Here is a 142,800-nt window from a genome sequence, read left to right on the forward strand (position 1 = left end):
ATTGAGACAACACTGCTGCAAATGAAACTCTAAAATTTAAACAATATTTCTGACAGTTCTAATTTTTAAGACATAATAAATACAATATAATATGCAATACAATATAATCGGTTGAGCTCTGGTGTAAACGGATTGAAACAGCGGTTTTAAAGTTATAATCATTCTGGTCTGGACATTATAAAATCCACAGGGAGTGAAGCGTTTTTACGTATGAAATAACAGTAACAACGGGAGTTAATTTAAATGTTCATAGATGAAAGAGGAAGAGAGAAATAGGCAGGACCTTTGGATCCCGGATATGAACTGCTGATCCACGGATCAAACATTTGGCGGCTGGATTCCAAAACCCTCAAGGCCACATGTTAAAATGAGCAAGACATTTAAACTCAGGCGATAATTTTAAAAGTAAGTAATGCTGCTGGGTGTCAAACCTAAAATCTCTTAAGACTGAGAAGAGACAACGCTTTTCTGGACAAATTCATTTCTCTAAGGATGGAGACAACGCTTCTCAAGTAGTGAGAAATTTAAATCTTTTAGGACTAATATGATGTCACGGTGGACAAATTAAAATGTAGAGGAATTAAAACAACCCCGCGGAGTACAAATTAAAATCTTTAAGGATAAAAGAAAAAGACAGAAATAAATGCCAAGTTTCAGGGTGTAATAGCGGTGCTTCCCCACACGGTGCGCTCTAATATAGTAAATTGTTCTCACGTGTACCTTCATTAATCCAGTCTCCCAGTTTTAATCTTCCAGGTTTTAGCTGCTCATCGCTGGATTCTTTCGTGGTTGTCCATGTGGTTCCTGTCCTCCTGGTTCCTGTTTGTAAGTTTTTGCATTCCACAACACGTAACACTGCTGGCCTCCTGCTGGCACTGGGGACCATCAGCTTTACTAAATAAACATAGAAAGAAATTCACTATTAGTAGAAAGTATTCCATATAGAGTTCAAATTTACATTAAGTAAGGAAAGTTTTCCTGATAATATTTTGTATTAGAGACTTAATTAAAGCATCAAGCCAATAAGAAATTAGAAGACAGAGGAGAAGATAGACAGAATTTGTGATTGAGGGATTTAATTAAGAGCTTTTACCCAGAGGGAAACTAGAGAACAGGGTCAGAGGGAAGGAAAATAAACTATTAATCTCATAAAACAAATAGTTTCTATGGCCATATTCATGTGTTGCAACACAGAAAGATCAAAAAAGAGAATAAACTTTAAAAACTACAGACACTAGTCTCTGATCCAAGATCCAAACTTCTCAAATCTATGATGTTCTGATCATCCCAGGTTGGATCTCCTGAGCCTGGAATCCTCCACCTTCAACACCGTCAGGCAGGTGGAGGAAGATAAGAGAACCCAGTTGACGAAAAAAGTAAGAACATTTCTATCTACAAAACATAACTAAACATTTCAGATGGAGCTGCATAGAGTTGAGCTGAAAGTTACAAACTGGTTCTGTCTGCTGTCCATGATTATTTTCCTCTTTAACTCTGTTGTCTTTTCTCTTTATTTCATTTCTATGTCAACTCATGTCACATGACTTGAGTTGACCAACAAATAAAGCAGAAGACCTGCTCCACCTGCTGTTCTACTGGTTGGAAGAGATTGTGGAAAAGGTGAGAACATGATGGTGACTTGATCAGAAAGTCTCCTTCAATCATCTGTTATTTAGACTGAATGTGTGTCTGATTATGTGTTGATTCTCCAACATCAGCGAAACAAGACAACAACTCTTGACCAATGAGGAGAGAGAAGACACAGAGGACTGAGGAGACGCAGAAAATCCTGCTGGAAATCAATAAAAATGTTTCCTGATGGAACAGGGGGACGGCTGAGGACGGGACACAACATAAAGAGACAGAGATCATGTGAAGTAGGTCCTTCAATTACAAACCAAGCATTGCCACTGAATCTTATGTTGAAAATTCACCTGTTTATGAGTCAGACACTGAATATTAAAGAATTTTAGAAACATTATAGAAAACCCAGATTCAGATTCTGCAGATCAATAATGTCTCTGATCATCCCAGGTTGGATCTCCTGAACCTGGAATCCTCCACCTTCAACACCGTCAGGCAGGTGGAGGAAGATAAGAGAACCCAGTTGACGAAAAAAGTAAGAACATTTCTATCTACAAAACATAACGAAACATTTCAGATGGAGCTGCATAGAGTTGAGCTGAAAGTTACAAACTGGTTCTGTCTGCTGTCCATGATTATTTTCCTCTTTAACTCTGTTGTCTTTTCTCTTTATTTCATTTCTATGTCAACTCATGTCACATGACTTGAGTTGACCAACAAATAAAGCAGAAGACCTGCTCCACCTGCTGATCTACTGGTTGGAAGAGATTGTGGAAAAGGTGAGGACAAGATGATGACTTGATCAGAAAGTCTCCTTCAATCATCTGTTATTTAGACTGAATGTGTGTCTGATTATGTGTTGATTCTCCAGCATCACTATAGGACAACAACTCTTGACCAATGAGGAGAGAGAAGACACAGAGGACTGAGGAGATGCAGAAAATCCTGCTGGAAATCAATAAAAATGTTTCCTGATGAAACAGGGGGACGGCTGAGGACGGGACACAACATAAAGAGACAGAGATCATGTGAAGTAGGTCCTTCAATTACAAACCAAGATTTTTTCAACTATGTTAATTTAGTTACAATTTTGTTGCAGTTAAAACAAGTGAATGTAGGGTAAGAATCGGCAGTAGCCAGCAGACAAATAAGTAAGACCCTGATTCAGGTGCTTTGCAATATTTGCTGCGCTAAACAAAAAACAAGATTAGAGATATTAATGTTTATGTATGACTGTAAAACACATCCATTTGGTAACATGCTCTTTTTAGCATCAGTAAGTGATGTTTGTACTAAATGTCTTCTAGATTCAAGGATGGCCTTTCAACCCTGGATTTCATTTATGCTTTGGAGCTTCATGCTTCTGTGTTCAGGCCCTTTGTGTGCTGAAAAGCTGACATCAGAAATGTGAGAGGAAATCTTTGAAGTTCAGCTCAGCGAAAAGGGCAGCACCAGACGACAAGAAGAAACCAGACTGCTAGGATTCTCCTTGAGACAGACCAAACCTCGCTTTCCTGTTCAAACTCTGACAAGATACCAAAGCCCAAGACATACGATCAGTTTCAAAGAAGACATGAACTTTGAATTACAAAACTTTTTGGACTTTATTAAGTTCAAATACAGAATCACAAAACATAAATGTGGATGTTGGCCTGTGAAGGCAGATGTTAACTTGTGAAACCTGCTCTGTCAAAGTTCTGACTCTGTTGGGTTGTGGTTGCTTGACAACCTTTAAATTTTAGACTCATTTATTTCCAAGTCCACCATGTTTTCTAGTCTTGTGTAGTTTTCCACATAGGATTCCCAAGTTAGTGGATGCACTAGGCCACTGTCTCTGGAGGTCCTCAAACTGTCCCTAAAGACGGTCATGGCCACATTGACTGCTGATTGACTCGGTCATAAACTGTCCCAATTCCTCCTGGGAGTCTGGGAACCTACAGTCTGTTCTGCCAAACCCAGGAGTAAAATATGCATCAAAACAGGACACATAGTTTAGTTATATATTTATATTTCTTCATTCAACTGTCACTACCAACTGCTATGACTATTGTTGAAAACTGTTGTAATGTTTAATTGTATTTACATATAAATATTAGAAATGAAAATGTTTATGTCATCAGAAACTGTTCCAATAAAAAGTGACATATTATTAACACATGGCTGATTTTTGTTTTATTTTTAATTTTTTTTTATGACATATTATTTTTGAAAGCTGCCAAACAGGCAACAAATTAACCAGATATTAATTAAATAAATGAGAAAAACAACAACAAAAATCTTGTTAGGTAGGTGGTACATGACATCCGGTTTACCAGATGAACAGTGAGACTGTTTAGCAGGACTGATGGTATTTGTAGTCCATCTTTTCTTGCTTTCATCAGTGTCACATTGCAGCAAACCCATGAACACAAACCGCACTAGACGTGTCTGTTCATGACTGCCACTAAAGACGTGTCTCTGCTTCAGATCATCCAGAACTGGGACTAACAACAAACCAAAGTTATAATAAATGAAGAAAATTTTCAGCAGAAAAGACACAAACTCTAGAATGACATCATTGGTTTCCATAAAATTGATAACTTTTAAAATTTGCTCTTTAAAGAGCAAAGTCTCATTTGAACATTGTGAACTGTTGATAAGAAATCCAAAACTTCTGCATGACTGTAGCCGTCATGAAAGTACATCTTAATCAGATCCTCTTCTGAGAGCGAGTCCAGCACCGACCCTGTAAAACAAAATAGAGCAGAATAGAAATTCTTTTACTGTCCAACAATGGAGAAATTCAGGAGCTAAACTAACAATTAAAGCAGTTCGGTTCACATGAAGATAGAAGATAAAATATGTAAAAACAGAGTAAAATGCTGTAAAGGCAAAAATTCAACGCAGGTACTGTGGAGTTATTAAAAGTAGAATATAAATAGTGTACTCAAAAGTAATGTACAGTAAAGTATGTTAATTTTAAAATATTCAAAAATCAGAATCAGAATATATTTACTGATAACTAGCTGGTATTTCCATCTATGGCTGGTTGAACCAAGAGAACTTCAAGACTATTTACTGATGTCTTCACCTTGTGCCAAGAACTGAACATTTTTCCCACATGAAAAGCAGAACATTTGAACTGTCCCCAGATTTTGACCACAGAAGACAAAAAACTTAAAACATGGCCACCTAAAAAAAAAAAAAAAAAAAAGAGGGACAGTTGAAACCAGATATTTATACACCAAGAAAAAGATACAAACATCTCTCTCTGTCTGTATAGATAGATTGATATCTATCTATGGAGCAGGGCGCCGCCACAAAACTTGGGCCCCATGACAAAAAATTAAATTTGGCCCCCCTGCTGTTACAATTTGTTGAGTCTATTTGACCCATAAAAAGAGGCACAATTTTAAAGGCATGTAACTGCCTTGCTTTCTTGTCATGACAGTTTGTTATGAGACAGATAATCTGTGAAAAAATGAATCTCCTCCTCCTCCCTGACCGACTACTGACGGCTAAAGATTGTGATTGACAGCGCTAAAACCCTCCTCATGCGTCTGATTGGTTGTTTGTAGAGAGAACTGGGAGAACTTGCATCCACACACACACCCACACACACACACTAACTTGAGTGACCTTCCATGCTTAGTTTACATAGTGCAGCATATTACTGTAAAAATCGTTCAAATATGAATAAACATAACAGTTTGTATCTTTCCCTTTCAGGTCGTAAGTTTTTCATATTTCCCAAAAACCACTTGAATTTCAGGATGACGGACATTTTTCAGCGTGATCCTTTTAAACCAATTAGTGCCACAAAATGTTACCCAGTTTCATGATTTGGATTAACTATATATGTTATGTCATCTGCTTTTGACTATGGTGACTGTATTTCTACAGTTTTGGCAACCTCAAGTTCAGTTTCCAAAATTGAGTTTGAGGACTTTGCAGACTGCGAGACACAGACTGGAGAGACGGTTGTCTTTAGCGATTAGCATTAGCTTTTTGTGTTTATGTAAGGCACATAAAATGGGGATGCCTCTTTAAGAAACAGAGGTTAGGGAAGCTAGGTGATCTACCTAGCCAAAAGGAAGTTTAGTTTCCAATGTGTATCAACTAATCAGAATGCAGACTGCCGCTGTAGGTCCCGCCCTTCTCCCCGTGTCTGCAGCAATGTTTGTGTGTGCGACAGAGATCCGACATGAAGAGGAGACCGCTGACTGCGGTAAAGCTCGCCGGCTCTTCGAAAATCCGGCCCGCACACGACATTCACGTGCGCGACAGCTCAAGACATTACGGTACCCCCATTTACGTGCTGTTTTCACAATAAAAAGGCACATCCGGTTCATGCTTGATCTACTGTAAGTAGATTCCCAGCGGCTTCATGTTTCATTTAATTTCATCGTATATTATATATTGTATAATGTCATATCTTCAGTTAAAATCAAAATATATTTGATATTCTTCGATACAGTCAATAAGTAATGTGAACATGAACCAAGTGATGAAAATGAAATCGATCGTGTTTGGAATGAGGATGCTTGTGGACTGGGGGTTTTTTGTTGGTGTTTTTTCCCACAAATTTTCATTTAAAAAAAAAAAAGATTTTTCTAAAATTTTGAAATTTAATCTCTTCCGTTTTTTTGACACAACTTCTCCTGCTGTAGAAAAAATGAAGTAAACAATACATTTATATGAAATAATTGATAAAAAGCAGCTGAGTAATTTGTAGACTGGCTGTATACCTGAGTTTATCCAGGTGTATCTGTGACTTCATTCTGATGCCCTATGCCTCAGCATTGAGGAGGTGAATTTATTTAAATAAAACAGATTTTAGTGACACTGTATATTGTTCACATAACTTACATTTTGTCTTTTATATTTTGTACGCAGATCTTTATGGATGTGTTTTGCTGGAAATGTCTTTTTTGTATTTATTTATAGCGGGATTGTCTTTATTTCCCTTTTTTCTGCCTAAAGATTTTTATTTATGGAGGGTAATTTAAGAATAAAATTATGAAATGTATAATTTCAAAGGAGAAACATGCAAAACTTAACCTGCAGAACATAATATGAAAGTAAACTAAGAGTCGGTTTCAGCTGAATTTGGATTCAGATAGATGGAGTAGAAACTGAAAAGAACCGGATGAAACAACTACGAAGTGAGAACCAATACCTTATTTTCTGACGTAAGATTAAAATGGCCCCATACTACCAAACCTTTCGTTTGCCTTGAGGCTCCATAGTTGACGCTGTACCGTAAAAGGTCAAGAATTATTTTGGCAAATGCATCCCGTTGACAGATTGGCTTCCATATATAAACAGTTTGGCGCACCAGTGTCATTTGGAAACAGTTCCTGTATCGGTCACGTGACTTGCTGAAAACGATACGCGCACCGACGCTGATTTTGGTCTATGAGCTTGACACATGCGCCGACGCATCGGTGTTACGGGACCCATCACTAGTTTATGTTTCAAACATCTTATCGACAGTTAAAGAACTTTTTAAAAATGTATTTATGTACAGTGAATCAAATCTTAATGTTGCAGTGATATTCTGGGTTTTTCAGAGATGGCTTCAGTCTGTTTTTACTTTCTTTTACTTCCCCTTTCTCAGTTTGGAAGTCACAGACAAAATGTAGTAAAAGTAACGAGAGAGTAAATATGCTAATAGATTATTTACAACTGTTTTTTATTATTATTAAAACAAGATTTAACTTTACCGTTAAACTGGAATAAAATAAAAGTTGGTTTCACAAGCAAAAAATAAAAAAAAGCTGTAATGACTGTTGACTACATTTTGTCTAGTTAAAGGCTCCACAGCTTTGTGCTGCCACCTAAATGTGACATAAAGATAAACTGAGCTCAGAGCGGCTCAGGTCACAGTAAGAAAAACTTCAGCTTTATTAGACTTTATAGTTTCATTCACTGCCGCCCCTAAAAGAAACAAAAAGTCACTTCTGTGAAAGATTTGTTGCAAACAATCCCAGCAGGATTTTAATTTATTCTAAGCCAAGCTCTCCTCCGTGTCTTTCTCCCCACAGTCGCCATGTACCTGGGGATCAGAAAGGGGAAATTAAAGACGGTAAGCCCCGCTCCCTCAGATTCACTTGGAATATGAGAACCACCAGCTCCATGGAGCCCTGCGACATCATGAGGGAGATCCGCAAGGTGCTCGACGCCAACAACTGCGACTACGAACAGCAAGAGAGTTTCCTGCTCCTCTGCGTCCATGGCGACGGGCGGGCCGAGAACCTGGTCCAGTGGGAGATGGAGGTCTGCAGGCTCCCCCGTCTCTCCCTGAACGGCGTCCGCTTCAAAAGGATATCCGGGTCGTCCATCGCTTTCAAGAACATTGCTTCCAAAATAGCCAACGACTTAAATCTATGAACAAAAGGACTTAAAAGATAAGTAAAAAAAAAAATCTAAATCAAATCTATATTCAGAGGTATTGAAGCTGTACAATCATCCAAGTAGCAGTTTCCAAATGTCTCCTTTTTGTCCCCTGGGGCAACCGGGTTCCCGCGGGCACCGTGTTGGTGACCCCTGTTTTGGATCAATAAAGTATTTTTGAATTGAATTTTGAATCTTTCTTCCAAACCATGCTTTACGACAGAGAGAAGTTTTCCCCATTTGAAGGTCCGAAACTGAAAGCAGAAATATAATGTCACACCAGCAGTGAAAGTTTCAAAAATGTCATTGTGAACTTAGACTGGTTGGCCAGTAGGTGGCAGCATAAGGAGTGATAAACATGACAACGTGATACTTGTGTGGCAGTATGCCCTGTGGGCTCTGAACGCGTCACACAAGTGCCTGAATTTAATTGGTTGTGGCGCTGTCTGTATATAAAGGGCCCTCCCTCACCTGGTAGACATCATGTTTTCCTTCCGGTTCACACCTCGCTGTTTGCTGGCGCTGCACGCCCGCCGCGTACTAATGCGCTCTTGAATGATGCGCTTAACGACGCACTAATCGCTGATCGATCCTTCTTGTGGTAAGAAGCTTCTCACACCCTTAATGTCTGTTAGCCTAGACTTAGCTAAAAAAAAGTTGGTTTCACAATGGGGAAAAAAACGATTCATCAAATTGTGCATATTTTTCAAATCAAGCAAAAAGAACTGAATAATTTCTGATTCGTTATTAATTTTGCCGTAGAAAACCCCCCAACAAAGCTCCTGTTTGCTGTTTGTCCATGGACAAACTCCTCAACAGTCACCTGGCAAAAAACTGGGAAGGAGGCTCTGTGGGAGGAGAGCAAAGCGCTTACTGGCGAGTCAAAGCATCTGAATTTATTAGGTCTCTATATGGCGATTAACATAAATCATTAAAAAAAATTTTATTTTCCATTCATCCATTTCTATCTAAGGGGAACACACTCACACCTAGGGAGAATTTGGAGTGACCAATGAACTCTTACCTTGTTGTCATGTTTTTGGAATGTGGGAGGAAACCGGAGTACCCGGAGGAAACCCACGCATGCACAGGGAGAACATGCAAACTCCTACAGTAGTTATGGGAAGCGAACCCACAACCTTTCGACTGTAAGGCAACAACCTTACGGACTGAGCCACTGTGCAGCCCGCTATAGAATGGCGCTACTATTAATATATCTCTTAGCATTTTGACGTCACCGGATGATCATCATCCGGGCCTTTTTACGTCACTTCCGTTGAAAACAACACCACGTGCGTTGCCCATGAACGCCGTAGCTGTCACTTCCAGCGGGATTAAAAGCAGCATTTATTTGACGTATAAATGCAGACTGGTTGAAGCTAGTTTGAACCAAAAAAGTCAAGCTTCGGAGAAGGTAGGGGTTGAGTTTGTAGCGGCTATTTTGCTTGCCAAACGGAACCACCGGTCAAGGAAACCGGTGTCGCTTGAATTAGCTCATGTCCTCAAATCTCCAAACACGTTCAACGTTCACCTTTGAAGGGTTTTGTGAAAATAGCTCATGCTAACAAACGCTTTGCACCTCGTTATGCTCCTGAAGTAATTTGTGAAATGCAATGAAATAACATTACATTGTAAGAAACTGAGACTTGGAAGCTAACGTTAACTTGAGGCAGCAAACGCTGACTGCTCACGTCACTGAGCTCACTGCTCAGTGACGTGTTGGTGGTGGCTCACACCGTCGCTAACGTATTCCGTCACACACTTGATTTCTCTTTTCTTTTCTCTTCCATTCACTGAAATTGATGAGAAATGATTTGTGTTGTGCACAATCCACAATCTGTTTTGTTGTTTTCTTCTCCTCTGACTCCCCGTGTGAATTTTCTCACGGCGCCTCAGAGTCTCAACCGAGTTTGAGAGAAACGGGAGACTTGAGGGCTCAAGGTGAGCTTATACCTGCTGCCCCCCAACACACACACACACACACACACACACACCGCTTCCCATGTAGCGTCAGGCCCGCGCTGCTTTGCCCTGAGTGTGTAGGAGTTGCAGCAGTGTGTTGTTGCAGCTTTGTTGCTGCGGTTGCATGGCTGTGTGACGTGCCGCTCTGCTAACGCTGCATGCTAACTAAACGACTATAAAGGACTTAAAAGATAAGTTAAAAAAATAAAATAAAATCTATATTCAGAGATATTTAAGCTGTGCAATCATCCAAGTAGCAGTTTCCAAATGTCTCCTTTTTTAAAACAAAACACAGTATGTATTGAACATTATAATGTATAGATACAGGCTTTTGGTAATAATTACCGAATTATCTAATGTCTGTTTTGACCACCAGGGGTCGCCATTAACAAGTTGACAGTGATTTGTCATGCTGTGAATGTGGTGAAAAAAAGAAGATAAAAAGCATTTCTGGTCTTATTTATTTCACCTTTTTTTTCTCTCTGTAAAAAATAAAGATGTAGCTTTTTGTTTTTTCTTGTGTAAATAATGTATCTTGCTTTCAAGATGGCTTCATTGCTACACTTTAAAAAAAAAAGTCTTTTGTATTTTGTTAAAAGTTAGAGATAATGGGAAGTCCATGTTAACGTCCACATGGTTAAGGTTCACTCATGTCTCCATCTGTCAACCTGAACATCCCTTCTCGTCACTGGACCAGAACCAGCAGGACTAGTTACTTTTAAAGTTCAGACATTTTGGAATTAAAAAATGTCTGATTAAAATGGGATTAAATGCTCACATTCATATGAATAAGTTTCCTCCTCTTTTAAACCAAACTTGAAATCAGTTTATGTATCTATTGTACAATGCTGTGGAGAAAAGAATATGTCAATTCTTGACTGTGAAGCCCAAAATTATTTATACACCTTACTTGGGTTTAGATATGACTCTTGGTAGATGACCAAGGAGTCCTAACTTGGAAACTAAAGATTAGAGTTGTGTTAAGGAGACCCTCCGACCTCAAAGAAATCAAATAATCAGTGAAAACCTGCAGAAATCTGGTCAATCACAAGAAGGGTTTTTTTTTTTCTGATTTTTTTCTGTTTATTCATGAGGAGTCAAATGTTGGCATGATTTTTTTACATATAAAATGTATGCCTTTTATTTTTTCAAAAACCATGTCAAGAAAAAGGCTTGAATAATTTTAAACCTGAATTTGCCAGTGGTATAGATTTTGACCTAAAATGGGCACTATTGTGTATTTTCCAGGCACATAGTACAATTTTAAAGCACAATCAAGTAACTTCCTTCAGATAAAAAAAATTATCTATATTGAATGACTTAAGAAATTCGACTCATTTAACGCCTTGAAATTGGGCCTGTGTCTTTCTCAACATGGCTTCTTTAACGTTTCTGCCAGCGTTGAACAGAGAAGTAGCTCATGAGCTCAGCAGATGTGCCGCTTCACCAGGTGTTTGCTAATTGCTGCTGCTAGTCTGAAGGTGACAGAGGGAGGTGCTGCTCTGAGGTGGAAGAACAGCTGGAGAACGTAGCGCGAAGGAGGAGCATCTCAATGGTGAATGGTTGCCGCGGGAGATTAAAGGATTTTTTTTTTTTTTCCAAAAATGCAGAAAAAAAAATCAAGCCAACACTCCAGGTATGTTTCTGACAGAATAATGATGTAAAGCTAAAAAAAAAAAAAAAACATTTTTCCATAATACTGCATTTTTTTGTACATGTTTCAGATCAAACATATCAATGATAATGTGATGGTTTTAAAAATAGGATTTTGTATTTACCCCTACAAGAGAAAACAGGCGTTCTAACAGACAACCATATGTGAAAATAAAGAGTTGAGTTTTAGCCAAAGCTGTAGAATCAAGAACTCAGCAGGAAGTGGGCTAAAAGATTGCAGAAACATATCATGCTCTATATTAAAATAATTCAGATAGAGAGAGCTACAAATGGGGAATTGCTTTTTTCACATAGGGTCAGGTATGAATGTTGGCTTTTATTTCCCTCAGTGGAATCATTAGAAAACTCATCTTTCATATTAAAACACTTTGTTTGGGTTAAGGAACATTACAAATCTCAACTTGAACCAAACCATTTTTATTGCATTTCAGATATTAAATACACAAGTCAACAAGTGAAACTGGGAGTGCAGCCAATCAGAGTGTAGGGCTTTGAGGGAAGATAGTGGTGGTTAGAAAGGGACAGAAAGGGAGAAACAGGAGTATTCTTTGTTTTTTTTTTGTTTTTTTTCTCTTTAGGAGGACTTTACTTCTGGGCAGGCATCAGGTTGTCAATGGACTGGCCTTTCTCCAGCCTCTTCTCCATCTCCACCAACAGCTTGACCCCGTCAACCACCATCTGGACCAGCTCCACCTCGGAGAAGCCCAGTCGGTCAGCGTTGGAGATGTCAAACACTCCGCCGACGGCAGCGGTGTCCACGCCGCCTGAGAGAGGACAAGAGTAAGTCTAACACAAACCTGCACAGGATGAGAAGAACCGGCGCCGGGGCGACCGTCCTTACCAGTGCCCCGTTTCTGGAGCCTCAGTTTGGAGAGAATCTCGTCAAACTTGGCTTGCTTGCTCATGTTTGGCAGCTTCACATGCACTCCTGCACGCAGGCCGGTGCCCAGGTTGGAGGGGCAGGTCAGAACGTAACCCAGGTGTTCGTTCCACATGAAGGCGTGGCCCCTGTCCCTGAACAGGGTCTCGATCTACCGACACGATGCAGGTCAAACGTTAGGTTCAGCGGACAGCTTTTGACGAGACAAAGGTTCTGGAATGGAAACATCCCGACTGACCTTGGTGAGACCGGTGCAGAAGCGAGTGAACACTTCCTTCATCTTTCCTCCCTTCTGCATGGAAATAACACGCAGGTGGTCTTCCTCGTTCACCCACACCAGGAAGGTCTTGTTGTCGTTGTGCCTGTTGAAGGTGAGACAGACTGTCAAAAGAAAACTTTAAAAAGGGGGGGGGGAACTCTGGAGGATATTTGGCAACTGGAATAAATAGAAACGCTAATAATGTTGCTAAAATAATGACCCAAGTCTTTCTGGCAAAAATCATCTTTTGGAATAAAAAATGATTCAGATCAATGTTTTAGCTAGGTGACGATATGCAACACATTTGAAACATTGAATAATAATAAAAAAAATGTAAATTGAATTCAATAATACTTTGATACCCAAAAGGAAATGAAATGTCCCAACTCATTTAATTCAGTTTTTGTGGATGATGATGGATGTGGGCAGAAAGGGGAAAAGGCTACTAGTAGACTAGTAGAGTATATTGCTTGTAGGTCTGAACAATCGGTCAGAATTCAGTCAGGAAAAGTCACATTTGTCACAGGAGATGGTGTTAGACAATTAAATTTCATGCAGACATGAACTTTGACCAATAATTGTATAGAATACCTTCGTCCCAACATTACATTGAGCTGCAAATTGTACATGAATAAAAAAAAACAAGCTGGTTCCACTGGTTTTAGAATTTGGTTTGTTTTTTTTAAAGAGTGAGCTTTGTTTGGTTTTGCCTCTGTGCCGTTAAACAAACGTAGAAGATTAACTATCAAGCCAAAAACATCCAGGTGGTCTGGTCTTGACCTGCCCTTTAGTTAGTTTCACTAAAGCAGTTGGTTACCATAGTGACCTTTGGAGAGTCAGACAGACTTTGTTAGTACTGGAGTGTGTTTACATTCCCAGTCACTTTAAACAGAGGTTTTCCATTCATTGAGCCTGATGAATCATTGCATGTGTTCATCAATCTGTTTAAGTTACTAAACATCATCTGGTGAGTTTACTGTGATCACTGTTTCCATTAGAATAAGTGAATTAGTACTTTTACACTGAACACAGTTAATGCAGTTAAATTATTTTCAACAGTTTTTGTTAAATAGCTGCTGTTTTTTTGTTAAACTTTTTGCCGTGACGGTCAAAATGGTCAAGTTGAAAGCGCTTGGATGGGGTACATGAAAATATATTTTTGTTAAATAATAATGGAAAAATAAATATGTTGCACCTTACTGAATTGAACAGAATAAACAGATTTTTATTGAAAATGGATCAAAGAGATCCAAAAATGCATTATTATAACACAGGTTTACATTTTCTAAAAAATTGTTTTGCTTTTTGCTGGATGTTTTTGGTGCTAATTGATGAATGAAGAAACCTGAATTGTTTGTTTTTTTTAAGTTTTGTGCCTAATTTTAGGATGACTTCATATGTGAAAAGTTGCCTTGGATGTAAGTTGAATGTCCATCATCTGCATCAACCTGCATTCAGTCGATGCAGAAGCTACATGCTGGTGGAGCTTGATACAGTATGGAACTAGAGATGCACCGATTGCAGTTTTCTGTCCGATCACCAATCTTTAAAAAGCTTGTTCTAAACCTTATTGAACGGTTTAAAATAAATGTTCCATTGTCTTTAACTGTCTTTTCCTCTCGGTCACATCATTTAAACAGAATCTCTAGACGGTTTGAGTAGAAAAATTGGGTTTCTGAATCGAACCGGCAGATTCGCATCTTTGCCTGGAACGTCGGCCGATTCTGATATCAGGAATAACAGGAATCCTCACCAGATTCCTCTGGCGTCCGGCCAATCACGGGCCATTCCTGAGGCCAGCAGTAGAGGAGACACGGGCTTATCAAAGAGGAAGTGGTCGTCAATGAGCTGCTGCTGCTCTGCCTCGGTCATGTTCTTCAGAGCGTAGTATTTCCCCTTCAGGTCTCCACTGAGAGCGGCCAGAGCTGCAGGTACAGAGGGACACACGTCAGACAGCAGCTGAAACACAGGGCTGGGTTTATTCAAGCCCGCTTGTATGCAAATAATGGATCAATCAGTCAACGTGGCGCACTAGAAGAAAACCGGTTATGAATTCATAAAAAATGTATTAAATGTGAAGACAGGACTAGCAGAAATACTAAGTTTAGCTCAGAACTATAAGGTCATGTAAAGTTAATTAGAATATCGTCATCTTCCTGAAATAATGGTTTGCGCCATTTATTTGCCAAAAGTGATTTTATTTATTTATTTATTTATTTTGCAAAAATCATTTTGCCTTTATTTTAGGAAGGTGACAATATGTGTTCTGATGAGACTCGTTTTTCAAATTAAGAGTACATTTGAAAAAAAAGCATCTTAAATCAGGCATTAAAATAATATCACATTTCTATATAAAAAGGTTTGTTTTTGTCTGATGTAATATTTTTATTTTAAGCCAAATTTTTGTATTAACCGTTGACAAACAAATAAAGGCTTTCAAATAGTCGTTTGTATGTTACCAACCTATATAATAAGTTTCACTCGGAGATAAAGTACCTGAAATAAATGGCCTTTTCAATAATATTCTCATTTATTGAACGGGTCTGAATTTTTCAGACTGCTACCACTAGAGGGCATCCTCCCTTTAACAATAAGTTCCAGTCAGGTTTACTGTCAGAAAACAGATCCATTGTTTTGTTTTTTGTTTGTTTGTTTTGCATAATAATCACACATAAATAATACGAGTCCCAGCAGTAGCCATGTTCCCTGCAGCTCCAGGCTGAGGACTCTCTACCTTCAACAGAGAGCTTCTCCACGGCCCGCCGCTCTCCACGGCTGCAGTGCGGCGGCAGACAGAAGCCACGTATGCTGCGTCCTGTTCTGACCCGGGAGCTCAGGACATACTTGGGGTCAAGGTCGTCGCCGCCCTGAGAGGATGCACAAACTGTTTAGAAATGGTTCCCATCCCCCGAGTCCCCTTGGTGAAGTACCAGTACCTTCAGGTTGTCCGGGTTCAGGTCAGTCTTGTGCTTGTCTGTGGGTTTGTAACCTCCGTGTCTGTCCTCAATCACAGGATCCAGCAGCTCTTTGAAAACTTCATACGTCTCCTCATCCCCAGCCACACAGCCCACGGTCATAATAAACGGGTGGCCTGCAGGGAAACGTCACGTCGCAAGACAAAAAAAAAAAAAAAAATTATTACACTACATGTAATTCTTCATTCTCGTCAACTCAACATGTCAACTTTGATCAGGTTCAAAGGTGGAACCGTTACTGTACCCGGATTATCAACCCCTGTCTGAATGACACCCTCTATGGTGAAGCCGTTGGGTGTCACCCGCTCTCTCAACTTCTTGTAGATGGGCAGAGTTAAGACTTTAGCCATGTGGTTGTTGTGCTTAGAGAGATCTGGAAACTCATCCTCAGCTGAGAGCCACTTCATTGACAGCTTGGCCATGCTCTCAGAGCTAAACAGAAACACGGTCTACAGGGTGAGGCTACACTTCACTTAGCACATTATGGACAAAACGCTACACTGATAAGAGAATGGAGCGCCAACTTAATTCAATTTAGCTAACGCTGGAGTTTGTAACTTTTATGAAAATATGATTTTTACATTTAATAAAACCGTCACCATGTCATGACAGTGTGAGAGAGAATCTTCTCTTTTGAATATAGCAGTGGGCGACACTGAAAAGATCAATCTCGCCACTTCCTCCCGTTGCCACTATGCACCGCTCCTGGTCTAAACCAACCAATCAGAGCCAGGAGGAGGGTTTTAGCGCTATCAATTAATCTCCTGTACATTAGCTACATGTGCTAATGGTGGAAAAACAACTTATAGTTGCACAAAAACTGTTTATCTGCCATCATCGGTGGCTATGCTAACTAGCCTTAGTGGCAGGCTATGTTGTGGTAAGCCAGGTGTAGCTTAGCAAAGACCAAACAGGAAGGGGTGAGCACCAGAGTAATTGTAGTGTACCGTAGAGGCAGAGGAGCTTAACTTTTTTCAGAGATACCAGCACAAGATCATTTTAACAGATATGTAACAAGCTTTTATTCATAACAAGTCACACACTGCAGCTTTAATTTGTTACATGTAATCAAATGAAGTTCGTCAAAATTACTATAGTTTGTTTAAAATGACAATTTAATTGAAATTCAAAAACATTAAACTTAGAGGAACTTCATTTAATTACAAATCAACTACTTTTTTTGGATCACCCGTTTTCTTTTTTCAGTGTAGGAATATGATTCGCTTTTCTCACGCTGTAGGTTATTACACAAGAAATGGATGACATCACAAACCTTAGAGCAGCTGGGGATTATCAGCGGCAGTTATTCATAAACTATGTAATCTGCTTGGCATTTGCTGTAAAAAAAATTTGCACATTTTCTGAGATAAGTACATTTAAGGCAAGATGGCAGTTTGTGACACATAAAACTTTTATGTGAAAATGTTGGCCCTAGTTTATCTCATTGAGGTCGAAGTCCTAAAAGCTGATGTCTTTCTTTTTAGCCATTCAGGCTTGATTGTCAAGCAACAATTTCTTTTGTTTGTTTGTTTTAGTTTTGTTTGCTTTTTAATTCGTTTACCTGGGTTATCAACCCCAGTCTGAATAACATCATCCAGAGTAAATCCACTGGGTGTCTCTTTGGTCCGCAGCCGCTCGTACATGGCCGCAGTCAGGATCTTGGCCATGTAATTGTTGTGTTTGCTGAGGTCCGGGTACTCCTGCTCAGACGAGTATTTCAGCTTCGCCTGGTTGTGCGTGTTTCCGAAAGGCATGGCTGTTCCCTGGGCGGGTGACGGAGGGGAGAGGCGGTGAAAAGCAGCGACACAAACCCCCACCTCAACGGTAGATTTTAAATCATCTAAAACATTTATTACTATTATTATTATTATTAGAACTATTAAAAAATCTTCATATTAGCAGTGTGAAAAACGCATAAATGTCAAAAAAGAAGCCTCCGCCGAATAAACATCCAAACAGTTAATAAGACAAGCTGCCCAAATAAAACGGACTGGAATTAAAAGAATCCCCTACCTGTTGTGTTCGGGCTTGGAGGGAACTACTACTACTATTACTAGTTGATACAAAGATCCCTATGTTTCCGACCGAAGAGCACGCACACACACACACACACACACACCACCGGCGGCGTCCTAACTGCTCTCAGACCAGCCTTCACTTGGGATGGGATTTATAGATGACCGTCTCTGCTCCCATTGGCCACTATTTGTAGTCCATTCAGTCAATTGGAGGCGTGAATGCGGCTGCAGCGATAACTTCCGCTCTTCTCGAATCACGTTCTTCTCCAGTAATTTGCAGCAGCAGAACTACAACTAGCAGTCGAATATCACCAGCACTTCCATAATAACAGGAGCAAATCTTCCTGCAACTAATTCTACATTTTTTTAAAAATTAAACTTACTTTAAAAATTGTTTACACCTATTGACCCATTTATATGCTGTCATGAGACGTTATGTATTCAAAATCAAGACACATAATGAACCACATTTTACCAGCTAGCTCCACCTGCAGTGCAGCCGACACCTTCAGCAACAACTACATCATTACCACAGGCAACAAAAACTAGATTGAAATCTTTGTTTCCGAATCCCAGCTGACCAGATCAGTTCTTGTGCCTCCTATGATGTCATTCAGTGCGAAGCAGAACGAGCTGATTTTTAAAAGTTATTAATAAAAAAATTATATTGTCAGGTTACTATTGTAAATAAATACACACAAATATACAAATAGTTTATTGACTGAGAAACAGAAACTAGAAAAAGCCTGTAAACTTCCCAAAACAATTATTCACCACTATTAAGGTAAGAACACTTTCTACCTTAAAGGGGCAGTATGGCGTATTTGCCAGGCACATAATGTCATTTTACAGCACAATTAAGTAACTATTTTACCTTCAATTGTTATAAAACTGCTCCATATATCAAATATGACTTAAAAGAAATTTGACTTGACGCCTTGAAATCGGGCCTTTGCCTCTTTAGCACCGTCTCTTCCTCACACTCCACCTTCATCATGTCATCACAACAACATTAATTAAGCCTTTAATGTTCTTACCAGTGTTGCACTGAGAAGTTGTTCCTATGGTAACCTCAACAGACGAACAGCTCCACCAGGTGTTTGCTAATTGCTGCTGCCACTAGTCTGGAGGAGCTGAGTGGGTCAGTCTTGGGAGAAAGGCTGCTAAATGAGGCAGAAGCTCAGCTTGGAGACCATAGCTCCCAGGAGGAGCTCTGTGGAAAAGGCGGTGCTTGGCAAGAGTAAGCGCTTTGCCTTTGTAGGCGGAGCTAGGTCCTTCCAGCTTAATGGTTGCCACAGGAGATCAAAGAATTTCTGCAAGGTGTGCTGTGGTGGCACAGGGGAAAAGCACAACCCATGTAAGGAGGTCTCATTCCTCGCAGGCTTGAATCCTGGTCTGGTGACATTTGCCGTATGTCTTTCCACTTTCCTGTCTGACCCCTTTCAAATAAAGGCCACTAGAGTCATTAAAACAAAAAAAAGGGATTTATCAAATTGTGCATATTTTTCAAATCAAGCAAAAAGAACTGAATAACTTTTGCTTCTTTGTTTGTTTATTAAATTTCCCGTAGAAAAAAACAGCAAAGCTCCTATTTGCTGTTTGTCCATGGACAAACTCCTTAACAGTCACCCGGCAAAAAACTGAGAAGGAGGCTCTGTGGGAGGAGAGCAAAGCGCTTACTGGCGAGTCAAAGCAGCTGAATTTTATTATGTCTCTATATGGCGATTAACATAAATATATAATCATAAAAAAATATCCATCCATCCCTCCCTCCCAGGGCAACACACTCACACCTAGGGAGAATTTAGAGCAGGGGTCTCAAACTCCAGTCCTTGAGGGCCGCAGACCTACAGTTTTTAGATGTGCCACAGGTACAAACCACTGGAATGAAATGGCTTAATTACCTCCTCCTTGTGTAGATCAGTTCTCCAGAGCCTTACTAATGACCTAATTATTCTATTCAGGTGTGGTGCAGCAGAGGCACATCTAAACGTTTCAGGACTGTGGCCCTCGAGGACTGGAGTTTGAGACCCCTGAATGTTACTTTTACCTGACTGTCATGTTTTTGGACTGTGGGAGGAAGCCGGAGCACCCGGAGAGAACCCACGCATGCACTGGGAGTACATGCAAACTCCGTGCAGAAAGGCACGACCTTCTTACTGCAAGGCAACAACGTTACGAACTGCGCCACTGTATTATTATGTATTATTATGATCATATTAATATATCATTGAACAGTGTGACGTCACCGCCGTCCTCGACTGACGACTTTAGAGAAGCATCCGGGGTCTTTCGTCGCCGGGTGATCATCATCCGGGTCTTTTCACATCACTTCCGTTGAAAACAACACCACGTGTGTTGCCCATGAACGCAGTAGCTGTTACTTACAGCGGGATTAAAAGCAGCATTTATTTATTTAACGTATAAATGCAGACTGGTTGAAGCTAGTTTGAACCAAAAAGTCAAGCTTCGGAGAAGGTAGGGGTTGAGTTTGTAACGGCTATTTTGCTTGCCAAACGGAACCACCGGTCAAGGAAACCGGTGTCGTTTGAATTAGCTCATGTTCTAAAATCTCCAAACACGTTCAACGTTCACCTTTGAAGAGTTTTGTGAAAATAGCTCATGCTAGCAAACGCTTTGCACCTCGTTATGCTCCTGAAGTAATTTGTGAAATTCAATTAAATAACATTACATTGTAAGAAACTGAGACTTAGAAGCTAACGTTAATTTCAGGTAGCAAACGGCTATCAGACGCTTACTTTTTCTGCTTAGCTAGCGGCTAACCGACAACTTTATGTGTCTTTTACAAACTGCCATCTTTCACTGCTCAACTGTATCCCCAGATATTTTAAGGTTTCCAATAATTTAACTTTAGTTACTAATTTGCTGTAGCTAGTGGCTCAACTATTACGAAGCTAAAACATTGAATAAACCGTTAGATTTAATTTTAACTGGCAGTAACAATATCTGAAATACTACAAGTTGACTAGATTTTGACATTTAAATGGCAATTTTAACTTGACACTCTGTAGCGAATTGTTAGAAAACCTTACTCACATTCTCTCTATGTTGTCTGACATCTTGACGTCTTTCTTTTTTGCTTTCAGACAGAAAAAAAAGTTTTTCTTTTCTCTCTTTCGAGAACTGCCTCGAGTAGTATCCTAACCGTCAGAGCGCGTGGTATAAAAAGAATGGTTACCATGGCAACTGTGGGAATTTGAAGTAATATTTTTGTTTGAAAATGTGCACAGTTAATCGAACGTCCGCAGCATGCTGTGAAAAATAAGTTAACAAAGTCATATTAGTGCAATTACGTGGAAGCACCAACATATCACCGAATGTGTCAATATGACATAATGATGCTAAAAGTTTTTAGTATTCACCAGAACAACTTTAAAGGTCATTTATTCACTGTAAAATGCATTTAATTAACTTTTAATCAAAGTATCACTAAACTGGGACGAAAAATATTCATAGCTTAGTACAGGGGCGCTGCCAGGAATCTTGGGCCCCATGACAGAAAATTAAATTAAGTGTAACAGGACAGCTGCTGTTACAATTTTACAATTTTTTCTATTTAGCCCATAAAACACATCACAATTTTAAATGCCTGCAACTTCCTTGCTTTCTTTGGTCCAATACTGATACTCGCACAGTATTTACTGCTTGTAAATTTTACATGCAACAGTCCGCATACTTTATGCAAATAGGTTGCTTACATGTTTTAAAATTAGTTTTAGATTGCTAAAATGTCTCTCCCCACCAGCAACAGTCATAGGCAACATGTAAAATATACATGAAGCAAACCAGACTTCTCAAAAACTGCTATGTTGTTGCGTTTTATTAAAAATGCAAGATATAACTGTAGTTTTCTCCATATTTGTTAAAGTTGTTACCATATCGTGACAGTTTATTAGACAGATAATCTGTGAAAAGAGATCAATGTTCTCCACCTCGTCTCTGAACTACTATTGCTGGCTGAAGTAATTCACCGTTCTGACCAAAAACACCAATCACAACCAGTAGGACGCTCTAAGTGCTGTCAGTCGACCTCATTCACTCACTGCTAAATGTGCTAATGACGGAGAAACAAGTCATCATAACAAGAAAACTGTTTATTTGCTGTCATTGGTAGCTATGCTAACTAAACTGAGCATTTTCAGCAGGCTATGCTAGTTGCACCATAGCACAGAGCCAGGGGGAGAGAGGACGAGCAGTCACATGAGATTGTGACTGACAGCGCTAAAACCCGCCTCCTGCCTCTGATTGATTGTTTCTAGATAGCATTGGAGAAGGCAGAGGAATAAAATTTTTCACAGATTATCTCTATACCACACTGTCACAACATAATGTCAGTTTTCACAAATATGTAAAAAAAAATTTTTTTATAAAAGTTACATACTGCAGCTTTAATTTCACTTAGGAGAGGGCAGGTCAGGAGGGACGTGGCAACAGATATCTGTAATTTATTTACAAGCTACGGTAGGACTGTTTGGACTGGCTCCAGTCCAGACAGGAGGATGATTTTTATTATCATTTCATAAAGATCTTTTGAATTTCTCTCAGTAATAAATGTATTGTTTTTGTTGTGTAATTGTAAAAGGAGCAGCCAAGGTGTTGAGGGGATCCGTTTTGGTGGCCTTAGGATCGCATCTCTGCTTTTTGTGGATGATGTGGTCCTATTGGCTTCATCAGGTCATGATCTGCAGCTCTCGCTGGAGCGGTTTGCAGCCGAGTGTGAAGCGGCCAGGATGAGGATCAGTGCCTCCAAATCCGAGGCCATGGTCTTGAGCCGGAAAAGGGTAGAGTGCCTTCTCCAGGCCGGGGGGAGTGTCCTGCCATGAGTAGAGGAGTTCAAGTATCTCGGGATCTTGTTCACGAATGAGGGAAGAAAGGAGCGGGAGATCGACAGGCGGATTGGTGCAGCGTCTGCCGTCAAGCGGGTGCTGTACTGGTCCGTCGTGGTGAAGAGAGAGCTGAGCCAAAAAGCGAAGCTCTCAATTTACCGGTCGATCTACGCTCCCACCCTCATCTATGGTCATGAGCTTTGGGTCATAACCGAAAGAACGAGATCACAGGTACAAGCCGAAATGGGTTTTCTCTCCGTAGGGTGTCTGGGCTCTCCTTTAGAGATGGGGTGAGAAGCTCAGTCATCCGGGAGGGACTCAGAGTAGAGTCGCTGCTCCTTCACATCGAGAGGAGCCAGTTGAGGTGGCTCGGGACTCCTCCCTGGTGAGGTGTTCTGGGCATGTCCCACCGGGAGGAGGCCCCGGGAAAGATCCAGGACACGCTGGAGGGACTATGTTTCTCGGCTGGCCTGGGAACGCCTTGGGATTCCCCCGGAGGAGCTGGAACAAGTGGCTGGGGAGAGGGAAGTTTGGGCCTCCCTTCTGAAGCTGCTACCCCCGCGCCCCGACCCCGGATAAGTGGAAGAAAATGGATGGATGGATGGATGGATGGATGGATGGATGGTGACTACGTAGTCGAACTCAGATGCGGACTAAAAAAAGCAAACTCTGGTCCGTCCACAAATCTCGGTCTCAGTTTGGTTGAAGCGAGTTCTGGTGTGTTTTGAATGTGTATGAGAATGTCAAGCGGACTGGAGACTGCTCAAAAAGCAGGCCGTGGACTGCAACGCAGGGCATTCTGGGTAAATGCAACCAATACAAACTCAAGAGTCTAGTGCTATGGGAGAAATGACCTGTGGTCGTTTAGTAAAGACAAGAGAAATTCTACAACCTCTCCTCCATTTTTGTTTCCATTTAGTGAAGAAGGAAACAAAAATGGTCCTCGTCTTCTTCAGAGGCTTTTGTGTCATTTCCTTTGGTAGATTTTGGTGCAGCACCACCACAGATGATGGGGGTGGAGGGAGGTGGGGACATCTTTTGTCCAAAGGTTTTAGTTAGTTTGACTCAGCTGAAAATGTAACAAATGTTGCAATTTTGGTCCCCAGTCAAGACCTTAAAAGCTTTAGTTGAAGGTTTGTTTATATTTTAGACCTTTTTAAAGTTTTATATTGTACCCAATTTGCTTTAATTTAGGCTATATGTTAAGTTTCCTCCTCCATGACCATCTCCTCGTTAGTACAGTGGTGAGTATCCCCGCCTGTCACGCGGGAGACCGGGGTTCGATTCCCCGACGGGGAGTGAAGTTTGTTTCAGGTCCCTCTTGAAAATGAGATCTAGATCTCAACGGGGTTTACCTGATTAAGTAAAGGAATAATAAAAAAAAAAGTTTCATCCCCAGCCTACACAGCCATATTGATTTTTCTGTTTTTAATATAACATACTTCACCTCTGTTTTCCAGACTGACTGCCGACCATGAGTTTCATTGAATATTCCGATTTAATCCAAGATGGGGATGTTGCCATTGTTCACCTGGGCCACAACTCAGTGACAGCCGTCAAAGTGCAGCACGGTGCTCAGACACAGACTCGCTTCGGAGTCATTCGCCATTCCACAGACCTTATCAGTCAGCGTTACGGCTCTAAAGTAACCTGTAGTAAAGGCGGGTGGGTACATGTGCTCCACCCCACACCCGAGCTGTGGACCGTCGCGCTGCCTCACCGCACCCAGATTCTCTACACCACAGACATCGCCATGGTGACAATGATGCTGGAGCTGAAGCCAGGATCGGTGGTCTGCGAGTCAGGTGGGAACTGTCTCTTTGTCACATGTGTTTGATGAACTGTTGTTATATGTGGTTGAAGTTACAAGCATGTTGGGTTGTGTTAGTAGATTTTGATAGTTCTCATGATTTGTAGCTGTATCTGGTTACTGTCTTTTACACTCAGCTGCCCTCAGGAAAGGCTGTGGGCATATGTGGCTGTTTGTCCAGTGTATTTCTGTTTTGGACTGGCGACCCACTCAGCTTGTACCCCTTCTCTCACTCAGTTTTAGTCAAATTGTTGACAATCCCACTCATCCGTTTGGGATTTGGACAAGACTTTGGGAATGTGTGAAGTGATTGTGTGTGGTTGGTGCTGTGGAGTACTAAGAATCCAGATTCAAGCCACAAAAGGAGATCTTAGACATTTTGCTAAAGATGTTTTTTTTTATAGGATTTTCATCATTTTAACTGTGACAGCATTCTTTTTTTTATAAACTATAACTTAAACTGGAAGTATTTTTTATTATCATTATATTGTATTTATGTTTATAATAATCCTGCTTTTTGCCATAGCTCCTGGTTATGGTTGTCACCATACTAAAATTTAAAACTCATTACTAACACGAAGAGCTGAAGTTGGCTTCAAATTGAAACTTTTGATTCAAGAAATGGCTAAAGGGAACTTATTTTCTGTCTGCTACCTTGAGTACCTTTCTCTGCTACTGTAATCTCATGTTTTTTTTTATATGTCAATACTTTGTGTTCAAACTGGGACAAGATTATTCAACATTAAAATCAGAATATTTGAAATCCAGTTTGTAGTTTCGAAAACCTTTATTTAACATTAAATACAATTCCCACAAAAATCTTCCTCAGAATCAGAAGCTTCAATGGGAAGCCAACTTCAGCTCCGTATTAGTATCAGTATTGTGTACGGATGCTTATGTTTGATGTCACGTTTAATTACAGTAAATACTACAAGACAACACGTCAATGAATCAAATACATGCCGCTTACAGATATGTTGCCAGACATTTTCTTTAAACTGTTTTCTTTAAAGTAAAAAGTATTTATCTAATAAAGTGGCTGACCAGCCTAGTCTGCTAGTTGTTAGCTTCTCCAAAGCAAACGCTAGTGAGCAGCCTCCGTCTCATTTGCCAGCAGCTGCTCAGTTAGCTGTGCTGGGCTAACATAAATCAGATCAGTAGCTGGTTTTGGAAATACATACATCCTGTGACAAGGAATTAGCCACCGCTATTAGGTGTCCAATAGTCTTAATTTTGGCTCCAATACTGCGCCGTACTCCTAATCCCTTACAGAGGAAGAATTGGCTATTAGCAGCTGCAAGAAAGTCTGGTTTTAGAGGCTGACTGGCTACAATTTCCACCTCTGCAGGTATCATTGTACTGCTTCTTTCAAAGCTGTAAAACAGTATTATTTGTCTCATACAGCGAAACATTTAAATGACCCTTAAATTTACTGCAACCACCTTGTTTCTCCTTCTTCTATTCATGACTTAATCACACTTTCTGTTTCCCAGCTTCCCATCCATGACTATCCCAAAGCTTTGAAAGGTTTAAATTGTTACGAATCAGTAGATGCCAACAACCCATTACTACTGGCAGTTTGTTTCTGAACCCCCCCCCCCCCCCCCCCCCCCCCCCCAAAAAAAAAAACCCATCAAGAACTGCATTAGTTTTTATATTGATATTTAAAAACAATATTATTTTTAGCCAAAGTTGTTAAGAGACTCCAAAGAGCTACTATCAGCTCCGGAGCTGCAGGTTGCATATTCCCTAGGCTAGACTGTTTTCAAGTACCGTATATTCCCAGCAACAACTGTATTTACCTAGGTTTAATTATTGGGTGTGCCCTAGTGGTGTGATGGTACACAACAAAAGTGATGGTTTGATGCAATTTCGTCACACTTCAATCAAGAAGATAAATAGCAATGTAGGATTTTGGTCTTTTTACTTTAGTCAGCAATAAACAAAGAATCCTTTTCAGTTTCTAAAATGATTTTTGATTTGATGTTCTAAAGCTTTAAATGGGCAGTGTAGAAAAAAGACTGGAAATTTTGTTTCTTGATTTATTTTTTTTCAGTGAATAAAGTAGTATAAGCAGAGATACATCAGTAGATTGTTGTAACTCATATTCAATTTTCTTCAGAGTTGTTGTAGCTGCTGCTTAGTGCTGTGTTATGAGTGTTTTATTTACTTGGCGGCCAGTGGCTAATTTTGACGTTCACACATTTGAATCTGCGCCAGATGTTTTCACCCAGAGAAGCTCAGGTGTTTTCAGTAACACATACACACACCCACACATGCACGCACACACACACACACATTCTGGGAAGTGTTTTGTTTGTACTCTTGTTTTTTCCCCAGAGTGGCTGCAGCGCATGTTGTTGTCCAGTTTGCAGACTGTTTCTACATTCGGTTTTCTGCTCTAGTTCCATCACTAAGATTGAATGACCCAAATGTTTTTGAGTGTTGGACTTTCTTTCAGCCAGTGGGAAGTGAAAGATGGGTGTGTGTGTGTGTGTGTGTGCTGACGGTGCACAATGCCATGTCATTGATTGTGTTTGGGTAATAAATGGTGTGTACGTGAGCTGAGATGGGAAGTTTCTCAATAATATAAATGACTCCCACATACATTCTGTTTATTCAGCACTTAGTGCAACTGCTGTAGCTGGAATGGGATTACCTCACTCTTTTATTCAGCAAACATGAGTTCAAATCAATGGGAGTAAATGGAAGTTATTAAAGCATTTTATGATTGCATAAGTGACACACATTACTGAGGAGGTTACTAACCAGTGTGAGCTTGTGTTCTGTATAAACAAGGTGAGATTAGAGGTGTTTGTGCTGTTTAACGTTCTCATACTCCGGTGCCCACCACAGTGGCTCAGTCTCTTATCAGCTGTTGCTATTAGAGAAGGGTCTAATACACTGAATCATTTACTACCACTTTGCATTTAGTCATGCCTGCATTAGCTTGGCTAATGTTCATTTAAGCATTCATGTCCAATGATTAACTTGACAACAGGCGAGTTTTCACTACTGGAAGTATTTCCAAACAGCTGAATTTACCCTTTTATATAAGCGAGAGGGGAAAAAAAACAGTAGGGCTTTTTTATCGGAAAATATCAGTTTTCTATAAAAAAAAAAGTCTTAAAAATGATGATTTGGTTTTATCATTGAATCAAATTTTTGGATTTTGAACATTTCGTTTTGAAAAATTGAAATATCTCCCCCATCAATGCAGTCCTTTTGTTTCCATAGTTCAGATGGAGGTCAGCACACTCACAACTGCAATCCTGTTTGACAAGCATGCTTTACACAATATTTTATTTGGACTTTGAGGTCTATGATATAATATTAGTCAGGTGAATATTTTTGTTTATTTATTCAATTACGAGAATTAGTCATATTAAAAGAATGAGGTTGGATTTTATGAGAAAAGAAAACTAACAAGATATTAAAATGAGGAATGTTGAGCATCTTGTGAAGTTTCACTTTGATTTTACAGATAAGTATTAATAGAAATACTTCATCTTTTGTCACCTCAGCAATAAATGATCAGTTTCAGGACTTTGAGAAAACTTTGTAAGCAACTGTCTATTTTTAAAAATCATCCATTAAATTTTTTTTATTAAAACAACTTTTTTCTCATAATTTTAAGACATGATTTTCTGGTAAAGGGGTGTTTATTCTGCTATTATTATAACTACATTTTCATAATCAGTCTGGTGTAAATACGCTTGCGTACAAATCACAGAATGAATGATTGAAAGAAGACATTATTGTGTTGCTTTTGTTTTCCAAATCGACGGCTGGGAAGTTCAGTCAATTGACCTCTTTCTTGGTTTTCTGTCATGGTCTACTCTGCAAAGCAGTGAAATGTGTAGATCTCTGAGTTGCTCCTCAGAATTTGCTGCTTTGGTGGTTTTGGAGCAGTGTGGCAGGACGTTCACTGCTCTAAATGTTTGCACATAGCAGATAAAATGTCTCGTATTTTCTACGTCTCAGCAGAAAATATCTCCTATAGGTGAAGCCTGGCAGCAGAGCTCTTGGTCTGCAGCCAGTAGATGGTCATATCACTAAAGGTGCTGGGCTGGTGTATCAGTGTATCAGATGTACGTATCAGTATGTAGTGTGGCTGCAACAAATTCTATGTCTTCTTTAAGTTTTCTTAATTATGGTGTACCTCACGGTTCTGTTTTGGGGCTTTTGTTATTTCTGGTGTAGATGCACCCTCTTCAGCACATAAAATTACATGTTTTTATTTATTAGTCATTATTTTATTAAATATATTTTTACATGCAAGAAAAAAGTCAAAAAGCCATATTTTGTTGATCATAATTGATTTGTAAAAGCAATAACCAGGTAAAACCTCCAAGGAAGTGAATACCTTTTCTAGGCGCTGTATGTTCTGTGTTGTCTGGTCTTTATCCTATTACTTAGTCAATAAAGTTATCAAAAACACCTGAGATTTTCACCGAACCTGCTGTATTGATATTTCAGATTCATATAGAACCAGTTGCAAACCATGTATCATTTTTTATGCGCTACCTTGTCTTGATTTGTCCAAACAAAACCTGTGGAAGTTTCTGTCTGTGCAGGATCCACCAACTGGCTCGATGACGGCCATTCAGTCTGAGCCTCGACTGCTTGAATCAGTCCTTTTTTTTAAACTACATCCTCTGTTTAGCTCTGTCACACTGGAACTTTTAGTCACTGTTTCCAGTGGATTTTTTTCTGCCTGTAAAATCTTTCCAGTCAGCTGATGATTTCCATCCGGCTGCATCTGCTGCTCACATGTTCCTCCTCCTGAAAGTTGGAACTTATGTTTCAGACTCATCCGGATTATGGGTGCAATTGGTCGCTTTGTGCCGATATTCTCATGTCTCGTTGAAGGAAATACTTTCTAATAGCAACCTTGTTTTACTCCATTTAATATTTTTTTGTTTTTATTTAAGAAAAATGTTGTAACATTGTGGTAGAATTTGATAGAAAATGGCTCTCTAATGCAGTTTTCTCATCTCTCTCTGTCTTTCTTCCTGCCCATCTACTATTGAATAAAGACTACTAGTCATAGAAAAAGCTTTTAGGGAAGAAAAAAGAAAATCCCTATTTAATTTCAAAGCAAAGCTGCTAATGTTTTATGTTTCTCTGAGGTCTGGCTGTTCTACATCCTTTCTATTTCCGGAACTTTTCATAAAACAGGAAACCATCAGCATCCTGACTTTGCTGATTTATTGAGCTGATTGGACCCAGACACTCTTTGATGACAAAAGTGTGCTGCAGCCACTAAGCTATTTCCTATTAACAGTAAACTTTTCATTTATGAGCAATGTCTCAGTACATCTCTGCTTATATAACTGCACAAGTCTAAGTTTGCAGAATGATTGTTGTTGGATCCTACAGGACCCAAGTAACCATGCCGCTGTAACACAGTACATGGCTGAAATCCCTAAGCTTCATTTGTTACTTGTTGTAAAATTAGCTTAGAAACAATGTATTAATTAGGCATGGTGAATGGCACCAATTTGTACGTGGGAAAAAGTTGGTGAATAAACGATAATAGGGGCAAAATGACTTGTCATAAGTGACATTGTAAAACTAATGTTTTAACTAAGTTAGCTCCCGTTTATTTTTCAATTAAATATATTGAATTATATTTAATTCAAGTTCACCAATTGTGAAACAATAAACATTACATTTTGTCATGTGCAACAAAATCATCAATGCACATCAAATATGTTGATTATTGTTCCTTTTATTATGGTTCAAAAGCAATTTTAAACAGGTGGGTATTTAGCCTTGATTTAAAGGAACTCAATGTTTCAGCAGTTTTGCAGTTTTCTGGATGTTTGTTCCAGATTTACGTACAAGTTGAATATTTTGACCAAAATTTCAAGAATATATATATATATATATATATATATATATATATATATATATATATATATATATATACAGTACAGACCAAAGGTTTGGACACACCTTTTAATTCAATGAATTTCCTTTATTTTCATGACTATTGACATTGTAGATTCACACTGAAGGCATCAAAACTATGAATAACATGTGGAAATATGCACTAAACAAAAAAGTGTAAAACAACTGAAAATAGCCCTTATATTCTAGTTTCTTCAAAGTAGCAACCTTTTGCTGTGATTACTGCTTTGCACACACTCTGCATTTTCTTGATGAGCTTCAAGAGGTCGTCACCTGAAATGGTTTTCACTTCATAGGTCAACCTGTCCTGTCAGGTTAATAAGTGTGATTTATTGCCTTATAAATAGTCATGAAAATAAAGAAAACCCATTGAATTAGAAGGTGTGTCCAAACTTTTGGTCTGTACTGTGTATATATACCAAGCAGACAAAGAGATCAGAGTGACTGTAGATCCTTTATTGTGCAAAGTCTAAGGCCTGGAAACTAACATCCCTTTATTGAGAAGTTAGTTGCTATGGGGGAAAAAAAATCTCTCAAATTGTCCCAGGAGAGTAATTGTTGTGTTTACCAGCCTTTAGTTTTCACCACATTCATATGGAACTTAAAGCAAACGGCTAATAAACTTTGAAGGAAATCCACTTGAATGTTAGTTTCCATCCAGTGTGGGCTGTAGGCTGATGGGAGTGCTGATGTAATCAGATGTGGTTTCAATGCGTTACTGACTAAATGTCTGAACAGGGAGTTCATCATGTAAAGACACTCGTTTTATGCAGTAATGAACAGGATTATAGAACAGAACTGTCTCTTTTTCTGTTCACCATTTATCCAACAATCTTCCAAGTTTTTATCTCCTTTTTCAAGTGCCACCATGAACCTTAGTTGTTGTTTGTTAGCGGCGACTCTCCATCCGGTCCAGCAGTGTGGAGGTTCTAGTCGTGTTTCAGAACACTGCCTTCTTTGTGGCCTCCGCAACAAAGGCGGCGGTGACATCACTTCATGGGTTAAAGTGAAAAGTCTGGGAGGATGGGATCTGCTGGCCTCTCCTTCTGGTTCGGACTCTTGCTTGCCCTCCCCTTACTGTAAGTCATTCTGAACAGGGCTGCTCTCCCATCACGTACATTAGCAATCATTGTTTCTGGCACCCAAAGCACTGCGACATGAAAATGAATGGCTCTTTGGAAGTCGAGCATCCTCTTATTGGTAAAGCGCTCTGGAAGTATGCAGAGTGAACAGCTATAAGCTGCTTGGAGCCACCTGGGACAGGCCTACAGCTCTTTGTGAGAAATGACAACATCTCAGTCTGGGTCTTGCATAAAGATTTGATCTGAACATTTGGGCAAAGTATTTTATCTTCAGATAAAATAAGCTGATAATGTTTTGTTTATACAGAGATAAAAACACTTCACTAAAAAATTTTTTTGTGGAACCTTATTCCAGAAAAGCTGACCTCAGATCCAGAACCACACAGCATTCTGGGGGATGTAGGCAGAGACAGCTTTGAAATCTTCTGTATACCTTTAGACTCATAAACATCTCGCTATCCCCTTTATGGTTCTATAGGTACCGGTAGTGGATCCCTCTCCCACGCCATCCTGCGCACCATCGCCCCCACTGGCCACTTGCACACAGTGGAGTTCCACCAGCAGCGGGCAGAAAAGGTGGTGGAGGAGTTCAAGGAGCACCGTGTGGATCACTTGGTGACCGTCAGGAACCAGGACGTGTGCAAGGATGGGTTTGGAGTGACGGGGGTCGCAGACGCAATCTTCCTGGACATCCCCAGTCCCTGGGAGGCAGTGGGACATGCCAAGGCTGCTATGAAGAAGCACGGTAAGATGGACTCCATGAGGGAATTATAACTTCAAGTTGTTTGTTGAGCAGCAACAAAATAATTTAATCACTTAAAGGGGCAGTGTTCTGTGTTTTCCAGCCACATTGTTCCATTTTATAGCACAATGAAATGACTGTTACCTTCAATTGTTATAAATATGACTTTACTTTTTTTTTACTTTGTTAATTTAACTTCTTGAAATTGGGCCTCTGTCTCCTTAAAAACTCCTGCTTTTTCTGAAGCTCTGCCTTCCGTATGTCATCACAGCATGGCTCCTCTATTAACCCTTTAAAAACGTTTTTACCTGTTCTGCTCTGAGAAGTGGCTCCTATAGCGAGCTCAATAGATTCGCAGTTTGCTAATTGCTGCGAATTAGCAAATTTGCAGAAAGTCTGCAGAAAAGGCGGAAACTTAGAAACCACAGCTTAGAGGAGGAGTTTCACCTCAAAGGCGGAGCTAGGTCCACCTTTGAGGCGGACCTAGCTCAGCCTAGGCATTTTGCACAGCTGAGTAGTTGCCATGGGGATTAAAGGATTTCTCAACATGCATGAAAGAATCAAGGCAACACTCCAGGTATGTTTTTGATGAGGGAATAGCATGACATGGTGTAAAGCTCAAAAAGTCCATTTAAATAATACTAACCCTTTAATGTAGCAGAATGGTGAACAAATGATGTTGGATTATTGAACTAACTACTATTGATATGAAGTACAGAACTCTGCTCTTTGGTCCAGAGCTCACCCAGGCTTTAGCTCCACCTGCGACTCTCAGCAGCACATGATGCACCACAGCTGTTATATAAACAATGTATCTGCTCACTCACCATGCACTTTGCCTCTCTGTAATATAATAATTTATCATTTCCACTCACTCTCCCAATCAATCCTTCTCCACTACATTACCGCAAACACGGAAAGGTTTCCAGTGAGTGCTAAAGCTGCAGAATGAACATTGTATTATCTGAGGCAGACATGTTGTTTGGCCATGGTTCCACCAGGAACCACTTCACAATAAACAACATTTAGAGTAGCACATTTCTGTCAAGATGTTTAGTTTTTAGTGCTAACCCAATACCAGTTTTTTTTCCAGTCATATACAAGTTCTTAAGTTGAAGTACTTGTCAGGTCCAAGTACTGACACAGTGTAGCTTCTAACTTTTTTTACGTCTACATCACACAATAACTTTTGAAAACACATTTCATTTATTCAGAACATGGTGGCTCTTCTTTATGGGCCTGCAGTCCCTCTGACTGCATTAACAAATCAAAGCTACAGCATGACATACGTTGTTGCATACTTTTGAAATAAAAATAATAAATATGATCAAATAAACAATAAAGTTAATACTTTTTAATACCCTCCACATTTATCCTTCAAATAACTCCAAACCTGCAGATTTCCACCCTCTCCCATGTCGAACTTCTCTTCTCTTCTTCTGTTTTTTCTTTCTCCTGTAACGTCCCTGTAACTTATTAGCACCACCACCTGGTAAGGAGTGCAGTCTAGAATTTAAGTTGCAGTGCAGCTCACGAGGAAAATTAAGCAACAGCTGACATTTATCAGGTTGCTTTTACCGCAAAAGCTAACATCCTTGTTATCTCTGTCCAATCAGTGCCAACGAAAATGAATTGATTAGCTGCTTTGAAAGGACCAGTCAACAACAAGTCAAGTAGCAGGGAGGATATGTATTTATTTCATCTTCCCAAGCTGTGCTTTTTTTTTTGGAATTCTTTAGTTATGATTGGAGAAAAGAAATCAGTGGATAGGTGGATTTCCAATGAATTATTAGAGATAATTTCTTTTATTTGGGTTATTTGCCTCTTTGCTAAATCATATACACATTTCATAGATAGTTACTATTTCACCCCTCCTTTTTTCTAATTTTTACCAGTTAACACACCGTTCTGTCCAAGCACTTAAAACCACCGCACATTAGTTTTGTTGTTGTTTATCTGTTTGCAGTCGATCCCTTTTTAGATCATAGTTCCACACTAAACACACAACCACAAACTTCCCGTCTCACATCACTTTGTCTTTCTCATTATATGAGTAGATCAGTTCAGATCCCTGGCCCTGTGAGCTCACATGGGATGTTCTGAAGTTTCAGAACCAAAGGAGCATGGCTTACACTTCCCCACATTCACCTGAACACTGCAAGCCAGGTCTGGGGAAATTCCACAAGTTAAGTGCTGACTTTCTTTCAATCCTCAGCAAGGTTTTTCAAATCCATTCATTAAAAGAAAAATAGTTGTGGACTATCCTCAAGTTGTTTTTTGTTCATCTGTATCCCATTCTGCTGAAGCACATATTTCTCATGATTTGATGGAGTCTGGAAGGTAATTCTGTTAGTCTTCTCCCACTGCGCACCATGGACTTCTTCTGCTGCTTGGTACTATATCACCAAGTCACTCATTCTGCCTTCCTGTTTTACCCTGACATTTTATAGTAGAAACAACCACCTGAAGTGGACCAGGGGATGTAATATTGGTGGGATGACTTCAGTTCCTGATTCCATGGAGCAACGTTTCCAATCACGAGACCTAAAGAATACATGTAGATCACACAATGATAGTTTGTCCTGAAGGGGATCTAGTACTTTTATAAAATAAATGGCCATAAAAATTATGAATTACCAGAGATGATCATTTCTATCTTATTTTTTGGTAAACTTTAGATGACCCCATACTGTCATTAATTTTGACCAAGTAACTTTAATTAATTTCGACCAAGTAACTATGACGAAGTAAACGGATTGGATCAAACCAAATGAATAATATTGTACTGTGGGGACATTGTTTCCAGGAATAAAATCTAAACACTGCCTTACATGGAACTAAGTAGACTATAAAAAATCATATCAATTATTATTTGTCATAGCAGTCCAAGAAAATGTATTACTGTTACAAAGCAAATGGCTCCTTTTGTTCTCAAAAAAGTTAGGATACTAGACAACTAAACATTTAAAGGTATGAAATGGTAAAGGTTGTCTCAGTTATGCCTGTAATTAAAATGTATTCAAGCTGAATCATTTGGAAGCTCAATGGCAATAGGGTGACTGGCTATTGAGACTAAAAGTTAGCCGCCCATAAGGCTGAAGTTAACATCCGATTCAGAGCCTCTTTCAGCGTGATGAACTATTTAAATTTAATAACCCAAAAAGGAGCATAATTTTCAATGCTTTTTTTGCTTATTGGTCACCTTTAAAATTAGTTAAACAACAATATAGTGAACCTCCACCTACATTCCTGTTCAGTATTTGCACTTTTTTGCGAATTGTTCTCTTGAACATAACTCTATCATGGAAAATTTGCCTATTTGCACATTTGTCTGTAGAGCACACATAAATAATAGACACAATGTGATTTGGCATAAGGCGACTAGACACGCTATTGACTGGCATTTGCAAAGCAGCTAAATCAGGTGTGCTGTTTATTTTCCTTTTCACTGATCAACTGGCTGATTTAAGGGAAGACTGTGAATATTAGCTTCCTTGATTGTGTCAGAATGGTTGCTACTGTGCGTACTAATGCATATTAAAGTGTATTTAGTATTTGAAGCATTAAATTAGACTATTGCAAGCATCAGAGGAGTCCTAAAGTATTTGCAGATTTCAGCTATTCACAAGAGAACTAGTTATGGTCTCTAACCCCCACGAATCCTGGGGGTCCTCTATATTTTGTCAAGTTAAACCTCCATTGGGATATTCTACATTGATTACACATTCTTTAGAACACATGTTGTATTTAGGGAAGAAAAATAGATTCTTATGGTGGTTTTAATGTGTAAGCCACCTCAACAATTAAACACAATTACAAATTAAAAAATCCAACAACATATTCAAAAATATAACGACATCAACAAAGCACAATTACAATTTAAGAAAACAAAACATTAACAAAGTGGAAGAGGCGGGTCTCAGAGGGAAACCTGAGACATCACTGATTGGAAGATTCCATTTTTGGCTTTAGAACCAGAAATGATTCTTGCATTCACTCTCTTTGTTTTAGATAAGCGAGAAGACAGTCACAAAGCTATGTGTTGCTAACAAGCTTCAAGTCTTGACTCAAAATATTCCTGCGTAGCTATAGCCACGTTTGCATCCCCGGTAATGTTCATTCATATTTTTAACAAATACACTAAAGCCAGAATAATTTCCAGTTCACAAGCTGTGTCAACCAATCAGTGGTGTCTCAGGTTTCCCGCTGGGACCCGTCTCTTTCGGTTTGCTAATGTTGTTGTGTTTTTGATTTTGTAATTGTGCTAAGTTAATTTCACTGTTTTTAAATTTGTAGTTGTGTTTAGAGAATTATTGAAGTTCTTCAACCCTCCCAACAATATTTCTTGGTTTTTCCTAAACATATTGTAAGAGTTGTCATGTTGTGAGCCCAGTATTACATTTCCTTACGTCATAATGCTAAATTTAACATCTATTAAAAACAGTTTAGTGGAGGGTCAAAATGAGGTATTACATTGTTTTTAGATTTTTTAATTTTATTTTGTATTTTTACGTTTTTCACTACCGTGAATCCTGTTTGCAGTCACACTGAGGTCAACATACCCAGTGGTATACCTTGTCAGGATAGTTTTGTATTCTTGTGTTTTTTGATGTTTTTCCCAAACCCTCATTCTTGTTGCTCAGTGTTAAAGGGAGATTCCCTGCATCACAAGGGAGATCAATAGCATCATTACAAGCATTAAGCCTCAATATGAAGATAAATCTGAAGGAGGAGCCAGTATGCTGCAGAGCAACTCTCCTGCCTCCTCTCCCTTTTATGGTGCCACTGCTGCATATTCCTTTCATAGACTAGCCTCCCTCATGCACACACACACACACACACACACACACACACACACACACACACACACACACACACACACACACACACACACACACACACACACACACACACACACACACACACACACACACAGATCCAGATAAATAACATGCTGCCACATCACTGTTAGAGCGATCTCATGACCATACTGGGTATTGCTATGAGCAGAGGGCTGCTGAATGCAACTCCATATGGAAATGCTCTGTTTTCTTCCCACTGCAGAACAAGTTGGGTTTTTTTTTCCTGTCTGTTGCTGACCTGAAATGATCTAGCCAAAGTCTGACATGTTTATGCCTGGGTTAAATATAAAGCTAAGGAAATCTGTAGAAAAAGTGTCCCTCTTTTTACTGAGCCACGTAGGTGAAACAAAAAAAAGACTCTTGACTTCCTTTATTGTTGTATTTTGTGGTTTCTGTGAGTTGAAGCTGAAAAGCTGCAGGAAGTTCTTCTCCTCCAGTGGATCTCGTAGGAAAGCATACTTTTTTTTCCCCCTACTGCGAGTTGTAATTTTCCTGATGTTCTGGCCTGCAGCCCAGACCTCTGAGACGGACTGTAAATCCTAACAAGCATCTCCAGCCTCCCTCTTTCTCTCACTCACTGCCTCACTTTCTCTCTCTCTCGGTGTTTCTCGTGAAGATAAACACTTGTAAACCGTGAACTTCACCAGGAGGAATCACAGGATTATGTCAAAATTGCTTTCCGTTTTAGACTTTTAGTAAAAAACTTGACAGCATTAACAGCCGCTTGGAGACGCCCTTGTTGAATGATCAACCCAACCCCTCCCAGTGTGTTCGTCTTGTTGCCAGGAGACACTAAACTGTGTGACCGTTTCGAGGGGAACACTGGTCCTGTTTGCCAAAGGAACGACTGCTATCTGAAGTATGCTGCGGTCTAATTTAATGGTTACCAGATACAATACACTCCTCCTGTAGAGGATTAAGTCTGTAGACTTAATCTTTTTTTTTTTTTTTTGCGTTTTATTGGGACTTCATACAGTATGCACCTTATCCTCACATGCCTCATAAAAGCTAAACTGCATTAAAACCTTCGGATGTACAGTGAATCACCAAAAGGATCACGTGCCAGGCAGAAGTTATTAAAAGGCCTGAAAGGGAACATGAAAACTGTTAAAGCAAAGAATGTTTGGTCTGGTGAACGTTGCTCTGAATAAGACAGAATAAGTAAGACTCTGTGTGATGTAGCCGAGTTAGAAAACCTGAAAATACACAGGTAAATATAGATCAAATAACACATTTAAAGGTAAGTGTTGAGCTCCTGTGGTCATAATGCAGAAGCACGACGTGACTATCTGCACAGCTACAACCCAGGAGGAAGTAATGCATCAGATGCTTATGAAATATATTTTCCTTGTGTTGGTGAAGTCACTTTAGAAATCCATGTGTTTGATTTAAAAGCCAAGCACAACCATGCTCTCTTAAAATAATTTGGATGTTTATTGGTTAAAACCAAAGGTGTCACAAAATATTGACTCTAAAATTCTGATATATTTGCTGTGGGATTTTTTTTTTTGTAGTAAAATCTTTGTTTTCTTAAGTTTTCAAGATTTTTGTGTGGCAAAAAAGTAGTGGTTCTTGTTTTATACTTAGTTTGATTGTTGTGAATCACCATTCCAGTAAAGTGAAATGGTGATTTAATTTTAACAATAATATATGTTAATAAGTGAATAGTTATTATGTGCACTTTGTCCTAACTTCTACCTATAACCTTCAAGCACAAGAACAGGAAATGATAAATATCAAATAAAACATGAACTTTGCACTTTAGCCGTGGTCAGGATTTCCATATTGCCACCTACTGGTACAGCAGTGCAATTACATTTGTTGGAATGTTTTTGTCAACATAAATGTTTTTTATGAATGGATGGTAAAAACCTAAGTATTTAAATATACCCTCATTCTGCAGCAGGCTTCTTCTCGACACTAAGGTTCTCTGATGAACTCTGCTTAAATGTAGAAACTCTAAGCCAAACCAACAATGAGGTTCCTGCAGGCCAGGTTGACAAATTGGTACTTTGTATTCAGACTTCTGGTGTGATTTGGAACTTTTGGAGTGAAAGCCCATAATTTTGTTCATTTAACAAACAGCAGGTTCTCCCATGAGTCACTCCCCCATCCTAAAACACGTACAGACAGTTGAGTCCTTAAGTCTCAGTCACAGACTGCACATGAATTGTAGATCCTCAAAGCCAATGATAGAGCAGAACTTAACTGGACTGACACTTAAAAGTTTGCATAGAGAGCAAGCATGAGTTGAGCAAGCGGTGTGACTTTCATGCTTGATGCGTAGGTTGGTACCATTTTCCCCCAAAATGTATCCTCATACAGGGATCATATAAATATTGGTACAGTTGAACCTGCTGTGGAAGAGCACCTTCCAAGTTGTCCAGTTTGAGCGATCCACACTAAGATACAAAAATTCAGAGGTACATGACCAGGAACTAGGGCAGAGCACAAGACGTGTTGAGTGATTGACATGGAGATCCTGCAGCCCAGGTCAATGCTTGAACTGTAAACCTAGTTTGAGAAAGGGCTGATGGTAGATGAGCAATCACTAAGGGACAGAAATAACTGACAATATGATCTGGCATTATTTAGATCACAGGTGTCAAACTCCAGTCCTCGAGGGCCGCAGTCCTGCAGTTTTTAGATGTGCCACAGCTACAAAACACTGGAATGAAATGGCTTAATGACCTCCTCCTTGTGTAGATCAGTTCTCCAGAGCCTTAATGACCTAATTATTCTATTCAGGTGTGGTGCAGCAGAGGCACATCTAAAAGTTGCAGGACAGTGGCCCTCGAGGACTGGAGTTTGACACCCCTGATTTAGATAGTCTGATAAACTGTGAACACATACAATTACTACGCGCCACGATCAGCCTCATGTGCATGGCGGGGTGCCCCTCTTGGATAATGGTAGAAGAAACACTGAGCTTGTCTTGATTGGGTCACTTTTGCCTCTCCTGAGGCAACATTGACTTTTTTTATTTTACCAAAAATGAATTTTCTTTCCAATAGTGTATATTAGAATAGTTAAACAAATTATGCAATGTCATTTAGCAACTTGCAGTGACTTTTAGGATAGCTAGTTTCCTTCTTGAGTAGTCGGCAACATTGCCAAGATCACCGTCGGAAACGATATCAGTTGCCTGCAGAACACATTCTATAAACAACACTGGGCTTCATGAGATTATTGGTGGGATTATTGGTCAAACTCGCCAGTCTGAATTGGTTAGGAATCCTGGGAGTCCTGTCAGTTGGCCTCTTCCTGAGGATTCCTTCTGGCCAAGTTTACACACATTTTTCTAAAGGTTCCAATTAACCAGCTGTCTTGGGACTACAGCATACGTCTGTCTAGTATTTTGTTGGGAAAGTTCAAGTTAAGGTCAATGTTGGCCATGCACTCTTTATCACTATTTTTTTTTTTTCTTTACCTAATCGTTGGTTGAGGGGAAGCTGTTGAAACTCCCACCACCTCGTCTTATTTTTTAAGGTGAGCTAAAGAGCTAGCAATAGCCTCAGACATGGACGTCACTGTTTGTTTCCTTTGGCAGACTTCTTCTTAAGTCATTTTTGCCATTCGACTTGGTTAATAACAGTTGAGCAGTACAACACCACTTCTCAATACCATGGCCTGTTAAAGTCCTGCTATAAATATTCTACTATCTATACATGTGAGTCTTTTTAGTGCTAAGCTGAAGCTTTCACAGTAAAACTATCAAAAACACCGATGGCTTTAGCCCAGTTTTCAGTCATAAACATTTCTTGTAGTTGGTTGGTGGTTGCTGTTGAGAGAACCAGGGTTTACAGATGAACTTGCCAGCTGACTCGACAGGTCTCCTTGTCTTTACAAACTGTTTTATTGAGTCTTAACTCATTTTATAGTCTCCATTGTGAATTATTACGTCTTCTTTTTTTTTTAAGGTCTTCAGTCGTTCCTAGAGACGAGGCACTTAGAACCTTGTGTTCACAACCTGTTCAACACCAGCCGACCTGTTTGTTTTTAGAACCTTGGAAACACTAGTTGAGTTAATAATTAGGGTTTCCATTAAAAATCATTGGAGTTGGGAAAGAGTGTAAAACTGTTCATCTGGTAAATAAACCTCATCAAAGACCTATAATTAGATCACACCTCCATATGACTGTCATGAATTATTCTTCAGCCTTTATTGCAGGGCTAAAGTTTGCATGTTTCTTGCCACGTTTCACTTTTTAAAACTCCTCCCTAGTTCAGGTTTGAACTCAAAAACTCAGCTTATTTTACTAACCCAAGAGCTGGTCTCTGCAGCTGCACCGCTCCGTGTCAGTGTGTGTCCTTTAGGTCAGCCATGAATGGCTTGTTGGCGTGTTTCTCCGGCCTCCCGCCGAGACGACCTCGGGGCTCAGCGTGGAGACGAGAGGCTGCGGCCAGCAGGTGATCCTCTGATGATCCGCACGCTGCAGCCGGGAGCCAACAATCTGCATGGATGTTTTTCTTTTTTAATATCCCTGTTTGTGGGAAACGAATGCATGTGTAGAAGTTGTATTAAAGGAGGGAATGTTTTCTCAGAGTAAACTGGCCCAGGAATCCTGTCCAAAACATTTACCTGAGGGATGTTTAGTTCTTTCAAAGAAAACATCTAATTTTACACAAACTGATTTGTATAAACATGGAGTCAAGTGTGTCTCAGCCACAAGAACTAACCAGTGAAGAATCTTTCTTTTTTTGTGTTCTTTCTTCATATGTCCTCTCTTTGGCAAAATCCACTGCCTTTAAATGTTTTATGTTATATCTACATGTCACATTGTTCAGTGAAAGGATTTTTTTAATGTTTTTTGCAAAAGAAATCAGTTTTTTTTGTTTTGTTTTTTACAAAGAATCCTGTTCAACCAGTTAGATCATCGAAGTTTTACTGATTTTATCTCAGTAAAACTTCAGTTGTTTTTTTGTTTGGGTTTTTTGTGTGTGTATTATAAGATTATCTATAGATATAACAACATTCATAAACGGGTTAATTCCAGGTGTTTTACAAGAAAACAAAGGATCAGACCTACGACAGCTTTAAAAACACCAAACGTCCAATAAAAACGCAAGGCCTCACACAAGAAGAGGTTAGTTACACGTTTAGGGCGAATGGAAAACCAGAGCTCCAGTGGAATGGTGTAGATTAAAAAATATTTGTGTGTTGGTCCAGTTAAAGGAGCAGTACTATGAAAACTTGACTTTTTGAGCCTTACATCATGTTATCATTTTATTCTGTCATCAAAAACATACCTGGAGTGCTGCTTTGATTCTTTCTTGCATATTTGAGAAATAGTTTCATCTCCATGGCAACTGTTCAGTTGTGTAAAGTGCCTGAGTGGACTTAGCCCCGCCTTCGAGGCAAAGCTCCTCCTCTGAGCTGCAGCTTCCAAGCTTCTGACCCTTCGCCCTGCGACTTCCCTACTGGTCATTAGTAAACACCTGGAGGATCTGCGCCTCATAGGAGCTGCTTCTCAGAGCAACACTGGTAAAAATGTTGTTAAAGTTTAATAGAGGAGCCATGTTGTGCGGAGAGCAGGAGCTTTTAAAGAAACAGAGGCCCCATTTCAAGGCGTTAAATTACAAAATCAAATTTCTTGTAAGTCATATTAGATATGTTGCATTTTTATAACAACTGAAGGTAACAATTATTTGATTGTGCTATAAAATTGCACTCTCTGCCTGGAAAATCTATAATACTTTAGCTTTATATTGAGAATTGGTGTCTTGGTTTAGAATTGTAACGCTCATAAAGACTTGCCTGAAAACACCTGCATGTGTTACATGGAAATCTGCAAAGTATTGACTCATATGCATGCCTCACTACCTGGACTGCTATTTTAAAAAAAATTCTTATACATAAAGTCAAAGCAATAAATTTGACATTATTAAAAATTTAAAAAATCAAAATGTATGAAAAACGTGTGCATATTATGAAAGTGCTGACTTGATGGTAGCATTAACCAGTTTCTTATCTGGGTGTGGTTACCCGTGTCGTCCTGCAGGGGGCCGGCTGTGCTCCTTCTCTCCGTGCATAGAGCAGGTTCAGAGGACGTGCCAGGCGCTGACGGAGCGGGGCTTTGAGGAGGTCAGGACCTTGGAGGTTCTGCTCAGAGTCCATAACGTCCGACCCGTCACCCTGCAGCTGCCCGACTTCGGCCCCGACCCCGGCTGTCCCTCGTCCTCCTCTCAGGCCGTGGAGGAGGCTCCTCCCGCTGCCGCTGCAAACCCCGCCTCCCTAAAAATCAAGACCACCACTCCGCCCAGAGAAATGCCGGGCCACACGGGGTACCTCACCTTCGCCACCAAACCCAGAACCTGAAGGCTGGAAGCCGCCGGTCACTGCTTGCATCAAGCAGAAATTTGGACCACGAGCTTCTTCTGGAATATTCAGGATGTTTATCTTTATGAGTTGTGATATTATAAGGTTAACCTTTTATACCTACTTTTAGGTTTGCTGAGCATTTTGGTTTTTTTGTGTGTTTGTTTATACAGGCAATAAATGAGTGAAATTTATTGTTTTTCATTCTACAGCCTGTTGAACTGAACCCTGTAAGGAAGAATACATGAAAAATAATAAATTAGCTGAAAGGATTTTGTGTCTGCTACACGGTGCTTTACCAACTATTTCACATTTTTTCCTCATCTCAACAATTTCATTGGGATTTCACATCATAAACTAATGCAGAGTGTAATTGGGAAAAGGACCAAGAGATGCATGCTTTTTAAATTTATTTTACTATTAAATATCTAAAACATCTGTCGTGCATTTGTGTTCCAGAACTTTGGAATTTTTCATTCTTCATAATCTCTGTTCTCAGGAAGAACATTGGTACCACACTGTCTCCTCCCTCTAGTTCTCCATATACGTAACTGATTTCGGTGTAAACCGCCACACGATGTGAATGTGCCGCCGCTGTAAAGCCTCATAACGGCCGTTTGCAGTGTTTTAAAGATTTGAGCTGTTTTAGTCTCTGCCTGTATCCAACCAGCCATCAGTCTCCCTCTGAAAGCAGCTAACTGGATTTGTTTTCTTTCTCCTGTCAACCAGAACTCTTCCCCAGTGCATGAATTAGCATGCTAACCGTATTTGAAAAGTAAATAGGAGCACTTGCCAAAAATAAAGTTCCTGCCTACTGTAAGACAAACATTGAGCTGAATTTATAGAGTTTTTCAGCTCAAAACAAACTGAAATCTGCTCAGCTAACGGCTAGCTAGTGAAGGGAGCGACTTGTTTAGCTGCTGAAAAGCTTATTTATATCAGGAGTTGCAGATAGAGCCATGAAGAAGTATTAAAACCAAACAAACGTCTAATTACATTAGATTTTAAGTGATGAACACTAAGTAATGCATAATTAAGTAGAAAGAAAAAGATGAAATATAGTTTTTATAAAACTAACAAAAACATAAATATGAAAAGTGTGGAATGTGTTTGTATCTAGCTCGTCAGTTAGCCTGTTTAAAAGCCGCCCATCGTTCTACACTTTGCTTCATACAGAAGGTCTGTTAGGTAATTACTGTGAGGCGTGGCCTCTGTTGAAGTTTGTCTTAAATCTTCCTCTTGCTGCGACTTTAACATCTCTGTATTTGGAAGCTGTACCAACACAGACTGTTCACTTCCTCTGCTGCCACTGCTAAAACTACAGGAGGGGCAGACTACAATTCTAAAACAGAAAATGGACATTATGTTTCTCTACTTCTGCTTCTGCTTGCTGATTGGCCAAGATGAAGTTCAGCCAGAGAAATCCAGCTGAACGGAAGAAATCCCAGATGGGGCAGTGAAGGGAGATGAGAACTGAGCGGAATTGCAACAATCAGTCTAGTTGTTATTGTATTGTTTATCATTTATTGTGATAAATTTGTTATCAGAAGATTTTGACTTATTGTCATAAGTTAATTAATAACGTATATACCTCCCCAACTCCCTGAAACTGTCCTTATTGTCAGGATTGATAGTTTTACTATTTTTTCAACTGTTTGTTGAATAAAAGCGTCAATAAATACCAATAAATTTTAAAATTAAGTTACCATGAGCAGCTCAGTGTTAATAATAGTGTTAATAATCACACTTCTATATGTGACTGGTGTCCTAAAGAAGCTTTATTACAAATGGGAATATTTTGTAAGAGCAATATTTGTATTTGTGGGGCTATTATTTACTGTGACACCATCAGTCACACTGATGGTGTCACAGCACCATCACATTATCACGACCGTTATCACAACGTTACTGCAAAATATGGTAAAGTTTTCCCATATCGCTCACTCCTAATGTAAGTTTTTGCTATTTTTGTGTTTCCTCAAATGCTAAATTTGTGGAACGCATGACTAACAGTTGTGTTGATAAATTATTCAACTGGAGTTGTTGCTCTTTACAGCTCCTCCAGAGTTAACATTCATTTAGCTTCAATGTCAGAATATTGTTTTAGAACTCAACCCTGCTACTTCTCTACAGCTTGTCTGCCAAACTGTCTGCTGTATTAATTGAGTTTCATATCCTGTATATTAATGCTGCTAAGTTAAATAAACTTACCTGAGGCCTTCATAAAACATCTGGATTTAATATGGGGATGGGGATGCAATATGGAAAAGGCAGAGGGGTGTAAATACTTTTGTATGTCGCAGTAATGGTTTGGTGGACGACGACATGAAGCTAAATTGCTCCCTGAACGGAGGAGGAGGTAATCCTGGTGGACCGGGCTGGGAATAGCAGCTCTGATCTGCTGGAAATCCAGCCACTTAATCAGCTTGTCCTCCGAACAGCTGAGCCGCGGCGCGCTGAGACCTCACTGGGACCTCACTGGGACCTCACTGGGACCTCACTGAGACCTCACTGGGACCTCACTGGGACCTCACTGGGACCAGTCTGGACCTCCGGGACCTGGCCGACGAGCATGAAGCTGAATTAGGGCCAAATGTTATATTAATATGAAACACAAAACTCTAATAGAAAAACTAAAAGTCAAATTTAGATGCTAATTTTTTGTTGTGTTGAAAACTTGAAAAATACAATCATGTATTAAAAATAAAAAATATGTATGCTGTTTTTTTTCCCCCTCTCAGTTCAAATAAAATATTGATTTAATTCTGGAAGGTTTTTGAAGAAATTATTCATTTAAATTGTTCACTTCGCCTAAGATAATGGCCTAAGTCTTTTGCCAAAATCACTCTTGGCAAAAATTGAAATAGGCCATTATTCAAGGAAGGTGACAATATATGAAGATTTTTTTTTTCAACTCCACGTTTTATGTTTTCAGAAACGTTCGTTTCTTTTACAACTACAATTTATTTATCTTTTCACTTTCAGATCAGTTTTTTTTTGTTTGTTTCTAACTTTTGGCCCAGATTTTTTGTAGGGGGCAACCTTAAGTTTTCAATTTCAAGTTTTAGTTTTTCTATTACATCTTTGGTTTTTATAAAAAATTATCAAAACATTTGGCCTTAATTTAGCTCCATAAAGGAAGATCTGTTCAAGACACCCCAGCATGCAGTTGGGCCATATGAGGAAGAGGAGGAACGCCAGCCCTCTGCAGGTCCACCCGACGATGAAGGAAGATCTTATGGATAAAGAGACGATTTAGTTTTTACCATTTAGTATTTTTTCATACCCTTTTTGACATTTAAAGCTGTTTGAGCTGAAATAGATGAAAGAGTGTTTGAATGAGATTTAACAAAGACATTCATTGTATTCATATTGATACAAGCTTTTAGTTGCTGTTTCTCTCCACCCATCACAATTATTCCACCCTTACCAAATTACCACTGCTCCATATTAGACCTCAGTAAACCGTGTGTGTGTGTGTAGAGTGTGTGGCACTCTGCTTTCCTTTGACCCCACGCGCTCCACACAGGAACCACAGGAACCTGCATGAACCTCTTTAGGTTCATGCAGCTGTGAATATCTGTAATCCCAGGGAGGAGAGAAAGGAAAATTAGCCGTGATCAGATTAGAGGCTGAGAGCGCTAAAGCTGTGAGCATGTTAAGGTGTTTGTGTAAAGCTCTTACGGAAGCATCACATTCTGCCGCAGCACACAAACACATCAGACCTGAAGTTGTTTCCGAGTGAAACTGAGAGGTTTTTGCTTCACCGAATGCTGCGGGGGCTGAACAGCTGCTTCTCTGCTGCAGCTGTGTGGCAGCATCAACACTCACATGACACAATTCAACAGACATATATGTTGGATTTCATATTTCATACAGATTGCATGTGTATGCTCTAAGAGACAACATAATGTTTGAAACTCCTGCAGCTCCTCCAGTGTTACTCCTGGTCTCCTCTTTGATACTTTCTTTAAAAAAATCTTGGGAAAATGGCAATTCTTTTAAATAAAAAAAAAGTATCATAGCATTTAACATCTATTTGGAAACCTTGCAAGGTGACAGTGTACAGGTGATGGATTGCCATCATCCTCATGTCATGATGTCAAAGTGTGAATGACATGAGGAAAATAACACTTATTATAATTTTTTATTAAAAAAGCAACTATCAGTGGTTGATCCAGAGAAAAAAAATGATTGTCATTCAGCTGACTGGCACAAAAAGTCTCCTATAACTGCAGCTCTGACACTTTGGGTATCAATTAGATGTACCTGTTCATTTTAAATTAAAAAAAAAGTTAGACATTGGAAACAGTTTGATGAATAGTTGTGTGGTTTTCTGTTAAAATTTTAAAACGTCAGAAACTAAAAAGTGCGATGTACAATACTTGGTTTTAATCAGGGATGCATCGATATGATGATTTGGGCCGATAGTCATATTGATAATCCAGAATACAGCAGCAGATGCGTCTAAAATGAAAAACAGGTTCTACTAAAAACAAATCCTGGAATGGTATTTTCAAAGTTCTACCAGTAAGGATGATTAAAAATATCCATTAATCTATGCATTATTGATTATTGAAAACCCTGTAAATTGCGCTATCTCAGCTCCATGTCACATATTAAACACCTGGATGTGAAATCTTCTGTGGAGAACTTGACGACATGCTGGTCATTCAGGCCGTCTGGCTGGAATCAATCTGGCCGATCTCTGCAGGAAGTGGGAGTAATAAATGGGAAAGCATCATTTCTGGACTGGGAACGCCTATAACAGTATTAAAATCAATGTTTCTAACTGAACTAGCTGTCAGAAACAGCAGTTAGATTTGCTCAGTTTTAACAAAGATTTTATGGAAATTACAAGCTGCCTCTTCACCTGACTTGAGTCTGTTTAATGGCTAACACTCAATTAAACTAGAATTAAATTATACAGTGAATTAAAATGTTGACTTTAATTAAATAAATTCAGTTCATTTAACTTTTTTTTTTTTTTTTACAGTTATTTTTAACGTAAATATGCCGAAGGCCTATTGAGGTCAAAACGTTTTCAAATGAACTTGGTTCATTTTAAGTAATCTGGAAGAGTTACCAGCAAGGTATCCCACAATGCATTGGATACATACAACTGCACCATGGGTGAGGTGTATGTATGGTCATTTTCATGAGCAGTCTTATGATCGTGTATGTTTTGCTGAAAATAAGTGGTTAAACTGATTAGTATGAATTCTATATTCATTGAGTTCCACTTTTCTGGTTGCTCCATAAATTTCGCTGCGCTTCTTCTCCTGCTATTTTCACCATTCAACTTTTATATTATTCAGCTTGGTCTCCTAATGACCAATATACCTCTTGGTATTCATAACCTTCATTTTTTTTAATGAATTTTTCACCCCATGGGGGAAGCCGCTCCATCCTGTAGCAGAATTGAGAATTACAATATAAAATGTCTGTTGTGTTTCACAGTGGATGTTTCAGGTCCTGCCTGTTAATGGCGACCAATCATCCACTTTCAGAGGCAGCGGCCATTTTGAAGTTGGGCAGTTTAACAGCTTTGATGCTGTTTAAAACCTGGGAATAATTTGACATTTTGATATTGTTTTTGTTTTATACTGCATGTGGCATGTTTTTTTTGTAGTCGCCGTGCTAAACGATGCCTCCAAACCAATGTTGATATCTCAGGAACCATAAAAGATATGGATTTTATTCACCCACCGTTTTTACCAGAAGGAACAGGGGAACGTTTCTGTACTTTTCAAATGTTAAGTTTTACATGAGTTTTTTCAAATTTATTTTATTTTTGTTTTTGGGGGTTTTTTTTACATTGCATGGAATATATATTACATGCAATGTAATATTGCATGTAATATGCAATATTACATATGTATTTTGCATATGTAAAATACATATAATGCTAGATAATGCTGGGTGGTAACCCAGCATTATCTAGAGGTAATGCTGGGTTTCCACTAGAACCCAGCATGCTAGTGGTATCCTAGATGATATCATTAGTATTTTAGCTTGTTTTAACTTTTTAGCTAAGTTTGGCTTTTACCTGGGTTTTTCACACTGCATGGACTATTTCTTACCTTTCTGCAAGTCTTCAGCAGTTTTCTTCAAACGCTTTTGCCATTTTCACCAAAAGCATTCAGCATTGAGCATTCAGCATTCACACTTGCATTTTCATAGGAAATACATTTTCATAGGAAATGAACACTTTCTAGTTATTTCATAAGTTCTGGTAAAGGTTGAGTAGAGAAACAATAAAAAGCAGGAGCCAGTCATTTTTATGTAAGTACGTTTAAGTAAAATAAAATAAAAAAGCCTTCAGAAAAAAAAAGTTTCAGGTGTTGTTTAAGTAATTACAGCATACTCAGATTTATTAAGTTAACATAAGTTATGCTCACAAAAACTGCACAAGTTAATGTTACTCAGCTTAACTTAATGTGGACAAAAAACTTTGAGGCAACAATTTTGCATCTATTTTTGAAGTAAGGAGAACTAATTAAGTTTTACAGTGAATAGGATCAAATATTTGAGGTGTGGAAGGAGAGCTGCTGGTCAAAGGAGGATGTGACATCAGCTTGGCTGAAGCCATGAGTGTAAGATGTTTGTTTCTGAAATCTTTCTATTGATTCATTTGTTCAGTTCATTGGAAACTTCAAACTACCTCAAACTCAGAACCAGATATACGAAACAGATCTTCAATTTGAAAAAAAAAGAAAAGAAAAACAGCTTCAGGGTTTCTCCACCTGTCTGCTGAACTTGATGGGACAGTTGTTGTTGTTTTCCTGGGAACTAAGCTCATTAACACCCGGCTCCCCTCGTCTTGCTGTGGAACTTCACTGGCATTCCTGCGGCTCGTTCTGGATCCCTGCCAGGCCTTTAAATGTGTGCGGTCAGGAGGGAACGACAGAGGAGGCTTAATCAGAAGTTCGGGTCAGCTGATGAGAGCGCCGCTGCTCAGATCGCCTGCATCCGACGGCAGATCTAGCTGGACGTGTTCCATCAGTGGAAATGGGAACACAGCAGGGGCCATTAAGGGCCTGGAAAGCCCAACGTTTGCATAATTAGGGCCTCGTTTTGGTAGAGCTGGATTATGTATTTGTGTAAATTCCTTGTCCTTCGTGTCGTCTGCGAACTCACACGGATGGAGGCATTGTCTGGTTGCAGGGTGTGTGTTGTACTGTGATTCTTTGTATCAGGCAGGCCAGAGCTGAGTGTGTGTGTTATCAGTGGTGAACTCTCAGAGGTCGGAGGCTTTGTGCTGCTTCGCTCTGACGTCACGGAGCTGTCAGCTGAGTCTTTGTCACATTCTGCGGCCCTGAAAACTCCTGTGTCCTGCAGACACTCTGCACAACTCAGAGGGGGAAATATCATTTTAGCAACAGTTTACATTAACAGTCATGAAATCGACTGTTTTGACATTACCTCTCAGTAATCAGCACCCCAACTTAATACTGTGTTACATAAGATTAAAATTGTTACAGTGCTTCAGTGTTGGCATGAATTGATCACTCAAAATATTCAGTTAAGTTTGATTTTAGTTAAATATCTGCCATTTAGCCATCCTGTCTATTTACTATTGATCTGAGTTAGCTTACATGACAGACTTGTTAGAGGTTTTCATATCAGCTGGTGATGATAACATGTCTAAATGAGGAAATGCATTCTATATGAGACGCTGGCTTGGTGACCTTCCTGTTGACTTGGAGTCGGTCCAATCTCCGTTGGACCTCAAACACACCGAGACCAGTTAGCCTGCCAGCGTTTAACCTTGTGATAACTGCAAGATAACAGCAGCCTGGACTAGTGATCAGAATGACTGAACTTCAGAGGGAAAACACAAGGGATCGAAGCCGACTGAAGAAAACAGATTCAATCCTTGTAGATTACATTGATCAACATCCGAAGTGACTCAGAGTGACGTTTTCAGACTTTTGTTTGGTTTGCTCATCCTCTTTAACGAGGTTCATTTGAACTCTGGTTTCTGGTCGTGTCAAGTTCATTTCCTTTTCCTTGGTTTTGGTCTTCATTATGGTTGCTAATTTCAACAGGCAGAAAGCTTTTTAAGAAGATGTTTTTCTGAGAGCAGCTGTAGGCCGACAGCATCAGGGAAACACAACATGGTCTGATTTATACAGCTTTCTTTGAATGTCTCACACTGCCTGGTCAAAAAAGAAAGCTGGTGCCGAAAAAACCAAAAAGGTCCCGTTAATATTTTGTTGAACCGCCTTTAACTTTGTTTTGATGAGTTTCTGAAATGTCAGAAGATTTATTTCTATCCAGTGTGGCATTAATCTCTCGCCAAGATGATGGAAGAGTCCTTCTCCAGAACATCCCAGAGACTCTCAGCGAGGTTCAGGTCCGAACTCTTTGTTGGCCAATCTAAAGTAATGTTGCTGAACTTTGACCTGACCACCCGGAGCAACCCCGGATCACAGCACTGACCCAACAAGATGCCATGATGGATCATCACTTCGTCTGCCTCTCTAATGGCTGCTTACCCTGAAGCGCCCATCACTCTGGAAGAGAGTAAATCTGGACCCATCAGATGACATGATCTTCTTCCATCACTCTACAGTTCATTCTTTTGTAGGTTGCAGTGTCATTGATTGGAGTATTTCTCCTGGCTACTCAACTGTTTGGTCCCAGTCCCTTTGAGTTCCCATCACATTGTGATGTGGAAATGTTCTTGGAAATGTTAAGCTCTTAAGCACATCCCAGAGATGTTGACTCAAATATGATGTCACCAAACATTTAACAGATCACAGGTCTAGATTATTCAGGGTTTTTCCAACAACATTTCTTCTTCAAAGATGATGGTCCCCCACTGTCCCTCCAGTTTGTAATTACACTGGGTTAAAAAAAAAGAGCATCTTTGGGAAGTTGTCTATGTTTTTTCAACTGAATTAGGACTATTTTGCACTGCTGGATCCAAAAATGACATCAATTTTTCTCAGTCAGGTCAGGTTTTTGTTCTAATTTGATTTAGAGAAATTTGATCTTCTGACTAAATTGATAACATTTCTGTGACATTATCAGTTCATTTCTGTTCATATTTCTCATCTGGGGAAATAAATTGTTTTCTAACAGAGTGCATTAATTAAATGCTACAAACTTGGATTTCTATAAATTGAATAATAAACACTAAGGGTGTTTATTAACACATGTAAATTGAACATTATGTCTTCGTTGTGTAAAATTCTCCGTCTCTTTTCCGTCCTGATGGAATCTCTCCTGCTCATCACTCAGTGATCCAGATGTCAGAACAAGTCCTGCATTTTGATGCTCATGTTGCTCCATATTCAGAAAGTTGACCTGATTGAGCAAAACCAATGAGATTTTTGGCTTCAGCTCATCAACATGACCCTAAAACTGTTGAAAAAACCCCAGGCAGTTTTTTGGCTGTTGACCAGAGTTATGCATTAAACAGTTCTCAACCCCATTTTAGTCATTTCTGAATCTCCTGAGATGTTCTCTCTGCTTGACGCTAACGATCTGACCCTTGTTAAACAGGCTCACATGTTCTATGACCACAGGATGCATCCTCCCACATGGTTGTTTAAGAAACGAGAAGCCACTGGGGTTAAATAACGTGAGACAGTTGTCCATGCAGTAGCTGTCCAATAGGAAGCCTGTACCTGTTTGTTCAGTTAAATTCAGGTGGTGACTGTTTATTTGGCCAGGCAGTGTACAACATGAACCAACTGCAGATGGGATGTTTACTGTTCATGTCTGAGTCATGTCCCAGTGTCTGGGTCGTTCACCACCTCTTTGACTGCAGCAGGTCACTGTGACTCTGAACAGGATCAAGCAGGTATGGAAAACTCAGAAATATTTCAGTCATGCTTCATTTGACTCTCGCAGTGACATTTTATTGGCTGCTGCCAGCACAGGAGTGTGTTGTTTTCCTGACCAGAGAACAGGACAAAACACTTCTTTGTCACCTTGTCTGGACTGAAACTCCACACTCCACGTTTCTAAGTGCCTTGTAGCAACGTCATTGTCTTCCTTGCTCCTTTTGCTTACTTTAAAAACTCCTGCTTTTTCTGAAAGGTTCAGGAAGTCAACAATACATGGCTTCTCTATTAACCCTTAAAAAAACGTTTTTATCAGCGTTACACTGAGGTAGCTCCAACAATGAGCTCAGCAGATGTGCAGTTTGCTAATTGCTGCTAGCTAGTCTGAAGGAGGTGAGTGGGGGAGCCATTGTTCTGTGAGGCAGAAGCCTAGAAGCTTGGAAACTGCAGCTCAGAGGAGGAGCTGTGCTTTGTAGGCGGGGCTTGGTCCACTCAGACATTTTGCACAGCTGAATGGTTGCCATGGAAGATTTCTCAAACATGCAAGAAAGAATCAAGATAACATTCCAGGTATGATTTTAAGGGAACAACATTATAACATGATGGAAAGCTAAAAAAGTTGATTTTACATGATATTGCCCCTTTAAGTTGTTTTCTTATAGTGTCACACAAGGAAGCAAATTGTTTAGTGTGTACCTGCATCAAAACCCAACAGTGTTCCTCAAATACCGGGGGTCGGGGGAAGAGTTCACTTTTAATACCAGAGTAGAATATTCAGCTTTAACGTTGCCTCCAAACCGTTTGGGCTCTGGAACAACTCCTGGTGAATGATGTTACAATAAACTAGTGGAAAGAGATTCACATTCAAGTTAGTCACTGGAGATCTGCTTCCACCCTATGACTTCACAGTCTTCAGGTCAAACATTCAGACAGGACCTTAACAAGGTCGGTAAGAAGTCCTGCAGTTTTTCAAAGAACATAGCTCCCAACAACTCAGGCCTAAATGTGGGATTCCGCAGGTCTTCTACTCAGTGGTTTAGTTTATTTAAATTGGCTGTAAACAGAGCTGGTGGAGGAGCTTTGGCCCAGAGATCATGGTTTGTTTCATGTTTTCCATGTGTCTGAGTCCAGGCAGCGTTCCTGTGAGTCACTGTGTCATGGGACTTCTCAGAGAAAATAGAAAACAGAGCATAGAAACACAGAGAAACACACAGCTCTGACTGAGGAACCTCAAGAAGAGACAGACTGAAGCAGCCAACAATAGAAACTTCTGTTTTTACCTCTGCACAGGGGAGCCTGTGTCTCCCCCTTGTGGCAGAGATTTGATCTACAGCAACATGTTTGGTGCCATTTTTTTTATTAGTTGTCCTCATGTGAGGAGGGCTTGAACTAAAAAAAAAGTAGGAATTTGTTTTTTTGTGTAAAATGTATATATATAAAAAATATTCAGCATGTCCTCTAATAGGAAATGCTGAAAAATGAATAGCTGTCATTGTTTGCGAGTTTAAGTTGCACAAATGCATGTTTACAGTCACTGAAAAATCAGAATTCCTGATGGGAGGACTCGGGTTCATTCTGTAGGTATTCTCATTTGAAACATAAAGAAAACCATCTGCACTCTTACACGGATTAAATGATACATTTTGTAGAGGTTGTTTTTTTTCTTTAATTAACCAACTCAGATGCATATTCCTTTGGATTAGACTGCATTGTGTTTATAACTACACTGTATTCATGTTGATATGTTGACCTTACAGTACAGTATTTTTAATCTGTTTATGTATTTTATATTCTATATTTGAGTCTATTGGAAAAGCTTGTGAGTTTAACAACTCTTCTGCTGAGAGAATGCTGCCCTCTGGTGGCAACGTACAATTTGTTTTCTTCCAGTTTTGGTAGTTGATCAATTTTTATTGAACAAAACCCCCTCTTTATGTCCTGGTGAAAAACAAAAAGTTTAATGCGAGTTCACTGTGATACATCGCTCTGACCGCGGTGTGCAGAAGGAATCTTAAACAGTCTGACGTTTTCTGAGGTTCTTGCAGCATGATAAAAACAGCAGGTTTGGGGAAAAGAGAGACGAAGCATGCAGAATAAGACCATCTTTATTTTGGAATTTGGGAATACAAATCTGAAACACAGCCATCCATGGAGCATTCACACGACACGGTCAGTCCGGTAGTGGTGTGCTTTTTGTACAAGCGCAGCTTTTGGAAACAAAACGAAACAAACAAACAAACAAAAAAAATCATAAAACACCTGTGACAGTCAGTGCAGTTAAAGGCAACTTAACATCGGGTATTTGGAGGAATAAACTACACGCAGGACTCCAGCCACCTCTTAAGGGAGTAATGGTGTTTGCAGACACAAACGCAAGGCTAGTTTCTAGGTTAGAGACTGGCTTCAATAGGAAAATAGATTCCTGTTTTTTTTTTTACTTCATTTTATTTTTACTGTTCCCCACCCAGAAAGAAATAGACTATAAAATCATCAGACTGAAACAATAAGCAACGGTGATGCACCAAAGTCCCATTTAAATTTGACCTCACCATAAAAATACAAATGTTTCCTCCTTCAGATGAAATATTTAGCTTGGAGGCCGACTTTAAACCGTGTTTGACATTTAAAATGCTCTTTTCAAACATTGTTCTTCTAAGGCTCATAAAAGAGAAAATAATGAATGTTGGATGCCCTGCGACAGACCGGCGACCTGTCCAGGGTGACCCCTGCCTCTCGCTCGGAACGTTAGCTGGAGATGGACACCAGCACCTCCTGACCCCACTGGGGACAAGGATGTTAGACAATGGATGGATGGATAATGATTCAACTTTTACAGTCAGATAAAACCAGCCTTTTTGTAGCTTCACAATCATTCAATCTTGAGCCATTTCCTGTCATTCTTTAGTAACACATGCTGCTACTGCAATGCCTTGTTAAAGTATTCACGCCCCTCCACAGTTCGTGACATTACACCCAGACTTTGTCGTATTTGATGAGATAAACCACCAAAAGTAATTGTAAAGTGGAGAGAAAATTCAGACAATTTTCCACCTGTTTTTTTTTAATTATTATTAATCTGTAAAACATGGCATGCTTTAGGACGCAACCCCCTTTAGTCAGAACCTTGTAGAACAATACACACAGATGGACTCTGTTAAGTACTTATTAGTCTTCTTAGGGAAATCACTTGTACTGGAATTCACTTATGAATATCAGAATACAACTGCATTGAACACTTCTCAGTTTTGTATTTATTAGGATGTAAAAACGTATCTGTCTATTTTTACTCATGATTGCGTGCTACCTTGTGTTGCCCTATTTAATGAAATACTAAAACACTGACATTTGCGGTTGCAATGTGACAAAATACAAAAGTCCATAAGACATGAATACTTTTTGCAAGGCGGTGAGTGTGAGAAAAATGTTTAAAAAAAAAACAAGAACCGACATAAAAGACTACAGTGAGCCGAGTGGAGACAAATCTGACCTGTAAACTGTTTGCTCCGTGTAAATAACTGAACTGAAGGCCTGGCTTTGAATCCCATCTGGATCGGAGTTTTTAAATACACTTTAATGGACTCCCCCAGCCAAGTTCAGACTCTTAACAAGCAGGAAGCTGTTAGAGGTTGGAAAAAAAAACAAAAAAAAACTCCCCAAATAAATAACACACCCGTGTTCTGATGTGGTAAAACACTGGGCTTTTATATTCATATAAAATCTTTGGGATAAATGTTTGAATACTGGCTCAGATTGATTCGGTTTGCAGGTACGTCTCAGTAAATCAGTATCTGTGTTCTGATGAGACCCGTTACAAAACGCACTCATTAAGCCCACATTTCTGTATTAGAAATGTATTTTTTTAATGAGTCTTACATAATATTTTAATATTCGAAGCAGATAAATGCCATGCTTTTATTAGCAGTAAGCAGAAAATTATAAGATTTCACATGAAAATATAAAAACAAAATGTGTGGAATTAATCTAAATGATGGGTTTCACTTTGTAAATGGACTTTTTAATAACATTCAAAATTATTGAGATAAACCTGTTTGTCTAATCCACACCTTAAAATCTCTGTTATTGATAATGATCAACATTCTGACAGGTAGGTCATCCTGACAGTAAATAAAAGACTGTAAACATGGCTTCCGGTGGGAAAAACGATCCCAACTAAATCCTTCACTTTGTGTTGATTGTTTCTTCTTCTGCACCTTCCATCCTGTCCTTTCAACTCTTCCGGAAGCACAAGGTATGAATCTGTGTTGCTGCATCGTTTGAAAGTGCTACATTATAAAATAAGTAATGGACACAAGCAGGAAGTAGTAGTAGAAGAAGAAAGCAGAACGTTTTTGTGAGTCAAAGGAAAGCACACCCTCTTTTTCCTTTGAAGCCTCTCCGCCTCCGGAGGATTTAACGCTCAGATGTTGTTTCCTGTTTGTTGTAGAGGAAGAATTTTGTCTCATTCTTTGTCGAGGTTTTAAGATGTCGGAATTTTGAGAATAACTGTCAGAACGCCCGAATCCCGAAAAGAAAGAGTCCGAATTCTGAGTGAAAAAAAAACTGGATTCTTTTTTTTAGTGGCACTAATCCTCTTCCCTAACCTGTTACTACATTTCTATGAAATTTGTGAAGCTGTTGATTTTTTATTTTATTTCTCTGAGCACAGTAGCAATTTTGACAGACATTAAGTGTAAATAATATTTCTCACTTCTAAATGCTAGACATTTTGGAAATGACCTCATGAACTCTTTCAGGTGACAGTAGTTGCTTCTTTACAGTTGTTGCTGTTCCCCCCAATACACACCAGTATTTCCCAGACCAACAACTGCATTCAGTGTTGTTGGTCACTGAATACTGTGACCAACAACACTGGACAGCCGAGACATAAACTCCTATTTTCTAAGAGTCGGTTATAGTTCTGAGAAAAAGGACAGAATTCTGATCATCCAATCAAGTTCTTTGATCAGTAGTAGCTACTTCCCCTCTAAAATCTCGTTCAATCAAAGCAGGAACTTCGATTTGCCTTCATAATGTTGACAGCATTTGCTAAATCAGGGTGAGAATACAGTTCAACCTGAGGCTAGCCTGAACTCATTGTACAGCCAGAGTACCCTCAAAGGTAAAAACTTTGAATAAAAGAGGGTGTACTTTCTTTTCCCCGTGACTGTTTTGTGAATTAGGTAGAAAAAAAGTGAGTGTAGGCTGTGTGTGAGTTTGTCTTTGTACGACTAGCAAAAATCACGGCTTGCAAACGACGCAACGTTCGTCTGGACACGCAGGAGAAGCTGGAGGCTTTGTGCCAAAAAGTGGCTGCAGCAGATATAAGATGATCTCATCAGATATGATTTTGCTGTGTATTAAGACGCAGTCAGTTCTCAGCGGTTTTGGGAAAGCCATCAGGAGATGTGACCCTTTAATGTACATTCGCCATCTCAGCAACCACACCAAGGAAAACAACAACTACCAGTTTGTGAAGTCGGCTCACCCAAAGCACTGTGGGACAATCTGACAGCTTGAACTTCTTTCACTTGTTGAAATCTTTTAAACTTGCTTTGAACCAATCTGCCGTACTTCAGTTTTTGGTATTTGTCTTGTAAATATTTCTTAAAAAAGACGATTTAGTCAAGATTAGAGTAGAAATAAATGAAACTGAAGAACAAGGAGGGCTGCACATGTTGACGCTGCGCATATTGATGGAGTTACACGAGTGCTGCAATGAAAAACCCAGGAACTGGAGGCAGAAAAAAAAAAGTAAATTAATGTGAAGATGCTTAAATAAATATGACTTTAGAGAATAATCAATGCCAGAATGTAACAAACAGTTGCATTAATTACATGAAAAAAATGTATCTACAAAAATGGCTGGTTTTTGTAACAAAACAAACAAAAAAAAGACCATGATGAATTATGTCAATACTCTCAAATTCATTTTAAAAGTCAAAAATATTCAGAGCTAGCCACATTCTGGTTACATATATCTGTGCACAGTATTACACTAATTTCAGAATATCGTTCTCTTTGGTGACACATTTAAATTCAGTTCACCTGCCGGACTGTGACGGTATCTTTTCTCCGAAGTTCTCTTCAGGTGACAACCACAGATTTTTTTCAGGTGGAGACATTATTTAATTTATTTTAATATGTTTGGACTCACAGTGATACTAAGATACTTCAGGTTAATCTGTTAGTGTGACTAACAGTAGAGAACTCAAGAAGACTTGAATTCTTCAATTGCATCTGAAGTATTAGTGGAGGGGTGTGCACACTTCCGGAACCAGAGTACGACTCTTTCTTTTTATTAAATGCTTTTCTCTTGACCAAATTTGTTTTTCAGTGCAATAACGAAACATTTGGGGGGGGAGTGATAACTCAAAACATTTATTCTTAAGAGGAGACTAGATGTCTTTAAAAGCATTTTGATGCTGCACTTTTGTCCCGTTTTATCAAACGCTGTTGTGACGAATTCTGAACTCCACGTCATTTCAAGCAGAAACGCCAACGCCGCATCGGCTCAATGGCCTGTTGTAAATTTCAAAGCCCCGGCTGGAGTTTAGTTTAGTTTAGTTTCTGAAGCTACAGCCCGTCACATGCTGTGCCTCATGTATACAATTGTGGTTTTTCTGCATATCGGCACAAACCTCTAATTTACATTTCGCATAAATAAACTGAAGCTGCACTGGATGTTAGCTTGGTGAATAAACAGCAGACTCCACTGCGTTTCCGGACAGTTCAGTGACCTAAATACGAAACTCAGCTGTAAACAGTCCTGGCAAAAAAAAAAAAAACCCAAAAAAACAGTTCAATGTAGGCAGTGCAGAATTCAGTTTTATATAAAGAGGCTGGATTTAGGTTTGGGAAGGTATTCAAACCACTGGAGCTTTTTCACATTCCTTGAAAGTGAAGCAAACTGCTATTTTTAAGTTTATTAATATTGGAGGGAGAACAGTTTCAAGTGCTGCCACAAACTCATCTAACGAATAATTAAATATATTAATAAGAAATGTGATTAATAATCCAAATCAACGTCTTTATTTCTGAATTTAAATTCAATTTATATCTCTGAGCAGACCCTAAATGCCTGCTGAAGAGCATCCCCACAGAATGATGCAGCCACTGACATGCTTCAATATAGGGATGGTGTTTCCATGGTAACGAGCAGTGCCGTTCTGTCAGATTTGACAAGTGCATTGCGTTTGTAAATTATAAATAAATAATAACCTTGCAGTGCACAGGTTTTAATTTAAGGGTATCAGAGTAAATACAAAATGTATTAAAATGCTTTTGTTAGGGAAAAAAATGTAATTACTTAACTACCAAATGACCAAACCCATCCTCTCCCACTTCTGAAACACATAAACAAACGGCAACAAAATGGAACTTAACATCAGTCTGTATATATAGTCTGTATATACTGTATGTATATATATATTTATATATATATATATTAGGGATATATTATCCCTAAATAAATCTAAATATTGTGTCGTTCTCCATCTTAAAATCCCAATAAAATACATTGACGTTTGTGGCTGTTTGTGAAAAAGGTCCAGGCCTATGAATATATTTACAGAACACTGTATCTTTTTTGCGTCTCTCCAACTAATGATAAATTGGTTCTGTCAGTAGATTATTGGGCTACAGTTGACGCCGTAGGAGAAAGCAACTCGTATAGTTGCCCGATTAAGATGTCAGTCTAATTAGAACTTTGTTGGGAAATAAATACGCATTTATAAAAAAAACTGAAAAGAAAAGAAGATACAACAAACATAAAACACAGACTCCCAGTGAACATGTTGTGATACTGGCCAAGGTGCTCTCTCAATAAAACACATTCAGTACTTGGTGTCCTATTCTAGTGCATTGATGCATACCATAAACGACGCGTTCTATTTTTGCTACACTGAAACACCGTCTTACACAAACTGATGGGTAAAAAAAGGCTGAAAAGTAAAAAGGCACAGAGCTCCAGACTTCTCTACACGTCCCTTCTCTCTCTCCCTCCTTCTCCAGCAGCTCGGAGAAGTTTCTAGAAGGTTCTGTCGACTGTGATCTCCGTCAGCGCCTCCCTGCCGAGGGGCCCTCCAGAGGGGGCCCCTCCCGAGCTTCAGCCTCGGCACGCCAGTCCTGCGGAGATCGTCGCCTCGGCCTCTTTCTGTCCAATTTCCTCAAAAGGCTTCAGTCGCACTCCTCCGTCAACAGAAAGCAGCGGGTGGAAACAAGTAGACAGACGAGAAGCCACAGAAGCAGCGACGGCGAAATATCGCCACGCTTCTCCTGGAATAATTCATATCTGATCTATTTCCAGCCTGGTGTGATCACAACACGGTCAGGACAAACATCTGAGAACAGACGACAAGAGATGCAGCTAAAAGTGAAGTCTTCCATCTCTGTAACATCCTGCTTTCTGCTAAAAACAAACAAAAAAAAACATTCATCCATGACTTCCAAGTAATCTTAAAATAGATTTTTAGTGCTTCTTTGTCAACTGTTAAGATGTTTTTTTCGGGTGGCGCTTCGGCGCTTTGGGCCCCGACTCTCGAGACTCGGGGACAGGTCGGTGACTTGAAACAGACCATTTCTTTTAGCTCACTTAGAAAATAAAATCTGTGAGAGAGCGAGACTTGGGCTGATAACATGAAGGCTTAGCAGCAAAGTCACTCTGTTTTCTCCTTTTGAGCTGGTTGCAACCTCCCTCTGCCTGTCATAGAACATTGGAATCTATTTGATGCTACTGGTTTGGTAGCTTGTCATGCTAATTGCTAACATGAGATGCTAAAGGTGGTTTTCAATGAGTGTCTTTGCTTTAAATGCTCTCATAGGGCCAGTTGTCCAGAATATATTGATAAAACACATAAACAGCTGTTAAAATAATAAGAACTAGCCGTACTACTTAAACTTTACTTCTTGAGCTCTTGACACATTGAGCGGTCCTTCCAAGTTATGATGATTGATTTTGTGACTTTTTTTTGCTATCAGAATCACAGACTTTTGGGGCTAATTTAGAAATATTTACAAAGAATTTTGAGGTATTTGCACTAATATATGGCGGTCAATGTGACTTTGTTAATGGTGGATTATAACCTGATGAAATCTGAGCCAGTGTTGTATTAAAAGTAAGAAATACTGCCACCCATAGGTGGAAATTAGCATAACTTGAATTAAACGATTTCGACAATTTGCAGTAAACTCAAAATTCTGCAAATGGATTTTGGAGAAAAAAGCTCTGCTGCAGTGGTATCCAAAAAATGTGGATACCTGCTGATTTTGTGTGAATTTCCGCAATCGATAAATCTAAAACAAAACTGATGTTTTATTTGGCTGTTTACTGATTAAAAACTGCTTAAATTTGATCGAATGATGTTCAAGCACAAAGCTGCTCTCTTGTGCTCCTCTGGAGCAGAGCTATCCAAATATTTTGTCTCAAGGGGAAAAACGTCAAGTCTGCTGAATGGATGGATTCTCACAAGAGAATACAAAAAGCTCGGTCATTGAATACTTTGTACCATAGCCAACATTTTTAAGATTTCTACTTGTCTGTAATAGTTTTTTCCTGGTTACAAATAAAAGTCTCCATTTGTGTCAACCACCTGATCAAACGGCCCTCTGGAGTCTAGAGGGCCACATAAAAACTATGGGAGCTACATTTGGCCCCCGCGCCTTAAGTTGGACTCATGCTTAAATGATCAAAACTGTATTTGACAGCAACTGATGTGGTGTGATGTCACTTCTCCTCCTGATAACCTAATTTTTCTGGCCTTCTTCCTGTGGAGGAGAAATTATTCTGAATGCTGTAATTAGACGTGGCTATATTAAAACTCAAGGGGAGAAATCAGATCGGATCTAAATCTACATCGGCAGGTCGAAGCTTTACAAAAACCATAGATCAGAAATTGGCCTCAAAATTCAGATTCTTGCTTCTTTCTTGCTTCTTCAGTGGAGAATGATCGTAGATTAGCAATCTAACCTCCTACTGTCTAATTCCATCTGGTAGATCACAGTTATTAGATCCATGTGCATTTCTGCAATCTGACCCTCGAAGATGTAATAAAGTAGAAAATGCAGCAACATCAGCCTGAAGTAGCTGTGTTTTCATTATAAATGTGCGCAAAACGTTGTCAATAATCTGTTAATGTAAAAAAAAAAAAAACACAATTTTTGCAATTGCTGTGTTTCCACTAAATAAGAAATAAGTTAAAATCACACATGAATAAGTTTGTTCACGAAATATTAAAATTATGCAGCACCATGATCTTTCTGTTTCCTCCCGTTTTCTTCTTCGTGGTTTTCGCCAGTGGCAACATCTGGTCGCTGTTGATCATGCGAGTCGTGTGACGCAAAGATGAGAATTTTTGAAAAATCGGTTTATTTCGCAAAGTTGCAGTGGAAACATTTTCTTTGATTCAGATGATCAACAACTGGACATTGTCGAACCACGTCTTTGTGGTTTTTGCCACTGGCGAAAACCACAAAGGCAACGACAACCGGAAAAAGTTGGAAGCGCGGCACGGACCTTAATGACTTACCGCGTGAACAAACTTATTCACGTGTGATTTAAATTCCGTCTCAATTAATAGGAACACCGCAACTTGTGTTTTTTTTTTTTTGACACTAGCACAATAGACAAAGTTTTGCACATATTTGGAGCGGAAACACAGCTACTGCCTGGTTTTTCTAATTATACAGAATGAGCCACCCCTGCCTCTGGTAGCGTATCACCAGCTGTCGCCATTAGCAACTGACAGTCAAGATAATAAAAGAGGCTACTGATTTACAATCACTCTAACTGAACGTTTTATCAATATGAAGTGCAGTCTGGAGGAGAAGACAACGAGCGTTACTCAGTGCTTTGGCTGCAGGCTCCTACTACCATACACCAAAACACAATGACACCAACAAGCAAATCACACACACACACACACACACACACACACACACGCACACACACACACACACACACACACGTACACCCGTGCGCACACACAAAATTGTCGAAGAGCACACAGAAAAATACGTGTCAAAATGTGTTTCACAAAAGGAGTTTCATATGGGTTGGCCTTGACTACCACAAAGAAAGGAAAAAAAAAGAAGCTCTGCTGCAGTGGATTCTGGGTATTTCAGGCAATATTTACAGCTGACGGAATGATGACGCTCCATTTTCAAGCTCCTTTAATTCCTGCAGCCGTGTCCGACCCGACGTGGTCCTGGATTAATCAATACTCCCACTCGTCCGTCTTCATGTCTAGGTAGTTGAGAATGTTCTGGGCGAACTTCACCGCTTGCTTCCGTGCCATCTTGGTGGACGCGTCGCCCTGTGGATCCACAGCGTCCAGCGCCAGCAGCTGTTTGGTCAGCAGTTCCTCCAGCATCATGTAGCTCTTGTCGGCCCGCTTGCCGTCAAAGCCCAGGACTTGGGCCTGCAGGTCGGAGAGGCTGCCCAGGACCAGCCAGACGGCCCGGTGCGACGGGTGCTCCCCGGGGCCCGGCTGGCGGCACACCAGCGCCTCGCGGAGGTCCAGGAAGGTGACGACGGCCTGGACCTCGACCACAGCGCGACGGCGGGCCTCTCTGATGCACGGGTTTTTGGCCGTGTCCACCTGGTCCAGGTGGGTGAGAAGACTCTGGAGTTCGGCTTTGGGCCGGAAGCTGAGGTCACCCGTCACGCAGTGTCGCAGGACGCCCTCTCGTAAGTGGGAGACGTGGGCTCGCACGGCCTCGATCTCACGGATGGAGTTGTTCTGCGCCAAATCGTACCTACAGAGACGGACACAGGTTCACCATACTGAGCGCTCCCTCCCATCATCGCTGGATAATGGAAACCAGAAGGAAAACAGAACAGGGTTCCAAACTTTCTTATTTTATGTGTTCAGCTCCCCTAAGACAGGACTATGTGGAACAATCTTTTGCTGCTATGTCCAGGTACAAGTGTTTTGGAACATGTGTCTACCAGCTTTGAACTTCTGGAGAATAACATTTTCGTCCATTCTGTGTTACAGTCTGCGACGCTCAACATTTAGGTTTTGCCACAAATCTACCTGGAACAAGTTCCACAGGTAAACCGCTTGTGGTGAAGGTAAAACAGGAACTCGTATTGATTTCTTCTCGCCACTCTTCCATCATCCTGAGCTGTGGATTTACTTTTGCTATTAGAGGCGCATCAATAAATCTGCCCCAGTTTCGTTAATTTCGACAATGGACCAATACTCATCCCCATGTCCAATCCCAATGTTTCCTTTAGAATTTTGTGGAAATGGGGCCAGAATTTATTTGGACATGATTTTTAGAGGCCTGTTATATTTTTCCCTTAATGCTATTATGCTAGTCTTGCTGACTTTTTTTTCCGGTACGACTTAAAAATGTGAAATTTTGTCTCTGTGACAATAGCAACGATGAGGACGGTCCTGACAAGCAACATACATGGGCGGCTTCAGATGTTAGAACAGGACCTTAAAGACAAACTGACATATTTATTTTACGTCTTCTATTTTTTTTATTATTATTATTTTATTTGCATGGGACAGTTGCTGCTCTCTACAGACTTTGGACTTGTGGACCTTTGCCACAAATTTTGCTCCAACCACAACACAAAGTGGTGTGTGTGTGTGTGTAGCAGCAATGCCTGTTGATGCACATTTTATGCCGATTCAAGCAAATTTACATTTTAAATACCAAAACATTAATTTATGATCTGATGGGCATCAAAAACAGAAATCTTTTGTTATAAATTCAGGCAGTTAAAGGTTAATATTACTATTATTATGTCATTATAATTAGGCCTGTAACGTAACAAACGCAAATAATTGTTGCAATAAATGATAATATTGCTGTGAAGACCATTTTCAAGTAATTTATTGATAATGGCCTATTAATGCAGAGTCGCCCTCTCAAACTGTAATCTTCTAGAAATCACACTAGAACTGGAAGATATTTGAAATATCCTAAATAAAATACGACAACCAAAAACGGGAATAAAACTAAAAGACAACCAAAACTCTAAAGACAATGTATGATGAGGTCTCTGTAAACATAATTGCCCTTCAATCATCAGAATGAAAATTATTGAGCTCATTTATGGTGCGATTAATTAATTGCTTATAGCGACAGTCCTGGTTGTAGTAAACTGAGATGTACCTGCGAGTGTCGTCCCCCTCTCCCTCTAGGTCCAGGTGTTTTAGCAGGCCGTTTATTTCCTCCACCACCTGCTTCCTGTAATTCCGGATCGCCGCGTTACCGGAGACGTCCAGGGCGTCCAGCTCCACCTGCAGCTCCGTCAGGATGCGGGACAGGTGCGCGCAGCTGTCCCTCCCGCTCAGCCCCATCAGCAGAGCCAGCAGCTGGCTGCGAGCCATGCTCACCTTCACCATGACCTGGTTGATGCGGTTCACGGCCTCGTGGGTGTCCCCCGACAGGGGCAGAGAGAGGGTCTGCTGCGGCGTGCGGCTCTCCAGCACGTCCTGCACGGCGCAGAGCCGCGTGAGCGCTCGGTAGCGCGCCTTGCGGAGCGGCACTCGGCCTTCAGTCTTGATCTGGGTGAGCCTGAGGATGAGCTCCTGAAGGGCGTCCACCAGCTCGTCGTTTATCTCCGCCACCCCGCCGGCCCGCTGCGGTGCCACCACCCGCTCGTCCACCAGCTCCCGCGCCGCGTTGCTCAGCTCGTCGATGGCCAGGCGGGACGGGTGGGAGGCGTTCTCCTCCAGGTACCGCAGGAGGCCCTCCACCTCTTGCGCAGCCCTCTTGCGCGCTCCTTGCAGCTCCAGCTTGCCCTCCGTGTCCACCTGGTCCACCTGCAGCAGCAGCTGGGTCAGCTCGCGCTCCATGCGCTTGTACTCTCGGTCGTTCTGCAGGCCGCTGAAGGTGCAGACCTGCGGCCCCAGAGTCGAGACCTCTTTCTGGACCTCGTAGAGTCTCATCATCGCAGGAGGCTGCGGATGGTAAGGCTGCTGCTGCTCCGCCGGATGCTGCTGCTGGTCCTGTGGAGCGCCATGGTCCATCCTTTTTCCACCATCAAAAGGCTTCCCAAAGAGACTGGAAAAGGGGCACAAGGACAGCAGATCAATTAGCAGCCAGCTCTGAGGCCTGGTGCGCACGTAGCTGGACGTCTGGGAAAGCAAATGCATTTTTATGGGTTTTGGCCTTTCTTAGAACTCTATCACTACAAATGATTATTTAGGAAAAGTCAGACTAAAGCAAGGAATTTGAGAAAATTGTATATTTGTGTTTGCGTGTGTACATGGGAAAAATTAGGTTCTGCGACAAATAAAATGGCAATAAATCCGCATACCTGACATGAGTACATTCCCAGTCGGCATCACCTTGTGTTTTAATAACTTTATTTTCTAATACGCTACTTAAAAGTATTTCAACCTATATTTCTGTCCACACAAAGGCACCTCCAGTCTGATGGATGGTTTAGCTGCGCCTCACTGTCCCCTATGTGTTTGGCAGGCTTAAAACAACACAGTGGTAAATCTGTGTGGGTTCGTATGGATGAAAACTTTTCTGAAAGCAATCCCATGTGGACAATATTCTTTTAAAACAATGTGGGAGATATATTCATTCTGATAAATTCCGGGCTAAGTGTGGATACGTCTCAAGTCTGAGTGGAGACAAGACGGTGTTGAAGGTTACCGTTGATATTGTTACTGGACTTACCTGCTGAATTAGACCACCGACTAATAAAAGAACTAAATATCCTCAACTAAGCATTGAAATTAGAGTGGCAACCTTAATTGGACAGTTTTATTTTTTTCAGATCAGTGAAAGCACTATCAATAGGTGTTAACAGCAAGAGGAGGTTCAAAATGTGTAAGAAGCTTCTAGATAGGCTGCAACTTTTAAACAGGACATGGGAATTTGCCAAAAAAAAACAGGAAGTGAAACATGTCACAAGAACACTTCTCTGTCTTAGTCCAGTTCTATTTCTTTAATACTTAGCTGGCAGAGAGGTTTACAGTTAATGTTTACTGTCTAAGTGGGGCTTAGCTAGCTAATTAGATAGCTAGCTAGGTAGGTAGCTCGCTAGCTGGACGCTAGTTAGATATCCCTAATATTTAGTACCATTCTGGCAAATCAGATTTCATACAAATAATCATAAGTTCTGAATTTACTAAAGCAACCATTGTCTATCACAATGACAAGGGTCCACAGTACCATGTTCTAAAACCGAGCAGGAAATAATCACAGAAAATAGAGACGAAAAAACCCTTAGTGTAATATATTCTGTCCTCCAAGACAGTAAATGAGATACGCTGCGATACCTTTCGGTTGGGTTTAGCTCTAGAAACGCCTCTGTGCCATAACCCTAAAGGATTTGAATCTATCTGAACACTTCAAGTAAGGCAGAGCGGCAGCTGTTTAACTTTGAGTTGTTTTGAGAAAATAGTTTTCTTTTAAAATTTTATTACTAAGATGGTTACATTTTCAGCTTAGAAAAAGTATTTTGTCTTTATTTCTAATTCTTAGAGAGAAATTTGGAATCAGCAGGTCAGAGTTTTACAAATTTTGACCGGATGCATTTACAGACTCCTGATTAAACGTTAAATTACCCCTGGGCTCCTCGGATCCAGCTAAATAAAATAGCATTGCACAAATCACCATAAACTGACTCTTGCTGACTACAACCTTTGTAGTTCTGTGTGTCTGAGCTCTGTTGTGATTGGTTGTGGATGCTCTCTGTGCCTTTTAGTTTCATTGTTGTAGTTCTGTCTTTAGCTTGATTTCTTTGAAGCTCTTATAGTTTTGTGCATGATTCTCCAAGCTACATATATAATCGGCTAGCTAAGCATTTATTTTGTAAACTAAATATTGTTGCAAGTTCAGAGCTAAATATTTAGTTGTTCAATTAAGTATTTCATTTGCTAACTAAATATCTAGCTTCAAACTAACCAGTTAGCTTGCTAACTAAATATTTGGTTTGAAGGTATGACATTTATAAATGAAGGACTAAAATGGTGAAAACATGACTTTGAAAAATTAACCCTCATTTTTCTTTTTGCCTACAGGCTAAATAACCCAATTTATTGCTGTTATTTGTTTATTTTATTTTTTACTGTAATTTTACAAACGACAGCACTTACTAGTGTACTCCGTAAACCCGGTCTCTATGTTAGGGTTGCCAAAGTGAAGATTTTTGATAAAAGAAAGTAATTAGAAATTCTGTTTTAAATCCCTCAAGTCTTGAAGGACAGAGGTCTCCAACCCTGGTCCTCCGGGCCCTCTGTCCTGCACGGTAAAGAGCACAGTTTCATGGTTCTAGAAAACAGGTGCGGTTCCACAATATACCGGTAATGTTTGTTTTTTTGTAATCCAAAGCATGATTGGAATAAATGTTGTTTGGAGTCAACATTCCATTATGTAAGGGGATGTGCATTTCCAGAATAGTGGATGATCACATGCCAGGCGAAAGCTTCCAAATCCGAATATTCAGTAGGATAAGCTCAGGAAAAACAAATCCAGCATGGAAAGCCACTCCTCTCCTGCTTCCCTCACGGCATTCAAGATTAGGAAAAATAACTAATGGGAAGATGCGAACGATAACGTCCGCAGCTAGTAGCAAGCGGTCACCCAGCATGAAGGCTTACAGGGCTACAGGTAGCATGCGACCCACCACCAAGCGCCATCCCCAGCTCCAGGCTGCCTGCACCGGCATTGCGCATTATGTCACCACGGAATACCCCCGATCGGCCGGCTGGTTGCTAAGGGATCAGGAACCAGCGCGCACACACCCCGAAGCATCTCCGGATGCTGTCAGCTGCATCCCCGCTCACACACACCGACACATCATCGTTAGGTCTCACCTTTTCAAAACGCCGAACACATTCGCGCACATTTTGGCCGAGCTCTGTTTCCATCAGCCAGATCGGCCTGTGAAAGAAAAAGGCTTCCGAGCGTGGTGAGGCGAAGGCAGGAATTTCGGTTATGCTCCCGGGTCAGCTTCACTACCTCACCACCGAATCTTCTTCTGTCACAGACTGAATGACTGCGGTCGGAATGGTGTCGCCCCTCCCACGATAGAAACCACGGTCTTCATTCACTACCATTCAAAGCTACTTAGTTTAGAAATAAATGCGTAACTAAAGCATACACACAGATTAGACGAATGATTTCAAACCTAAAAGCACCGAGAAAAAAAAACAAACAGCTTCCATACACTGTTAAAACCATTGTGTTTCAGTGCCGATGATCACCTGACTCTGCCCCACCTGCTGAAACAAAAACGGGGTTTTAGATCTAAAATAACCCTTCAATTTAAAAATATACCAGCTCCCCCCCTTACCTGCATAACCAGCGTACAGCCATCTGAACTGCTGTGGGATAGAACGCTCCTTCGCTGATTAAAGCTTAACATTAGCCTACCTAGCTACCTTCTAGCAGTTACTTTCCTGCTCAACTGTGTACACTTACACGGAGTTGAATTTTTCCCAATTAGTATACGGTAATTTACTTACGCTGTCTATGTAATTAAAAAGCACACTATTTGTATATGTTTGCATAACGCATGCAAATTAGTTTTACATAGTGAGAAAAATATAATGAAGTGCCGACTTTCTGATAAAAGACTTTACAATTTTCTAACTCGGTGTAAGTTTTTGTTGTCCAACATTTGGTGCGCTCCTTTTACTATAGCAGTCTCAAGTGGTCAGAGGAGAGGCAAGTACGCCCGAAAGCACCTGGAATACAGGCGGGGTTTCTAAGAACTGGGTGCGCGCTGGTGAAGTTTTCGAGCGCACCTACACACCCCTTTGCATCAACTTGCTTAAAAGTAAGAAGGAACCGAGGTATCCAACGAAAATGCAACGAAATACTCTCCCTTTGTCTATGCGCTCTGACTTTAATACACTCTATTTGTTTTGACTTGGGCGACTATTATAATCGATCTGCACCCTTTAACGGTGAAAATGATTACATTTGGAGCTTTTATTTAAAAAAATAGAAGATTTTCTGATGAATTACATTTCATTGTTTTTTTATTCACAGGTACATATTTTAACAAATAAACTCACATATAGAAAGAATAATTTATTTGGGAATTACCTGAAGTTGGTGAAGAATCAAAAAAAAGTTTTATTAATCATGATACAAAATTATATTTGTTAAATTTCTGTGTCGAATTTTATTTGATTTTATTTGTTCAGATATAATGGTAAAGACTAAGCCTGTTTGTATACATATTTAATAACTTAAGTTTTCACGCCCTTGTGGCAAGTCGTTTTCATTAGGATGACACCGACCGGCAGGTGGCGCTGTTGGCAGAAACATTTGTCGAAGTAGTAGAGTTTGTCTGAACAGAGTAGAAACAGGAGGGCGCTAGCACATTGTGTTAGCAAAGGACACAACGTTTTTCTGCTTTAGCACCATCACAAATACGGATTAATGTCGAGGTATTTAAAATGGCAAACAAAGCAGCGGCGACATGGAGGAGCGTCGGTGGCTTCTTGCGGCTGCACCGGATGTCAGGAGCCAGCAGTCGGCTCTGTAGTTCCGAGAAGCAAAAAACTATAAAGGTCCGTATCAGAGCTTTTATTTTATGTGTAGACTGCTCATTTAAAGCGTTTACTGTCCACTGTTACTGCCTAGTTTATTTTAAAAGCATGGGTTGACTCAATGTCAAAGAGAGCGGGTACATTTTCAAGATTACTCAAGCTTGTGCGTGTCGTTTTCTCCTTAAAACCATTCCCATATTTGTAAGCAGTCGCCTCTAACCGTCATAATCTGAATTTTAGTAACCAACTTTAATGGCCCTCCGTCCCCCCTTTCATCGGAACAAACCAGACTCGTACATTAACAGTCTGTGTGTATTTGGAGGAAACCAAACAGCATCTCAACACAAACCAACTATGTGTGTATAAAACACGGTGGCGGGGTGGTGATGATTTAGGCTTGTGTCAGAAATTTGACACCGAACTTCTCCGTTTACTAAAAGATTCTGGAGTAATATGTGAGGCTATCTGCATATATGCAACAGAACATTCAATCTAAATAAACGACTGAAGGATGAGGAAAGAAAATAATCTTGGTATAAGTCATTTGGTTGCTGAGAACCTGTGTGTTTCAGGTGTGTGTACCTTTTTCTTGGTCCCTGACTCCTGGATCGTGTTTTTCTTCTCGCTTTTTCCATGACGACGGCTGCTCAGAGATGATAAGCACAGCGTTTTATCATCTCAGTTAAAGACTTGTGACGTCCATCTGTGCACAGGACAACTGCAGTGCCTTGCAAAAAGTATTCACTCCCTCTTTTTAGCACTCAGTAAAGTGACGACCATAAAGAAAGAATAAATAAAAAAATCCTTTTTGAATCATTTTATCTAGTTGCACTTTAGGCTCAGTGCGTTATTTGCTCAAATTGTGGTCATAATTGAAGGAGAGAGGATCAAAAGCGGTGTTTTCACCCTCACTGGTGGAGAACACAGATGTTTTAATTCAAGGCAAATTATTTCCAGAATCTTTGTTCAAACTAAAGGAGTGGTTGTAAACAACTAGCATCATATATATATATATATATATATATATATATATATATATATATATATATATATATATATATTTTTTTTTTTTTTTTTTTTTTTAATTCAGTGCTTCTTGGTCTTATAACCACTTTTTGATATACATAGATGTCTGCATCAAGGCCAGAGCCCAGCTCCACACACGACTGGATCGGTCCCCCAAATCCTCTGTCAAACCTGCGACCCATTGTCTACCGTGTCAGTGAGAACGAGTCTGATCTGGAAAAGCAGCTGAGAAAACTGAGGCAGGAAACTGAGGACTGGAATCACGTATTCTGGACCAGGCAGAACGTCAGCTTCAGCAAGGTTTGAATTCACGTTTCCCAACTCCTTTTGTTTGATTCATTTATTGGGTTACGTAAGCATATATATTGTTCACAAGTAAAATTCCCAGAATATTTCAATTTCTTTAATTCATAGCTCATAGAGTCTTATTTCTACCAGCAGAGGGCAGCAATCTACAACAGTCTGTAGAAAATATACTAAAATAATTATGCTTTCAGTGTTCGTACAGGTACATCTAAAAATAATGATAATAATAACAATAATAATTTTCTGTAAAAGTTGTACATATTATTTTCACTCATTTCAGAAAGTGAAATTCATATTTAGTTTCATGCCTTGAAGCCAGATGGTCATAGGTTTGAATCCCAGACTGGGGTCTTTTCTGCATGGAGTTTGAAAGTTCTCTCTGTGCGTGCGTTGTTTCTCTGCAGGTACTTCCACTTCACTGTTGGGTTAACTGCTGTGTGTGTGTGTGTGGGGTGGGGGGGCTGTACATGGTTGTTGATCCCCAGAAAGGATAATGGATGGATATAGATTTATTACACATATATTTCATACCTTGTTTTTTTGTCATTTTGATGATTTTGGCTTAAAGATGATGACGACCCTAAATTCTGAGTCTCAGAAAATTGTAGAACTGGGAAAAAGTTCAATACTGGAAACTCGCATTAATCAGTTTATTAACTCAAACCACCAAGCCACAAAAGGTCATTGCTGAAGAAGCTGGTTGTTTACAGAGTTCCACTGTTGAAGAATAGTGAAAGAAAGTCGAGTGGAAGGAAGGGACAGCTGCAGACGTAAGTAGATTTTCAAACAAAATTTGTCAAAAAATTTGGAGAAGCTTCACAAAGGATTGGCTTGAGTTCTGGATACAGATGAATCCTACACACCAAGAACATGACTATGCCTCAGTGGTCCAAGATTTTCTTTTCAGATGAAAGTTTAGTTTCAATTTCATCTAGAAATCAAAACCACTTCCTGGTCACCTGCTGCTGTTGGTCCACTGAGTTTTCTTTTGTCCGTCTACCAGGACATTCTAGAGCATCATGCTCCTTCCTGCTGACATCCTGTATGGAGATGCTTTCATTTTCCAGCAAAACTTTTTACCGGCCCACTCTGCCAAAAATACCAAAGAAATACCAAAAGCTGCTTCAGTGACCGTGGTGGTACTGTGCTTGATTGCCCAGCAAACTGACCTTTGCTGGCCAATCCCTCTATAGAAAGTCAATAGAGGGTTTTCAAGAGGAAGATGAGAAACACCAGGACCAACAAGGTAGACGACCTAAAGGCAGCTATCAAAGCAACCTGGGCTTCTATTGCACCTCAGCTGAACCAATGGCTGATCTCCATGTCATTAGTGATGCAGTAATTCATTAAACAGGAACCACAACAAGAACTCAGAGAATAGAAGTGAACATATATTTCAGAAGCCTGTCAAAACAAACTCAAGGTCTTATCTTAAAAGAATTACTTAATTCAACAGCTGACAACTGTTGGTTGGTGTATGGTTTTATTGTTTCAATAAAAGCTTTTTTCAAAGTCCTGTTTTGTTGGGTTTTTTTTTTTTACCACTTTTAATAACATTTTTCAAGGGAAAAGTTTAAAAGCAGAAAACAATAACTTTATTTTCCTCTTCTCTACAGGAAAAAGAAGCTTTCATCATCTCACAGCTGAACGCAAAAGGCTTGACTTTGTGTGGAGAAGATGGTGAGTATGTATATATATATATATATATAAACTCTCTCACACTTAACAGGATTCAAGCGGTGCAATAGACTAGAGGAATTGTTGATGAGAATAAAAATTCCTTTAAAAGTTTCTCTAGGTACACTCTGATGTTTTAAGATGACATTGTAGTAAATTAACGTGAAGCATTTTGGTCTCTCCCTCAGGAAGGCGCCGTTCCCTAAGCAGTGAAGAGATGGCTGTGTTTTACAAAAGCTTCTTGGACAAAAACAGAATGCGGCATGCGGATTACAACAGGTGAGTTGTTTTTGTACGCTTGATGTTTCCCATGATGCTGCTGGTGCATGTCCCAGTGCTCCAGCAGCGCTGGACCGCCCTGTGTGCAGAGAACAATCATGACAAGCTCTAGAGAGAGTTTTGTGAATAAACATGCTAAAGTAGCGGATTTGTTTACTACCTAAATGCATCAACTCTTCAGGTGATTTTGTTGTTGTTTTCCTTTCTGCTTGTTTTTAATTATTCTCATTATTTTTACAAGCTGTAATCAACCAGCTAGTAGCTTTTTTTAATGCAAATGTGTATCAAAAGCAGCAATTCAGTATTTTAACAGCACACTGCAAACTAAATATTTTTGCATGACTGAATTTTTTGCCTTTCCTCCCATACACCCAGAGAGTGGTACAGACGTAACTTCACCATCACTTTACTCATGGCTCGAATTGCCCTCAACGACTTTTGGAGGACTGTAACCGAAAGACATCGCAAGAAGAAAAACAGCACTCCAACAATTTAATAAATAAATATTTACATACTATCTATATGTCTGACTGTGTTTTGATTTCATTAGCATTATGTATTCAGAATGTTTGTAAAATTCTGATAGAAAGTAAGGATATGTCTTTCTAAAATCAATTAAAAAGATAAAATCAATCTGCAGCTAGAAGAGTAATCACCAATCAAGTGACTGGAGCATACATGGCAGCTGCTGGCTCACTGACAGTAACATAACACACCCGGTGACACTCAGAAACTAATAGCCAGATCCTGATTTAAATAGTTTTATTATTCTCCCATCATTTGGGAGTGAGAATGAGTAACGATCACTCAAAATTGGCAGGCTGTAGAAGAATAAATGTACAAGCATACATAAATTTATATCTTAAATTTATTCAAACTTCCCTCATGAATTAAATTTGCGAGAAATATTATGCGTTTAAGACTATCTGGCAAAGATGTGCACCAAATTTGTAGGGGTGACCATTGCCTCCCATGCTCCCCCCCTTGATGGCGCCACAGTCTTCGTCAACTGAACTGTTTTGTTTGTTTTGTTTTTTTTAACATAACTTGGGTCGATCACTGTAAGATATTTTTCATTCCCATAAGATAATATACTCTGAAGCACACATTGAGAGCCCCCAGGTTTTTTTTTTTCAACGCTCAAGATTGTATCACAAATCTGGCTCATTACTGTCACCGCAACTTCCTCTTTAATCCTGTCGAGATGACATCAGTGTTACAGAGGGAGGACTGAGGGGGAGCCGGCTAACGCCATTTTCACGCTCCGAGCACTCACTCACCGTCTCGCGGAGCTGTCATCTGCAGCACCGCTTCATTTGTTCAGTCCGTCACGTGACGCCTCGGTCTGGGCAGTGACGCGGAGCTGCTGTTGGTATGGAGCAGGACAGGATATTCACCTGAGCGGCTGGACTCAATGTTTTGACGTAAGGCTGCTAGGTGCTAGCATGTAGCTAACCGGACTGTAGCATTTGATGCAGTGAGGTCCAGCTAACCAAAAGACACCCAACCACTGGACGAGCCACTAGTTGGAATTTCTGTTTCTTCCTTCTTCATATTCTTCACGACCATAAGCTGTTGGTGACGGATAAAGGGGACATTGGAACGACTCAGTGGAACTCCACTGGCAACGAATGTCCCACAGAACGGTAAGAATGGCTCCGAGTATTTATTGGGCGGCACTCATCGGCTAATTAACACATCTCCCTTACATACAACGTTCAGAATGTGATTTTAAACCATTTTCTCAGCGAACACATATTTGAAATCAAAGCGTGTAAATAAATTGAACAGCGGCGTTTCAGGGAATATGCTGGCTGTAATGTGTTCAGTGTTTACGTTCATGCCAGGAATTAGACGCCACAAGCAATTATCAATGAACGCTAGCTCGGGAGTTTGCTCTGTGGTTCGACAGGAAAGTACTGGCTTACTAGTTCTTCTGGTTAATCCACTTGGAAGTGAACAAATAAGAGCACGGGCCGGAGAGACGTTTGCCTGTCAGCTTCTGAAAACGCCTGGAAAAAAAAGTCTCTATGTCTTTTGCATCTCATTGATATTCAGAAGAGATTGAGAAGTGTCGGGCAAGAGACAGTGGATCTCAGTGTGTAGCTCACAGCTGGGAGAGCAGGAAGACCTGAAGGTGTCTGCTGTGGATGTTTCACATTTCAGGGCTCGTGCTGATCCACAGCGAAGTTTCATTGTTTCCACAGTGATACTCCCACTCCCACAGGTCCACTGCCACACCTGGACAATTATACCGTCTGAGTCAACGTCTTCTGATGAACAGAGTCATGGTGACGCTCAGGATGTACTGCAAGATTTTCAATGCACTGCTTAAGTGTCATTTTGTTAGCGGAGTGGCATAATTTGCCAAAATCATATTTTTTTTCAAATTAGGGAATTATGATACTAGGCTAACGATTTGATGACTTGGCACATGTGCTCTTGTAAATAGTTTATTTTTAATGCAAATGTACAGAGAACCTCTGAGACACGGGCTGGTCTAAGATTCTCGCATTGACCAAAAAGTTAAATGTATAACATGGCTTAAGTGTAAATATTTTAATCAGTAAAGAGTTGTTCAAATTTGACGCTGAAATAACGTTACTGGACTGGACTTGTCATTGAAAACACTTTCACACTAGAGCCACAGTTACCCACAAGCAGCGACATGTCCATACACCCAACACATTGGCAGGCAACTTGAGGGTAGGAATTGAACCCACAACTTTTCCGATTGCAAGATATGATGCCTATTTACTAGTTAAAGATGTTTTTTAAAAAATGATGATTTTAGGAGGTTAATTAGATTGGCCTGGAGTTAGACACTTTATAGACATAAACCAGGATTTAAAATTGCCTTAATAAGAGAGATGACACTACTTTAGTTGCCAAACTCTGAATGTTTTTCATGACCAGAGATATTTTTTAAACTGCAGAATCTTTCTTTCTTGTAGAAATAAAAAAAAAAGTAGATTATAAAAATCTTCTTTCTGGCTTCTGACCAGCAGTGCACAGCAACAGATGTGGTAGGGGCACTGCTTGTCCTCCTCCAAGCCCCAGGCAGCCAGAGAACACTCTGATCATGGTGGTGTTTCCCCGTAGTTGTTGTTTTTTCGGAAACACAACCTTTATGTACCTCGACACAGGTCAACAGTTCATGTCTGTTGTGGATCAAAGTCTAACTTTCCATCAACTCTCGCCAGCTGGAAAGAAAAACCAGGATCACACAAAACAGCAAAAACACTGAAGACCAGTTTGGACTGATTTACAGTTTCAGATTTCTTAAACAACTCTGATCGATGAGTTTTAGAGACATTATTTTCCATGATAATAGTTAAGTGTTGGTGGAGGGATGAGTTTGATCACCAAGTGGATTTCTTCCAGAGTCGATGAGCTGGAGCTCCAGCTGATGTGTAAACGATTTGATGTAAGAACAGACATCATCTTCATATAACTGCTGTGCAAAGATGGTGTCTTCAGTCAGAGGCTTTTTCAGAACCACTGCAACACAGACCACTTCAGGAGATCTTTCCTGCCCTCAGCCATCAGCATCGACAACAACTCTGATTAAAATGAGGTGTTACTTCATTAATGCTAGAGGGGAAATAAGTGTATTTTTGAATTGCAAATGATTTGCAAATATTTCTGAACAATAAATTGACCCAGAAATTATTATGCTAAACTATAATATCATTGTTCTGAGACCATTTTCAAATGATATATTGGCAATCACATAATAATGCAAGTTTGCCTTCTTAAGGACCAATAAACTTACATTTTTGTTAAGAACCAGAACAGATTTTAAATATCCAAAAACAAAACACAACCAAAATCAATAAATTAAAACAAAATTAAGAACCACACACAACCAAAACCATTAAGAAACTAGATTATGAAGTCTCTGTAAACATAATTTCCCTTCAAAAGATATTAATCACCTGAATGGAGATTATTTATCTCATTTTTAGTTATTTTAAATTATCATGCAAATTGACTAATCACCTATCATTGGCTTAGTGGTTGTAGGCGTGACTAGGACATTGCAGAAAACCTTCAAACTTGAACTTCATCATATTTAAACACCGGTGTTTAATTTGTGCTGTGAGCAGTTCTATAGTGCTATACGGGACAACAGCAAGTACAGAGTATAAAAACTATTTAAGGTTCAGTTTTTATTGCCATGGACTCATACTGTCAGTCAGACCTGAACTTCTGTTGCCTCTATTTGCAAAGTTTTGTTTTTAAACAGTTTAAAACGTCATTTAAAAAGATGGTCATCGCTGCATGTTCATATGAGAAATAGTTACTGTTATTACTTCTATCATCAATGCTGTTACTGTTTAATTAAGTTATCAATTATTACTGGTAAATTGGTTTAGAAAGAATTTTAACATGTTAAAAATGATTGATGCTTGCTCAAAATGACATGAAAATATGAATGAATGTGTTGCATCAGTTATAGATATGGATATAGAAAATCCTGAGTAAGAGACTGTTAACACAGTTAACATGAATAGTAATTTATTGGTTGATGCTGTAGATGTGAGGGGTGGGTGAAATAAGTTTATAGTTCTACCAACTCCTTTGAATGTGTAAACATAATTTACTACTGTTTCTAAATTTATTTTGCTTTTTATTCGTTTATTATACTCATTCAATAAAATCAAACTTAGTGTTTACATCAGATAATAGTCCTGCTGTGATTTGTAATATGCAAAAGCCCATCTTCTGACCTGATGAACAACTTTCTAATTAAGTAGAAGATTTAAAACAAACTTCTAAGTTGCATTTTCTCATTTAGCTGCACAAACATTTCTGAAACCCTTTCAGTTCCAAAAAATAAAAAATAAATCAGCTTGATCTTAATGTAAATATTTTGGGGGCTCTAGTTGGTTTCTCCTCGCTTCACAAACCCCGTTTGCCACCGGCTGCTTCTGCGCCCGTCCATCCCCCTAACAACAATACGCATGCAGTGTCAGCTTCCAACTTCCTGTGGATCTGATAGGCTGCGGGCCGGTTGCCGTGTCACATGGAGCGATCGGAGCTGCAGGCTTTCCTCGCTGGGTCCGCCTGGTTTGGTTTGCAGCTCGCCTCTTCTCTCTTGTGCGTTAGCTGACATCCGAAATGTGTGTGGCGCCTCAGGAAGAACTCGACGTCTCCACCTGGACCTGCAGAAGCGTTTACACAAAGGTGGGCCGGCTGCTTCGTAACGCTATCGGGGAAACGAACAACGATACACACACAGGAGTTTCATTTGTGTATTTAACCACATGGTGCTTTTTCTAGTCATTCAGCTGAAATCAGTGGAGTTTGTCTGCTGTGCTTAAAGAGGTTTATTTAGTAGCTCGCTATAAGTTCTACAAAGCACTCCACTATAATCCTCTTACGCGTGGTGTGTGTGTGTGTGCATAAAGAATAGAAAGCAAAGAAGCAGCATTGTGGAGAAGTCTAAAGTATGTGAGCAGAGGTTATTGAAAGCTGTCACTAATTAAATCTGCATGCTAAGAGCATATACCAACTGATTGCTGTAGAACTTTGTTAATCAATCAAATGTTATTTGTATAGCACATTTCAGCAGCAAGGCATTTCAAAGTGCTTTACATCATATCAAACACAGAAACACAAAGTCATCAAGTGGGGGGTTCTTGCTTTTGCATCCATAAAAGTTACACTCCTACTGTGTTATATGGAACAAAATACCCGTTGGTATTTTTATTCCCCCTCACGCTCACAATCACGCAGTTTAAAACAATGTAAACAGCCTTTCAATGGGCTTCCTGTGTCTCCGTACACCTCTTTCACGGAATTTCGAGCTGGGACTCCGTCGTCCCTCACGGATTATTGTGCAATTTTATGGTACTTTATTATATCATTATGAGGCGTTGTTTATTCCAGGAAATGTTTAAGCAGGCAGCACATTTGCCTCATTATTTGTGTCAGATGTTTGGAGGTTTTTATGTGCAACAGTCCATCCTTTGTATCACTTATCTGTAAATCAAACCCAGATCACGGCCCTCAGAACCATCAGCAGACAGCCGTCTGGTTTGAACCGGGTCCTCCAACAGCACCAGAGACACCAGGATGCTGCTGCTCTCAAACGGAGCGCTGTCCAACGCGTTCTGTTGGATAATGTTTCACAGGCCGGGACTGTGTGAAGCGTACGGAGAAGGATTCATGACGTTTAAATTACCGTATAAATCAAATCTGAAAATTGTGCGATTCTCATCAACAGTGAGTCGTACCTCGAAGAGAAACTGTCTGTTGAAATTACAGCTGCAATAACTCTACTGGTAGAGACTGAATGGTTGCCCATTCCTTGCAACATTGCTCAGGGTTAGAGTGTCCATGAACTATTTTCAAAGTTTTCGCTCACTTTTTCTCCTTTTTCTTTTTTTTTTTTTGTAAAGTCTGGCTGACTTCTGTCTGTTGGACAGATGGAAGTAAATATTGATTATTGAATATCGGTCCAGTATTACTTGTAGGACAGATCCTGAAATACCAAAAATACCAATGTGTAACATTGGACGATTCTAGGGCTGGAAGATGTATGTTTTTATGAATGTTTCATATCGGCTAATATCAATGATTATTGATTAGTTTTTTATTGTAAATATCTGAAACACTGCCAAACTGGTGGTGTGACGTTTCCTGTTTTATCCAGAGTTTTCATTCCAGATTGTTTTTTTAATTTTTATTTTTAAGCAGTTATCAGTTGGTGAAAACTGAACCCGCTGCTGCACAGGTTACTCAACAGGTCGCTGCTAGGCAACCAAGTACTGATGGAGTTGATGCCATCCACTTTTCTTATCCAGCCTTGAGAGGTTGAGCGGATAAACTCTTTCCTCTGCCTACATCTCCCAGAAAGGAGTGCGGTTCTGGATTGGAGTGCAGTGACTATTCTATCATATGTTTTATCTATTAATATCGATCATGTGTCTACCACCACATATATCGTTATTGATTTATTGTCCAGCTCCAGCTGATACTGATATAATGCTGTTATATTGTGCATCGCTACAGAAAAGTTACTTTTCTCTTTAACAACTTCCCCACTGAAGACTGTAGTGTAACTTGTATGCGCTCACACAAATTTTCAGTGGATCTCTGTTAATCTCGACCACATCTGGTCCTTTAGTAAGGGATGTATTACACACTATTATTATTATAATACAATGTTTTTGCGCTAATTTGCTGTTTTTCTGTTGGAATGATGCGGTTTTGCAAGTCAGTAACCACATCTTTTGTCTTTTCTTTTTGTTGTCACTGAAATGTGCAGGATGCGTGAGGACATGTCCACCATGGTGTGCGTGAAAGAGGAGGAGGACCCGGGGGAGAAACTGTCTCAGGATGAGATCATCTCCCGGACCAAGCAGGTGATGCAGGGCCTGGAAGCCCTGAAGCAGGAGCACCATTCCATCCTGGAGGGCCTGCTGGGCACGCTGCGCTGCCTGAAGCAGGACGAAGAGGGAGTCCTGGTGGAGGAGAAGTCACACATGATCCGGAAGTCCCTGGAAATGCTGGAGCTCGGTCTGAGCGAAGCTCAGGTAGGCAGAGTCGGCGCCTTGGCCACTGATGAATGAGGAACCTTTAGAGATCCGAAGGATTTGATTGTTTTCAGGACTGGTGGAAATATTTCAGCTTGGGTGGGTAAAATTGCCAACATATATTATATACTGTTGTTCTCATGGAACCAGCACTGGAATAAATGACACAAGTAAATCCCTACTCACTGACTTATTTTGGGAGTTTATCATATTGTTTATCATTATTTAGATAATAATTAGTTTAGATCAGAGGTGTCCAAACTTTTTGCAACATTGAGAAGAAACTCGGCGTTGAAAACATTGAGGGGCTTTTCCAACTTAAAGCATAAAAACATTGTGTTGTGGTTTTTATAAAGTTTTTTGTCTGCTCTCCAATAAATTAAACAATACAATTTCAAACAACAAAAAAGAGAACTTTTTTTAAAGGCATTTTTTTATTCTAGTAAAATGTCGCTGGATGTTTATAGTCCTACTTACTATGTAATTATAATGGGAAAAAAAACAACAACCCACTACTATTAAAAAAAACTTCTTTAACACTTTCCGACAAAGAAGAGTTTAACTTTTCAGTTGGCGGCCACATAAAATTGTTTCAAGGGCCACAAATGACTCCGGGCCGCACTTTGGACACCTCAGCCCCTCCATGATATATGGCAGTGGCAGCATCATGCTGTGATAATGCTATTCTTCCGCACAGACTGGTGTAAACATGTCTAAATTTCAAGATGTTTATAGGTATGAATATTAGACACTGAACATGTGGCAATGATACGGGAATTTTTTGTGTTTGGACCTGGCAGACTGCAGCAAACTGTTCATGTGTCGCAGGTTAAACGGAGACAGTTTTAGACCAAACTGAATGAAAATGAGAAGTGAAGAACAAAAGCAGAAGTGCTCTTGATTTTCTTTTAAATCGCAACTTTCCTGTGCCAATGTGAGTCATAAATGATTTGTTATTCATGTTGCTGCCTCTCTTTAAGTCATCAGATAAAACTGCACAGCAGGAACACTCTGCAGACTCTAGTTTACACCGTGTAGGTTTTCTTTAGTTTTGCGACTTGGTATCACTAATGTCTCTGTGCAGCAAACTCATCATCTGCACACAAAAAAACCTCATTAAATTTGTACTTTAACTACAACATGAGAGTAAAGTTCTGAAAGCCAGCCACTGTCCCCCTTGGAAGAGGGCGAGTTTTCAGGCAAAAATAAAAATGGTTTTAGCTTTTTATAATAGATCAGTGATTGGTCCAAAAAACTGCAATGGTTGCAAACCTAGAGAGTATACATGTTCAGTTTCTACTCAAAGTTCAAAATCCATTACTTTAGCTCCCTTTCTTACAGACCGTGCAAAACATAATGAGATTCTTCAGATATTCCTGATTATTGGAGGATCTGAAAAGATGATGCCAAGGCTGGACTGAAAACTAGTGCAGATAAGACGAGGAAATTCCAAGCATTATTATCGTTTATCACTCATCATGAAATTTCTTCTTTAATTTATTGTTGTCACGTTAAGCTCCATATAGTGATGTTTGAGATGCTCCAAAACTGTCTGTGTTACCAGGATTGTTAGATTTAATATTTCCTTAATCAACCAATCAAGTTTATTTGTATTACACATTTCAGCAACAAGGCAGCTCAAAGTGCTTTACATCATAAAAACACAATTTTTGATCAATGATGACATCAGTTAATGTGAACATTTGATTAAATGCAATTATAATTTGGAGTTTGATGTAGATCACACTTCTTTATATGACTGGTGTCCCAAAGAAGTGAATTAAAAATGGGAATGATTTTCCAAGAACAGTTTCCTAAAAAAGAACTAATAAATCCTTCGTATCATCACTTCTATCTTTATCACAGTGGCACCACAAAATATCTTGGTAAAACTTTTAAGTCCAGTTCCCCGACACGGAATATGCTGCTTCTTCCACACATCATGCACCGCGTTGAGTCGTGTTACCTGACCTGTGCTGGAACGTGTCTCTGCTCAGGTGATGATGGCGCTGTCCAGCCACTTGAGCTCCGTTGAGTCAGAGAAGCAAAAGCTGCGGGCGCAGGTACGCAGGCTGTGCCAGGAGAACCAGTGGCTGAGGGACGAGCTGGCGGGAACGCAGCAGAAACTGCAGAAGAGCGAGCAGAGCGTAGCGCAGCTGGAGGAGGAGAAGAAGCACTTGGAGTTCATGAACCAGCTGAAAAAGTATGACGAGGACCTGTCCCCCTCGGTGAGTCCTCAGCTCCTGCTGTACGAGAGTTCAGAGCGTCATCTGCAAAGAAATGGATCCATTTTTTGAGTTAGAAAGCTTCAATCAAGCCACATTTAATGGATCAGTGTTCGGCTAGTCATATTGAGTCTGACTGTATGAAAACCCTAATAGAAAATAATTTCACCTAAAATGTAAAACATGTTAAGTTGGTTTTGTTTAAAGGGGCATTATTATGTAAAATGGACTTTTTGAGCTTTACATCATGTTATAATGTGATTCCCTCATCAAAAGCAAACCTGGAGTGTTGCTTTGATTCTTTCATGCATATTTGAGAAATCCTTTAGTCACCATGGCAACAATTCAACTCTCCAAAACACCTGGGTGGCTAGAGAGCCTAGCTCCACCTTTGAGGTGAAGCTCGTCCTCAGAGCTGCAGTTTCTAGATTTCAGAGCTTCTTCCTCAGAGCAGCCAGCAGCAATTCTCAAACACCTGGTGGAACTTCAAATTCAAGCCATTCAATTACAAAATACAAATTGTTTTAAGTTATATTTGATATATATGGCATTTTTTTAACAACTGAAGGTAACATATTTAGTTGATTGTACTATAAAATGGTGATATGTGGGAAATACGTAAAACTATGTAAATCCTCTCTTCTTGAATAAGACAGGATTTCCAAATGTCGGTGCTCCAATTATCAGTTTGATATGAAAATCGTTTAAGAATGTTTTGCTTTCCTAATGAATTGTTTTGTGTGTAGAAATCCAGAGTTCAGAATGGCTGCTTTGAAACTTAACTTGTTCCTGTTTTTAGACAAAGACTTGACATTCTCTTCTCCTTTTTAAAAAAATCTGTCCATTTTTATCCTTCTTTTAACAATCAGGAAGAGAAGGAGTGTGACTCCAGTAAAGAGACCTTGGATGACCTCTTCCCAGATGACCAGGATGACCAAGCTCCAGGCAGTAAGTGCTTTCATCTGCTCTCTATATAGAAACATAATACTGTGCAAAAGTATAGTATGGTACATGTTTTTTTTTTTTTACAAGTTAAAATCTGAAAATCTTTGATAACCTTTAATGACACCCAGAGCAATTTTTGAATAAATATACACATATATACATAAAATGATTGAATAAATATACACATATATACATAAAATGATTGAATAAATATACACATGAGCTCAACAACAAAGATGTTTAGTTTTTAATGTCTTATTAACGTTTTATGCAAAAAAAGGGATTTTTTTCTCTTGTTTTTAAAGCTTCAATATCTAATGTGTTAATTTTGATTCATTAATTACATAAAGCCCTAGCCCTATTTTATGCATATCAAATGTATTTATTTCACTGAAAGTGGTGGTAGGTGGTTTAAACACGTTAATTGAGGACGGAAACCTAGAAATGTGAAGAAGGTGGGGAGAATCACACAGTTAAAGGAAAATAAATCAAGATAAATAAAATGGAGTTGAGTGTGGAGCCATTACATAAGCTTGCTTATGCAAAAACATGCAACACTTGCTTCTTTCAACATCCACTGATTCCATAATATCAGTTGAAATGCTACTGTTTGTGTCTGGTATAAACAGACTTTGGATTCAAACACCACCTGCAGAGGGACCTGGTTATTTATATTGCATCTATGAACATTAAGTCGACAAGCACCGTGTCTGTTCACTTCACTGCGTTCCAAAAGTAGAGGAAAAAACGACAAAAAATAAATTGGTATTATGAATTTGAAATAAAATATGTAAAATGTATGAAGAGACAGAATGTCTGTGTTGTGGTGAAGAAAATGGGCCTCATTATTCTTCTTCTTTCAGTGACTGAGGCGCCTGAGGCTCTCAGTGTCGGTACGCGGTGGATCTGGGGCGAGTTGTGGAGAAGATTCGATTTAGCTGAGCTCTGAGCTTGTTCAGACAGTTTTTATTAAACTGCAGTCAACAAGACAGGAACAATGGGGATGACAGCCCTGCATTCGCTGAAATCAGCTCACAGCTTAAAGACCCATTTTTGCCCGTAATTACTATAAAATACACCACAGTTTTCCGTAACTTGAATAAAACAATGGAGAGGTATTTAAAGCGGTGCAATGCAACTGCAAATGGTGTAACTGATGATTCTCTTGTTCGCCTTTAAAAGTGACGTTTCAAGTTCCAGCTTTGATTTTATTAAATGATGCAAGAGTAACAATAACAATATACTGACACATTTTACTGCGAGAGCTTGGGAATAAACCGAAGAGCAGTTTCTGATTTAATTGAACCTGACACAATCATGCGCGCGCACGCACACACACACACACACACACACACACACACACACACACACACACACACACACACACACACACACACACACCTACCTACCTATGACAACGCTCTTGTTTTTGAACTATGGGAGGAAGCCAGAGTACCCAGAGAAAACCCACCATTCCACAGGGAGAACATGCAGAAAGACCCCTGAACCAGTTCCTGAAGATGAATTTTATATTTCGTTTTAGAGAGATGAGTTTTATGTCTCGTTTTAATGAGAAACGTTTTTGTTTTAACAAGAAACTAACCTTAGTGAGGCGAGTTATATCTTCTTTTAACAAAAAAACTAGTTAGTTTTTTTTTTTTTTATTGTCCCACAAGGGGTCTTTTTGTGGGCTCTATTGTCCCTTTTTTCAAAGTAGGCTGACAGGAAAGGGGGAAGGAGCGGGGGGAAGACATGCGGTAAACGTCGTCGGGTCCGGGAGTCGAACCCGCGACAGCCGCGCCGAAGCCACGTTGCCTCTGAATGTGGGTCGCTCTGACCCCTCCGCCACGACGGCACGCCCCCACAAAAACTAGTTTTAACAAGATGAGTTTTATATTTTATTTTAATGAGATGAGTTTTATACCTCACTAAAACTGGACTTTTTGATTAAATCTGAAAAGTTTCTTGTCTTAATGTGTTTTGCATCTTGTTATAACAAGAAAGTTTCCTCATTAAACTCATCCGTAATGATACCAGTGAAAAAAATCTAGAGATTTTTGGTTGTCATCTTGTATTTCAGTGATGTGTTTGTGTTTGTGCGTGCAGTGCAGCCAGCTCACGGTAGCGCAGCGGCTGCAGCTGCCCAGCAGGGCGGCTATGAGATCCCAGCCCGCCTCAGGACCCTCCACAACCTGGTGATCCAGTACGCGTCCCAGGGGAGGTACGAGGTGGCCGTGCCGCTCTGCAAGCAGGCGCTGGAAGACCTTGAGAAGACCTCTGGACACGACCACCCAGACGTAGCCACCATGCTCAACATCCTGGCGCTTGTTTATAGGTAAGGGAGTTCAGCTTTCACTACATGACGGTAGTGTTTGGAGTTCTCATTCATTTTCTCTTGTCTTAACATGTTTTCGATAAGTAGCAGAGTTGGACATTTTATCTTAAAATATGTTTAAAAACGTTTTGTGCGAAGGCTGCAGAGGTTCACAGACCACAAGTCATTGAAAAAGACCTACCTAACAAATCCTTTTCTCCTTTTATGAGAGAGAAAATGACCACACACATATATCAATAAGCATTTAATTAAAACAGGCTCAATCATTTCTATTTGCATGATTCATTGTTTTCGCTTTTCTCTCTTTCTGCCATAAACCAGATGATAAAAGTCTTCAGTTTGGTGCTTTGGTCTCAGCTAGCCCTTTGTTTGAAGGACAGTTTTGTTACAGAGATTTCATAATTCATTTTTATTTGTTGTTTCTGTTTTGCTTATTTATTTTGGATATTTAAAATGTCTTTCAGTTCCAGTGTTAAATGTTCATTAGAACTAATGTGTTTTGGCATTAGCATTATATTGCTTAAAAATGGTCTCAGAACCACAATAACATCGTTTATCGCAACAACTTCTGGGACAATTTTTCGTCTAGAAAAGTTTGTTATTGTGACAGGCTGACACAATAACAAATGTATTTTGTTATTGTGTATGAGCTGCAAGCGCTGCTGGATAGAAATTCTGGGGCGGACTAAATGCTGGAGCGGAGTGCTTCTGTTCTTATATCAGATTTTAGATGATGTCCAATATTATCTGTTTTTTTCCCTGATATTGGACTGATTTCCGATATTGATATCGGACTGGGACACAATCACTTGTAACATAACTATTCTTTGAAATGTTTAGCTTGGATTGTCATTGCCTCGCGTTCAGATGCGAGGCAACGAGAATCTGAAAGACAGCTTTACACTAGCAAAAATGGAAGTGTCTAGCTCTTCCACCAGATGGGTGGAAATTAATACTAATAATACATTTTATTTTTCACACTACTCTAAGTACTTGAGTACCTCTCTAAGTACTCAAATACAAACTACATTCCTAAGATACCAGGAACAAGAAGAATTGCACAACCATTTTTCCTGGATTGTTGTTGGATGTTTTCTTGCTTGAAGCCCAACTTGTCAGCTCACTTATACATCACTGCAGAAAACAAAGTATTACCTTGCTTTGTGTATTTATGCCCCACTCTTTATTCCTGTCTCTAAGGGATCAGAACAAATACAAGGAAGCAGCCAACCTGCTAAACGATGCTCTGGCCATCAGAGAGAAGACTCTTGGCAGAGACCATCCAGCTGTAAGTACATCTGTCTGCATAGAGTACTAGGGAATACTCATACTGTCATTTGGTTTGTAAAAATATTTGTGAACAGAGCTGACGGCCTAGAAAAACTTTTTGGAAGTAAAATGACTGATGGCAGATGAAACAGATACCTGATTCATGTTGTGGCAAACAGTTGCTCAATTGAGCGTAAAGACCGAGGATGTAGAAATAAAGCTATCCTGCGTTTAGAGAGCTCATGACTTTGTTTTTTGGCTTGTTATAGTCCGGTTGACGACAGTGAAATATATTTGTAATGAAATGTTGCATTTATAAACAAATATTACAAAAGAAAAAACAAAAACAAAAAAACCTGCTCCATAGAGTCAGTGACTGTCGATGGTTGAAATTAATTTGAAGTAAAAGTTGCCTTGAATTGTTAATATGCCGCAATATCGAATTTTGTGTACCTCTAGCATTAGGTTAACTTTGGGATAATCAAAGTTAACCTAATGCAAATGACATTACTTTTTGTGTTCCTATATTGATTTCATCTTCTTATTATATAAAAGACCCAAAGATTTGAGTGTCTGTTTTTGCTGAATACATAAATGTAAAAGTTAGAAATTTACTTCGTCAGACACATAGATGCATTTTATGTTGTCACACAAAACACATTACACAGTATGACTGCACTATGGCTTGACCTGCTCCCAATGGAAAACCACAAAGAACCACCAACAGATAAACAATGCTGCCATTACCCTCACTTTTCACACTAGATGTAATTGGATGGCATTAAAACGCCTTAACCCATATAAAATGCATTTCTTTCTTGTTATAACTCAATAAGTTGGTAGTTCAAACAAGTGATTTACGCATCGATTTCCTTCTGTTTGTACATTTCAAAGTGAGCATTAGCAGGTGGACTAACTATGTTAACCCCAGCAGGACAGTGTATTTCCTGTTTGGAGCCTCATCACTCTTCAGTTTATCAAACTGAGTAAGCCCTCCTCTCCTCTCCTCCAATCTGCCTTAGGCCCAGATTGTGTTTTTCTATAATTGATAGTTTTGCTTTTACATCTTGAACAAGCTAAATGTGACTCATCTGTGATATCATTTATTGTTTTTTAGAAATCTGCCTTTCTGTTTGCTAAGATTTTAACGCTTATACGTTTAGACTTAATTAGATGGCCTCACATTAAACCAGTCAAGCTAATTATCCAGCTCACCAAAATTAAAAGCTGAGAAAAACAACTTAGTTCTTAGAAGAGATGTAAAATCAACCAAGCTCCTGGCAAATCGTTGGTAATGGGAGATTGTTCTACAGTTTAATACCTTTAGCTGAAAGAACTAAGTCTAATAATAATAATAATAATACATTTTATTTGTAGGTGCCTTTCTTGACACTCAAGGTCACCTTACATAATTTATATTAAGTTATAGAGATCTTTAACGTATCGGATCTTTCTATGATCAATCCACCATTGCATTTGTATCTTTTCCTATCAGCTCCTACAGCCACATCACACCTTTTCTTCTCCTCACGTCTTTCCTCTTTTTGTCTAATGGTCCTCACAACATAGTCTAAATTAAGTTGCAACAATACACCTCCAGCGGCCTCCCTTTTTCTGAGCGAATACAGGTTCAATCAACTTGATTTGGATCATAATACTGGTCACCACAATCACTTCCTGATTGTATGATGTCATTTATGAGGCACCTCACTTTCCCCCTTATCAATTACTCATGTCGAATCGGTTGCACTGCACTGGTGTGGTGGTGATTGAGTTGTTTGTGGAGAAATTTGATCAAACATTTAAAAACATTGTAAGATAATGAATGCTTTGTGTCCTTGGTAGGTGGCGGCTACCCTCAATAACCTGGCTGTCTTGTATGGGAAGAGAGGGAAGTACAAGGAGGCAGAACCTCTCTGCAAGAGGGCGCTGGAGATCAGAGAAAAGGTACGTCCGCCATCAGTGGGGTTAGAGTCCAGGTCAGACATGATACTCTAATAGAGATAGTTTTATCAATCTATATAGTTACCTCAGCAATGTACTCAATGTAAAGTTCAAAATGTCTGTCCCTGTGCACCAAGTGGTTAGTGGGGTGAACTGTAACCTGCAAAAATGATGGATGGTCTTCAGATTTTTCCTTCACTGTTTAAAACAACCCCGTCAAAGACGGAAAATATTCTGTGAATGTGTTCCCTTGTCCAAGGACAAGTCCTTCTTTTCAAGGACTTGTGGTTTGTTAGCACATGATCTTAAACTAACCCCACTTCATCTCGCTTTCTGGGAGCTGACAGCGTGTTGAAGAGTTATAGACAGGACGCTTTGGAGCGCATCCTGCAGGATTTTGTACCGTCGCCTCTCGTTCAGAGGGTTATGTTGACTTTTGATCTCTTCAACTGGAGAAATGTTCCCCGATTTCAAAACTTTGGCTGAGACGACACTTGTAATTTCAGTCTCTCTAGACAGTTGAATGCTACTAGGTGCAGCAAGTTTTATATGTTCTTATATTTTCAGTCTGATTAGTAATCTGTTCACTCAGAATATATAAGATTAGTAAACTTGTTAAAATTTGAGAGGAAGTATCGATATATTAAGTAGTGTTTTCTTTTAGCATACTGGCAAAAAAATCAACCAGATTTATATTGACTCAATGTATTGGAGTTGAGTACATTATCTTTATAGTTTTGTTTTATAAGTATATCAATAATGTGAGCTGTAAGTGGATAACTGTATCTATGACGCCTACAGGCATATTAAGTCACATCTATAAATGGAAGTGAGAACTGATCTTGCCTCTTGAAAGCATTTCCCATTTTTCATTGGAACATTTGAGCCTCTTCCTGAATAAACTGCCAAGGGATGTGGTGAAAGGAGAGTGCTAGAGGTTGGGATAAATGACGTGAGGATATGGGATCCAGCACCTCTGTATCACAGGAGGAAGTGTTAGCGGTCAGGACTAAGTTAATAGTGCTAATAAATTTTCTACATCTGAACCACCATGTGGGTTACAGACACTGAAGTGTGTCCACAGTGGGTTGCAAAGCAATCCAGCAGGGTTGAGGCTTTTCACAGACTGGCTTGGTAAACTAACAGCAAACACCAAAGTGGAAAAATAACTTGCTAGCGTGAGGGTTTATTGCCTATCTTGTCTCTGTTTCTATGAGCAGCACAACGCTGAGGGTTGCTGTTTCCTTTTACAAACAGCCGTGTGACACATCCTTCCTTTTTCCTTTATAATTTCTCTGCTTGGTGACCCTGTTGACCCTGCCAGCTATGCTGCTCAGCCAGACTCAGAACACACCTTCTGCGATGATGTCAAACTGCCTCGGATGATCCTCACAGAGATTCTCTGATCAGAATCTTGTAGCCAGTTTCAAATTACAGCAAGGGTCTCAAACTCCAGTCCTGAAGTGTCGCTGTCCTGCAGTTTTTAGATGTGCCACAGGTACAAAACACTGGAATGAAATTGCTTAATTACCTCCTCCTTGTGTAGATCAGTTCTCCAGAGCCTTAATGACCTAATTATTCTATTCAGGTGTGGTGCAGCAGAGGCACATCTAAAAGTTGCAGAACAGCAGCGCTTGAGGACTGGAGTTTGACCCCTGTGGGCTACACACAGTGGCCTGTAAGCATTGAGATCATTAACAAGATCCATCCATCCATCCATCCATCCATCCATCCATCCATCTTCTTCCGTTTATCCGAGGTTGGGTCGCGGGGGTAGCAGCTTCAGAAGGGAGGCCCAGACTTCCCTCTCCCCGGCCACTTCTTCCAGCTCTTCCGGGGGAATCCCGAGGTGTTCCCAGGCCAGCCGAGAGACATAGTCCCTCCAGTGTGTAACAAGATCATCCTGTGTAATTGTTTGCTGATCCCTCACCTTTCTCAAGATCTTCCTCACTGTTTGAGGAAAGATCTTGTATGAAGCCAGGAGTTTCATTTCCCAATAATTGTATGAACAGTTGTTACCAAGGTTCTTGTTGATGGTCTTGGAGCCTTTTGTAATTTTTCTTTTTTTTCTCCTTCAACAACTCTTTGAAGATGTAGATGGCTCAAGATTTTTGGTGGTTGTTCTCTCTTTTTAAAGAAAGAAAACCCTTGATGCTTTTTTTCCCCTCAGGTGTTGGGCAAGGACCACCCAGACGTGGCCAAGCAGCTGAACAACCTCGCCCTGCTGTGCCAGAACCAGGGCAAGTATGAGGAGGTGGAGTATTACTACATGAGAGCTCTGGAGATCTACCAGACCAAACTGGGACCAGATGACCCCAACGTGGCCAAAACCAAGAACAACCTGGTGAGGAAGGTTGAAGCTTTTAGGAGGGAAACATTCCAGAGCATAAAATACTCCCGTCTCGAGGCTGAGACTTTGGCCTCGTTGGATCTCTTTTCACTGTAATTCTGATCACAATAACTGGTTCTGTGTTCTTTAGGCTTCCTGTTACCTAAAGCAGGGCAAATTCAAGCAGGCTGAGACTCTGTATAAAGAAATCCTCACCCGCGCGCATGAGAGGGAGTTTGGCTCTGTTGATGGTAAGATTATATAGGATTATCAACTAGATAATAACATATATAGTTATCACAAACAAGTTAAAAGTATTCAACAATCCTTGATCTACCTAAAGAAAATAATTTTCTTTGTTCAGACTTCTATTGCAGTGATTGGGGGGGAAGAAAACAAAGCATTTTTTGTTTCGTGGGTATCAACTGGTCAGAGCTGGTCAAGTGTAGAGATGCACCGATTGGATATTATCCATATCGTCCCAATATTGAAGGAAAGAAAAATGATAGATCAGATATTCTATGCTTTGTTCTGTGAGTGGCATCATGTTTTATTATTTATTTTACATTATATTTTGAATTCCTAATTGCTCTTTCTGAACCATTTGAAAGAAGGTTTGTTTCAGTTTATTTTTACATCTTTTACCAAAATAGCCAACCTATTGTTTTAGTCAGTTTCAGTTTCTTTATTACTTATTTTACATTGGCTGTTCTACTCCTAATTACACTGACTGAACAAATGAAAGTTGTTTTTAAATGTTTTTATATGTATTTCAGGGTTCTGTACTGGTGCAGAGTTAGCAAATACATTTATAATTCAGTACTCTCTGTTTTAAAAAAGAAACATTTTAAGTAAATTCAGCCATGTTTTTCTACATCGACCGACACTAAACCTCAGATATATCGGAAGTAAGAAAAAAAAAAGTGGCCGCTGTATCCCTTGTCATGTGTAAAATAAACCAGTTGTGGTGGCCAATCAGAGGTCATCTGTAGTTGTGACTGAATTACAGCTGACATAGAGACAAAAATAATTAAAAACTTTTTTTAAAGCAACCCCCAACTTCTGCTGTCAAAAGGAAGACGGCTGTAAACAAAAACAACCTTTTACTTTACATGCTCTAGTTGCCACAGCTGATTTTTTTTTCTCTTTCAGATGAGAACAAACCAATCTGGATGCATGCTGAAGAGAGAGAGGAGCAAAGCAAGGCAAGTTTGCAACACACTGATTCTTAAACGTCTGTTTAAAATCATTTTATTGTTAACTCTTGACGTATTGGGATGTCCCTTAATAGCAGTGGTGCACAAGTTGACAATTTCAGGTTCAGTCTTGCAAGTCAAAGGCTTTAACCTGTCTGTGTTATTGGAATACAACACAGAATAAATGCTGTATGTTCAGGCTACTCTTTCTAAAGAATAGTTTTGTATGTTATTTCACAGGGGAAACTGAAGGACAGTTCACAATTTGGAGAATATGGAGGCTGGTACAAAGCATGTAAAGTTGACAGGTCAGTCTTTCCTCCTACATATGACATCGTCAGCCTGAAATATTGTTTATTATCAAGCTTGTCTTTGATATTCCAGGTTCATCCAAGTTGTTCCCACTTCCAAATTACCACAGAACACACCTGAACCGATTTACACATTTTCTTTGAAAGATTTGTAATTTGTGTTGTGGAGATAGCTAAAATGAACATGCAGTAAATCAGTAAACAATCACAGTTCTTACTTTATTGATCAACAAAGTGACTTACAAACATTATAATCCTCTCACCGCTTTCCAGCCCCACGGTGACCACAACCCTGAAGAACCTGGGGGCTCTTTACAGGCGGCAGGGCAAGTTTGAGGCAGCCGAGACTCTGGAGGAGGCAGCCATGCGCTCCAGAAAGCAGGTGGGCGGTTTCACTTCTGCTGGTTGATATATATATATCTATCTATATATATATAGATAGATATATATATAATATTGAAAATGGGTTAAAATTTAACTTGATGAAAATGCTCATTTTGAGAAGACTTAAATAGAATCTGGACCAGAAATGGTCAGAGAACAGAGCAGGATAGCTCATACTGCAGAACTTTTTCTGAAGAACTATGTGTAAGAATATCCAAGTGAAACTGTAAGAGTCACATGGCAAAAACCCTTGGTTAGAATATATCAAAACAATATGAGATAAAAACATTCTGAAGTTGTTGCACCTAATATCTTATTCAAGTCTAGATCAGCAAATGGCATGACACTTTACTGTCTAGATATTAAAAAGTAATTAATTGAATTACTTTGTTGTAGTTTATAAAATAGTTGCAGTGAAATTACATTGACCTGTTGTTGCAACCCGTTCCATTTTTAAAGTAACCTACCGAGCTCTGTTGTGTTTCAGGGTCTGGACAACGTGCACAAGCAACGCGTTGCCGAGGTTCTCAGTGAACCAGAGGCCGGCGACAAGCAACGCAGCCGAGAGAGTCTGACTTCAGACACGGTGAAGTACGAGAGTGGGCCGGACGGTGGCGAGGAAGTGAGTATGAGCGTGGAGTGGAACGGGGTAAGTACAGTACACAGCCCTCAGCACTTTATACCAGCAGCCTGTCAGCTGAAACAACAGCTACTGTGATACTCAGCCTCCATCTTTATGGACCAAAGCCACAGTTGCAAATGAGTGAAGGGAGTGAGGATAAAAGCAAAGTACTACAACCATCTGAAAGTTTCGTTCAATCAGCGTTGTAAACTTAACAACTGTTTCTTTTATTAGATTACAATTAATGTCTGTTTGGATGTTTGGGGGGGAAAACATTGTTCAGTGGCTTCTCTCAGTAAAGATGCATACAAAGTGTTTTTTCTAAAACAGAATAGCATTATCTAAAATGGAAACAATTTTACTGTTTGATCAGCTACTTGTGGATGATTTCAATAGTATCTTACCAATGATGCTGATTGACTGTCGCTGCTGTTTCCATGCTGCTGTTGCAGTTGGGGATTGCTTATTGTAAGGTTTATCTCTTACAGAAACTTAGACTTTTTTGGACAAAACAGGCACACAAACATATATTTTAAAAAGATGAAAAACATATCGCTATATAGGTCTGAAGTTGTTGAAAAGATTTAATGCAGTGAAAGCGGGAAAAAAAATGAATATTGAATTTTTATTTAAGTGTTATATGTTGTACCAAGTGGGGTTGAAAAGTGAGTAGACAATTTAAAGGTGCCTCAAGGGTTAAAACTCAAGTAACACAAGTTGAATTGTAGTCCTTTAATGAGCCATCAGGAAATCTAAGATTTTTTAATTTTTTGTATGATTTCTGATCTATAATTTAGTAAATTTCAAATGTTGCTCTTTTAATGTTACAGTAACATCCAAAGGTTATAGGACATGGATTTTAATTATAAAACCTTTTAAAAAGAATTATAGTATATCTTCTATGAAACAGATTGAAGTTTCATCATTTGAGGGGAAAAGCTACTGAACTATTGTAACCACACAAAGCATTTTTCTTATGATGCATTAACTAGTTATATTTGTGTATATTTATGACAAAGACACAATAACAACAAACATTTAGCATCTTATATTAGCAGTTACTAGCATTAGCCTGGCTAGCTACCTGAATGGACAGCTTACATACAGCTTCCTGTATCTCTGTGCTTCTTCTGACTTCATTCTTCAACATTTCACTAATACTGAAATTGTGGAACTTTCAGTCATCTTTCTGAAATAACTTCCATACTGAAGTGTTGTTGGCTCGATCTGGTAGCATTCAATGGTTTTCTTTATGGACATCGAGACTTTGGCCTTATCCACATGTAGCAAGGTTCTTATAAAAATGATTAACTCCACCACATTGTTTAAAAAGAAAAAAAAAAATCATACACTTCGGATCGGTTTAAGAAAAGTTTTCATCCACATGAACTTCCACAAATCCCTGTCTGAGCTTTGTTTTAAACACGCCAACCCAGTAGGGGCAGTGTAACAGAGCTGAAGGATTCAGCCAATCAGAATCCTTCAAAACAACCTCGACTTCCTGTTAGGAATTAAACATGACTTCATTTGTGTGGACAGGCGTATAGGTTGAACTGCTTTTAAATAACGTATTAGAAAACATACTTATTAAAACATAAGACAATGTTGATTGGGAATCTTGTCACAGTATGTTGATATATTGGTGCATTGTTTGTCGCAGACCTTAAAACTCTGTTTTTCCATGTACAGTCAACCTTCGTTTTTCGCGCGGGTTGCGTTCCGAAAATAGGCGAAATCTGTGAAGTAGTTGCCTTTATGTTTTTTACAATTATTATACAGCATAATTAAATATTCTACATTGAAATCAAAGAACAAAACCTGTTTTCAGGCCCAAGCATTTTTTAAACAAATAGAACACTTTCTTACAAATAACTACAGTAAAATAATAATTGTAATCATCAATACGAAGTACAGTGGGACAAATTGTGACTCGATTATTTCACTGTTCTTCTGACTGTGATGCTGCGGCCTGACTCCGCTCTCTAGTGTCTTTTTCTTCTGAAGCCTGCGGTGCAGGTGTGTGTTTTCAAGAGAAGAACATAGTTGTCGGTAGTTGTTGTTGTTGTTCTTTTTTCTTCTGGGCAAAAATATTTGCCAAAATTTGCCAAGCTGTATATTTAAATACCGTAACGTTATTGGCACACAGATAGAGAAGAAGCGCGGAGACTGTTTAGCCAATCAGGACGCAGAACACAATGCACTGTGAAGAAAAACTGCACAAAAAACTCTACAAAGCAGCGAGGCCGTGAAAGGAGAACCATGTTATAGCGAGGGTTCACTGTACACACGCAAACAGAAATGCTGTTTTCTCAAATCTCCACTTCTGTTGGAGTTTTCATAAATAATTGTTTTTAGTGATTTTAAACTGAGCTTTTTGGATGAAAGGCCAACATGCATTAAAATATATTAGTTTCCCCAGAAATCCGGCTATGTGTGGACCAGGCCCAAGAGTATGTTTAGTTTAAAGCAGGCCAATCAGTGATCTGGTCCAGTCAAGGATAAAATCATTAGATCCCAGATCTCTGCTAGCTTAAAATGTTCTCTGTTCCACTTTCTAACCCACTAAAACATTTTTCTACAGTAAATCTACCACATATAAACCCATCCAGCCTGACTCTCTGCAGCACAGTCACGTTTCTAACCTTCTGGAGAGACGCAGTGTTCTGCTTCCAGTCGCTGCAGTGACGCTTACATGTGGATGTAGACTTGGCTATAAATTGCTGCTGCTTCTGCTGAACTAGTCCTCTTGCATAGCAACGGTTGCCATAGCACCCTGAACAATCAATGAGCATCAGAGCCACCCCTGGTCATGACTGTGGGAGTGTTTCTAGAGAGGCTGCAGCCGAACGATACACCTGAACCCAACTGAGCTTCAGAAGGGATTGGTTTTGTCTTCATTTATACTTAACAGAAAAAAATATTCAACTGAATTTATATTATTAATAGATGATGAACTGTTGATTTACAATACATTATTGTCAAACTTGTTACATTTTTATGCCTGTACTTCACCATCTATCTGCAATTTCACAACCATATTTTGGTTTTCAACTTGTCAAACAAATCGTTTCCTCTTCAGTGCCTCTACAGGCAACTGTGAAACCACTTCTAACCTCTAATTAATAAATCAAACTGAAAAATCTTTTCTGACTTAACCAGGGCTCTGTACTGTACTCCTGCTTCATGTTCTCTATCTGTGTGCATTGTGCTGCATGAGTCCATGCATTTGTTTGATGTGCTGCTTTCTGAAAACAAAAACAGACTTTTCTCCTCATTTTTCTCATTGGCTTTGTTTTTGTTTTTGTTTTTTCTACTTTGTCCCTAAACATATTTGCAGCCAGAGAGAGGAAAAAAAGTAATGGCAGTACATAGTTTATCTCTTTTTAGCTCTACTTTAAATACAAGAAAAAAATCAGAATTGGAAAAAAGGTCTAAGTTAATAGCTTAATGAGGGGGGTGACATTTTTTAATAGGTTGGTTGTGCAAAAAAACAAAACAAACTCTTATATCTGTTGGCAAAATAATTCAACCCCCCGATTCAGCAGAGCTCTGGCTGCTCTCGTGTGTTTTCTTTATTCCTCTCTTGTTTTTTTTTTTTGTTTTTTTTTTTGCTGTGCTTTAACGAAGTTCCACCGCCTTAATAAAAGTCTCTCAGCTGTTTTCCAAATTCAGGCACAGGATTAAACCAGCACAGTTGAACTGTTAAACAGCTCCACCTAGTGGCCAAACCTAAAAAAATGCAGTATTTCGTGATAAAGTAATAGTGGAAAATGGAAGTCAGACCTCGAGAAAAGGTTTTCTAGACAATTGAGGAACCTTAGACCCATTTGTGGAAATCAGACCTGCTGTACTTGCACAAATTGGGAAAATATCACATTGTTTACCATATTGAATGACATAAGTATATATTTCGATTTGTGCCTTTTGTTTTACTATTTTTTTTTGTTTGTGTGTACAGATCTAGTGCTTCCTTCCACTGTTTGGTGAACAGAGCTTGTGTCTGATTAGTGTCTACTGCTGTTTTTGTTTCCCTCCATCTGCCTGCTTAGCTTTGCTTTTGCAACTTTTGCTCCATGTCTCATGTGCCTTTGTTCCTCTACTGTCACTGTTTATATTTCTTTCTCTCTCTTGTCTTTCTGCTCTGTCTGGATGGCAGGCTTAACTCCAGATGCCTTGTAATGGTTCTAAAAACTTGTCTTCTGCATGATGGATGCCTGGCCTCACCTCGCCTCCGCCCCTCCAGCTTTGCGGTTTTCTTCAATTTCCGGCTCCAACCCCCTCCAACCTCTCTCTCTCTTTTTTTTTCTTTTTTTTTTTTCCTGGAGGGATTCTTCACACCACACTGATACCACTCTGACGCCCCTCTAACCCCACTGAACCGTTCATCTGCTATGGGGCGACCGCTGTGACAGTATGTCCATAAACATAGCTGTTCTGCCCAGGAATTCTCTTCATTTTGGCCTGAACTCCAAAACAATGAGCTTATTGTTCAGTTACTGTTCCTCGCAAAAGTTTTCACATTTCTGCAACTTTTTCTCCTTTTGTCAGGATACAATCATAAAATTCAGTGTTGTGATCTTTGGAGGATTGCAGGAGAGAGACTAACACAAAGTAGTGCATAATTGTGAAATAGAATGAAAAGATACAGTTTTCAAAACCTTTTACAAATTAAAATCTGAAAACGGCAGCAATTTTTGATTCAGCACCCTTTACTTTGATATACACTAAAAAAATATGTATCATAGCAACCAGCTGCCTTCAGAAGTCACCTGATTAGTTGGTATATCTGCTGCACAACATCCACAGTGAATCATGGTGGTGGCAGCATTATTCTGGGTAGACGGGAAAGAAATGGCTGGTCAAAGTAAATGGACAATGACTTGTAAACATGTGACCAAAGATCTACATTCAGATGTAGGACTGCAGCTAACAATTATTTTAGTAATTGAGTATTTTATCAGGTATTCGGATAAAGAAATTGACACATTATTCAGATTTTTCATTTAAGACCTTTTAGGCCTATTTTATACTAGGAATATGTTTAAAAAAAAAGGCAAAGAAACAATTCAATTCTCTTCTCAAAATAAGAAAATAAAAATTTTATTGCCTAAAATTTAATAACACCATTCCTTTAGTGAACACTTGATCATATGTAGCAAATTTACTATTTATTTGACTTATTTTACTAATTGACTATTTATTTTGCGGAGTTGGTAAGAAAAGCTGTTCTGATAATGACTGAAGAGAGCGGGATACAAAAAATACATGGAAGCTACTTTGTGTTGGTTTATTGCTTTAAAACTCTAAAAATAAGAAAAAGGTTTGTGATTGTAACTTGAACAAGTTATAAGGGGGAATGAATTCTTTTGCATCACATTTAAATACGAATTGCTAACGTTGTTAGCTGTTTAGAGCTCCACAGAGCTGTCAGATGGTTGTTCTAATTCTTACAGGTTGTTTCTTACGACACCTGTGTAAGTATATGCAGTTTTATGGAAACATGGATCTCATTTATCAGAAATTAGTTTGGACAAAAACCTTAAAAGAAATGCTGGTTTTTGTTCAAAAAGCAGGTTTTCGACTATATTAAAAATAATCAGGATCAAGCATTGGATCTGCTCCTCTGTCATTAGTTGTGTTTGTAAAAACGGAGCCGACCTGAAGGCTTCACGTCCTAATGAAACAAAACTGTACCAAAGTGGCAAGGACAAAGAGAAATAACACAGATGAGAAAAGAGACATTATGGCTGATGTTGATTTTCCTTTGGGTCAGAATGAAAAGGAAACATTTGGATGTTCAAAGATATCAGCTCCTATTAAAATCCACTACAATAATCTTAATGTCTTATAAAAACACAGCCTGTAGATGGCATTATGATATGACCAGATATCCCAGTCAGAGAACACACAGTAGATGTTATTCAAACTTTGTCAAATCCATTTAAAGCATGTCACCGGGTTATGATATCCTGCGGTTCTAATGAACTGTATTATCCATTTTCTGTTGACAGAAATAACCCAAGTAGTGACTAAACACATTGTAAATAACAGCATCAGCATGATCAGGAGCAGCGTAGCTTGTAGTTCTGCACATCTAGGTCTCACTTCCTGCCACAGTAGCCAATAGTTTGTCACTTTGTGCTCGTCTGTTTACTGGGAGGTCAGGGGTCAATAGAGCATCTGAATGGCAGCTGGTTTTCATGCAGGAGGAATTAAAATGTGGATTTAAGAAAAGCTGCAAGTTTTTTATTATCATTATTTATTTAACTTAAAACTGTATTCAGATAAATTCAACTGAACAAAAGAGTTTCATCTTTACCGTCTGTGTATCCATCTTAGGGTTGGTAGTGAAAAAGTGATGGCATTTGGTGTAAACAAGCATTTATTGTTGCATTTCCTGAAACTTTGGGGTTTAACTAGCTTTTTCTTCAGCCTGTCCTCGACTTCTGCTACTAATATTCTGTGTCCTGTGTCTCGTTTGTGCATCTCCCAGTTTCTTTAACTGCTAATAAAACTTAATCTCTCTGCTTTACCTGAACCTGTGCCTCTTGCCTCTTTGTGCGTTCCTTCTCTGCTTCTGTGTGCCTTCGTGACCGAATGAGTTTCTTGCACCACACAGCAGCAAAACACTTTCATATCTCACTTTCCCGTGTCCTTTTTCATTCCACATTTTTGTAAATTATCTTTGAAATTGTCAATCTTCATGTTCCAGAGGTTTACTGGGTAGCTTGGTGTCCAGGAGTTCACTAACCTCAGTTGACTTCTTGGAGACGTTGGGTTTGTCAAAGCTATAGTCTAGATAGCCTGAGATCAAAGTTAGCTGTACTTTACAACATGATCAAACTGTTTTAGGTTAAAGCAGAAAAGCCTTTATGCTTCAGAAATAATGTAGCATAATTATCACAATTTAACTAGTCATTCTTCTCCAATATTGACAGATAGACTCCAGGAGTTACCAGGGTAACCACTAAATTTAGTGCTAGATTTCAACTCCTTGGAGCAAAGAATAATATGCAGTCCAGAGAAAAAAATGTAACACCGTACAATCACATATGTGTATTACAATAACACAGAACCTAGAAACTGATCACCCAACAATGGTTTATTGGTAAGGGTGCACCCATAAATTGACCCATTGAAAAATTGGCCCCGATTTTCTTAACTTTGGGTGACCGACTATCGGCCGATCTTAAACCCAGGACAGTAACCTCCACACGTGGTGCGTCTGCTCCACCAACTGCGCCACCCAGACCTCTACTCCTGTAAAAGTGGCTATAGCAGATTTTCAGAGTCAAAATTAAACCCACACATTAAAGTTCCAGCTCTGCCTTGTCAATGAGTGTGCAGATACATCAATCAACATCAGTTTGTGCTTGTTTTGATGTTGTTTTTTGATCTCACTGCAACACTTGTTTGTCTGGTATGAAATATTGTAAAACTGTTTTGCATAAAGTTGTAAATATGTAATTAATTATACTGGTGTTTTACCAGTTCATCATATTAGTGCACCAAGCTTTGATCGTTCTTTTCTTGGACACGAGAGATGCACAAAGCAGAAATTTGTGACCCATGTAAGATCACCAAGTTTGGCCTATCAATATCAGACGATTTCACTTTAGTACATACAAATGCAAATAATAGAATTTAAAGTACATTTGCTAGCCTATGGTTATTCATGTTGGGATTTGTGGTGATGTCAGTAATTGTATGTGAGGAAAGAGTGTTGCTGCCAATAGCTGTGTTTCCATTACAAATGTGTGCAAATCTTTGTCGATATTCTGCTAATGTTGAAAAAACACAATTTCGTAATTGTGTTTTTGAAGAGACGTGGCTTTCCATTAAATAAGAAATTAAATTAAAACCACACATGAATAAGCTTATTCACATAAGTCATTAAAAATCATGGCAGCAATAGATGTAAAGAGTTTTTCATAATTCAGCCTTGGTGCTAGCATTCATCATCTATCAGCCAATCAGAGGCAACGTCGGCATCTCATTCAGGCGTTGGAGCAACTTGGGGGCGGCTATGTGGCGCTTTGTGGAGATTATAGTTGTGATTTTACAGAAGATCTATGAATTCAACACGTTGGAATGACGCACAACTTTTTATGACCCGTGTGATGCTGTGAGAGCTCTGATGGAGGCAGCTGTACATTGTCCAAAAAACACAAAAACATCATTCTGCTACTTCCTGTAATAGGAAGTATTACAGTTTTACTTCCTATTACTACATCCTGTTGTAGGAAGTAGTATTTTTCTCCATTAGTAACATCCAGCTGTTGATCACATCACTAGTGGTATGTGAAAAAAGTGTTTCCACTGCAGAAACATACATTTCAGTACAGCTGAAAAACCACCTGATCCTAATGCAAAAAACATTTTATTCATAAACGTGAGTTTTTCAAAATTGGCCTGTTTCCATAGAGTGGATTTATTTTCATAGTTTCAATTTGCATCATTTTATGGTCAATGGAAACACAACCAGAGCGACCTGGTAGGCCTTAGTCACTGAACATCATCCGATTCCAGTCACAAGCCAGTTTTTCTTGGTGCATCTCAATTGCAAACTAAATGCTGGTCAAATATGAACGTCCTTAACATCTGTGCATATCTTAGAAAGTGGCGTGAGTCAGGGTAAGCCTGTGATGTGTCCCACCAGGACGGATCGGGGTCCCTGAAGAGAAGCGGCTCCTTCAGTAAACTACGGGCGTCGCTCCGTCGAAGCAGCGAGAAACTGGTCCGCAAGCTAAAAGGCGGCAGTTCGTCACGAGACGGCGAGCACAAAACCCCCGGGTAACTATCAGCAGCTCTAGAGTCCTGCATTAACTGCTACAGGTGGCTCCTGTCACACACTGGAGCCTGGAGGAGCAGGCTGGCTGGTGTGCTAACCAGAACCAAAACAAGCGAACTCTTCTACTTCGCCGGTGGTGAAGTGGTGTAACTCTGAAGCTGTGTTTGCACACAAGTGTTTTTAGGGACTCTTGTCCCATATGCAATTATTACTTTTCCCCCTACATTTCTTTATAGGTGTCTTATCTACATGAAATAGAAACAAATTCTGACTTCTGCAAAGTGCCTTTGTTTTTGGTAAAAACAGTTATTTCTTTAGGTGAAAGTGGGGTGAACAAAGTACTTTTAGAAGTATTGTAAACTAGTATATAATATCTTTTATAGAAACGTGCAGTATTGTAAAAAGAACAAATTTAAAGTGGTATTTACATCTGGGGTCATTTTGTAACATTAAAGAAACAGTTAATTCTCCAGATAGAAAATATGATTTTAGAGAAAAGCATAATTTAAAAAGGGTGCTGCCCTAATGGAAAAACACATCTCGAGGAATTTAACACATTTCCAAAAGATTATGTTTTTTTTTAAAATCCACTAAATCCTTATATTTTATTTAAGGAACATTTGCTAGTCTCTTTTTTTATGTATGAGTTTCTGCATTTTCTTAGCACTTGCACTGACTGATACACAGCCCTTAAAGTGCCGATGGTAAGAAATCTTTATCCTCCGTGTGTAAGATCATTTTTTTTGATTGACTTGAATGACGGAGATTTGAAACCTGCAAGTCGGACTTTAATGGCTCCGTAAACCAAACCTGAACATCTTCACAGTGAAAAACCAAAGACTAACAGATAAATGGAGGGAAGGTTTTTCTACTGGAGGCGTAGCGGGCCGTGTCTAACTACTAATGTCTCCCAGTGATTTTTCCATCGCACTTGTTGTGCCCATGGAAATAATTTCCAACTAATCGTTCCATCTATTCACTGCATTTTGTGGCTGAACTGTAACTTGTTCTGGACTTTTATAAGTCTATCTTTTTGTTATTAAATGTCTGCATGGCTGTCCTGTGTAGAATAAAAATGTATTTTTTTTTCATTGTTCTGTTTTTCTTTTTTTTTATTATTATTTATGAATAAATTTTTATTTCTTCTGAATGTCGACTTGCATGCCTCATCTTTGTTCTTGCTGGTCTCTTGTGTTCCTTGGTGCTGCTCTTCACTGGGCCTCATGATGGTGACGGACAGGATGTTGGTGTTCCTCATCACCATCATGACCGACTCACTGATGTGTAACGTCACTGCAGAAACATCTTTAACTAAATAACTCCCCTTTTATTTGTTCTGAACAGATATCACGATTGTATCAGTTTTTGACTTGTATTTAAACCAAAATAATTACAGACTTTCCATTTTTTAACCGTGTTTAGCATCTCTACATTAGCGATTAGCCCACTTAGCACAGCTAGCTAGCTTGGCTAAGTTTCCTTATGTATTCCCCAGGGACTGTGCATAATTCCGTCGGCTTTAATCTTTTCAAAACACTTCCAATATTCAGAACTCCATGTTGTTCAACGACAAAGACTGCATGTCACAAGAATAAAAACAGAGCAGCTTTGCTTCGCTCCGGTTAGCCTGCCTGTTACCTGCTGATGCGTTTTCCCCGTTGGAAAATATCAGCGCCACGTGGCAGCATTTATTCATGGTGTGTTGCCACTGGTCAGGGTTGCTCATTAAAATTCAAAAGATTCTGGTCACCTGACAATTTGTCTGTTTATCTGTATTTGAGTCTAATGTTTAAAAGTGGAGTAGTTAGATTTCTGAAAGAGAAATTGAACTACGGTTATTACAGTGAAGCTGCTAATGTCGACATTGGAAAACCTGTTTGACTTTTTCTACTGGCAGTGAAAGTTGAGCCTCGTTCAGACATAACATTATGTGTTTCAGGCTATTTAAGAAGGAATGTGCATCGTAAGGTATTTAAAAAAAAATACTAAACCTTTAGAGTATTAAATGCACTTTCAGATGGACGTTTGCTGCAGTGACATTCACATAAAACTAAGTTTTATGCTTTATGTTTTGAGTGTGTGTTGAACTTGCAGTGTGAATGTCTTGGTGCACAACATAGTAAAACTGTTTCTTAAATCTTTTTATTCACTGCAAAAACATAAAATCTTACCAAGTATGTTGGTCTGTTTTGTAGAGCAAATATTATAATTCACTTGAAATAAGACAAAATTAATGTAAAAGTAACTTTTCAACAAAATACAGGAAATTGTTTTAAGTCAATATTCCTTAATATTGATGACAAGTACTTATTGAATTGGCAGATTATTTCACTTATCAGAGAAAGATTTTCCCATGTTATAAGTGAAATAATGTGCCAATGAAACTAGTACTTTTTAAAATCAATATTAAGGAATTATATATATTTTTAAAAAATCTTAGTTTTGTCTTATTTCAAGTGTACTCGGCCAAAAATACTTGGTAAGATTTTGTGTTTTTCAGTGTTGGTAACTAAGCACAGATCAGTAGCTGGTTTCACAGTTTGGTCTGTCAGACCAAACTCAATCTGAATGGTCAGTCACAACTGCTGTCCCATCAGTAAAAGGCAGAATAATCTGACTTTTTTTTCTTTCTTTTTTTCCCCCCCAATTTTACACAAACATGCAGCCCAAAATGTCATAACTGATGACTAACACACACACATTGCTGAATTTTCCATCAAATTAACAAACTAAATGTGTAAAAAAAAATAAAAAAATTTGCAGATTTGCGTCAAGTGGTGCTAACATTGTACATGTTTAAACTGAATACAGAAGATCCGATACATTATTGTGGAACTAACCTTTTTGTGACATTATCATTAACCCTCATGTAACTCCACTGAGTTTAAAAGGTCATGGCTGACTTTCCACCCCTCACCTCTAACCCCTGACCCCTCACCCTGCCTCTCTGCATGTGGGAGCAGCATGAAGCGGGCCAGCTCTCTGGGGGTTCTTAACTTGCCGGACAAGCCTGCCAGAGACCACTACCAAGTAAGGAAGCCCGACTGTCAAAACATTGGTGTTTGCAGTGAGTTCTCCGGTTTGTTTTTCTAACTGTTGTTTTGCCAAAAGCTTTCATAACCGTAAAGGTTTATCACAATTATTCATGTTCCATTTGTGTTACTATATGTGCTGTTAAGCACAAAGTTGTGCATAAGTTAAGTGGGAGAAAGATGATGCGTGGGTTTTTGCCTTTTTGAAAAAAAACCCCCACCAAATATCAGAGAAGTGTGGAATGCATTTGTATTCGCCTCCCCTTTTAATAAGATACCCCCAAATAAAATCCAGTGTGACCAGTCTTTAAGGTAGTAAACAATGTTTAATTTAATGTTAATGTTATGTGTGAAGCAGGGTTGTAATAGTTTTGTTTTTTTCATTGTAGTTTAGTTTTATTTGTTGTGATTTTTCTTTTGTCTAATTCAGTTAGTTTAAATTAGTTTTTTGAGTATTTTTGCTAGTTTTTATTCATTATTGTTAGCTAAATATTACTTAAAGTTTTTACTAGTTAATTACATTTTTTATTTTATTCAAGTTAACAAAAATGTTTTCTCATTTTTAGAAGTCATTAATTGTAGTTAACGATAAAGGCCTTGGTGGGAAAGCATCAGAGGACATTAGGGAACAAACAGCAGACGGGTGGGAAATTTTGAAGCGTGATTAAGTTCTATATTAACAGCCTGTATTAACTTTGAACATCTCACTAATCACTGTTCAGCCCATCATCTGAAAATGGGAAGAGTATGTAAGACTACCCAAACATGGCTATCCACCAAAACAGGCAGGTTACCTTTGCCCCTGATTTGGGATATTTCTCTTATTGTGTACTAACAAGTTGGGTGTTTATGGGGAAATGGCAAGGAGACGACTATTGCTTATATAAAGCTAAAAGGTTTTGCTTTAAATTTGCCACAAACCATGCAGTGTACATGGCAAACATGGAATTCAAATTAACTAATACTTGGATGCCAAAGGGAAATTAACACACCAAACCAAGTGAGAAACCAACCAAAGTACACGGTTTCAGTTTAAGTCTCAGCAAAGTTTAGCAAACTCTGTGTAAAAAAGAAAAAAAAACTGAAAAAAAAAAGTCATTTTGTAAACTATATAATTCAAATACCTAAATTTAAGACATCTGTGCATCAGTCTCCTTGATGGACAAACGAGTTTTGAATCTTAACAGCATATGGAATTGTTTAAATCATTATTCTCATTTTTGCATCAAAGCAAAAGTCACTGAACTCTTCTGATATTAGGGAACAAGAAGCTTGAAAGAAACACAACGATAACGCTGTTTAATTGTTAATCAGATATGCGAAAGTTAGTTGTTGTTTTTTTCTTGTGGTCCATTTAAAGAACTAAGGGGGAAAAAGGAATTTGAAGAATCTGATTCCTTTTCTTCCTCCACACAGATGTGATCAAGGTTAAACTGTAGAGTTAGACTGGAGCTTCTGTTCCTCTTTACCTGTGGAGCCATTTGAATAAACTTGAGCCAAATATGAAAAAATTTTCCTCCATTGTGATGACAGTGAATAAAGCTATTGATCCAACCCATAAAATTAAGATCAAAGCTAATTTGAAGGGTTTTATTGTTTGTTTTTTTTAGCTTCGGCTGACATAGAACTTTATGCATGTATTTATGCATTTGCTCGGGCAATAAAATATCATTTATCAAACAGTTGGTCCAAATTTCTGGTAATTCTGTGAATTACACTTTGATGGTAGAACAATTTTTTTTTCATGACAAAACAACCCAATTCTGATTTTACACTTTGGTGCAAGTTGTAGATTACTGTCTGTGATTGGAGCAACTTGATCCTGGATGCTGCAAGAAAAGGGAAGACAGAAAATTAAGATTTGAAGAAAACTATTATGAGGTGATCAGTTGTTTAAAGTGGTGGGAAAAAAACCCACACCTTGTTTTCAATTCTTAAAAAGTGGAAAAGAACTGAACCCCCTTTTTCTCCTGTATGTCTCTCTCTGTTGGTGTATATATATACTGCTCAAAAAAATAAAGGGAACACTCAAATAACACATCCTAGATCTGAATGAAAGAAATATTCTCATTGAATACTTTGTTCTGTACAAAGTTCCATTTGCACAACAGCAGGTGAAATTGATTGTCAATCAGTGTTGTTTCCTAAGTGGACAGTTTGATTTCACAGAAGTTTGATTTACTTGGAGTTATATTGTGTTGTTTAAGTGTTCCCTTTATTTTTTTTGAGCAGTATATATATATGTAATATATGTTGTTGTTATTTCACTAATATCACTGATCTGGCACTGAGCTCTGACCCGTCTCTGTTTCCGTCAGGAACGAAATCATCGTTTAAGAAAACATCACGACCTGAGTGCCAGCCAAACCGATCTGGCGCATTGAAGGAAGTGAACTACCACCTCTGACCACCGGACTGCCTTCGCTGTAAATTTCTGTTTGTAGGAAAGCTTCGCGCGTTCGTCGCTCTTCAGCATCGCAACGCAAAGTGCTCACTGGACGGCCTCTGAACTCTGACCCCACTGCTGCAGGTTTGAGCTCCCAGCAGGAAGCCTGTGCTGCTGTCACTGCGCATCAGGGGTGTGAATGTACAGCGCTCTGCTGCATGTGTGTGTCTTGTGAGAAAGCTCGTGCTACGTCAAACTGTTTCCTGGTTTTAGTGATATAAAAAATATGAATTATGCTGGAGTTGGTCTGAAGGCGGACACAGGCGCAGATTTTACTTCACCAAGCCGCGGCTCAAAATGAACTCCCCCGTTTCACCGAGAGAAACTGAATGTCTAGTTACCGCCTGGCTGAAAGCTCCGTTTTATAAAATGATGACGTTGGTAATGAAACAGCAAAGCAACTCTGTGGTTAGCAGCCATTTTCTACAAAATACTGTCTGAAATGAGTCACCTGCCATCAAAACGAACAACGTTTCTCTTGGAAATGCTATGTTCAGATTATGATGATTATTATTATGCACTGTTCCCTTTCTAAAAATATCCCTAAATTAAATAATTAATTAACCTTACAGGGGCAGTATTATATATTTTCTGGGCACATAGCGCTATGCATATATTAAATATGACTAAAGAAATTTGACTTTGTATTTAACGTCTTGAAATTGGGCCTCTGTCTCTTTAAATACTCTTGCTTTTTCTGAAACTTTGCCTTCAGGACAGCATCACAACATTGCTCCTTTAGCAACATTTTAACCAGTGTTGCACTGAGAGGTAACTCCTAGAACAAGCTCAGCAGATGCTCAGTTCCACCAGGTGTTTGCTAATTAAATCTGGCTAGTCTGAAGGAGCTGAGTGGGGGGCTGGAAGCTTGAAACTTTTACAACTGCAGCTCTGAGGAGGAGCTCTGTCGTCGAAGGCGGAGCTAGGTCCACCAAGTTGTTTTTGCACAGCTGCATGGTTGCCATGGAGATTAAAGCGTTTCTTAAGCATGCATAAAAGTATCAAAGCAACACTCCAGATATGTTATTGATGAGGGAATAACATTATATCATAATATAAAGCATAGAAAAGTCTATTTTACATAATACTGCCCCTTTAAAGGAATATATTCAGGATTTTTTTAAAGTAAGGTTTTGTTGAAATGTTATAAGCAATTAGCATTTGTTTTCTTTTATGCCAGTCTTGCCATTGCTGGCATACCATATAGAGAAGCTGGTTGCCTGCATGTTTCCAGGACATATTTGCTCTACAAAAATGAGATGTGAAGAGCGAATCCTAATGGCGTTTATTAAATCAAGACTCCATCTTGTAACAAAGCAGGCAGAGCACACTGAGGTGATAGCAGCCTGGTTGTTTGACCTGAAAGCGTTTCATTTGTGTCGGTGTGTGGATGTTTGACGTGGGTGGTGTTCAGAGCTGCGTGGTTTGTGTTGGAGTGGGTTTGACCCCTGGAGGTGCACAGATGTTAGTTAGACCCCAAGTCATCCCCACACCTCCATTCCCCCAAAATAACAGTCTTAATATTATATCAGCTTTGGTGTTTGGTGTAGCTGTTAACTTCAGTCTGTGGGATCTACTCTGGGTTTATGCTAAGACAAAACAGCAACAGAGTTATGCTTAAGCCCGAAATTATTCTCACTCCCTTCCGATTTAGTTTTGAAGCAGTCTTTAAATTTTCCCACCACGTTTCTTCTGACTGGAATAAATATTGACGTTTTGGAGTCCCAGTTGGAATGTGCAGGGACCTTCAGGTTGGGGTGAGCCATCAGTCTCAAACACCTGGAGCTCATTAAAACATTAAAATTGCAGTGTAAACACACATAAAGCCAGTTAGCATCTCTAACAGTTGCTAACCTTTACAGATTGCTGCACCATCAATCAAGGTTTTTCCATTCAGTGTTGAAATGAGTTACATATTTTTTTACCAACACAATGTGTAAAATATGTGGTGATATAAAATATGTGAAAATATTTGTTCTTTTCAGAATCAATACCCATTTTAAGTAGTTTTACCTACTGGGAGATTCTGATCCCATTTCACATCAGAAAAAAAACCTTTTTGCTAAATAAAAACAGTTTTAACTCGGACTCTGCCAGGGGTATTGATGAGTTTGGGCTCAATCATATCTACCGCAGGTAAGATATTAACTACTTACAAGCTTTTAGTAGGAACCTGTTTAAAAAAAAAAAAAAAGCAGATATTTGTTCAGTTAGGTTTTAATGTTACTCCGGTGTCCATAGAAACACGATTGCTCCAGAATAGCTGAAGATTTTTATGACTGACTGGAGAACTTACAACTTTAAAATCTCAACAAACCAGTTAAGTGACCCAAAACCTGTACATGAAACCTAACAAATGTCCAAAGTTTGTCTGATAAAATATCTGCATTAGAACATGTCTGCCTTCCCTGTGCAAAAAGGAGAAAAGCGACAAAGAAGAGCGTGATCTAATTGTTTCGAGTGTCTAAGTTTAACCCTAGCTCCTCAGCTAGCTCTTCAACTAGCTCCTCAGCTAGCTCTTCAACTAGCTCCACAACTAGCTCCTCAGCTAGCTCTTCAACTAGCTCTCAGGTCAGATTTGAGTTTATGAAGGGACAGAAAATCCACTTGTATTTGAAGGACAGAAGTTGAAACTTGACTGGCCTCATCTCAGCTGCTTCCTCTTTAAAACGTTCTGTTCTGTGTTGATTAAAGTTTTAGCTTCTGATATATGAAGTCCTGTGTTTACATTTTTGTCAATGCTGTTTTATGTGTATTTATCCATGCTGTGTTCTGGAAAATCCTTATGTTAATGCAAAAAACAACAACAAAAAAAACACTTCATATTTATTCACGCTATCACCTGGAACTGGATCAACTGGAACGTGACAGTTGAGGCTAATTTTACACAATTTGAAATTATTTATCAGTTTTTCCAACAGTACCAGTAGAAAGATCTCCAGTTGTTCTCAATGTCTGATCCGGACAAGTCTTTACTTGAGTGAAGTGCAATTTATGAAAAAGATTTAAAGATGATTTAAATTGTAAACGCAAGATTGCAGTGTGTATTCTGATGCTTTCATTCCAAGAGGTTTATAGGAAGAAAAGGTTCCAGTGATGTGTGTTATGCTAGTCTGCTCTGCTTTAATCAATTCAAGCTACCTATACCATTCTAATTTAATGTGTAAAGATCATTTTGAACCAAAGCTGTAAGACTTAACCTTTGATTAAACGTTCCAGCCTTCCTGAGCTTTTCTCTCTGCTTTTGTTTTCCATGAATAAACTTGTGTAGTGTACACCGGGTCGATAAACGCACTGTTCCTTTAAACAACATCCAGCAATTAAAAACCTTGCTGCGTAGCCCTGCTAGATGCTTTGAATTAAATTCATAGTCAAAAAACTTGTATTAAATTGAGTTGTAACCGTAGGAAAGTGACATGACTGAAATATCAAAAATGACGGAAATCATCGGCTGTCAAAGTGAAAAGCAAATATGTTGCTCGCAGCTAAGAGCTGGTCCAGATTTTTGAGGGAAAATATGAAGTTTTCAGCAACAAAGATAGATGTAAAAAAAAATAACTTGAATTACTCTGGTTTCAGCTTTTGCAACTAAAGATGCTTATCAAGAAAACTGAATTTCATTAAAAAAATGATCTTGACTCCTTTGCATAGAACACTTTAGAGTTTACATGAGCCACAGACCTGGACTGCAGGTAGGTTAGTCAAGCAAACACTTTGTAAAGTTAAACTAATTCTTGTCATGCATGGTGTAGTTTCTCATTTAAGGTTTTAAACATATTTTTTAAAACTAGTATAAAGCTAATCTGGGAAAACAGGTTAGCTTGATGCTAGCACACATCGCTGCAAACTGAGAACTACACGTCTACGTAATGTACATATCGTAATATAAGAGAAGCTCTGCTATGGAGGAATATTGCTCCTCAGTGGGAATAGCAGTAAATTGGCTCATCTGCAAACACAACCATTGATTGAATGGATCAGATTTCATCGCTGATGAAACAATTTCCTTTAAAATCTGGCCTCAAGTCTTAAGATGCTGTCCTGTATTTAGCGCCAACATCTTCCCACAGCATGATGCTGTCACCACTATGTTGGGGTGGTTTGTTTTAAATAAAAGGTTTATGAGTGACTTGTAGATAAATGAATTTTATATACATGTATATATATATATATATATATATATATATATATATATATATATATATATATATATATATATATATATAAACATTTGTGTAAAGGACTTTTATGAAGAAAATGAAGTGCTAGAGATAAAATTGGTTTAAAATGTACTATAAAAACAAAACCATAAATTGAAGAAAATCACACAACTTTAAGTAAACTCTACCAATCAAAGCTTTAGACATGTATCTGAATGAAGCTAATTCATTTTGGTTTCATTACTTTGTTCCTTGAAGTGCCAGATTGGGAGGAACGTACAATAAACAGCAGGATCATCGTGTTTGAATTTATTGCTGATATTCTCTAAACCACACAGGATCAACTTTGTACGAACAGATTCAAACAAACAAGTAGCAATTAAAGCTTACATTACTTTTAATAATAAAACATGTGACATGAAATTCTGACTTGATGTAGTTCACATTTCTTCTTAGAATAGACTGAGCCTTAAGACATACTCCACACATTTTCATCATGGTTTTAGATGAGTATTCCAAAATAAATGTTGAAGTCTGTTTGAGATTGTCTCTGTTGGAGGAACACCCAGCCATGTTCACATGTCAGTCTACCTGCTGAGTCAAGCAGAAGATGGGGAACTTAAACCAGTCAGACAGTGCTAATTATTAACAAGTATTAACAAACTGAAAATCAAAGCCAATGTGACTTTTGACTGTCATTAATATAACTTTATTTGCAAAATAAATGTTTATTAATTGCTTTGTAATTTATCTTCATTTACATTTTGAATAAACTAAATTGTTCACTTAACTAACACTCCGAAACAAATGCTTTTTGTCGTTTCTCTCGAGTAGATTGTAGTATGTTTTGACTTCTAGTGGACACAAACAGCCCACTCGTTCACACTTGTCACGTGACTTGAGATATGTGCTCTGATTGGTTGAATGCTCCTGGAGGGTGTGGCTTGATTGGAGTTTGTGATAGAAGAAGACGACTCGACAGAAGAGAGGAGAAACGCTTTAAAGAAAATGTCCTCGGTACCAGACGGGAAGAAGCTGGTCCGCAGCCCCAGCGGCCTCCGAATGGTCCCGGAGAACGGCGCCTTCAACAGCCCGTTCTCCCTGGACGAGCCGCAGTGGGTCCCGGATAAAGAGGTGAGACGTTTGACGGCCAAATGCTATCTGAAGTGGTTACACACCAGCGCGAAGCTATCGAGTACAGTAAACATTTCGCTTCCGGTTAGTATTTTCAGACTAAATGTAAAAAAAATGTGAAGCTTGTCAAAACAAAATAAATTGTGACATCTGACGCTTTAGAGTTGAAAATATATATACTTTATTGTACTTTAGAGGGGAAATTCAAATGTACCAGCAAAGTGTTAAGCTTAATGGAAACATACAGATTCACTACAAAGTAAACATATTGAAAAAACGGATAAAAAAACTACAATAAGGGGAAATTTCTTAAATGCAATATAAATATTTAATGGCAGAACGTTTTACAAGAAGAAGTTTTAAAAAACAAACATTGCAGCCCACAACACGAAAGTACTAAAAAAAATTAATTGGTGAAAGTTGACGGTGCCCTATGGAGCAGCCAGTGCTACTCCTCCCCTAGCATGGTGCTAATGGGGTTTAGCACACCACTAGCATAAGAAGACTTATGCGTTGTCCTTTGCTTACAGGAAAAACAAATTTAGCAGCTGGAACTATTTCTAATTTGTGAAAATGCAGATTGTTGTCTCTATCTCTGTTTATGTATATTAAGGTGCACCCGGGAAAAGTTACCTTCCCATTTCAGGGGCAACACAGAGATGCATAACACAACCACACAGTCACACCTAAGAGACCAATGAACCTTAACAGGAAACTTGAGTACCCCGAAAGAACTCAGAGAAAACTTCATGCAGGAGGAAAACCTGGGACCTTCTTGTTAGTTACTGCTGTGTCACCACTATAATATGTGATGAGAAGGCTTTTTTTTTTAATTGTGGCACTTTTGATCAATGATTGATTAAAAATAGTGACGTGTTTTGTAGTGTAGCAATGCTACAAAAAAAACATCAGTATATTTTTAGGTGTTAAATTGACACATTTTTTGCACTTAATTTTTCTTATGACTCATGACACCTTTTGATCTCCATAACTGTTAAGCGCAAGGTTAGCTTTTCATAATTAGGTAAGCTCTAAAATGCCGTGTTTTTTATTTTTAATTTTTGTTCCTGAAGTACTTTTTTATTAGAAAGTAAGCAGACAGGAAGTGGTCACGGAGAGGTGGGGAAAGACGGGCGGCCAAGGAATCGAGGACGGGACTCGAACTCGGGACGCCCGACGCCTGGAAGCTAGCTTTTATTTATTTACTTTTTAATTTTTTTCCCCTCCAGGGGGTCTTTTGTGGGCTCTAGTGTCCCTTATATGAAGGTAGGTTAACATCAGAGGAGGGAAGACATGCGGCAAATATCGCCGGGTCCGGGAATCGAACCCGCGACGGCCGCGTCGAGGACTCAAGGCCTCCAAATGTGGGTCGCGCTATCCCCCACGCCCAAAGCTAGCTTTTATTTTTGTGGGGACACGTTGCCGTATCCGGTTTTCTGCTCCGAGCTGTCGCGAGCTTGACGTGTTTGTGGACATCGCAGTTGGCTCCTGGACTGGGCGTTGCAGGCTGCCATGGCCAGTCTGGTAACAGAAGAAGTTTGCGAGCCAAGCCTCTCCCGTCCAACTAAAGCCAGAGCAGAGCTGGTTAGCATCAGTGTAGCAGCCGGTTACAGTGACATCGTGCCTATGTGTGTGTTAGCCAACTGTCACGCCCGCACATAGATGATAGTATTTAGCTAAATTGTTGCGAAAGGAACACTGCTAAAAAGAAAAAAGTCTGTATCCTTTTAGTGAGCGTCAGAATCACAGACAGAGCCCAACACTGTCTGTTGAAGAGCAGATTGCACACAAATAAAGTTAATCCTTTATTCTTGACTTTAGTCTCTGTTTGTTTTTCTCTGAACTTTTAATTCCTAAAACTTTTGGGCTGCAATGCCTCAAGAGTGAGACGGAAAGAAAACAATGTAGGAATTTTGAGTGGGAAAAGTGACCGTCCAGCAGAGAGAGTAGTGTTGTGTGGCTGAAGCAGAGCAGGAGCCAGGCTGCTGTTTAACTGGAATCTGCTCAGCTCAGCATGTTGTGTAACATCCTGTTTTTCTTCTCTTTCCCTGTCACCCAGTGTCCGAGATGCATGCAATGTGACACCAAGTTTGACTTCATCAGACGAAAGGTTTGTTTGGTCTTTGTTTCTGCACTACCATGGTGCTAAATCACAGCTGTATCTGACTGAAAACAGGAAACCAGACTCTGTCTGATCAGGCCGCTTACACCAGTGGTGTCCAGACCCTTAGTCACGTGGGCCGAAATGGTCAGGTCAAAAAAGAAACTAAAACTACAAAAGAATTAATGTTTTCTTTTTCACTGATCAACAATTAACTAAGCGCACAATAATTCTAATTATAAAATGTATTTTTTTGTTTTTATTTTTGTGGGAAAGGAGAGTTTAAATCCTTGTAGATCCAATACAGAGTTTTTCCCGTTGTTAAAAGAAACATATCCAGTTTGCACGTTCTACTGGACTCGGATGAAACAAGTTAAATGAGACATTCTACTTCTTCTCAGCAATAAGAACAGGATTTGAGTCTCTGTCTCTTTAGAAACGGTGACTCAAGCAAGGTTTAACAAATTAAAATAAAGCAGATTGTCTGAAGTCCGTTTCCCACTGAGATCACATTTATCAACTGAATTCTCTGAGGAGTTTCTCAACAGAAGTCAGATGATAAATGTGATCCTATTTATGAAATTACAGAGGAAGCAAAAAGCATGGCTAAGACAAAAGCTTGGTGGTTTAAATTTTTTCTTTTTTTTAACTTTTCTTTGGAAATGTTAAAAATAACCAGAATAAATAAATACAATCATCAATATTTAACATTGTATACATTTTAATTTGTCATTAATAATTTTGCTCTAATTTAAGAATAAAATTCTCAATCTGCATAAACCACCTGTTGTGGTGGGCCATGCAGAATCGTGGGGCCATAAGTGGCCCTTGAGCCACACTTTGGACACCCCTGGCTTAGACTTTTATCTTTTTTGTTATTTTTTTTTATCATTTGCATTATCCTCTTCTTTTCATTGGTAATTTTTTTTTAAGAAGACTTCTTAAAATAGGAACCTGTTTCCAAGGAAGCAACGAAAACGTTGCTAGTAATGATTTCCATTCACTACCAAAACTCTGGCTTGAAGTGTTTCCCAGTTTATCATCTTCTAAACTCAAACTGTATTAGCTTTCAACCCTGCTGAGCTAACACTTTACAACAAGCTGAGCATTTCTAGTTGAAAACAGCCCAGGCTCTTTCAGAATGCGTGGAGAAAGCTGGTCTGTTTACAACGATGTGCTGTGTTCCTGTCCCTCTCACAGCGCTTCACATTTCAATCTTCTGCCCTTTAGACCCACTAAACATCAGCCTCACTAGTTTAACGTCTGTGTCCTGCAGCACCATTGTCGGCGCTGCGGCCGCTGTTTCTGCGATAAATGCTGCAGCAAGAAGGTGGCGCTGCCCCGGATGTGCTTCGTTGACCCGGTGAGGCAGTGTGCAGAGTGCAGCCTGGTCTCACAGAAGGAGCTGGAGTTCTACGACAAGCAGCTCAAAGTGCTGCTGGGAGGTATACTGGCTCTCTGCTCACCTTGGTTTGGCTCCACTGACTCTCATGCCATCACCAGTAGTTATGTATACAGTGCAGTCAGCATTTTAAATGCACCTACTGTTGCCAGGAATGTAATATTAATATTAATCTTTTAATGATGCAGTGGGGGGAAAAATCCAAGTGAAATTAGAATTGTCATGATAATACATTTTGCTGGACAATGAGTTTTCCCAGAAATTATTGCGATAAATGATAATATTGTTGTTTTGAGACCATTTTCAAGTCATTTAAGGCTAATAACTTAATAATGAAAGGACACATTCTCAAAGATCAATAAACTTTAAGTTCTAGTGAATATTTAACACTAGAACTGGAAGACATCTTACATGTCCAAGATAAATAAAACACAAACAACAAATAAAATGAATTAGGAAATCTCTGTAAACAAAACCATCCTTCAAACATGGATTGATTGATTGAGACCAAAAACACTTTGAACTGTGTTTTATGTATATATATATATATATATATATATATATATATATATATATATATGTATATATTAAGGTTTTGTTGGCACTAGTGGCCTTTATTTGAAAGTAGTTTGACAGTAAAGAGGGTAATGAGAGAGGGGGAAGACATGCAGCAAATGTCTCCAGGCCAGGAGTCGATCCTGCGACCACTAAGGCCTCAATACGTGGGTTGTGCTTTACCCCTGCGCCACCACAGCACCAGTATATAGGTTCTTTAAACTTAAAATTCAATCATTAAGTCTTTTTCTTTTTATCCCAAAGAAAGTATCGCCAAGCTAATCTTTGAAAAAAGAAAGTGTGAAAGATGTTGCCCTCTTCAGTCTTTTTGTTTTGTTTTTCCAGGAGGGACGTTTGTCGTCACTTTGGGAACGTCAGATAAATCTGAAACCATGACATGCCGCCTCTCCAACAACCACAGGTCAGTGTGAAACACTCCGACCTGCCAAAGCCTTCTCTAATGTTAGTCAAACTTTAATGCCCTTTAAATGAGAAAGGAGACTGAGTCTTCTTTTATTTTTTTTACCTTCTCATCAGATACCTGTTCCTGGACGGTGAAAGTCACTTTGAGGTGGAGCTGTCCCGCATCTCCAGCATGCAGATACTGACAGACGGGACGAGTCCAGGAGGTAAAACGCTACAAACATCACACTTTCGACTCAGTGGGGTTTTCCTGATTTCTGCCGCTGTGAGAATAAATAGTTTTTGCTTCCTTTTCGTTTTTCTAGCTCTTCTTAAATGAGTTGTTTTGAATGTCATTAGAAGATGACTGCAGAATGTCTTTGTTCTCTAACACTGCTGCGCTGACGGCTCTGCTCTTCCTCTGGACCCAGAGGAAGACGTTCACACTTACACCAGCCTGCTGGACGGCCTGTGTGTCTCTGAAGGTTGGCTGCTGCTCGCCCCTCAGCGTCTACATCCACCCTCTGCCCCGGCCTGATGTCACCCCATCCCATTACCCCATCCTGGAGTTTGCATGAAAGCAACACCTGAATTACTTTACTTTACATCTTTTGGAGTCTGAGGGGAAAAACTGTTCTCCCATTTTCCTTTTCAGTCAATTTTAGTTACTTTCCATATCTCATCTCATCCAGTTGCTCTATTTAATGTTGAGTTTTCTCTGGTGTTTGAGTCCAGACAGACAACAGATACTTTTCCAAAAAGTATTGAGTTGATGATGTGTGTGTGTGTGTGTGTGTGTGTGTGTGTGTGTAGGAGGGACGTCGCGGGCCAGTGGGATGCTCCTCCATTACAAACCAATGGGCTCCCAGGATGCCCAGCAGCTGCAGATGGAGGCTGCAGAAGACAAGAAGGTGGCGTCGCTGTGGCTCGCTGCAATGCACAAGGTACAGGAAACCTCACACTGAATATGGAATTATTATTTATCTGCTACCTCTGCATCAGTACGGTCACTGAAATACACCAACAGCTCCACCAGCTGGTCAAACATGGAAAAACAACTTTAATTTGTTCAGCCAGTTCAGTTAGGAGTAGAACAGCCAATGGAAAATAAATACTAAAGAAACTGAAACGGACTAAAACAACAGGTTGACTACCTTGGATAAACCTGTAAAAATAAACTGTAACAAACTTCTTTTAAATGGTTTAGAGAGTTTAATTAGGAATTCTAAATATAATGTAAAATAAATAATAGTGTTTCAGATTAACAAATATAAGAATTAGACAGAGAGTCACAATGAGGACATAACATGTAGTGTTTAAATAAAGGTGCTTATTCAGAATGGAGGAAAAAATCCAAACCTATATGCCTGTGTGAAAAAGTAATTGTCCCCCTAAAACTAATAACTGGTGGGGCAATTATTGTCATCATCAACAATGAAATAAATGGCAAGTTAGCTAAATGGAAATCTCCTGCAATGCTGTGCAGGAATTCTGAGTCACATTTTGAGTATGAACCAAACCTGTAAGGTCATGCCCAAGTATCCAAATGAGATTCAGGTCAGCACTTTAACTAGGCCACTACAAAGTCTTCGTTTAGTTTTTCTGAAGCCGTTCAAATGTGGAACCTATTTAGTTTGTTTTTTGTTGACGACAGTTTCTTTACACAGGTCCATGTCTGTTTGGATTTTTTTTATTTTTCAAACACAAGCTGCATTTTGTGTTTTTATATGTATCTGATATATCCACATTATTTATGTATTTTTGTTGTTGTACATGCTGCAGTAATACATTAGCCAACGATGTGCACAGAGCGCTTCAAAAGCACAAAGGGTTAAACTTGTAACAGTGCTGAGAGTATTTTATCAAGAAACAATGATGCGGTTGCAAGTGTCTCCATAAAGTCTCCATTATTAAAGGGAAGGTGTTGTCTTGACGACAGGCGGCCAAGCTGCTGCACGAAGCTCGAGACCAGTGACGTCCAGGGGGGAACGGAGGCAGCACACACCCAAGTGTTTTCCAGCCGAGTCGGATTCAGATCGGGTTTGCTCTCATCACCGCAGATTCACTTTATCCATCTGATCTCTTATCGGTTATTTATGCGAGCTCGCCATTGTCATGTTTTTTTTTGTTGCAAGAAATCTTTCTAAAAGGAGAAAAAGAGCACTTCACTCACCTCTATAAGCAGTACTCTGTCTATTCTGCGTTTTCTCTCCGTTCAACGCTCCAGTCTGGTTTCACTCACTAACTGGGCCGTGCAGATGAAACGTTTTTACAGAACGTCGAGGCTTGCTAATGTTGGAGGATTTAATATTAATTCAGAAATGTTACTCTGTATTCTTATGAAGGTTGTACAACACACTTTTTACACTCGGTTCATTGCGCAGGGATTTTAAACGCTGCTGTTTGTGCAGGGATGACAGAACCAAGTCGTATCTTCAGCACATCTTCCAGTTCCAAACTCTTTCTAAGCACATTAAAGGAAACATGCAGATTAACTTGTGGCACAAGGTTGAGAAGCAGATATATTCATCTTTCCTTGGTATTAAGAAGCTGTAGTTGTTGTCTGAATTCCTTTGAAAACCAAGTAAGAACTGGGTATTCTGTTCTACTTTACATTAGCTCTTTTAAACTATTTTAAAACTTTTTTTGAAAACAACAATCACTTCTTCTAGAGCTTTTTTCCATGCTGCCACTTTCCTACGTTGTGCATGGATCTGAATTTTCTTGGCGGCCGTTTCCAGTCTCAGCGTTTTGTAAAGCTCTAACCTGCCCAAACAATTTTTTTCCTAAAGAACAACGGCAGAATATAGAAAAACATAGAAACAGCATTCCAATTTTCTTTGTATCCTTCCTGTCGAGAGAACCTGTTAGGCTTCTTCCATCTCTGTGCTTCCTGTGGCCTCAGTTTGGAACACCTCACTGATGGTGAAAATGATTACAGTAACAGTCAGTCTTCACTCAGTAACGACTTCCACACCGAAATCCATCGTTACTGCGACCCATCTCTCTGTCTGTAGAATGTCTGACCCTAAAGTTGACCTTAAAGTCCCCAACACTGGGTACCAGCTGTCTGTTTGGTGGGTCTCTAATTTAAATGTGCATGAACATGTTAACTTGCTAACGTTCAACTCTGAAGGATTTCCTGAACTGATTTTGCTAATTACAGTAGAAAACCGCTTCTGAGGCGCAAGTGAGAAATATTAAGTGCTAGGGAGGACAGAGGACTGTCAAAACGTTGCTACACTTTCTCAGTCAGCTGCAAAATATGTGCATAATTTTAATAGAAAATAAGGAAATGAGAAGAAGGTCATCAGCTTTAGAGGCAACAGCCAAGAAAGAAGGCACAGAAATGGACTGAAAGATTCTTTAAGTGTTCAAAGTGTTCAGGATTTTCTGGATGAGGCCAAATCCAGAAAACACACCCATCTGTCCAGTTTCTGATAGGCTGATGTCACTTGGTCCTTTTTTTGGTTTATTGTTTTTGTTTTAGTTCACCCCCCCATATTTTTGACTAACTTGCACTCTAACTTGTCTGCTTCTGTGTCTAATGAGCTTCAGACTATTCACTGACCAAAGTGAGGAATAAACACAGAGGAACTTTAATTGTAGTTTCATGTATAAAAGTTTTCTATGAGCTATTGTGTTAACTATTCCTGCTTTGAATAACAGCCTGTCTGTTCTTCCATCTTTTTTAAACTAAACTGTATTGAAGTATTATAGTCACTTTATGGATTTTATTTTGATTTGTCACCTCTGTGTGATGTGGAGCATTTTAGCAGAGGCAACACACTACAGTAACTCTGAAAAACTGTTACCTGGCAACAGACCTAGCATGTGCTAATGTAAAAATAAAATCAGGTAATTTGAAAAGGCTGCTGATATTTTTAGAGTTCCATTTCAAATAGGTTTATGGGTATTTGTGTGTAATCTTGGGGAAAAAAAATATCCCACATTGAATTTATCACATTGATGTATTTGGGGAAAAAAAGACAATTTATAAATTGAGATAAATATCTACTATTGAAAATTTATTTGAAAACATAATTTCATTTGTATTTCTAGGATTTAAAGACAAACATAAAATTTAGCAAAAAGAATTATTTTTTTTTTCCTCTGGGGCCAAATATTATGAATAATAAAATGGCAAAAAGTTCAGATCTATAAAACATTTTGCTGGTGCTTGTAGTAGAAATTCAATGCAAAGACAGGAATAAACTGAGAAACTGTTTTAAAAAAACCTCCATCTTATTGTTTAATTTGTAGTCAAAGTTATTGAGAGCCATAGCTGAAGATCTAAAGGGCCTCTTGTGGCTCCGGAGCCACAGGTTGCAGACGGGCTTAGAGTTTTCCACCATGCTTCTACGGTTCTATAATCTCGGCTGTAGTGAGGTGGACGTGTGACATTGTGTTAGCTTGAATGATTTGAAAGCACGTGGTGATTTATGAAGAGGATTCATGGAAATACGGTTTTAAAGGAGCTTCTGATTTAAAAGTAAATTTCTTGAGAACTATTCAAAAGCTTCTGTAGTGTCGAGGTGGGGAGAACAGATCGCCTCTCCGGTTCTGTGGAGGTAAAAATCTGACTCTGGTCAGTAACTGACTTCTCTGTGGATCTCTAATCATTTAACAAGGAGATTCTTTAGTAAACCTGCTCAGTAACAATTCAGATGCCAATGTTTGTTACTGTAGTGTCGCTGACTCCCCCAAAATGCTCCTGTGTATTGGCGTGTATCTTATTTCTCCACATGAACAACAACAGAATGATTCTTGTAGCACAAAATTGATCAGCGAAATGTCTGTTGGCATTCCGCCTTCACCTCACGAATTAAAACACATTTCTTCAGCTTAATTCTACTTCAACGCACAGATGTTTTGTTTTTTTGATCACGTAATTTAGAATGTTTAGAAGATGGAGAAAGGCAAGCCCTAACCCCAGAAAAGAGATATGAATAAGAAGCAAAACTGTACTTTAAATAAATAAAGGAGTGGCAGACTGTGCAGCCCCTTCATTATAATTCTTTCTATCTATTTTTTAACCAACTGTAAACTGCCGTTGTGTACGTGTGCAATCTGTTCTGCTCTGAGTACACTACAATGTTTCTCCTTCTTGTTTGTTATGTTGCTGACGGCGCCACATGTTGTCGGACCTTTCTGTTCAAAATAAAATCAGATGTTTATACATAATGTCTTCTCTCTGTTTTCGTCTTCGTTTTGTTTATTGTGGCCCAAATAGCATTTTTGGTCTTTCAAAAACATTAATGCAGGTGGATGTTTTACTATCACACCTTCCGGCTTTATGCATTTACAAAATAAAATGGCTGACGATGCTTTATGCATCAGAGACCCTTAAACCTGAGAGTAATAAATGTCTTGTCTACTACATGAAATCAGTTATCAGTGCAATAAATGCAACGTACAGCTACAAATATAACCAGTGACTCATACGTCACTGTTTATATGCCTGAGTTTAGTAAAATAAAACAATTTGAACTAGGTAGATGTCAACAAAAATACTGTACAATAATCTGGCTATACATTTACCATGGCAACTGCAGCATTATGTCCTGGGGGTTACTTTTTTCAGAAGGAGCTTGGGTTTTGTTTTTATTTTTTTATTTCAGTCAGATTTGACCCATGATTTTCTGGTGTCTGCTAAACATGAGGGATTTTATTTTTTAAGTAAGGCAACAAATACCCACACATTTACAACAAAATAACTTTGTGAGAGGAAGAAAGTAGGTTTTGGAATAAACTTTCGAGAGTCCGGAAGTCAATTTGTCAGAAAGTCTTTGGAGCCATCCAATGAGGATAACAGAAGTCCAAACATTCAGAGAGTTTGGGACACAAATTTGTGAAAGGTTTAAAATAGATCAAAAAATAAAAAGAGGACGGATACATTTTCTTCAGGGGGATGTTGACATTTGTGAAAAATGATTTTGAAACAAATCCCAAAACAGAGCACTGTTTTGGGATTAGGTTGGAAAACACACACAAAAAAACTGAAAGATTTTATTTCTACTTTTAGTATCATTTTGTGGAATTTAAATGCAAATATTTCATGTGGAAAAGTGGACAGAGTGCTAAAACATTTATTCTTATATCTATATTTAAAACATCTGTTGTGTCGTCATGATTTTTAGCTAAAGTTATTAATAGCCGTTGTACATCGTCCAAAGAGCTACTTGTAGTTCTCGAACCTCCGGTTAATTTTTTTTATGTATCTCGGAGGTTTTTACACAAAAACAATTTACACATTGAGACTTTTCAAAAAAAAAAAAAAAGAGAGACTCCGTGTTTTTAGTGAACTTTACCCACCAACACATTTTCTTTACAGACGTGACATCGTTTCAGGGGAAAGCTGTTTAGCATTTATTGCAATGAAATGACTACAATTTTATTTGATTTTGGTATAAACGTGACTACATTTTGGGACGTAAAAATAGCAAAGAAATAACTGTGTTTTTAAAATATAGTAATTAACTTAAACGTGGAGGCGGAAGTTGGAAAGTTCCAAAACAATATAGGTGGAACTACAATTATCGTAAAGTGTTTGTATTTATTTACAGTCTTAAAAACAGTTGTTTTTATATTCCACTACATAGTACTGAGTAAATGAGTAATACAATAGATTCCCCAGCAGTGTTTGAGCTCAGTTTTCGTCCCCTCCTCTCCGCTAACACCCCTCTGAAGTTGGTCTCGTCCGGGTCTCCCCAACGCAGCAGGCGCACGTGCTCGGTGTTGTGCTGGGAGTTGCGCCGGTGTTTCAGCAGATATGAGGCTCGCGTAAAATGTCATCACGTGGCTAGCTTCGCTTACGCTCCCAGCTCCTTTGACAGAAGTGTGGAAGTGAATACGACGCCTTTGCGTTACAGAGTTTACGTGGGGACCACTTATTTTCACCAAGGGTGGCGTCGTCACGGCGTGACCTGACGCTGCTCCCGTCGTAGTTCACCGGACTGAAGGTATGGAGCCGCTGTGGCCACACGGCGTTGACATGGTGTCCGCAGACACACGTCTCGTAGAGTTCAACACTTTGCTGGTGTTTTTCAGACATCTGTTAGCTTGTCCCACCCAGCTCTCACCAGCTTCATGTGGCTCCCAAATAGTCCGTAATGGCCACTGAAAAAAGAAAAACAACCAGCACATCTAAAGCACATTTTTATTCTCTAATTTCTCCTAAAAGCCTGTTTCTTGGCTTGTAAAGGTGGGGGTTGCGGGTTGGGGGCTCGCGAGACGTGTGCCACGTCGCTGACCGAAGGATGGGAGCAGAGTACTGGGGGATGCTCTGCACAATCACTGCAGAATGAACTGCAGAGGCGTTCATTTCTGTGTACAGTCCAGCAGCAGATTAGAATGTGCTGGGAAACCATACTGTAACCGGAATAAGGCACTGGAAATACCGCAGCATCGATTCAGACACTCTAGTATGGGCGCATCCATTGCTCGGAGGCCCCGGGCTCTAAAGACGCTGATGGGCACCATGATGCAGCACAGCTACCAGCTGCACAAAGTCAAGTATATAGGTGTTTCAAGACAGAATTTTAGTATTCAAAGTTTCTTTACACAAGAGCATAGTTTCTTGTTGTACTAAAATACTAAAAGACCAACCTGTGAAAGAAAATTGACTTTTTAAATAGTTTGTTTCTATCATTTGGGGATGCAAATATTGTTGATTTGCAACAAACTTTAAGACATTTTCAAAAAGAAGTTAAGTGGGGGGTGGGGGGAATTTGAAACTTACAAACTGTAAACTTTCTATTTATATTATGTGAATTAATCAGGATTTATGGGAATTGACTGGAACTTGGAGTACATATATAATTATATAGCTTCCATTAGAAAATTACCCCAGAATTTGTGTGCTTAAACACTATAGCTGTCTTTATGGAGGCCCAGAAGGGTCAACAAAATACAAAAGCCACAGAGTTAGAAGTCACCTCCTGCTCCAGAAAAACAAATGACAACAAGCTGGAAATAAATGTTGGCTGTTACTATTGGCACAGTTTTACGTACCAATACCATGTGTATATACACATGTATATACACATGTGTATACACACATGTATATACACATGGTATACCAATGGTATACCATCGGCTTATACCAATGTTGGTGATATATTGTGCATTCCTAATAAGGTTCATCCTAAAAGTAATTAAAAATGTACTGGACCCAGTACATTTGGGCCCAGTGCATTTCTCTAAATGCTCTGAGAGTGCTTAGAGGGTCTCCCTCTGGTAGTGATAAATGTTGCACTATTATTTTTTATTTTTGTTCTTATTTTGTCAAGGAATTCATATTTGACATTTTGTCATATTTTCATCCAGGTTTGGAGGTCTGCAGAACAAAACCATGAGCTCCAGGGTGTGTAAGCACTGCGGCAGCTCGGACATCGATGTTGACCAGGCGCGTGGCGATGCCGTCTGCATGGGCTGCGGCTCCGTTCTGGAAGACAACATCATCGTCTCCGAGGTGGAGTTTGTAGAGACTGGCGGCGGAGGCTCCCTGGCTGTTGGACAGTTCGTGTCTTCAGAAGGTGAGACTGATGGGACACCTCTCAGAGCGTACGGACGTGTTAGTTTCTGGTTTGTTAGGGTGCGAGATTTTTTTTCTTTTTCCACTTTTATTTTATACTGCTTAGCATTGTTCAGATCCACAATTTCATTTTGGAACAAGAAGGACTTGTTCACACAAGTTGCAAAAAACAGTGAGATGATTATGGCACTGAAAGCTGGAACTATTGAACAATAAAATGTCTATGTAACCTCAAAGTAGGGCGCATTCACACTAGCCCCCTTTAGCTTGCTTTAATGAAATTCTGGTTCGTTTGTCTAGAAAGTCTGGTTTGCTTGGTGAGATGTGAATGCTAATCAAACTCTGATCCACCCACGGTCACGGTTTGGTTGGTGTGAACTCTGGTGCAGTTCGAATGCATATGTGAACGCCAAGAAAGCGCTCCAGAAGCAGGTAGTGGACTACAGTGCAGGGCATTCTGGGTAAATGCAACCAAAACAAACGTGCTAGCCTAGCTTGCGGGAGAAATGGCTCATTGCCAAAGATGATAATGGAATGCTACAGTCGCTAAAATTTCACACCACTCCAATTTGTTTTACATTTTGTGACAAAGAAAGTTGTATTTCCTTTGTCACTAAAGAAGAAGGAAGCTGAGAGCAACTGTTGTTTCCTTCAGTGGTTCCTGGTGCAGCGAGGAAGGGAACAGGTTTCTCAATTAGCTTGGATTGTTTGACTCAGTGCAGTGTGAAAGTGAACTGCTGAAAATGTAGCAAATGTTGCAATTTTGGTCCCTTATAGAACCGAGTCTACCGGACCATCAGGTGTGAAAACACACTTAGATTCATTCCAAAATTCAAAATTAACAGAGTAACTTTTGAGGGGGGAAAGGCTAAATTGCTAATCATTCATATAAAACAATGGCTCAGAACACACAACTAACTAAAAATATGTCCATTCAGTGAACCTGTTCCAACTGTCTGACTTAAGATAAAAGTTTTGACAGAGCAGGACTGTGAATTTTCCTCACCTGGGTTTGGACGGGTTGCTGTACAGTTGGAGCTGAGGCGTTTTGTATTTTGCTCATTGACAGACGTTGGCCCTGAAGTGAAGTTGGAATCCACGTGCCGAATGATTAGTTTTTCATCTTTGGATAGAGTTGGGCATATCTTAAGTCATGAGACATTTAAGTTTACTGTTTATTCAGTTTTGGTTTATTTGTCTTCAGTCTATATTTTATTACCAATCTCAGTTGTCCTCTGTCCTTCCAGCAGAAGAAGGACAGAGGAAAGATGCCAGGTCTCAACAGTCTTGGGACCTGGCGTCCATGTTAGGCTGTCTACTCCTGCCTGTGGTCATCCTAACACTGCCCGCTCCACTGGGACCTGTTGGGCCCCCCTGGTGCCCCAGTCCTCATGCAGAGATCATTTTATCACACCTTTTCTCATACAGCTCGCTGTGTGTGGTCCTGGTTCAGTCTTGTTCCTTGCAGTGCCAGTTATTAAGTTTTTATTATTATTATTATTATTATTAAGATATAGTAAAGCTTTCTATAGTAGTAATTATTTTTCTTTTTTTGCATTAGAGGATCAACACACATCTTCCTTATTTAAATGTGTTTCTGATTTTCTTTGCTGTATAGAAGAGCTGCTAGGAGAAATGAGTCTCTGTGTTATGTCATATTTATACCCCACAGACACACACAGTTGTGGATTACTAATTAAAATGTCCCCAATACTCAAAAAGTATGCTAAATTAAATATTACTTTCATTTGCTTTATTTTTTTAGGAAGTGTTAATGGAGCCCACTGATGATCCCACCCCAGTAAATAAATGTATTTAAATTAAATTTAAAGTTGTATTATTCTAAATTTTCCAGAGTGAGCTTATGCTACTGCAATAAAAGATACATTTTGAATAATTGTCAGTAATAAATACCAGTCAGTATTTCAATTCTGTCTAATCAGACTCTCAGTTTTCAATTTTATTTATGTAGATGGGCCGTTTGACCACTAGAGTGCGCTGTAGAATCACACAGTTGTGTTTCTTTAGATTATCTTGTTGGTTTCTGATGGTGATGTTGATCTTCACCTTTTCTTTTTATTTTAGCCAATTTACAATTTGTGTTTATTTTGGAATCTGTAGAAGGTCTAAAATGGTCTTTTAATGGTTTGAATGTTAATCGAAATAAATTTTACATTTCAGCACTTTGTGTGTTGAATTACTTACAACTTTTTATTATTTTTTTTAGGTGGTCTTAAAAATCCAACTTTTGGGGATGGACACTTCTCAGGGATGGGGTCAGAGTCCAGAGCTCAGACGTTGCAGAGAGGTGAGTGACCAGCAGAGGGAGCCACACTGCTTTAGCTAAAAGTCCCTTAGTGAAACTATGGGACGTTTGAAAGTTTTTTGTTTTTGATCTTTTTTTTTTAATCTTTTTTTCCACCCAAATTAGATGAAATAAAGAAACGTAAAGAGTAATGTGTCAGGATCTGTGTTTTTCTGTGTTTATTTAGAGTTTTCTGTGTCCTTAGTCTCTTCGTTGTCCTGTCCTCCCCTTGATTGTTCCCAGGTGTGTCTCGTTTCCGTGATTACCCTCCCGTGTATTTAACTCCACCTGTGTTCCTTGTTCCTCGTCGGGTCCTCGTCGAATGTGTGCTCTGTCTTCCGAGTTTCTGTTTTTGTTAGCGGTTGCTACCGGCGTCGAGCCCTGGCTTCAGCCCGGCCGTGCGGCCCATTTCCGCTCTAGGCCGTTTCTGCCTAGAGCGTGTTTGCCCATCATTAAAGACATCATTTTCATCTTACCTGGGTCTACAGCGTCTGCCTCACCAACCCTCACCACACCTCATGACAGTATGTTGATTCTGCTCAACATTTCATGGAGTTTTTAACATGCTACAACATAAATGTTAAAAAGATGAGTACTGTAAAGTCTCTGTTGGACAGAAGAGGTTTGGACTGGGGACACATTACTCGACTTTTGGTCTTTACAGATTCTGAAAGCACTCGGTTTTTCCTTCTTTTTTTGTTCCACAACTAAAAGACCAAAGATCACTCAAACATTATTTATGCTGAGGGAAGTAAGACTACAGGATTCATCAAACAAACCTGAGCCAAACCGAACTCAACAAACTCTTGTGGAAACTCTTGCAAAAGTGACAGAAAGTACAAACCTACCGTTAGGTGGCAGTAATGGTAGATATTATCAAAAATTGCAGATTACAACTGCCAATGACTATCAAGTTTATTTTATTTTATTTTTGGTTATTTTCAATCATTATGGGATTATAATTAGCTAGTTTATGGAATATATGATAGCTCATAATGTTTCTATGGGTTCTGTTTATTTGGGTTTGTCATAGATGTGTGTTTAAATCTTGAAGTCTGTGTTTAGTCCCTCGGATGCAGGACAGCAATGAAAGGATGAGACTTTGTGCTTTTTTGTCAATCATGTATAACTTTAGTTTAAATATCGTGGTTTGGCTAATTGAAGCATGTTTAAGGTTCTGCTTCATACATACTGTTATAGGAATAAAAGTGCATTCCTTCACTTATATTACTTTACATATCATGACAAATTAATAAAATCAATAAAACTGACCTGGTATTTAACAGGTTGTAAAATGAGTTAACTCTAACCTTCAGTGTATAAACTCACACATCAGATTCCACACTGATAGCAATAACTGTCAGTGTCTTCCATCAGAGTGCAGGAGTTTCAGCCCACTCTTTATGTAGACATTTGCAGATGTTTCTTTCTGCAGAACTCTGTTCATTTCAATCAGGTTGAGGTCCAGACATTGACTGGACCGTTGGAACATCTTGATTCATTTCTGTCAGCCACTCTGTCGCAGGTTTTGCTGCTGCGTTTGGGATCATTGTTGTCCTGCTGACGGCCCAGTGAGGACAAAGCTTCAGCTGTCAAACAGGACCCCTCAGATTTTGCAGTAGAATTTGTTATGAACAGATTTACATCATGATCTGATCTTAGTGGAAGGTTGATTGTTTGGTCTTGCTTCACCACCATGCTGGTGCAGTGTAGTATTTGCATGAACATGCTGCGTTTCGTTCTCTCCATAGATGTCACTGCATAATAGGGCCAGTCATGTCTGCCCTGGTTCTCCTCTCACAAAAAGTCATTCAAACACAAGTCATACAAATGTAGCTCCCTGCACACCTTACCTGTGCTGCCATTCTTTTTAGTGAGAAACGAGCTTTAGAGTCTGCAATGGAGCTGCAGTAGAAATATCTGAAATGACTCAGATATATTGTCTAGCTTGTGTATATCTGCAGTTCTCCTCCTTCCTAACTCCTCAGAGTTCTTTGGTATTCTTCATTGTTGACTCTCACTTCCTGAGTCCCTGAGTTCAGTAAAATAAACTCTTTTACAGGGCAAAGAGAAGCTCTGGGCTGCTCCCACCATATGCTCAGTCTGACTCATTAACCGAGTCACAGAGCCTTCAGTCTGCTGCGGGCTCTGAGTAACAGCAAAACATTCAAGGATTCTGGGGATTATTTTAAACAGTGTGTGTGTTCCCGTTAGTGGATAGGGACTGTATAGACTAGGGAAAAGTTTGCAATGCGATAATCAACTTTCAACTACACATGTGGTCTGGATTCCTTTAGAAGAACAGAAGAGAAAGAAGTATTCCTTTAGTGTGAAATTAGGACTTTAAATACCAATTCCATCTGGGTATCTAAAGAGTGAAAAAAACATTAAAAACAAAGATTTCAGTGTTTAACTGAATAAAGGTTCAACTCTATCCGTCCGTCTGTATCTCCTTTCTGGCTCAGCTCTCTTTTCAACAGAATAGAGCTGCAGATGCAGCACCAATCTGCCTATCGATCTCCTGCTCCATTGTTCCTACGTTGTGAACAAAACCCTGAGATCATTAAACTCCTCCACTTGATGCAGAACCTCGTCCCCATACCAAAACAAGGTAGTCCTTATCAGCCAGTACATTTAGTACATTGGTGTCCTCTTTGGTTTACTGCTCCCTGCTTGGACTTTGGCAGCATTTAGAAGAGTTTGAAATAGTCAGACTGTCTGTCTCTCCATTCTGTTGTTGAGGACTACATGATGTGTTTTATGACAGAATAAATAGAGATATTACTGCAGTCTTTCTTTCTTCTTTTTTTTACTGTAACTTCAATTTTTTTGTGTGTGGTGGTAACCACTGTGAAATCAAAGCAGTGAAGTCATAGAGCCCATTCCCACAAACAACTCTGAAAAGTCTAGTTACCAAAGGACAAGGCTTATTGACCTGGGAATTATTTTGCTATGTTAATGAAATGTGGGTTTTTTTACGTTTTATCATGTAGCGTACTATGAGCTTTCTCTATGTTCTATAAAAAATAAACTTGACTATTTATCGCCCATCCAAAAATGTCATCATAATTTGATTGGACTTCCTACATCTTGGATCACTGCTCCTTTTTTCAAAAAGCTTCTGAAATGTTTAATTTATTCCATTCAGAGTTGCATTCATTTTGGGAATGGGACAGTTGAACTTTCACATGAAAAAGTTAGGACACTTCCTGTCTGCAATAAATTAACATTACTGACATATAGGCAATAGGGGGCGCTGTAAGCTGTACTAGCACCATACATCTGCTGCCCATACAATGTCAAGTGAAAAGCATCCTTGAGCTCCTAACATATCAAACTACCCATCCCAGGTTTAAACTGTGCATGTGCTGTTTATTTTACTTGCTTTGATTGGCTTCCCTAAAAGCTATGTGTTTTCTTTGGAGGGGGGAGGGTTGTAGCTCATCTGTATGTGTTTGTTTTCAGGCTGACTTAGTCAGATAGACGAGTAAATGTCAGACCATCACAGTGTCCTACTCCCTCTTCATGTAAATGTCATCAGATGATGGTGGTTCATCTCTGGGCTTTGATAAAACCTTTAGCTCCTTAGTTGGGTGGAATAGTTTGAACTTGTGACCAGGAGCTCCAATGAAAGCTGCAGGCTGATTTCACTTCCTGCTTACTATCTCTGATATGAGGAACCATCGTTGCCATTAGCTTTGGATCTACAGCAGCTGGTTCAGTGTGGAGCCTTTATACATTACATTGTACCGTTAACATAGACTTGTTAGTTTTGCTTGGTGATTCTTGGCTTTAATAAAAATCAACAAATAGCAGGACTGCAGGTCAGGCTTTTTGAAGATTGATGATCAGTCAACTGCTTACATTTCTGTTCTTCTTCTGACTTGATTTTTAGACACCTCACATACTGAAAATTATTAACTTTGCGTCTTTTCTCAATAGTAGCATCCACGCTGAAGAGTATTGTCAACATTACCTATTAGTCTAAGGTGCCTTCACTGATTGGACAAAGTTTTCCCAACCTGCTTGTGTAATCAAGAAACCACATGCTCTATAGTAAAAATCAGATAAGTCCAGTATGCATAAATGATTGGAATCTTCTAATCTCATCATGTTTGTTTGATGTTCATCTCTTTCAGGAAATATGTGGTTTACACAAATGGGTTGAAATGTGTGTAGGCAGACATTTGGAATTAGCAATTCAGACTAACTAAAGCTTTTAGACTTGAATGGTTATCGGTAGTGACCAAAAGAAAATCCTGATCTGTGTAAATCTAATGTCTAATTCAAATTCACACATAAATCTAGACTTGTTTACAACATATTAAATCAGTCTCTCTCTGTCAGGAAAAATGTGATTTTTTTGTACTCTATTTCCCCACCAAGCTGTTGTAGTTCATTTGTTATATCAAAAAGTTCTAATCCACTTAACGATACTAATTTTTATTACAGACGCAAGTTATCGACTAACGATTCCCTAATAGGCGGCCATTTTCTTCAAAACCTGCGTTTTTACTTGTATCGTGGAGTTGACGGTTTTTTTTTCATGTGCTGTATTTGAACAAAATCAGTTTTTTTATGTCGTCAGCTGTGTTATATACTGACTGAATTAAAAGAAAATTGTGGTTTCTCGCATTATTAAACTTAAGCACCTTTATAATCTCCCCGAAACCCCTAAATCAACCATCCTCATTGGCATTTGATCATGTTAAAAATGTTGCTGCATCATGCTTTCCGCTTTTCTAGCATTACATCCTCGCCTTTATATTACACCAGTAGCTTTTGAATAAGAAGTTGACGCTGCTCTGCCATCCAGCTCGGCTGAATGAGCGCTGATAAGGTCAAACTTGAGGATTTTGTCGAGTGTTTATATTTCTAAATAGAAACGCAAAAAGAGCATTTTGCATCCCACACCGGACTGTCTGGACCGTTTCTCTTGTTAAAGGACGCGCTCGCTGCCGTCTTTCTCTTATAACTGGCTCCTCTTGGACGACGAGCGGCGCCCTCTTCTGGATGGCGGCCGAACTACAACACTGAAAGAAGGTAGCGGACGTTATCAGTTAATCGATTGGAACTAATTCTAAGCCATTAATCAACAATCAAATGTAAGTCGATGAAATGTTTGCACCCCTATTTTTTAGAATTTTTTTTTTTACAGTTTTGATTACATTTATAGAAAAAGTGCAACAACATAAAACAAACATCTCCGTTGGGACTCCAAACAGATACGATGTTCAGGTAGAAATGTATTTAATTTTATTATTATTATTTATTATTATTTTATTGCAACCCAGGACAGATTAATCGAAGTGAACAAGACGAGTAGCTATGAAGGATTGTTTAGACGTGGTTTTGAGTAGACTATGATAACGTGTGTTTGTCTGATGCAGCATACACACTTTGTGATTCCACATCCACTCAGCATGATGAGCTCAGTCCCTCACATTCCCAGACAACCCACTCAGTAAGGTCACACATCTGGCTTTGTGTGTTAACTTTCGACGACCTGTTTAGCACATATGAGGTCATGAACTACAGACACACACACCACAGCTTCCTGGCAGCACTTAGTGCAATCATGTTTGACCTGGCTCTCCATCTGTTGTACCTGAGTCTGTGTGTCTGCAGATGGGGAACACGTGTTTGAGTGAGTAAGTCTGCTGCTCATTAGAGCCTGAGTATTTACTCCTAATAGAACTCAGATAATCTTTGCAATTGCGCAATAACGATACCACTGTAATGATGGATGGAACATGACAGAATACTGTATAATTGACTAAGCAGAAGAAGCTCTTATGGAGCGTTAGACTGTTCTCTTGGGTTATGAATCATTTCTGCTTATGGTGGTTTATTATTTTACCAGCTGGAACCACCATGCTGTCGATATTCAACACGACATAAAATACATAAATCAGCACCATCAGCTTAAACTTTAAGCAGCACCATTTAATTCAAGCAATTAGATCTGTATTGACTTTATAAAATAAATCATTCAGCTTAAACTTATCACATTGGGTCGTATGTTATGTCATTGTGAAATGATGTGACAAGTAAAAGGAAAATGATATATCAATTTCATCCATCCATCCATCCATCTTCTTCCGCTTATCCGAGGTCGGGTCGCGGGGGTAGCAGCTTCAGAAGGGAGGCCCAGACTTCCCTCTCCCCAGCCACTTCTTCTAGCTCCTCCGGGGGAATCCCGAGGCGTTCCCAGGCCAGCCGAGAGACATAGTCCCTCCAGCGTGTCCTGGGTCTTCCCCGGGGCCTCCTCCCGGTGGGACGTGCCCGGAACACCTCACCAGGGAGGCGTCCAGGAGGCATCCTGACCAGATGCCCGAGCCACCTCAACTGGCTCCTCTCGATGTGAAGGAGCAGCGGCTCTACTCTGAGTCCCTCCCCGGATGACTGAGCTTCTCACCCTATCTCTAAGGGAGAGCCCAGCCACCCTACGGAGAAAACCCATTTCGGCCGCTTGTATCCGCGATCTCGTTCTTTCGGTCATGACCCAAAGCTCATGACCATAGATGAGGGTGGGAACGTAGATCGACCGGTAAATCGAGAGCTTCGCTTTTTGGCTCAGCTCTCTCTTCACCACGACGGACCGGTACAGCGCCCGCTTGACAGCAGACGCTGCACCAATCCGCCTGTCGATCTCCCGCTCCCTTCTTCCCCCATTCGTGAACAAGATCCCGAGATACTTAAACTCCTCCACTTGGGGCAGGACACCCCCCCTGACCCGGAGGAGGCACACTACCCTTTTCCGGCTCAAGACCATGGCCTCGGATTTGGAGGCACTGATCCCCATCCCGGCCGCTTCACACTCGGCTGCGAACCGCTCCAGCGAGAGCTGCAGATCACGATCTGATGAAGCCAGTAGGACCACATCGTCTGCGAAAAGCAGAGATGAGATCCTAAGGCCACCAAATCGGACCCCCTCAACACCTTGGCTGCGCCTAGAAATTCTGTCCATGAAAGTGATGAACAGAATCGGTGACAAAGGGCAGCCCTGGCGGAGTCCAACTCTCACTGGAAACGAGCCCGACTTACTGCCGGCAATGCGGACCAGACTCTGACACCGGTCATACAGGGACCTGACAGCCCGTATCAAAGGGCCTGGTACCCCATACTCCCGGAGAACCCCCCACAGGGCTCCCCGAGGGACACGGTCGAACGCCTTCTCCAAGTCCACAAAACACATGTAGACTGGTTGGGCGAACTCCCATGCACCCTCCAGGACCCTGCCGAGGGTGTAGAGCTGGTCCAGTGTTCCACGACCAGGACGAAAACCACACTGCTCTTCCTGGATCCGAGGTTCGACTATCCGACGGACCCTCCGGACGGTCCGTCGGATATATCAATTTCAACACTTGTTTTTATTTTTGTTACAAACAAAATCTGAATATTTTGGTATGTCTTTATAATCACCTTATACTTTGATATCCTGAAATAAAATACAGTGAAGTTACTTTCCTCCAAAAATTACTTAACCCTCCTATTATGTTAGTTTCTGAGGTACAGCAACAATGTTCATGCAGTAGTGTCAGAAACCAAAAAATTCCTCCTAAACATTTTTGTATCTGATTATTAACTCCAATACTAATCATTTCAATCAATATTTGTCCAATGTTTTTTTATTTCTCAGAAATTAAGGATCAGTGATGACAACCTTCTCATTTACTCATTTGGACATGAAAAAGTGGAATTTACATTTTTTATGTCCACTGTTAAAAATATAGACACAAAAAACAATAATTTCCTTGAAATTGATCTTTGGTAAAAAAAATTTATATTACACTTTTTTTTTTCAATGGGTGATCTTTATAATTGAACTTGAGATACACATACTATTCAGGGTCAAATTGACCCGCTGATTAAAATCAAGATAAATGAGTCATGCAGAGAGTATTTATGTTTTCCTCCACTTCTGCTGAGTGTCACTCAGAGTGGGTGGAGTTTATCCACTGGAACAGAAAAGATTCCCGTCAAAAGTTGTATGAACACCTGCTTTCTCGCAGTTTCCTAGTGAAGTAAAGAGAATAGTGAGAAAGTGGGCTTGTGTGTGTCTGGGTGTGCATGTATGTGGGTTGTGTGTGTGTGGTGAAATATGATTCATAGCTACAAGGAAACATATAGAATTGGATATTCTAAATATTTTTTTTACTTTAACCTGACTGCCGGGTCAAATTGACCCAAACAATATCTATGTAAAACGTAGACGCAGGGGGTGGTGCAAATGTGTATAATGAATACATTTTCAATTTCTATGTAGAGTGCACCTATTATGACATAAAAAAGTTTCATGGAAAAAAAATACTTCCAACTATTTAAAAAAAAAAAGTTTAACTTTAAAACAGGTCAGTTTGACCCAGAACATAACAGGAGGGTTAATACATAAAAACTATTGAACTGGATGGTTTTCCAGCTACATCTAAAAATTGGACTATCAAAAAAAAAAAAAGTTTAAATATTTTTTGTAGTTTCAAAAAGTGTCCTCTTTGTCCAACTAGCTAAATTTTATGTTGGCATGAAAAACGCGGATTCATAACGCGTGGAATATGCTAGCCAACAATAATTAAACTCCAAACAGTCCTTTACAATATTAATATTTCACCCACTGATTGCTATGGTTATATAATTGAGGTATTTTGTTCTTCCAAATCCTATAGCGCATAAGTAGAACAACTTCTTCCTCTGTAATTATTCTGAATATGTGGTTTTGTGTTTTCAGCTAAACAACACATCAACACCCTGGGCCACCAGCTTCAGATGAACCAGCACTGCCTGGACACGGCCTTCAACTTCTACAAGATGGCCCTCAATAAAAGCCTGACACGCGGCCGCAAGTCTGATCACATCATGGCCGCCTGCATCTACCTGGTCTGCCGCACCGAGGGAACGCCTCGTATCCTTTCTGTAACCAAGTGTGCTATGTGTCGATGAGTATATTCTTTGATCTAAAGAAAAAAAAACATCAGTCTTTTCTCATGGCAAAACAAAAATTTATGACTAAATACCTAAAAGCCACCTTATTTTACTTATTTACTAGAACATGTCATCAAAAACATTTCTGAATGAAACATCCTAGAGTCTCTGGGATCAATCTGAGGAATGTGTGCACCACTCCTCACTAACTGTGGTGAGATGTTCTTGCATGTAGAGCTTATTCCACTACTTCAATTGAAATATATTTAGAAATGGTCTTGGTAGTTGACATCTTGAGCTGCCTTAATACAAACCTAAATGTTACAGCGGACAGGAAGTACAGGTAGAACTTTGGGACTTCTTGATGAACATAGAACCTCTTTACATTTGGGCTAGGCGTGTCTATGCCGTGCCGTTCCCGACACGCCTGGCCTGTGAGGATGATTGGGTTACACAACCGCCGGCGGGTTTGTTATTCTGATGAAAGAGAGGGGAGCAGGCACTGTGAGGCCTTTGCTCCTGCGTTGTTGACTCAGCTTCTGTTTGTGTCGGTGTTTCTGTGTGGGTTCATTTCCACAGGCCTTTCTGTTCACGCATGTTTGGAGGGATAAGGCTGTGGTAAAAATAGTTGCCTCCCCTCCTCCTTTTCCCACAGCTGGGTGAAGTTGTAGAGATGATCAGGACATAAACAAAAGGAGGAGGAGGAGGAGGAGGAGGAGGGCTCAGTCTTACCTGGAGTTGAATTTAATGAGCACCAACAGTGTAGAGATGCTCAACAGTCTGGAACACAGATCCATTTTTAGACCTCAGACAGATTATGCACACACAGCCAGTTCTGCTTCAATTTGTGTTCTTCCGGCCTACGTTCTGTTTCCTTTCAACTTTATAGCGTAAACTTTTTTGCCACTTCCCCTGTTATTGAGTAGAAATAACTATCAAGCGCTTTGAACTTCTTGCTGATCTGACTCGACCATTAAGCAGAACATTCTTGTAGAAGGCCAGCAGCATCTCCATTAGCTATTTTTAAATTTCCTCAATGAGAGAGGTCAGCCCAGTTACTAAAAGAGGCTAAGCAACGCCGAATCTCTGAACTGGGATGCTACTGGGCTTTCTCTCGAGGGAGGAAAGAGCTGCTTAACATCAGCAGGTTGCTGTGGCCTTGTTCTAAATCTGAACGTTTTGTTCCTCCTTAGAATGGAACCGCTTGCAATCAGACCACCGAGTCTCTTGAATCTTAAGGACTTCTGTTAACAGAGTCCCACACATTGTTGGTATGTTTGAGAAAAATTAAAGAAGTACCTCTCTATGAAAATCTGGAGCTTGGAGAAAGAAAGATTGTGGGCCACAATCAAACATATTGCAAATGGTTGTTTTTGTGTAAGCTAGTAGCATAGTAGATGCTCTTAGAGAACTACTTAGTGTTTGTTGGACTTCCTCATAATTCTAAGTTAGTGTCAAAGGTGACGGTCATTCTTTGATCTCCACAAATATTAGGTTTAGTAAATGCCGGGCCAGAGAGGATAATATCTTGAACCACTGAGGACTGAGGAGGTTTTGAGGATCCTTCAGGTGTGTTTAGGGAGGCGGAAACTCTGAAGTCTGGTAACTGCTTTTTGAAGGCGGAGCTACATCCACCCAGGCGTTTTGCACAGATGAATGGTTGCTAAGGGAGATTAAAGGATTTCTCAAACATGTATGAAAGAATCAAAGCAACACTTCGGGTATGTTTTTCATGAGGGAATAACATGTTATGATGTAAAGCTCGGAAAAGTTCTGCCGTACTGCTCCTTTAACCAGGAAAATCCAATTGGGATTAAAAACCTAGAATCCTGGCCAAGAGGCGGCAAAGGTTACACAACAATTACAAATAGTTACACAGTTAAAATACCATACAAATAATAATTATTAAAAACAGTCACAATTTTAAGAATTTATCTCTAATGCTCTGTCTGGACTTAAAAGTGCTCAATGAAATTAGTTCAATTAATTTCCAGTCTTTTTGCAACATATGTTGATGGAGCAGAGTAAACAAAGGCAGTTGTTCCCAATTCTGTGTGGGGAAAAGGGACAGAGAACAAGAAATGATCATTTGAACACAGAGTGAGAATCAATGTTTCTCTGTGTGATTAGATCACACATGTAGGAGGGCAGCAGCCCAAGCAAGGCCTCAGAAATAAAAGTGTTCCAATGTCTCAACCTCCTGGTGGACAAAGACGGCCAGTTCCCTCGAGTGGAATGATGGGTCAAGGCTTTACAGTTTGTAACAAACCCCAGAGAAACATGATGGATAGATAGTATCAACTTTTTAGCAGCAGTTGTGCTGAGGCGTTCATATATAACAAGTCTCTGTAATCTAAAACAGATAAAAATGTTGCTGTGACCAGATGCTTATTCACCTTTAAAAGAACAATGACATTTGTTTCAAAAGAAGAAACCCAATTTGGGTTTAATGTACTGCGTGGAGGAATACAATGATGCTGTGATGCATTGTTTTCTGGTGACAGCAGTAAACCAGAGCCATGGCTCGCTCTGGTTCGCAGCCGGTCCGGTCACACGGTTTTACTTCAGCTTGAGGTGTTGCTTTTTTTTAAACTGTGGCCATTGGCTTTGGATGGAAATTCAGTACATAAATAATTGTACAGTTGTGGTATGTCTCATAAGTCTTTACCTCTAAACATTCACATTTTATTCAGATGATGGTGCTGCAAAGCTCCATAAAATGCTCCTCATTTTATAGCACAGTTAAGTAACTGCTACCTTCAGTTTCTATGAATTACAGCATACATCAAAGATAACTTAAAAGAAACTTGAATTCACAATCCTAACGCTTTGAAATTGGGCTTATGTCCCTTTAAGAAGCTCCTACTCCCTGACTCTGCCTTTGGCATGTCACCACAACAATGCTGCTCCATTATGGCATTTACACCAGCTCTTTGGAGAGTTGGACTGATAAGTAGTTTCTATCATGAGCTCAGCCCATTTCCAGCGAATGTTTACTAATTGCTGCTACTAGTCTGGAGGAGCTGAGTGGGAGAGGGAGG

At 39.5% G+C, this 142,800-nt stretch overlaps 8 protein-coding genes, 1 long non-coding RNA gene and 1 other non-coding gene across 21 annotated transcripts in view; 8 read left to right on the plus strand and 2 right to left on the minus strand.

Annotated features, from left to right (window-relative positions):
- Positions 1 to 2,293: 2,293 nt before the first annotated feature.
- LOC111612185 lies at positions 2,294 to 3,682 on the plus strand. Its single transcript, XR_002754459.1, has 3 exons — positions 2,294 to 2,363; positions 2,456 to 2,617; positions 2,892 to 3,682. It is a non-coding gene; the product is annotated as an uncharacterized LOC111612185 (long non-coding RNA).
- Positions 3,683 to 5,766: 2,084 nt separating this feature from the next.
- Positions 5,767 to 7,990, plus strand: LOC111612184 (MAP/microtubule affinity-regulating kinase 3-like). Its single transcript, XM_023352474.1, has 2 exons — positions 5,767 to 5,864; positions 7,611 to 7,990. Exon 2 carries the CDS (start codon positions 7,684 to 7,686, stop codon positions 7,954 to 7,956), a length of 273 nt encoding a protein of 90 aa, XP_023208242.1. The 5' UTR covers positions 5,767 to 5,864; positions 7,611 to 7,683; the 3' UTR covers positions 7,957 to 7,990.
- A 4,001-nt stretch (positions 7,991 to 11,991) lies between these two features.
- ckb (creatine kinase B) lies at positions 11,992 to 20,822 on the minus strand. Of its 3 annotated transcripts, none has more exons than XM_023352352.1 (8): positions 20,785 to 20,822; positions 15,954 to 16,141; positions 15,671 to 15,825; positions 15,469 to 15,601; positions 14,488 to 14,659; positions 12,714 to 12,837; positions 12,437 to 12,626; positions 11,992 to 12,359 (listed from the first exon to the last, which is right to left on the minus strand). In XM_023352352.1, exons 1-8 carry the CDS (start codon positions 20,805 to 20,807, stop codon positions 12,181 to 12,183), a joined length of 1,164 nt encoding a protein of 387 aa, XP_023208120.1. In that variant the 5' UTR covers positions 20,808 to 20,822; the 3' UTR covers positions 11,992 to 12,180. The 3 variants fall into 3 exon arrangements, with proteins under 3 accessions (XP_023208120.1, XP_023208119.1, XP_005806894.1); XM_005806837.3 differs by lacking the exons at positions 15,954 to 16,141; positions 20,785 to 20,822 and adding exons at positions 17,271 to 17,472; positions 17,723 to 17,865 and having other exon boundaries at positions 12,181 to 12,359; XM_023352351.1 differs by lacking the exons at positions 15,954 to 16,141; positions 20,785 to 20,822 and adding an exon at positions 17,271 to 17,463.
- On the plus strand, positions 20,047 to 43,577 carry trmt61a (tRNA methyltransferase 61A). Its single transcript, XM_005806862.2, has 4 exons — positions 20,047 to 20,205; positions 24,035 to 24,379; positions 31,861 to 32,127; positions 42,989 to 43,577. Exons 2-4 carry the CDS (start codon positions 24,049 to 24,051, stop codon positions 43,303 to 43,305), a joined length of 915 nt encoding a protein of 304 aa, XP_005806919.1. The 5' UTR covers positions 20,047 to 20,205; positions 24,035 to 24,048; the 3' UTR covers positions 43,306 to 43,577.
- trnad-guc lies at positions 23,802 to 23,873 on the plus strand. Its single transcript has one exon. It is a non-coding gene; the product is annotated as a tRNA-Asp (tRNA).
- Positions 43,578 to 55,189: 11,612 nt separating the features above from the next.
- bag5 (BCL2 associated athanogene 5) lies at positions 55,190 to 72,568 on the minus strand. 4 transcript variants are annotated; one of them, XM_023352344.1, is made up of 4 exons: positions 70,375 to 70,661; positions 69,896 to 70,300; positions 66,231 to 67,124; positions 55,190 to 64,853 (listed from the first exon to the last, which is right to left on the minus strand). In XM_023352344.1, the coding sequence occupies exons 2-4, from the start codon at positions 69,925 to 69,927 to the stop codon at positions 64,313 to 64,315; spliced, it is 1,467 nt and encodes a 488-aa protein (XP_023208112.1). In that variant the 5' UTR covers positions 69,928 to 70,300; positions 70,375 to 70,661; the 3' UTR covers positions 55,190 to 64,312. The 4 variants fall into 4 exon arrangements, with proteins under 4 accessions (XP_023208112.1, XP_023208113.1, XP_023208111.1 ...); XM_023352345.1 differs by having other exon boundaries at positions 69,896 to 70,303; XM_023352343.1 differs by lacking the exons at positions 69,896 to 70,300; positions 70,375 to 70,661 and adding an exon at positions 72,164 to 72,568.
- On the plus strand, positions 71,341 to 75,386 carry apopt1 (apoptogenic 1, mitochondrial). The gene is made up of 5 exons (XM_023352360.1): positions 71,341 to 71,602; positions 72,710 to 72,907; positions 74,530 to 74,593; positions 74,779 to 74,869; positions 75,245 to 75,386. The coding sequence occupies exons 1-5, from the start codon at positions 71,489 to 71,491 to the stop codon at positions 75,363 to 75,365; spliced, it is 588 nt and encodes a 195-aa protein (XP_023208128.1). The 5' UTR covers positions 71,341 to 71,488; the 3' UTR covers positions 75,366 to 75,386.
- A 635-nt stretch (positions 75,387 to 76,021) lies between these two features.
- klc1 (kinesin light chain 1) lies at positions 76,022 to 110,862 on the plus strand. Of its 6 annotated transcripts, none has more exons than XM_023352334.1 (16): positions 76,022 to 76,515; positions 82,146 to 82,413; positions 84,411 to 84,641; positions 85,508 to 85,586; positions 87,690 to 87,918; positions 89,119 to 89,206; positions 91,033 to 91,134; positions 93,302 to 93,475; positions 93,612 to 93,711; positions 94,613 to 94,665; positions 94,897 to 94,964; positions 95,241 to 95,349; positions 95,839 to 96,000; positions 104,633 to 104,766; positions 107,728 to 107,794; positions 110,115 to 110,862. In XM_023352334.1, exons 2-16 carry the CDS (start codon positions 82,147 to 82,149, stop codon positions 110,178 to 110,180), a joined length of 1,929 nt encoding a protein of 642 aa, XP_023208102.1. In that variant the 5' UTR covers positions 76,022 to 76,515; position 82,146; the 3' UTR covers positions 110,181 to 110,862. The 6 variants fall into 6 exon arrangements, with proteins under 6 accessions (XP_023208102.1, XP_023208104.1, XP_023208105.1 ...); XM_023352335.1 differs by lacking the exon at positions 76,022 to 76,515 and adding an exon at positions 79,949 to 80,059; XM_023352336.1 differs by lacking the exon at positions 107,728 to 107,794 and having other exon boundaries at positions 76,023 to 76,515.
- Positions 110,863 to 115,319: 4,457 nt separating this feature from the next.
- zfyve21 (zinc finger FYVE-type containing 21) lies at positions 115,320 to 123,284 on the plus strand. 2 transcript variants are annotated; one of them, XM_014471696.2, is made up of 8 exons: positions 115,320 to 115,536; positions 117,596 to 117,646; positions 118,914 to 119,082; positions 119,940 to 120,015; positions 120,132 to 120,223; positions 120,428 to 120,481; positions 120,810 to 120,940; positions 121,936 to 123,284. In XM_014471696.2, exons 1-8 carry the CDS (start codon positions 115,411 to 115,413, stop codon positions 121,969 to 121,971), a joined length of 735 nt encoding a protein of 244 aa, XP_014327182.1. In that variant the 5' UTR covers positions 115,320 to 115,410; the 3' UTR covers positions 121,972 to 123,284. The 2 variants fall into 2 exon arrangements, with proteins under 2 accessions (XP_014327182.1, XP_023208123.1); XM_023352355.1 differs by lacking the exon at positions 120,428 to 120,481 and having other exon boundaries at positions 115,327 to 115,536.
- A 3,408-nt stretch (positions 123,285 to 126,692) lies between these two features.
- The window catches only part of LOC102220698 (transcription factor IIIB 90 kDa subunit-like), a 77,243-nt gene continuing 61,135 nt past the window's right edge, over positions 126,693 to 142,800 (plus strand). Inside the window, exons 1-4 of the mRNA XM_014471691.2 lie at positions 126,693 to 126,958; positions 128,325 to 128,533; positions 130,760 to 130,840; positions 139,566 to 139,739. Of these exons, the coding sequence (XP_014327177.1) occupies positions 128,350 to 128,533; positions 130,760 to 130,840; positions 139,566 to 139,739 (439 nt within the window). The 5' untranslated portion in view covers positions 126,693 to 126,958; positions 128,325 to 128,349. The remainder of the gene's footprint in view (positions 126,959 to 128,324; positions 128,534 to 130,759; positions 130,841 to 139,565; positions 139,740 to 142,800) is intronic.

The sequence above is a fragment of the Xiphophorus maculatus genome, chromosome 19 (assembly GCF_002775205.1).
Source record: "Xiphophorus maculatus strain JP 163 A chromosome 19, X_maculatus-5.0-male, whole genome shotgun sequence".
Classification (NCBI taxonomy): Eukaryota; Metazoa; Chordata; class Actinopteri; order Cyprinodontiformes; family Poeciliidae; genus Xiphophorus; species Xiphophorus maculatus.

Excerpts from the sequence above, each read along its gene's own strand:
- LOC111612184 (XM_023352474.1), top strand. The coding sequence starts at position 7,684 with ATGAGAACCACCAGCTCCATGGAGCCCTGCGACATCATGAGGGAGATC.
- ckb (XM_023352352.1), bottom strand. The coding sequence starts at position 20,807 with ATGTCAGACAACATAGAGAGAAT. Across the intron at positions 12,838-14,487 it reads CCGGACGCCAGAGGAATCTG|GCACAACGACAACAAGACCT; the intron begins GTGAGGATTCCT and ends CACCTTCAACAG. Across the intron at positions 12,627-12,713 it reads TCTGCACCGGTCTCACCAAG|ATCGAGACCCTGTTCAGGGA; the intron begins GTCAGTCGGGAT and ends TCGTGTCGGTAG.
- trmt61a (XM_005806862.2), top strand. The coding sequence starts at position 24,049 with ATGAGTTTCATTGAATATTCCGATTTAATCCAAGATGGGGATGTTGCC. Across the intron at positions 24,380-31,860 it reads ATCGGTGGTCTGCGAGTCAG|GTACCGGTAGTGGATCCCTC; the intron begins GTGGGAACTGTC and ends ATGGTTCTATAG. Across the intron at positions 32,128-42,988 it reads GGCTGCTATGAAGAAGCACG|GGGGCCGGCTGTGCTCCTTC; the intron begins GTAAGATGGACT and ends GTCGTCCTGCAG.
- apopt1 (XM_023352360.1), top strand. The coding sequence starts at position 71,489 with ATGGCAAACAAAGCAGCGGCGACATGGAGGAGCGTCGGTGGCTTCTTG. Across the intron at positions 72,908-74,529 it reads AGAACGTCAGCTTCAGCAAG|GAAAAAGAAGCTTTCATCAT; the intron begins GTTTGAATTCAC and ends TCTTCTCTACAG. Across the intron at positions 74,870-75,244 it reads CGGCATGCGGATTACAACAG|AGAGTGGTACAGACGTAACT; the intron begins GTGAGTTGTTTT and ends CCATACACCCAG.
- bag5 (XM_023352343.1), bottom strand. The coding sequence starts at position 72,216 with ATGGAAAAAGCGAGAAGAAAAACACGATCCAGGAGTCAGGGACCAAGA. Across the intron at positions 67,125-72,163 it reads AGTCAGGGACCAAGAAAAAG|TCTCTTTGGGAAGCCTTTTG; the intron begins GTACACACACCT and ends CCCCTTTTCCAG. Across the intron at positions 64,854-66,230 it reads GAGGGGGACGACACTCGCAG|GTACGATTTGGCGCAGAACA; the intron begins GTACATCTCAGT and ends CCGTCTCTGTAG.
- klc1 (XM_023352334.1), top strand. The coding sequence starts at position 82,147 with ATGCGTGAGGACATGTCCACCATGGTGTGCGTGAAAGAGGAGGAGGAC. Across the intron at positions 82,414-84,410 it reads TCGGTCTGAGCGAAGCTCAG|GTGATGATGGCGCTGTCCAG; the intron begins GTAGGCAGAGTC and ends GTCTCTGCTCAG. Across the intron at positions 85,587-87,689 it reads GGATGACCAAGCTCCAGGCA|TGCAGCCAGCTCACGGTAGC; the intron begins GTAAGTGCTTTC and ends TTGTGCGTGCAG.
- zfyve21 (XM_014471696.2), top strand. The coding sequence starts at position 115,411 with ATGTCCTCGGTACCAGACGGGAAGAAGCTGGTCCGCAGCCCCAGCGGC. Across the intron at positions 120,482-120,809 it reads CGGCCTGTGTGTCTCTGAAG|GAGGGACGTCGCGGGCCAGT; the intron begins GTTGGCTGCTGC and ends GTGTGTGTGTAG. Across the intron at positions 120,941-121,935 it reads GGCTCGCTGCAATGCACAAG|GCGGCCAAGCTGCTGCACGA; the intron begins GTACAGGAAACC and ends TCTTGACGACAG.